A 140,701-nucleotide genomic window follows, 5' to 3' on the forward strand; every position below is an offset into this window, starting at 1 on the left:
GACATTGTTGAAGAGGAGGTGGAGAATATGAGGCAGGCAGGGGCAGCTCCAGGCACCAACACACCAAGCGTGTGCCTGGGGTGGGTGGCAAGCCGCAGGGGGGGCGGCCTGCCGGTCGCTGTGGGGGCGGCAGTCAGGGAGCCTTCAGCGGCATGCCTGCCGGTCCCGTGGCTTCAGCGGCAATTTGGCAGCGGGTACGCCAAAGGTGCGGGATTGGTGGACCTCCCGCAGGCATGCTGCCGAAAACCACCTGTCCGCCGTGCTTGGGGCGGCAAAATACATAGAGCTGCCCCTGGAGGCAGGCAAGCGGAGAATCTATTTTCCCCGACAGCTAAGAACTGTTTTTAACCCTGGAGCCCATCCCTTCACAGGACCAGTTGGCAGCGGAGCGTGATGCCGGGAAAGGCACCTCTGGTGAGTCCACGTCCCCAGTCAAACTGTAGGGGTTACATGCTATTATATTTTATGTTTAATCTGAACAAAAAAGTAGGTGTAGTGGGTATCAGTGGCCACTCCAGCTATGCTGAGGGTGCTCTCCAAAACAGATGGTTTATGTGCACGGGGATGGCCTGGGAGTCCTCCATGGAGATACTCTGCAATCCTTTACAGAAAGTTTCGGGGAAGGGCTGCCCTTTTGCATTCTCCACGGTAGGACACTTTCCCATGTCACTCCAGTATTCACTCTGCTGGGATCATTGCAACACACAGCATGGCAGCATAAGGACCAGCTCTGCTCCCTTGCCACCTCTGTTCCCCTCAGGAGAATGATATCGCACAGGGTCACCTAGGGGAAACGGGGGAAGCTTTCAATGCTAGCCCTTAAACCACAAATAATTCAGCAAGAAATCCACCACCTGTTTGGTGAAATATGAGTCACGCAACCAGGCTTTCCCAAATGTGCCATGGTTGGAAGGGATCACTGGGTATTGCAAGCAGCATGGGGGGGGGGGGGAAGAGAGGAGCTTGTTTGTCTCCCTTCCCTCCAACCCGGTGCCTCTTTTGTAAAAAAACAAACTATTGGCAGGGCTTTACCCTGGTGCCTGTCCTCAAGCACCGGCCAAGTTGCTAGGAGAAAGGGGGCTTTTCTCAAGTTCCAGCCTGTGATCCCACAAAAGCAGCAGCACAAGGCCTCTTGCGCATGCCTCGTGGCCTTACTCGCCCAAGCTGGAGCAGCAAACCGACACTTGCAATAGCCAGCGGTTGAGATTCCGTTGTGGCTTGCAGTGAAATGCATTGATGGGTGTGTTTTTTTTTGTTTTGTTTTTTTTTTAATTTAAAACCAAAAACCTTTACCTTGCACCAGAAACCAAGTAAGCATCGTCAATGCTACCCTCGTGCTCTGCAGCAGAAACCTTGTCCGTCTGCGCATCCTCCACACTGGGACAGACTTTCCCAGATTAGAAGGCAGAAAAAGAAGACGCAGGAGGATGTGTTCAATGCGTTAACGCATGCCTCAGAGAGTGACAAGACGGAGCTCTGAGCATGAAGGATTGCACTGTCTGAGGACCTGGACCTGGACAGGGAGGACAGGAGAGCATACAGGGATGCAGGAAGAGATGCTGCGGATTATGAATGAGCAGTCAGACATGTTGAGGTTCACGAAAGGCAGCTGGATGCGAGAGTCCCACTGCAGCCAATGCGGAACCTGCTGCCATCGTCGCCCAGTTCTACATCCTCCTCCCCCAGACGTCCTATTAGATGTGTGCAAGGGTGTTCAACACCAGAGGAGGGTACAAGGACCAGAAGGTGCCCATTCCCACACCTTTAATTGTTGTTGCAGTGCATCTGTAAGCAAGCTTTCCTTGTTTCTCCCCCCAGAGTGTTGTTAGCCCTTTTGCCCCAGGTTATCTTACTTTTCTTTGCTGTCTGTGTGTTTGTGTGCATAATAAAACTTAACGGATTGAGGAGAAAAGGCTCTTTATTCATTCAACAGGTGGTGGTTGATGGGGGAGGAGTTTAAAGGGGAGAAAGTGCAAGGAAGAGGACAGCTTGGTAAGGAACAACACAGATAAGTGTCCCATGACTCTGACTCATTGCTGAAACTGGTTTTCAAAGCCTTACAGAGACGCAGAGCCCCTTGATGTGCTCTTCTTGCTGCTCAAAATTGGCTGCCACGTGATCTGCCTCAACCCCACCCCCACCCCGGTGAAAACTTTTTTCTCCCTTTTGTTTCACAGATATTGTGGAGCACACAGCAGGAAGCAATAAGAATGGGGATATTGCTTTCACTGAGGTCTAACCTAGCAAGCAAACAGCGCCAGCAACCTTTTAAACGTCCAAAGGTACATTTCACCACCATTCTGCACTTGCTCAGCCAATGGTTGAACTGGTCCTTACTGCTGTCCAGGCTGCTGGCGTGCATAAGAACGGCCGTACCAGGTCAGACCAAAGGTCCATCTAGCCCAGTATCCTGTCGGCCGACAGTGGCCAATGCCAGGTGTCCCAGAGGGAGTGAACCTACAGTTAATGATCAAGTGATCTCTCTCCTGCCATCCATCTCCATCCTCTGACAAACAGAGGCTAGGGACACACCATTCCTTACCCATCCTGGCTAATAGCCATTAATGGACTTAACCTCCATGAATTTATCCAGTTCTCTCTTAAACCCTGTTATAGTCCTAGCCTTCACAATCTCCTCAGGCAAGGAGTTCCACTGTGCGCTGTGTGAAGAAGAACTTCCTTTTATTTGTTTTAAACCTGCTGCCTATTAATTTCATTTGGTGATCCCTAGTTCTTGTATTATGGGAATAAGTAAATAAATTTTCCTTATCATGAGTGATGTGGAGAAAGTGGATTTTATATACCTCTATCATATCCCCCCTTAGTCTCCTCTTTTCCAAGCTGAAGAGTCCTAGCCTCTTTAATCTCTCCTAATATGGGACCTATTCCAAACCCCTAATCATTTTAGTTGCCCTTTTCTGAACCTTTTCTAGTGCCAGTATATCTTTTTTGAGATGAGGAGACCACATCTGTACGCAGTATTTGAGATGTGGGCGTACCATCGATTTCTGTAAGGGCAATAATATAGTCCCAGTCTTATTCTTGATCCCCTTTTTAATGATTCCTAACATCCTGTTTACTTTTTTGACCGCCATTGCGCGGACATCTTCAGAGAACTATCCACGATGACTCCAAATGCAGCTTCATGAGCCATGGAAGCAAGGAGTAGGCTGGGTCTCCCAGGTTCACGATTGGCATTTCAACATCACCAATGGTTATTTTTCAGTCTGAAAGAGAGTCCCTGCTTTCAGCTTTCTGAACAGACCTGTGTTCCTAAAGATGTCTGCTTCATGCACCCTTCCTGACCATCCCATCTTGATGATGGTGAAACAGCCCCTGTGATCCACTAGCGCTTGCAACACTATTAAGAAGTACCCCTTTTTGGTTTATGTGCTATTTGGCAAGGTGGGCTGGTGCCAAGATAGGGACATGTGTTCTATCGCCCCACTGAAGTTAGGGAGCCCTATCGCGACACTATCCACTATGTCATGCACTTTGCCCAGAATCACTACCCTTCTTAGCAGAAGTCTGTTAATGGCCCTGCAACCTTGGATCACAACAGATCCCATGTTAGATTTACTCACTCCGAATTGGTTCCCCACTGACGAGTAGCAGTCTGGCATTGCAGGCTTCCACAGAGCTATCGCCACTCGCTTCTCTGCTCTCAGAGCAGCTCTCATTTTACTATTGCTGCATTTCAGGGCCGGGGAACACTCTTCACGCAGTTCCTGGAAAGTGGCCTTAGGCACTGGAAAGTTCTACAGCCCTGCTCATCATCCCATAGCCAAATAACGATGCGGTCTCACCAGGCAGTGCTTGTTTCCCAGGCCTAGAAACAGTGCTCAACCGTGTCAAGGTGATGCGTGACTGTCACCAGCAACTGTGAATTGCTTCGCTCTAGGTCTTCCAGCAAGGTTGCTTGTGTGGCATCACGTTGTTCCGTGTGGCGGCTGTGTAAATACTGCAGGATAAGGCACTCACAACAACAGAGTACAGCTGAGTGGGGTCCATGCTTATCGTGCTATGGCGTCTGCGTGGATAACCCAGGCTCCCGAAAAAAGACGCGAAAAAGGCTTGGTTTGTTTGCCATTGATTTCTGGGAGGGAGGGAGGTAAGCGCATCACGGGAGGTTAATGCGATGTTCCCCTAACCACCCGTGCCAATGTTTTGGTCCCATAAGGCATTGCAAGCCCAACCCAAAATTCCACTTGGCTACATGCACTGAGGGATAGCTACCCATGATGCAGTGCTCCATGCGTCGATGCAAGCCCTGCTAGTGAGGATGCACTCTGTGGACACGCAAGATCGACTTACTTCAATCGGAGGCTTAATGTCGACTTCCATAAAGTCAACTTAACTTTGTAGTGTAGACAATGAAAAGTTTTAGTTGGGCATTAGGGATGTACTGTTTCCTTAAACACAGAGGTGGCATTGAGTGTTGAGTTCTGTTTTAGTTCTGCAGCAAACCACATTGATGAACAGAATTCAAAACCTTAATCTACTAGATACTTTCCACCCCCCTGTCTTTCGGCCCACCAAAATAAAACCCGATATTTACCTAGAAAACTATTAATAGTTTTTTGCCCTGATTTTCACCTGTTTTTGTGATGGTGGTAATAAACACTGATCCATTCCCGAGAAAAATAAAATAAAAACGGAAAATGGAAGGCCCCACCTATGCGCTGGCCTTGTTGAGAGACGAAGGCAAATATCCTGTCCTGTACATGTATCCGGCTGGCGCCTGGCTTCCCTTGCCGCCAGACAAGGCCACGGTGCTGATGGCCTCTTGTCACCTCAGTTTAAACCCGTGCAGGAGCCTTGAAACAGCTGCTGTCCCTGGTGAGTTCAGGGCTGGCCTCACTGGACGTTGACGGTCTCTAACCATAAAAGAGGCACAGCAGAGTTTGGGAAGTTCCCTTCCCCACACCTCAACGTTGGCTGGGATAGCCCAGCTTGGGTCAGCCTCTGCCCGCACTTACCCCTTCTGCTGAGCATGCCCTTGTGAACGCTCTTTAGGCTGTGTGGACATCTGCCGGCCCGGCTGACTTCCCGCTGGTTACCAAAAGCGACGGCGGCTCTGACGGCGGCCGAGGTCGGAGTTAGAAGCGACGATGAACTCTGTGATTTATGAGCTCTCGCGGTGCTCTGTAGAACCACGTCCTGGATGTGCCAGCGGAGGGTTGGGGGGCCCAGAGGAGGGTTGGGGGGCCCAGAGGAGAGCTGCAACTATGAGCGGCTCTTTAAGGTTGTGGGCCCGGTTGCCAGGTTTGAAACGACTTGAGCCAAGGCGCCTCTAGCAGAATAGATGTTCTGGGGCCCCTGGGTTCCTCACGACCCGCACACACAGTGCGGGAGGTAAACTTCAGCTCTAGTGGAATGTGTCACTGGGAAGTAGAGAACAGATGGCTGAGGGCAGAGGTCCCCAAAGTGTGGGGGGATGGAGGAATGTTTGGGGGGGGCATGGCTGGGGACCAGGCCCCATGGGGGACGGGAAGGGAGCGCCACCCAGCTCTGCTCCTGGCCCCCGCAGTCAGCCCCACGCCCATGTCCTCCCCAATAGCTCTGCACCCAACCTCGGCCCCCTTATCCCTGTCCATGTCCCCCCTTCCTGGAGCCGTGACCCAGCTCCCGGCCCCGGCTCCCTGATCCTCGTCGGGTGGGAGGCACTGGAGTGGGGGAAAGGGAGGAGCTGATTGGTGGGGCCCACCGGTGGGTGCTAAGCACCCACTATTTTTTTCCTGTGGGTGCTCCAGCGCCTATCCCCAAAGCCTCATTGTGAGCGGCCACGTCGCCCGGTGCCTTTCCCCAGTGGACACAGCTGCAGTGGGAGGTGGGGATCAGGCTGCGTTTCCACCAGGCTGATCTCCTTGCTTTCCATCTCCTCTGCAGATCACGCTGATCTTTAAGAGTTACCAGGGCTGCACGGAGCAGAAGGTTTATCAGGCGACCACAGAGGACCTGCCGCTGGCGTTCAGTGACGGCACCAGAACCGGAGGGTGGCAGGAGGGCGCCAGCAGCCTGCGCATTCTGGAAAAGCCGGACGCCGGCCAGGTGGAGATCCAGGCCAACTACATCGGCAGCACCGTCATCATCCGCCAAGTGGGCCGCTACCTCACCTTCGCCATCCGTGTGCCGGAGGAGACCCTGAACCTCTCGGAGGAGAGCGCCGGCCTCCAGCTCTGTCTGCACGGCTGCCCGAAGAACGAGCTGATCCAGGAGCACAGGCTGAATGTGGGGAGCTCCAGCCCCCTCTGGCCCAGCTCCCGACGGGCCTACACGGTGGAGATGGCCACCGAGCAGTGTCGCCACATCCTGCAGGTGGAGGACGTGTATTTCCAGTCCTGCGTCTTCGACCTGCTCACCACGGGGGACCCTGAGTTCTCCATGGCTGCTTACGGGGCCTTGGAAGACTTGAAGGCATTGTACCCCAGCAGACTCAAGTTGCATACGGTCTCCAAGACTATTAACGTGGCCACGGGTGCTCCCGGGCCTGGGCAGCCCGCTGCCTCGTTAGTCTGGTGCGGTCTTGCCTTCCTAAAGCTGTTCTGGTGCTGCTAATGAGTGTGGACCTTTTGTCAGTATTGGGCCCCCATATAGGAAGAGAGAAGCCCCTGGCACCTCTCAATCTTGGAGCAGAGTGGAGGGTCCAAATTCTCCTCCCACCTAGCCGGCCTGCTTGGTCCAGCTGACTCCCCCTCTCTGTTGCTAACCGAAGGCAAAGTGCGGCTTGCTCAGATGTTCTGGTCTCCACTGAATCCCATACACTACAGCTGCACCCCTGCCTTGTGAGCAAGAGTCGGGGACCAGCGTTGGCTCTTGCTTGCCAGGGCTGCTGATTAGTAGGTTGGCCAGACTCTCAACTGGCCATCTCTGGGGGCACTGCTGCCCCTATCCATAATACCTGCTTACCAGCCCCTTCTCTGTCCCTGAGGTGCTTCTCCACCCTGTCCTCCAGTCAGAACCTCCTCCAGCTTTCCCCACGGGTGGCCCTTCGAGGGATTTCTCTGCCATCTCATGGCGGCCGTGTGCCTAGGTTGACCCCGTGCTGACTGGGGGTTCTTACCAAGCGCTCTGCTTCCCTGTGCCACGATGAGCAAACTGGGGGGGCCATACTACACGGCTGGGGCTGGTACTGGCCCCTGGTTTCCTCTGTGCTCCAAATCCAGAGCGATGGCTGTAGAAACAAAGCCAACTAAGAAGCCTTGTCTGCAGATAGCCCCATGCCTCAGGAAACTACGCCGTGAAACCTGGCTCCTTTCCAATGCCCCCAAGGAAAGCTGCTGGTTTGAGCAGGAAGGGGGCTCACGCTGTTCCTCCCGCAGAGCTGTGAAATGGTCACGCTAGCCAGACCCACACGCCCCGTGGCTTCAACTAGCCCGAGCCCAGACAGAGCCCTTCGTGGATGTGGGAGCGGCCGAGCCTGAAGAAACAGCTTCTCTTATTATCACTGCTAAGACGTGTAGATTTGTGCTCTCCAGCCTGTAAAAGTGTCTGTACGTTCTGTACAACTGGTGTTCCTCCACGCTGCTGTTCTCTGTGGACTTTCTAAACCTCCCCCCAACCAGCTGTTCATAGCATTTTTAACCTCTATTTTAATTAAACCGCTGTTTTTTAAAGTGTCCGTGGTCTCGTGCCTGTATGCAGGGAAGGAGTCGAATTGCCTGAGCCTGCAGCCTGATCCCCAATGTGCTCGGGTACAAGGGCTGCTGGTCCCTCACTGTAAAGGCGTCGATGTAATGCCCTCTGCAACAAATGGCACGAGAAGAAAGGCGGAGTGAGAGCTTCCCTTCTCCGCAGGAACCAGCCTCCACGCTTGGAGCCTGGTCATTCATCAGAGGCCTTTACCAGCCCCCAGCCCAGTTTTCCTCTCCGCCAGCATGTCCCTCCGGCTGCTGCAGCGTGATCTCGGCTAGGCTAAGCAGACGCCGGGGCTCAAGCTCCATTTGCGACGTACCTGCGGTAGCTCCGCACAAGCGGGTGCACCAGAAATAGCAGCGGTGGTGAGGGGCTGCCCGCCCTGTGTACGTACCTACGGTCTCAGGCAGGATCCGAGCTGGGGGGGGGGCATGGCTCATCCCTCCTGCCCCTGCACTGGGCTCTCCCCTGCTGCCCCACCTCCAGCCTAGGGTAGCAAACCGTTTTGCTAGGTGAGCTGGCCTGGGAATGAAGCGGGCCAGCCCCAAGCTGCTCTGCTGCACCAGGCAGCGTGTTGCTTCCGTTTGCTCGCCTCCTCTTGCGGCCCCTTTTCCTCTGCTTGGGCCTGGGGCTGCAGCCCTAGCGCTGTGGCTCTGTGTGAGGCCATCGTGCCCAAGCCAGTGGGTGGAGTATTGGACCGGGCTGCACGTTAGGTCTCCAATCTCCACTTTCCCTCCCTCTCTTTTTACCTTGATTCTATTCAGATGGTTACTGTCAACAGAGAAAGAAAAGAATGGAGATATCCCATCTCCTAGAACTGGAAGGGACCTTGAAAGGTCATCAAGTCCAGCCACCTGCCTTCACTAGCAGGACCAAGTACTGATTTTGCCCCAGATCCCCAAGCGGCCCCCTCAAGGATTGAACTCACAACCCTGGGTTTAGCAGGCCAATGCTCAAACCACTGAGCTATCCCTCCCCACCAAGAGAAAGTGCCCTGTTCTAGAAGATGCAAGAGCAGGGCTGGGGCTCGACCTGGACAGTACGGGACAAGCATCCAGCCCCTCTTGGCAATAATACTTTGCCTAAGGCCCTCCACAGTGCTTCAGACCCAAAGCCTCAGTCTCCCCTATGACCTCAGTGATCGTTCCAGTAAACAAAGGCATGTAGATGTGAGATAACTGACCAATGCAGCTGGTGGTCGATTAGCCACTGGGCCAACAGAGCCCATGCCCGGGGGCCCTGGAAAAATGGGCACCCCCATGCCCTGACCCCCCTCCCATCCGGCACTCCTGGCAGGGAGCAGGAGCAGGGCATGGGGGCTTGCCCCACTCCGTCCACCCACCTGGCACTCCTGTCCCCAGGCTGCAACCACGCTCCCTGGCAGGGCAAGCTCCTACGCCCTGACCCCATTTCCCTGGTAGGAGCAGGAGGGGGAGGGGGAAAGGGACTGAAGGGGTAGGGAGGGGCTCCCACTTGCTCTGGCCCAGGGCCTCACAAAACTGTAATCATCCTCTGAGTGCAACACCTGGAGATTGGAAAAACGGTCTCCAATGGTTTAAATGTAAACTAGAACAGTAAGAGCACTTAGGAAACCTCCGCCAGGAGCACCATGACTTTGAGGGGAAAACATTAAAAGCTAGCCTGCTAGAGCCTTTATTTCCCCATAAACCTTTGCTTTCCTTGAGTAGCTCAAAGCACTTTATAAACCAGGCCTGCTTGGAAAATAAATGTTCATTCCATTTTCAGAAGGGGAAACTGAACCATACACGCAACATACCGGGACTGAGCTAATATCGAACACAAGATCCTGCTGCCCTGGGCTGACCACAGTCCTGCTTACCTTATGCTACAGATCAGAGGAGGGTTGAAATTGCTTTCTCTCTCTCTCTCTCTCTCTCTCTCTCTTGCCAAGCTCAGATATTCTGGTCTAAGTTAATAGATGGGCCAGCGTCGAGTTTGAGTCCTGAAGGGCTGGTCCATTTCATTTACAGAGCTGCTGTGGGAACTAATCAGTTAAAAATAAAACAGCTGTACTTCGTAACTAACACATTAGAAGAGGGAGAGAAGACCCATTTGCCTTGTAGCTGCTGTAGCTCATCGGTGTAGGTCACTGAGCCGGGGGCGCGTGTGCTGCGGTTGGCTTTCAGAGGCTGCAGACCAAAGTGTACGTTTCTGGCCAACTCTCTTCAGCGAGTCACCTACATCCGGGGCTGAAACCGCTTGCTGGCGTGATGCTGTGGCTAAAGCACAGCGCGGGGAGTTGCGAATGGACCGTTCAGGGCCTGGCCTCCATGTCCCCAGCTCTCAGACACAAATGCTGCCACTCCCTGTCTCGCAGCGTTCACCAGGCCTGGGGGCACCAATAAATGGAGAGGTGCTGGGCGGTGTGCAGCTATTATGGGGATGGTGCCATCTAACATCCTAGAGAGCTACTGCCCTTTAGGGATGCCTGTTTATAAGGACATTTGCTGGCGTATAGCCTGAATGGGACCCTACTTTCTGTCCGTTCCCAAGGCTACAGGCCTTGCTGAATACAGAGGGAACTTAAGTACATGCTTGACTGTAGACTGGTGCTTAAGGGTCTAATGCCACTGCAGCTGGGTGACGTAATACCCAGCTTGGGGGCGACATGCATGTGCTAGCTTTGATCAAGATAGTGTGCTAAAAACAGCAGAGTGGCCCTGGTGGCTTGGGCTGGCAGCTCAAGTATGAGCCTGTTTGAGGTCTTAGTTAGGTGCTTAGAAGTCACAACACTCCTGCTGCCACGGCCACGCTGCTATCTTTAGTTCATTGGCTCCACTAAAGCTAACACGGGTACGTCTCCCTGAGCTGAGGGAATCACATCTCCATCTGATTTGCTGAATAGGGATGGACTTAAGCCTGTATTTAAATGCTTTCCTCATCTGGGGCCCTCCTGACTGTCTTCAAACCCAAGCAACCATTTGGCGACGGACACAACCAACAGCCGAAAACCAGTTACTTAACAAGTAAAACTTTTATTAAATAAATTTCGGATTCTTTAGACCAGAGCGAGGAGTTTGACATTAAGACATAGCTTGAATCTCACCTGCAACACCGGATCGGTCACATTGGTAACTGTGATGGAAGAAACTGATCTTAGACACTTAGTTCAAACCAGCTCAACCTAAAATTTCCAAAGTCCTTATTTTTTTTTTTTTCGTTTTGTTGTTTGTTGGTAATATTCTTTTTTTGTTCAAAATTTGATTAAAGTTCAAACTTCATGAAATCACTTGTAGCAGAAATAAAGAACATCGTACAAATCACGTACATAATAGATGTTAAGTATAAAAATGGTATTTACAATCAGTAAACATGGACGATAGAAACGCACAAGCTTTCAATACTTCATCCTCTCTCTCATGTGCTCTCAGAATCAGACAGCGAGGGTTGGTGAAGAGCCACAAATGTACCTTCTTAAAGAGCCTGGGCAACATCTGCACATGCGAATCTGGAGAATGACGACATTATAAAGGTCCCAAGAGAAACTTAGTCCTCAGCGCTCTCTTCTAAAACTGCTACATCAGTCTGTCCCCACCAACCCTCTGCTGATGTTGTTTAAACACGCGCAGACACACACAAACGCACGCAGACACGCACAGGAATGTTCTTCGCACATTATCAAACTCTGGAATAGTTGTTCAGAAGTTGTTTTTTTCTTTTGCTTAAACTTCTTTTGGTAGAACCTTAAAGGGACTCTTTCAAGTTGTTAAATGGATGCTGCTTGTCCATACGATCCCTACTTTAGGAGAGCTCCAATTAACCAAGCTCGGACCTGGGTTCTGTGCTTAAGTGTATCTATATCTATAGCTCTATCTATATATGCTGCATACTGTATAATTTGTCCTTGGAGGGGGAGGAATGCTGAAAAAAACAAAACAACCTCTTTTACAATGTTATCCTCCGTGCATCTGCTCTGAAAAGCCTTGCGGAGGGGATAAGAGGTCATCAACTGGAGTAAACATCGTCGCCAATGGAATGTTTGGTTTGGAAATGCTAACGCTTGATAAAGAGCTCTATGTTCTAGCCGGAACGTGGAGGCAGCGTGTAGGCCATTTCAGGCTTCCATCTCTCTGCTGGAGGATTACAGCGCTCGCCTTTGATAGGTTGGGAAAAATTCCCTGTTGCCATGGAGAACGATGAAAGTCAAGGGTTCTTTGCTGAGCACGGGGAAGGTCTGCTGTTGCCGGGGATGAAGGGTAAAGGTACCTTATTTCCCATTCCAGGAGTGCCCACGATGGGCTTCAGAGCCAAATTCCCGTAGCCTGGTCTCCAGAAGCCCTCTAAGAAGTAAGACTGAGAGCTCTCAACAGCCTTAACCAAGCTGGTGCTAAGGTTGATGGGTGAGTGAATCTTGAGGTGGCCTTACCCCATTCCTGGAGGTATATAGTTTGCTCTCTCCTCACCGCTTGCTAATACCAAGTGGAGAGAGGATCTCCCCGTGGCCACGTCCTCTGACAATGTCCAGGCCCTTGTGCAGTCCCCGTAGAGGAGGTGCTGTCCCAGCAGTAACCCTTTTGCTCCTAACCCCTCTGGAGGTGAGGAGGAGGGAGTCTCTGAATGGAAAAGTTTGGTCCTGTGATTTACGTTAAAAAAAAATAGAGACTGTGTATATATATATATATATTATATATATATTTATATTTATATATGAAAGGGTGAAAGCCAAAATCCCGTGAGTTGCTGTGGTGACCTAGAGACGCAACAATTAAGTTTTCTTAGTCCACGGCACTCCACACCTATCCCGAGCAGAAGGCAGCCTGGTCCCCATGAATGTCTACTTCTCTGGCCCCCTCCTCCCCCAGTAATGGTGGTGGTGGCAGTAGCCAGTTGTGACAAGACTCTTCCCGCTGGGTCAATGTCAAGCCTTCCAAAGCGTCTCTTCTCTTCGGAGCGTCACGTTTTCGGGGTAGGGGGCAGGGTGGGACGGAAAGGGGCGGTGTCAAAAGAGTTCTTAAATTTACTGGCCTCTCCTGAAATCAGTTTGAAGCAGAAGTTCTTCTTACTCTGGACGGTTCCTTTGCCTGCATTAAAAGAGGGTGGGAGGTTAGGAGGCCCTAGGTTAACACCAAGGCTTCTCCTTGTCCTTCCCCTCCATTGGGGGAGGGATAGCTCAGTGGTTTGAGCATTGGCCTGCTAAACCCACGGTTGTGAGTTCAATCCATGAGGGGGCCATTTAGGAATCTGGGGCAAAAATCTGTCTGGGGCTTGGCCCTGCTTTGAGCAGGGGGTTAGACTAGATGATCTCCTGAGGTCCCTTCCAACCCTGATATTCTATGAAAGTGACCCCATGTTATTAGGGTTCTCTACAGCCTTCCCTCAGCTCAGCGGTCTGAAGGCCCTGAACCCACCACCACTGGATCCCTGAGGGCTGAAGGGACAGCTTCATTAGCTCAAAGGCTGTACCAGACTCAGAAGCCTTCATACATGGTCTAGCCACTAGAACACTGGGGGCAGAGACCCCACACTGAAAGAGTATGGCTGATGCTGGGCTGAGAACTGGTTTGGCTGCCAGCGAAGATGGCTATCCCTGCCTTCAGTTCTGTGGCAGCACGAAGTGCCTGGAACATGCTCTGTGATGGGGGTTAAACAGATCGCCCCAACCCATTAGAAACATCTGACGCGAGTGTTGGAGAGGGACAGCCCCGAATGCTGCAGTAACACTAGTGCAAGTGGACGCATCTGCGCTGGCACCCAAAGCAAGTACCAAGCCCAGTCTGAGAGGATGGCCAGGCGTGAGTGGTGGCTGACGTCCATCCTCCGCTAATCATGTCCCTGCTGAAGCTGCGGCATCCCTAGAGTTCCTAATGCAGCGTCCTGGGGAGAAGAGTTTCTCACAGGGGAACGGCTGCAAAAACCAGCATTCGCTGGGTCCCTGATGCCAAGCAAACTTCACCATGCTCCAAAGCCTTCCACCAGTGCCCTAGCTAGCAAACCCCCTCCAGCCAAGGGGAGAAAAACAAGCTGTCACCCCAGAAGTTCAAACCACGTCCAAACTGAACAGCAGAAGCGGTGCATCACCCCAGCCCCCTGTGCCTAATCTAATGTATTGTCCCAGTGTCCACAGAGAGCAGAGATGGAAGCTCTTTGTCTTTCTGGCTGTATTAGGACATAAGAACCCTGGGTCCCCGTCTACTCCACACAGCTGGATTGTTCCCTCCAGTGAATGCTTCAGTCCATTTTTAAATGACCCAAGTGTTGTGGCTTCCACCACTTACCTTGGGAGACTGTTCCACAGGCTAAGCCCACGTCACGCGCCCCACCTGAAAACAATCTCTCAGGGTTAATACCTAGCTCTACAGCAGGGCAGTCAGGATGGACGGGGGCTGCTTCTCTCAGCTGCAGAGTCACAGGGCAGCGGTGGAGGTGGATCGGGGTGGAGGAGCAGGCGCTAGGAGGTCGGATGGTTTACCTGTGCTGCAGCACTGAATCATGGCTTCACACACTGTCAGTAGGGGTGGCTGGCGTCCTTGGGTCGTTTTAACTGAACCTTCAACCTCTTCATTCCGACCTGGAAGCCGTTCATGGCCTGGATGGCAGTCTGGGCACTGGATGGGTTGTCAAAGCTCACAAAACCTGCAGAATGAAGACCGGGGGGACGGAGATGGTCGCAGTGTCTCATGGATCTAAGGCCCCAGCGTCTGACCAGGACTGCTGGGGTGCACTGGCCCAAATCCATCCACCTAGGGCAGCCATGCCAGTAGAAAACATCCCCCTTCCAGCTGCGACTGGGCGAAAGGCTGCGCCCCGGGCTACTAGATTTAGGCTCTGCCACAGTGATCGGCACCTTTGCGCTCTCCAGGCCTGACTGTTGAAAGTCAGGCTACCTAGGAATGAGGCCGCATGCCTTGAAGAAACGCTCCAGCTGGGGGAAAAGGCAGCAGCGTGCCTGGTGAGCACCCCGGGGTCCACTCTGCACGGGCTCCCCATTGACTACAGAGTCCAGCCCCAGGTCTCTGCCCTGCTATTCCCTGGGATCAGCCTCTGCTGCCCGAGAGAAACCGCATGCCCGGCAGCCAGGATCTCCAAGTTCCAGGGACGCTGCTGTGCAGTAGCAGGAGGCGGCTAGTGATGGCAGCAGATAGAACGGGCGCAGGAGCTGGGCCTAGACGGTGAAATCTGCTCCCAGCAGAGAGGAGAGACCCCCCCCCCGCGATGTCACCGTCCTCCGAGCCACAGTCAGTGCGAGTCTCAGCCCCCCCGCCATAAATTCTGTGCACGCACAGCAGCAGACACCCCTCCACCGGTTCACACTCACGCACAAACACCGAGCACACACACCAATAACCATAGCGACCGAAACAAGCCCCTATAAATGAACCACGCCCTGGCTCCTCTAGGCTGATGTGCTGACATATTGCTGGGGGGAAGGGGCATGTACGTACCTACAGTGATAGCGTGGGCGCGCACACACACACACACGATCAATTACCTGGTATATACACAGACACATCCACAAGTTCATACACATACATCCCTTGGTGTGTGCACACACCCAGTCTATACACAGCCCCAGTCCACATGTGCGTACCCGCGGGCACACAAACACACACACACACACACACGTTGCTGAGCTACTCTCTCACACTTCCGCTCTAGCCTCCACTCCACCCAGAACCAGGGCTGCCCAGAGGATTCAGGGGGCCTGGGGCAAAGCAATTTCGGGGGCACCTTCCATAAAAAAAAGTTGCAATACTATAGAATACTATATTCTCGTGGGGGCCTGGGGCAAATTGCCCCACTTGCCCCCCGCTCTGGGCGGCCCTGCCCAGAATCAGGTGCAGGACTTGGAGTGCCCCAAATGCCTCTAGATCAGAGCGCTCCATGCCCCAGGGGAGTTCATCCCCTTCCCACCTCGTGCCCCAGATGACTGCGGTCTCATCCAGCCTCTCAGAGCCCCCTGCTGCTGCGGGAAAAGGGGCTTGCTTACCAAAGCACTTGCTCTGGTTGGTGGCTCGGTCCATGAACACCTTGGAGGAGATAATGTTGCCAAAGGGCAGGAACATTTGCATCAGCTCGTTGTCTCCAAACTCCTGAGGGAGGTGGTAGATGAAGAGGTTGCAGCCTTCGGGACCTGCAGTCAGGGACAGGGAGGGGGTGGGAAGGGACAGGACACACAAGTGTGCACAACCCCCGAGGGAAAGGGGAAAGAAACGGGTTCAGCTCAGAGAACAGCTTTGTAAGAGAATCTCTGATGGGCCACCTCCCGCTCCCAAACGCCCCTCCTGCTCGGCTCTCCCCGCCGGCTAAGCTCTGGAGTGGAGGAGGGAGAGGGGGCGCTCAGAGGGCTGCCCCCACAGCCACAGTTTGCGAACTACTTATCCCAGCAGTGCCCTGGGAACAACACACGACTGCAGGGTTCTGCAGAGCAGCTTTGGGTATCACAGCCCCCGGTTCCCACCGGTGACACTGGACATCTCCTTCAGTGATGTGCCAGAGCCGGGCACTGATGGGTTTGTTCCATTGGCATGAATTTAGCCCTGGTGGAAGCCGCTGGGTTGAGAGCCCTGGGGACTCATTGTCGAGGTCTGGACCTTGGATTTGAAGTCCCATCTGAAAGACGACCACACGGTAAACCTCGAGGATTGCGCTGGACACCCCCGGGGAAGGGCTGAGCCGGGACTGCCAACTCAGCCACTAGTCCCAGGCAGCCTGCAGATTACAAACTGGCTGATTAAAGCAGTGACCCAGGCCCTCGATGGAGCCTGCTGCATTGAGCAGGGATGGCTGGGGGAATCCACCAACGCTCCTCCCAGAAGAGCCGGGAGGAGCCGCTGTAGAGCGATGCCAGGGGCTCTCGCCCCATGCTGGGCCAGCTATGCATGCCAGTCTCGGGAATCTGATTCGAACCTTTGGCATGGCAGGGCAGAGCAGTAACTGCGCTGCCAGTGCAGGGTGATAACAATATCCTCATCCCTTTCGGGTCACATTATTGAAAGTGACAGGCCGGGGGCCCGGAAAGTCCAAGAAGTGCAGAGACTGCTTTGCAGCACCCGGCTCTACCATCTTCACTGGGGCTGTTTGATGCCAGATGGAGTGCATCTCTTCCCTCTCATCAAGGGCCTGATCCAGGCTTTCCGCTGACTTCCACAGGCTGTGGATCAGGCCCCGTGTGACTGGGGATGACCCCTGATGGGGGCTTGTGCAACTGGCGTGGTTTAGTGGCACCAACGCTGCCAGCTTTGAAGCCAAGCCCTGGCTCGTGGGTTGGGCTTCTCCGGGGCACTGTGTGGAGCCTGCTCACCCTCCACGGGGGAGATCAGAGCCCACGGGGCTCAGCTTCCCCAAGGGAATCCCACAAGCGTCAGAGCGTCAGCCCCCAGACCGGAGCTTCCCGTTGTCCCAAGTCCTCACCTTCTCGCTGCTGCTGCTGCAGGATGGGATGCGGCTGGGGGATGGTCTGGGCTATCGGGGTGATGGTCGTGGTCGGATACATGGCTGCGGTCAACGAGACGTAACAAACCAGTTATCCAATGGAACGCGAACACAAGGGAAGTCTAGGGGAGGGCCGTAAAAGGGGACAGGTACCTGCATACTGCTGAACCCCGGTAAAGGCTGGGTGCAAGGTCTCTGCCACCGAGGGGCTCTGAGCTGGAGCGAGGGAGAGAAAGAGAAAGGAATGGAAAGGGAATCGTGGGAGAGCTAGATATGCGCTCCCTGACTGCCGCAAGCCCAAGGGACCCAGAGCGGCTGCCAGGAGCTATGAGAAACTCCTTGTTTGGGAAGCCAGGGACGGTTACTAGTTCTGGCTCCCTGAGGTCTCTGGTTTGTGATGTGTGGCTAAGCCCAGACACAGAGAGGGTGAGAGAGAGAGACCTGGAACGAGCCGGGATGGGGAGCGAGAGGAGAGAGAACACAGAGTAACAAGAACCACAGCATTTCATTGGGGAGATGGTGGAGTTGATCGGATCATCTGGCCCCGACGAGCCAGGAAGCTGGCAGCCAAGGGTCCTCCCCTTCCTCCATACCTGTGTAGGGCATGAGGCCGTTGGCGTAGACCGTCTCCAAGGTGGGATGGCCGCTTGGGAAAGGCACCACCCCGGTGAACCCGTTTGTGATTGGCGCTACCAGCCCCGGAACTGCAGCTGTGCCCAGGAGAGGAGGCGAGTGTAGCCCTGAGGGAAAAGGCAAACAAATCCCACGTTAGCTTGGCCTCCACAACCCACAACGATTCATTAGCATCTTCCGGCTGGCACTGCTGCAAAGAAACTCACAACCACAGAACCACCGGACCAGGAGGGACCTTGAGAGGTCTCCTAGTCCTGTCCCCTGCTGGAGACAGGGCAGTGCTGTGGGGATAGGTGCACAATGCCACAGGCCGTAATAGCATTGGTAGGGCACTGCTGTAAAGAAGCTCGCAGCACTGGAGCTCTGCAGGCCAGGGATAGTCTGGTGCCTAGCACAATGGGGCCTTGTTCTTGGTTGTTACCTAAACCCTATATGGGTAAATCATAGTAACTCTACTCAGAGCTGAGGGTGGTGGGCAGGGCACCTACCTGAGGTGGGTGCAATAGGGGTGGCTGGTAGTCCGTTTAGACTGACGGCGCCGATCTGCTGGATATGGCATGGGGAAAAGGTGACGCCTGGGCTTAAGTAGCTGCCATGAGACGTGGAGAGAACCGTCGTCTGCTGCTGCATCAGCTGTGAAACGAAGCAAAGAGACGTCCCTTCAGCCCTGGTGCAAGGGTACGTCTAATAAGTTACTCAGCCCCGGGCACCAGGGCCGGCCCTCCCCCGCTCCATTCACACCGCGCCCACATGCTAACCCCACCCCAGCTGCTAACTCAGCCACAGGAACTGAGAGGCAGGGTTCATCTCCGACCGGCCACTAGGGGGCACCCAGATTCCAACAATCCACCCCAAATTCTAGCGCTCAGACAGGCTGGCTGGCGAGGCCCTCCCTGGTGATGGCGCTAGGAGCATCCTTGCTCCCGGGATACTCACCTGAGCGACGGCTCCTGCAGGGGCAGCTCCCGGCCAGCAAGGCACCGCAAACACAACCTCGCAGACAAACCCCGCTGAGCTTCAACCCCAAATTGGCCCCCGTGGATGTGATCGCGGGTCTGATTCAACAGAGGAAGGAGCCGATTCCCTGCGGCTGGGTTGGGAGGCGGCCGGACAAGCTCCTGGGAAGAGCCGCTCCCAAGAGGTTTATGTCAGTGTCTGACCCAAACCCTGGCCTCGACTGAGCTCCCAAACTCCAGCTCTTAACACCACCCCTCCTCCCTGGCCCATCTCTCTAGTACTGTAACAAATCCACTGCCTCCTGGGCCATTTCTGTGCTGCACACCAGGACCACCCCCATGGCAACAGCCAGGCTAGAATTTGGGGATCTTCCTGTTCTGAAAACACGGGTCCCCAGAGTTTGAGCTAAAGGAGAATCGCTGTTAGCAGTATGGGGTCAATGACACCCAGTTGAAAAGCTCTGATTTCTGTTCCACAAAGGGCAGCGGTAACGCATACATATTCGCCAGCTCATTACAAGAGAAGCCCACAGGCATTTGGATGCGTTGTGTGGCGATAGAACTGCCTCCACCCCATGCTCCGCCTCCCAGTCTTGTCTTCATCTACTCATGAAGGGAGACCTTATAAATGAACCAGACAAGTTAGAGATGCTAAAGGACCAGTACGGCATTTCCTCCCGGCCCTCTCCCACCAGGGGACCAGTGCAAGACTGCTCTCTGGGAAGCATTCCTTAGTGCAGGGTCCGGTATGGTTTTCACTAGCCCGAAGGATGGGAATTCCACTAGGCAGCTCTGTGAGATCGCTCCCATCACACCCTGCCCATTGCCGGCTGTTATACATTTGTATTTTGCTCAGACACATGCAGTCCCTTTTAGACTCCACACTAACAACACACAGCACTCGCTGGGGCTGAGCTCACATCACAGACTTTGCCATACAAAATCAGAGCAATTTTGCCTCCAGAAGCAGCCTTCGCGGGTGCCTCAGGGGAAGGCAAACCCCCTTGGCCCCATAATGCACCTGGCTAACTAGGTAGTGATGCACATTGGGGTAGGAGAGGGGAAGGAAGGGAAAATTCTTCCTGACCCCTGCGGCCATCCGTTGATGCTCTGAAGCATGAGATTTGATTAAGTAGATCTTAGCGCAAATAGCTGCAAATGTCATTAATGGCCACCAAATTATCCCGCCCCTTTATAGCCCTGTGATAGCATCGGACACCGTTGTTTCTCACAGGCAAGAATGACAGTGAGTAAATGGTGTGACATTTGCAGGGAGGAAGACCTTTGTGTGATGATCCACAGTGCCCAGGCTGGGAGCTAATGAGCCAGAGAAAACCCCAAGGTCTGTCTGTGTCCAGAAGCCTCAATAGAGAATCCCCTTATATTCACTCCCCTCCTGTCTCTTCTCAAGTCTAATGGATACTGCATCAACTTAACTCACCCCTTAAGAAGGCTGAGTATATACAGAGCCTTTGCAACCAACGTGGCCCGGAGATCAGCAAACACGGGACCGAAGCAGTGAATTCTACAGTCAACGAGCTGGTAGCTCCTAGACATATCAATCTAGCTTGAGCACCTCATCCGATCACTGCTGTTGAGTCAAAATAGGAGTTGGCTAAGTTGTGGCGTTAATGTCTCTTTAGAGTGGCACGAGCAAGGCCTGATGGAGCCATATTCCCTTTTCCCCATGCCATATTCAGCTCAGCAGGGCAGCAGCGGGATGGGTGGGAGAATCATAGAATCACAGACATTTCGGGCTGGAAGAGACCTTGAGAGGTCATCTAACCCAGTCCCCTGTGCTCAGACAGGACCAAGTAAACCTAGCTTTGTAGCTCCCATGAGATCTACAGGGGGTGGACGGGGAATCAATAAAGTGTTTTGGCTTCTGGGTAGAAAATTCCCTTCCCTGAAGGCGCCTGCACATCGCAACGGGAGTCACACCACCGTGCGTGTCGCTTATCCGTGCAGGGCACAATATTAGTGGGAAAGAGGGTGCAGTCTGACTGCCACATCCTCCCACCCCAAAGGAAATGCCCCAGGTGAGGCCACCACCCGAGGGCCTCTACACAGAGCCTTCTACATGCTAATGGGAAGGCCACAGAGCCGCTCCCTGGGACACCACATGGACACTCCCCGGAAGAAGCTGCTTGTCTGCCTATGAACCTGAGTTGTCACTATTCCCGCACGTGTGGTTTTTCCAGTGGCCCCCACTTCTAAGCAAAGCAGGGATAAGCGTGGTGGTTACTGGCCTGGGAGACCTCCTAGGCCAGGCAAGTCGGGATTGGGAGTGTCGTGAGTATCTCAGTAGTAGAACAAGAGATGGTATCAAACCAGTACCCCAGGTTGGTGCTACGTGGCGCTGTGCTCCTGGAGGTGCTGTCTTTGGGAGGCGATGTTAAGCCAAGTCTTAACCACTCATGGTCCTTACGCAGGGTCACAACTGTTTTCCTTCTCTGCCCTGTGTAGGGAATTACCATCGCCATCGTTCTAACCCGTCTGATCGCTTTGGCCCAGAGACCCAGCGAGTCACATGCTGGCGAAAACCTGCCGGCGTATTACGGAGCAAACAGATCAAAAGAGGTTCCCTTGGGATCACGCAGTGCCACCCTCACTTGCTGCACTGATACATTCTAATAACGGCGTCCACTTGGCCAGGGAGCAGCACAAGTGTCAAATCTTCCGCGTCAGTGCTGCCCTGGAAAACCTTGTCGCCGTTCCAGAGATCAGCTGAGCTCTAACTCAGCACGAGCCCCGTCACTTGAGGCTGCTCCCTGGATTGACGTTCGGAATACTTCTACAAGGACTCTGCTAGCAAATCCCTCCCCGGTACCGCCCCTTCCGCATCCGATGGGGGGCACTTCGAAGGGCGAACACCGCAGAGACTCACGACACCCTGATGCAGTCAGGGCGAGAACAGGCCAGGATCTCACCTTCAACGAGAGGAGAAGCCAAAGATCAGGACAAGCCTAAGGTCCAAGGGAAGCAACAATCCAAGATTAAAGGCCCAGGGCTGGGCCACAGCCAATGAGAAGAGAATGGGGAAGGCCAAAGGGAAGGAAAGCAGGCCAAGCCAAGAGTCAAGGAGGAAAAGGCCAGGAATGAAGTCAAGGAGAAGGAGTGGGAGGCAGGGCCAGTCAAGAGTGAAAGAGAAGATGAAGGCAAAGCCTAAAGTCAAAGACCTCTCACGCCATGACCTCCCTGCACCCCTGCCCCTGCCTACCCCACAACCTAACACACACACCAGAAACGAGTGTGGACAAAAGCCCCCACTGCACCAATGCTGGCCCCTTTGGCTAGGATCTCGTTACAGCTAAACTAGATCAAGGGTGGCCCGTAGTTGGACGGGGGAGCTGGAAGCAAGCCCTGGGGTGCTGGAGAAGGCGATGCTGGTAGCTCAGGACAAGGCACCGTCCCATCCAGGCCCTTACTCAACCAGTGTCCCAGGCACAGGGTGCTGGTGAGAGGAGGAGGCGTCATCATTTGAATGACACGTAACACCAAGGTCCTGACCGGTGCTGGTCGTTATAGACCCTGCAATCATTTTCCAGAGAACAGTCCACTAGCCAGTCCTGGCCACGGCCCAGCTCCCTGAACTCCCCACTGCAGGTCCAGTCTGACACGGACGGTGTTCTTCCTCACATCCTGCCCCGCCCCCGTTCAACAGGCAGAGGTGGCTGCATTGGGGGGAGGGTGCGGAGCAAGTCCCCGGCGGGTACAATTTGAACTGAGAGCCATGTAAACGACTGACATCAATTGGGGTTAGGTCCAAGCAGCTTTTCAGACAGTGTTCTTCCCTCGTGTGTGTGTGCATGGCGGGGAGGGGTCCATGGGACAAAGGGGACTGAATGAAGGTTGCACCTAAGTCCAAATTTTTTGCTCCAGTGTAGCCTTGAGCAGGTCACTGAGGGTACGTCTACACTGCAGTAGAAGACCCATGGCACGGCCCCAGCTGACCTGGGTCAGCTGACTCACACTCACGGGACTCGGGCTGCAGGGCAGTGTGGACATTCGGGCTTGGGCTCTGAAACCCCACGAGGGGGCTGGGTCCCAGAGCGCAGGCTCCAACCTAAGACCAAACATCTGCACTGCAATTTGTAGTCCCGCAGCCTGAGCTCTGCAAGCCCCAGTCAATTGTGCCAGGCTGAGACTTGGTTCTGCGGGTTTTTTAGGACAGTGGAGACACGTGTAGAGTCTCTCTGGGCCTTTCTACCTTATATGAGGTAGTCAGCTGACCTGAAGATGAAAAGAACCAACCAGCGCTGGATGCTCCACAGGAAGGTAGAATTCGCACTACCAGATGGGACCATTGGTCCATCAGACTTGGATTCCTGCCTCTGACAATGGCCCAGATCCCACTGAAAATAACACTATTGCCATCACACAGCTCTTTAACAACAGCGTTCCGCTCTGGTAGCCCTGGTCTGCAGCCAAAGGACCTGAGACCCCGTAGTAGGTCTTGAGTCTCAAAACATCCACTCAATGTGCAGCGGCAGTCAAAAAAAGCAAACAGAATGCTGCGAATAATTAAGAAAGGGATAGATAATAGGACAGAAAATATCATCTTGCCTCTATATAAGTCCATGGTACGCCCACATCTTGAATCCTGCGTGCAGATGTGGTCGCCCCATCTCAAAAAAGATATATTGGAATTGGAAAAGGTTCAGAAAAGGGCAACAAAAATTATTAGGGGTATGGAACGGCTTCCGTCTGAGGAGAGATTAATAAGACTGGGACTTTTCAGCTTGGAAAAGAGATGGCTAAGGGGAGGTATGATTGAGGTCTATAAAATCATGACTAGTGTAGAGAAAGTAGATAAGGAAGTGTTGTTTACTACTTCTCATAACACAAGAACTAGGGGTCACCAAATGAAATTAATAGGCAGCAGGTTTAAAACAAATAAAAGGAAGTATTTCTTCACACAACGCAGAGTCAATCTGTGGGACTCCTTGCCAGAGGATGATGTGAAGGCCAAGACCATAACAGGGTTCAAAAAAGAACTAGATACATTTATGCAGGATAGGTCCATCAATGGCTATTAGCCAGCATGGGCAGGGATGGTGTCCCTAGCCTCTGTTTGCCAGAAGCTGGGAATGGGCGACAGGGGATGGATCACTTGATGATTACCTGTTCTGTTCATTCCCTCTGGGGCACCTGGCACTGGCCACTGTCAGAAGACAGGACACTGAGCTAGATGGACCCTTGGTCTGACCCAGTACGGCCATTCTTATGTTCTTATGAATCTATCCCAGGCGCAACCAGCCAGGAGAGAAATATCACAGAGCCAGGTACGTTCTCCTCGATTCGAAGACTCTCCTAGCCACGGCAGGCCCTGTGATCACGCCAGCGAAGAGAGAAACACTTCAGAACCCACTGGAGATGCTAGGATTTTCCTGAGCACTGCAGCAAAAGCTAAGAGAGAAACCCGCGAGGACCCAGACTGCTAGGACTCACGACCCACCGTGGCACAATCATTCCCAAGGGCTAAGACAGCAATACACCCAGCCCAGGGACTCTATACCGGATGCTAGAGAAATACATCACAACTCGAAGACTGCATATCCAGGAGACAAGTCCCAGGCATCATGGCTCCAAACAGCCCACAAACCTCGGGAAGGTCTACACTGCAGCTTGAGCTGACGTCTCTAGGATAAGCTTTAATCTAACTAGGCTGGGTCCCGGAGCAGTGAAGCAACAGCACACCCGTCAGCACAGGGTAGTCTGGGCCTGCAGCATAGACAGGCCCTACCAGAGAAATACACCAGGGCACACTTGCACTGTCTCTCAGGACTCCCAGACACTTCAACCGGTCCACTAGCTCCAGCAGGCACTGTTCTGAAGCAATACGTCACAACTCAGAAACGAGACCAGATCTCTCCTGAGGGACCGTCGGCCAAGCAGTCACACCCACTAGGAGAATCGCACCGGGGCCTGCAGCACACCCGGCACAACAGGCTGAGAAGGGAACCCAGGAGACCACAGCAGACCGCTCCGGGAGCCGGTTGGTCTCCGCCAGCCCTGGTCTCCGTGGTGTCACGCCACGGCGATAGGGCCCCGCGATACTCACAGCCTGCGCGTACGCGCTGTACGGGCTGAACGGCAAGGTGAGAGACGGAGTGAAAATCCCCAGCTGCCCCACCATTTGCTGCATCCGACGTAGGGTCCTCTCCTTATCGGTGTCAGCAAACTTCACGACTAGACTGGAGGAGGCCCCCTATGCATAGAGAGAGGAGACAGAGAGACAGAGACAGAGACAGAGAGAGAGAAGAGCACAGCAGTGAGGGCATCGGGCGGCGTTGGCGGGAGCGGCAGCACAGAGAGGAAGAGAGGAGGAGGGTCAGCAGAGCAGCAAATGTCAGAGTGAAAGGCTCAGGCTGAGATCCGAACCCGAGAGCTAGGGGGAGCCCTGCCCAGACACACAAGCTGGTGGACACAGATACAGACACGCACACAAGAAAACACGGTTGCTGCTGCCGGGATGCACACGGACGCGCAGCCACAGGTGCAGGTGCAGCGCCGAGCATCCGGCTGTCCTCACACCCACACGACACACAGCCGCAGATACTGGCAGTGAGGTGACAGGAAGGCACCGGTACAGCACTGGCGTACAGGGCACATACACACAACTGTGTATGCAGGCAAACAAGCGACACATGCATCCTAGAGTAACAACCGCCTGAGCAATGCAAAGTCCCACAGCACCCCGGGTGACACGGAGAGAGAACGCACCACTATACGGCAGCCATCGCTCCGGCACACAGGACAGATGTTGTTTCCCGCCCCCAAGCATGTACGAAGCATGTACACCCATGCACACCACACCCCAGAATACTCACAGTCACACCCACTCTGGACACAAGCGCATGCTCCTTTCTACACACACCCCAGCCCCGGGTGACGGAAAGGCAGACAACAGGGCACGCACACCGCCATATGTACAGGCAGAGTAGATAAAGATGTACTCTGTCCCAGGACCCCCTAATCACACCGACCCCAAAGCAATCACAGATACACAATCGCAAACTCTAACATCCAGGTAACAAGGCGGCACATCAGGTCACACACAGCCACATGCCTATAGGAGCCCAAATACACACACACGCCCTGCCCTGTCCGCTCACAGTCAGACCTACCGCGGCAAACACAACACCACGACCGCCACCCCTGCCTAAGATAGTCAGGATGATGGGATACACTGGGCACATACAACCAAACGCGCAGGCAGAGCAGTAACACATACTCCCACACAATCCTGGCCACACAGGTCACAACACATGCATGTGCCTGTTGCTCTGCTGAGCGGTGATGGGGGTTCCCAGCCACAGATGGATGGGGAGCGGTCACTTGAACAGAGATGGGGAGCAGGGGGCGTGACGGGTACCTTGGACTCATACTCACAGGCATCGTCTGGCTGCCGTGCAGTGCGTGGATTGCTGCTTGAGCCTCTGTGTGAGACGAGAACTTTACAAAAGCACAGCCTGGAGAGGGACAGAGAGCAAGGGAGACTGCAGGTGAGAGCAAACCCGAGAGGGAGGCCGGGAGCCAGGCGCCACCTGCGTACCGGGGAGCGGGCCCGAGGCCGGATCCCAACCGGCCCAGAGCCTGAGATCCGGATCCCGCTGCTCAGGCCGATCCCTACAAAGCATTCCAGGGCCAGCGCCAGAAGGACAGATGGAGGCAGGAGGATGGCTTGGCAGGTGCTCCAGCTGATTCAGACAGACAGCTGGGCACATCAACGTCTGCTGACCCAGGGACTCGCCCCAAGCCACGTTCCCCCACTCCGAAGCAGGCCTCTCCTCTTGCCTGCCACCCTCCATCTTTGGCCCTGACGTACAGACCCGCCCAGCGGCAGGGGTTGAGTTGGGTGCACCCCAGGACGCAGAGACAGCAAGACAGGCATGACAGACAGAGGAGGCTCGCACCTTTACTGTTGCCATCAGGTCCCCGGAGCACGGTACATTCGTCAATGACCCCAAACGGTTCAAAGAGCCGGAGCACGTCATCCTCAGACTGCTGCTTATTTAGCATCCCCACAAACAGCTTCCTGTCCCCTAGGGGCAAACACAGAAACATCAACCTTCTGTGAGTCTCGCGGCTCAGAGGACAAGGACACGGGGCATCCGGCCTTGGGTATGTAACACACGGGCAGGTGAGTTACTTTCCTTGGGCCACAATTCATCCCGGACAGCAATCCAATGAGGTTCCGGTTACACCAAGCAGGGATCCAGCCCCCTAAGGGTTAATAATAGCTCCTTCCATTGGAGGATCTCAAAGCACGCTGCAGACGTTAAAGAGCGAAACCTCCCAGGCCCACCCCCTGCAAGGTGGGCATTATCCTCCCCACATGACAGGTGAGGAAACAAGATTTGCCCAGCATTGCACAGCAGAGGTAGGGAATGGAACCCAGGCGCCCTGACTTCGAGTTTCCTGGCTCTCACGACTAGAGAGGGACTAGAACCCAGCCCAGCCGGCACAAGCTTTAACCACTAGACCACTCTCCTGCGTCTTGAGACAGAAAAAGAACCCAGGTGTCCTGGCTCCCAGGATCCCACACTCTAGAAATGTTGCCAAAGGGTTGGCACTAATGCCAGGGAGATGCTTGGGTGCGGGGCCGAGGGGAGTACGAAGATCCTCTCCCCTCCCTCCCACTGTCCACAGGACATGTCTTGAGGGCTCAGCACACTCTGGCCCTGGGGGGAGAGGGGACGAAAAGCTCATGGCTACATTCACGTTAAGCAGCGAGTCGCTTTGGATTATTTAATTGTAAGGGAGAAACTCAATTCAAGGTTACCCTGGGAGAGTTTATGGGGACGGGGAAGGGGAAGCGGAAGTGATGACAACAACGGGGTGCCTTCTTCCTGTTCCCACCCCGCCCTACTCCCTTCTCCATCACCCCACACAAAGCGCCCCCCCCCCCCCCGGCCCGAAGCCCAGGCTCCGATGCTAACATCTTACAGCCGGGTGTCATTAGGCCGGAGAGAAACATGGCGTCTGGTTGCGTTGGAAGCGTGGAGCTCTAGCCTCTGGATCACACCAGCCGGTTACTCACACTGCCTGACCCCAGGGACGATCCTGCCCCCCATCCCGCAGAGGGGTTGTGTCACCGAAACGGTTAAATACGCCCCCTGGAACGTGCATAGGAGAAACGCCCCGCAGGGAATGGCTGTGTCAAGATGAGGTTTAGGAGGAGCAGCGAGGGAGGATTCCTTATTGTTAGTGACAGGATCAGAGGGGCCGGCTTCAAACAAAACCAATTGAATGTGACGTGTGTCAGGGAAAATAGCGAAGAGGCTGCTATCTGCTTGAGAGTGCAGTGACCTGAAAAACAACAGGTCTGCAAGCTACAACAGCACAGGGGAAGTGGGGGGGGGGGGGACTTTCATGCTGCGGGCAGCACCCACCAGCTTAGAAAGTGGCTCCCCACCTAGGTAACCCAGTGCTCCGTTCCCTCCCCACACACGCACACATGCGCACGCATGGGGACACGTGAGGGGAAGGCCCACACGTGCCGGCACACACTTACACAAGAGCGCATTGGGAGACACATGCGCACACCCATAAATAATAGACGTGACCACACACGGGCTCATGCATGCCCGGCAACATGCATCTCACAGTGACTCCGCGGAGGCTGTCCGAGCCACGTTTCCAGAGAGAGAGCGAGAGAGACGTGCAGACAGACAGATCCACACTCCTGCCGCACGGGCAGCGTGCGGAGACAGACGTACAGCTGCGTGCACACAGGTGCATTCGCTCACACAAACACACGGGTCTCATTCAATGTCAAGGTATTTTTGTGGGACAAGCTGCCCTCTGATCAACTTGATTGAAAGGGTTAAAAGTCACGGGTCTGGCTCTTGATTTACAACAGGGTGGGTGACCAGAAAATACAGCCCCATTTTTTTTTAAGACAAAGTTTCCTGACCAATTCTGTTTGCAACTCTCCAGCGTATTAGACCTGCATAGAGTTTAAAACATTTCCATTTGCTTGTCACTGTTTTACCCTCCTCTCTGCCCTTGGACAATGAAAATAAATGGGACAGTTTCACTTTGGAGTGCCTAGTCACGTTCCTCTTATTGTGAGTATTTACTATTTGTATCCCGGCAACGCCTAGCAACCCTAGTCCAGAATCAGGACCCCATGATGCTAGGGGCTGTACAGCCAGCTAAGAAGGAAGACAGCCCCTGCCCCAGGCTCAGTGCTAGTCAGGAAGCAACAGGTGGACAAGACAAACGAGTGGGGTGGAGAGGATGGGGTAACAAAATGAGCGGAGTTTAACAAACAATTGAAATGTTCAGGGTCTCACGCACACGTACTAATGCTGCAGTGTCAGGGTTGCGAACACTGCAGGGCGTATCTTTAAAAACACATCAGTGCTGGATCGACCGGGGAAAATATCAGGGAAATATTTCGATTGACTTGAGACACTGTAAAAAGTTGGGTTATTTTAACAAACACCTAAACTTTGGGACAAAACTGACCTGCTGAAATCCCCTTAAATACATTCTTCAGACACCCAGTCCCAATTTCTGCTCACCAGGCTATCCTTCCTGCCCAGAGATGGTCAGAATGGGACGGAGAGGAGATTTATATTTTTTAAAAAAATGTGTTAGGTTCATAGATTCCAAGGCGGGAAGGGACCATTGTGATAATCTAGTCTGACCCCCTGTGTAACACGTCCCCCAATAATTCCTGTTTGAACGAGAGCAGATCTTTCAGAAAAATATCCAATCTTGATTTTAAAATTGCCAGCGATGGAGAATTGGGTTGGGATTTGCTGTTGCAAGATGATTGGCAGTTTGGATCTGGATCTAATTTTATCCAAAGCGGGATTATTTTTGGCCAGGGAGGGGGGAATGAATGGGGAAGGGGAGTGAGGATTTCAGATAAACTGTTCCATTTTGGGCCTGTCCCATATTTTAATACAAATGCAATTGTCCCAGTGAGAATGATCCTGGGCAAAGCAATATTCCTTTGGAACCATGAGGCACTAACTTGCATTGGACATGTGTCAAAAGGGGACACCATCAACTTGAAAGCGGTCAGTTTAAAAAATCAATTGCAAGTTGTTTCAGGTTCTCCACCAGCCCTCTGAGCCCCCTGGATATTTTGTTATGGTTTCACTATCACATTTTTCCTGGTTTTGCCCCCATAAATGTTCCTCTCTGTCTTGTCGCTGCATGAAAGACCCACACAAACAACACCTAATGTTTCCCACTCTCCCAGTTTTATCACAAGTCTTGCAATATTTGCTGGGGGCATTTCTGAAATCTCCAGCTCTGGGAGTCCTGTGATTATGTGTGAATCTCACTTTCATTTTTTTTTTAATGTAAGCCTATCTCTCCTAGTTGTGGCGTTAAGCTTGAAAACACAAACCCTTAAAGACCCAAACATCAGAAAGCAAATAAAACAATCTCAACTTTTTTTGTTTTGTTTTAGAGCCTAACTTATGAATGCTGGGAATTGGCAATACCGCAACAGGGGAAACTGACAAAGGACGATATAGGGGAAATTTTATAGTCATTTTCACTTACTGCTGTCCAATACACAAACTGGGGGGAGGAGAGAGAAATAAATATTTTCCCCCTTTAATCCTTTTCTGTTAACAATGGTAGGTTAACAATGCGGAAGGCTTTTATTTTGATGCCGTTGCTTTAATTAAAAATATTTTAATGATTAAAGCAAACCTCTCATCCCGCCCCCACCCAGCCCCAATGTCGCAGCTAATATTCCTGATTGCATTTCCCTGGTAAAAGCTGAAGCTCTTCTCCCAAACTCCTCACCTGGTTCCTAGTCCCTTCCTATTATGGGGGCAGGGGAGGGGGAGGGGCATCCGCAACCACTTTGAAGCTGAGCATCACTGGCTGAGCCCGCACCGCCCCCAGTTCTGCAGCTGGCCAAGCCACCAGGAGCCCTTGGCATCTTGCAATGGTTAGAACAGCCCCCTGGATCTGAAGCATCGAGGCTGCTGCATTATTGCCCTGGCCTGTGGCGCTATTGCAAGCCAAGCTGCAGGTCCCTCTCTGTCTCAGCCACGTAGCCCCCCCTTTTCTCCACCTTCTTTCCAGCTCTTCTTTTTCACCCTCTGATTGGCAATTTCCCAGGCTGTCCAGCAACCACGAAAATTGTCTCTTATCCCCGACTGTTGGAGTTTGAGTTCCCATGGAAACCCATTCTCGGGCAGGCCGTCATTCAGGCAGGTTGGGGAAGGGAGGGCACAAGGAGGGGCCTAGCGCCGAGCGGATTTCTGATGGAGCGATGACGAGGAACACTGGAGGGTTTTAAGGCTGAACGGTTCAGCCATTAGAGAGAGAAACAGCAGGGGATGCTGCTCCTGTTTAAAACCCAGTGGAATTAGGTCATCTGGCCAAACAGCTGTTGGCGGGGGCGGGGGGAGGAAGAAGAGCAGGGATGGCTACGGGAGAGGGAGGCGACCCCCTTGCGCAGCCCGTTACGGATGGGATGGTTCCCACGATAAATTTCACTGGGAACGCGGGGAGCTTCCTCGTCACTAATACAGTGCTAATGGGCTCGGGTGAGCAACCGCTATCAGCTCAGAGCAGCAGAGCGTTCAGTGGCTCATGGGAAATCACGCCAGCCCACGATCCCTGCCTTGCAAAGGACCAGGTGATGGCAGTCGCCAGAGAGGGACCAGGATGCCAATTCTCCCTCTCATTCAGGGCCCTCTAATCAGCTCCTGGCCCCCAGCAGGGGAGGGATTCAGGGGACAGGCCTAACCCCCGGTATCCACAACAGGCCACGGGGGGAGGCAGTCTCTGAGCCACATGAGGCGGAGAACAGCTCCATCCGGGTGGATAATTCACGGCAATGATGGTTTTAAAGCTGCCCCAGGCCTGGCTTTTGTCCTTTTCTTCATCAGCATCATTATTATTATTTTCTAAAATCCCTCAAACGCATGTAAATGGCTGAGTATTTCTCCCCTGCTCCGGCCTCCCTGTCCTGGGCTCTTTAGCGCTTCCCTTCCCTTCTGACCCTCTTTCCCGTTACCGTTTCTTTCCCCATCCTCTTTGCTCTATTCTTCCCCCTCTTCTCATTTTATTCCTTCCCTTTTTCATTTTTTTTCCCCTGGTCCCGCAATTTATTCTCTCTTCTCCCTTTCTAGCCCTGCTCTATCTCTTCCTTCGCTCCCAATCTTTCCCGTCTCTCCCTCGCCAGCATTCCTTTCCAACTCCCCCAGACAGATTAAAGCAGCTTGATTTTATCCACCCAGCCCCCTTTGGCCCCTCCCCAGCCACGCCATTCTGAACAGGTTTTTATGCTGCCTTCATCACCACCGCAGCATCTAAGCACCTTCCAGCAGTGCATTAAGCGCCATGACTCACATCTGTCACATGTGGTTTGTTCTCTCTCTCTCATCCTCTCCCCAGGGGGACAATTGGGTGTGCAGGGGATGGCTTGCTTTGGTGGTGGTGCGGGGGTTGTTTTGAAATGCACGGGATGCAGCTGCATGTTTGTCAGAGAGGCATGCTGTGCTGGCCACGTGGAGTGGAAGGTGGGGAGGTTTATGATGCCCCCTAATTGCTGGGGAATTCATGCCACAGCTTTGGACTGCTCCTGCCCAGACGAGCTTTCCCCCTACACTAGCCCTGCCAGGCTATCTTGAAAGCGCCTTTCCTTTCTCAAGCTCCAGGTGACTGCCTGGAAGATGTGTTCTGTAGAGGTTTAATAACATCACCTTTGCAGAAACTCCCATCCGAATACACTGATCTAACCCATAAAAACCACTCAGCGTGGGACCCATGAATGGCCAGGAGTGAATTCAGTTCCACCAGTGGACAAAAGGTGTCCTCAGTTAACCTGTAGGGCTTGGGTATGCTATGCAGCACAGCAAGATCTTAGAGCATTGGATGTGCCATATCCAATCACAGCACTAGAGTAGGGGAAAGATTCCTCTCCCAGTCATGATGCACCTAACCAGTTATGTAACGCTCTGTGTGCATGGATGTATGTTTAACAGTGCACATATGCTCAGTATGTCACTCATGTCTGCGGCACGTTGGAGTCAGGAATAGAACGCTAATACTTAGCACTTCTTAAAGCACTTTTTATCTACAACACCTCCGCCAGAGAGGTAAGTATTGTGATCTCCCATTTTTTTAACAGACAGGGAAACTGAGGTACAGAGTGATTTATTAAAGGGGCGGCGTCAGGGCTAAAAAAGCTGAACACCCACATAAACATTTTGAACGGTTTTTTTTAAACTTCCAGGGGGAAACTTTTTATTTTTAAAGAATAACATCCCTCTGTTGTGTCAGAGGCTCAGACCCTATCAATATTGGGAAAGCACCAAAGAAACTGACTAAGACAAAAGTCAAACAGACAAGCCCAGAGGTGCCAGACCCTTTGTGCAGGAAGGGCTGAATTCCAGAGCTATTGGTTCAGGCTCTCTGCAGACTCAGGCAGAAAGCACTGCATCGGTTTATACGCGGCTCACATTTGGAAGGTTAGCTGTGCAATCATGAAGCCTAGAAACTTGTATTTTTTCCATCAAAACTGGGATTCTGCAGAATCCGAATACGCCATGAGAGTCACCCGTACCCACCAGACGGGCCAAGTGGCTGACACCACTGGACTAGTCCGTTTGTAGAAAGTGAGTGAAAGGCTAAAAGTCTTAAATAATGGAAACCTAATTCGATTTTAATTAGTTCCCCCGCCCCCTTTTTAATAATCGAGGGTGTTCAAAGAAACAGGAAAGGAACATAAAATACAAGCTGAGATTTGCACTTTAAGTGACTGGTCTAAAGCGACTGAATCAATATGAGAGCTGAGATTAATTAGAGTGTAAGTGCTGTTAGGGATCGGTTGTGTGTTGTGTTTGTAGCAGTGCACCACAGGGTGCTGGTCCGGGACTGGGGTTCCTAGGTGCTGTCATAATATATCTCCCAGTAACTCAGAAGGTCCTGGCTCCCAGTCTACACCACGCCTCTGAGCAGAGGATTCATGCACACATCTGTATGCAGGGAGCTCTCAGTGTCCAAGGATGGCTGGAAACCTGGGACAACGGCCCGAACTGATAGTCACAAGGAAAATAAACAGCTGGGGAAGATTCAGAGCAGAGAGCTCCCTGTTTTGCAGGCCCCCGGTTCTGCACTGGTGATGTCACTAGTTTTCAAGAGACAATGTGAGAGAACCCCAGGCTTGCACGGGATGTGGGATGTTACGGCTGAGTCGAAAATATGCAGTCCGAGGGCACCAGGCCAGTGGGAGGCAGAATATACTGAAACATGGTGTCTGCCACAATTCAGCCATGAAAAGGCCACTCCCTGGAATCCCATGGGGCAAGTTGGCTGTGGTGTGACCCCAGGAAAGTTTTTCTGGGGTTTCTTTCCAACCGATAGTAATAAACGGAACAAGACTGCCTGGCCCACACTCAGTGTTGCTCTCCAAGGGGCAGCGTTTCTCCATCACTGTGTAAGACCGCTCTATCCCGATCTGCAGATCTTGTTGCGTCTTCTCCAAGAATGGGGTTCCTGCAGAAGCCTTTGGAAATGGTACTCTGATCGCCAGTTCCTAGCTGGGATGAAGCCAAGAGTGTGGCCCCGGTGGGAAAGGGTCTGAGGTGCAGCTTTAATACTGCCAACTGGCTGGATCCGTGTGCTCCAGATTTGCACAAAGAGCAAGCCGGGAGGATGTCAAGGGGCACCCACCCCTGGAGTGTTAACTAGAAACCACAGAGGTGAGATGCAGCCTTGGGACGAGAAAAAACAAATTGGGGTCCAACAATGACCCCAGGAGCTGCCCCGGCATGGTGCGTGGGGATGCCTTGTTGCTGGGAGACACCCTGTTTGGAATGAGAATCAAAGCTAACATCCAGACCGCTTGTGGTCATTAATGATCCCCTGGCATTCGTCACAAGCACAGGGCACTGAGTCCCAATATCAGGGCCAAATCCGTGTAGCAGAATCTACATCCTGCCTCTAGATTTCCCACGCCATTTCAGTTAGATACAATATTCATCTGCCTGCCCTAAACTGCAGTGTGGCTGTTAAATATCTGCTACGTTCCAGAGGTGGCTGCATTTCAGTGGTGAGTGAAGCGATCCCAGTACATCATCATTAGGCTTTGAGCGCCTCGCTATGGAAAGGCAAGATATTATCCCTTCCCTGCAGCTGAGAGAGAAGCAGCCCAGGTCCCTGTTTCAGTTCTGGCTCCCCAGCCTTCATCCTCCTCTCCATCAAGGTCTCTTGCAGGAGGCCAGGCATATCTGGGGGTTGCTGTTTCAGTCCTTTCGCTGGGGGATGGAATTTCTCTGGTCCCTGTGTCCATGAGGACAATAGACAGTATCCTTTGAACACAGTTCCTGCCGTATCCATAGGATGCATGATCACTGGAGAAGCAACCTCGTTGGGACTGTGCCCAGGTGGGCGTCTGGAGTCACACACCCAGCGTGAGGTGGCTGGGATTTCATTCTAAGAGCATTAGCTTTGTTTAAAAGGCCAGGTAGGTTATGGGAAGCTGCAGTAACTTTTTGCAGAGGGTTTGCATTTGTAACGTGCGCTGCTCAGGATTCCTGCTCCTCCCCCTCCCGCCCCATTCCCTGCAGACTTGGTAGTAAACTCCTTTGCTTGAAACCTGACAGGGAAACAATAAAGTCCATCTCCTCCTGCCGTCTGCACGAAAGGAGCTGGGGGCATCTCAGACAGATGGGAGCTCTGCTGCGCCTGGGCTGATGGGAACTTGCTCCCGACTCCTCATTTATTCCTGCACTGTCATTCCCAGACAGGAAGGAAGATTTGCAACGTAAATACAGGGAGGAAGAGGAAAGGAGGGGACATTTCTCTGCCTCCCTTGCAAGCCCATTGGCATTAATGGCTGCAACTCAGGGCAGAGTGGACTGTTGGACTCAGGGGACACAAGTGTGAGAATCAGAAGGGATGAGATCTTCCCGGGAGGGGAGGCAGTGGTAATAAAGGAAACAACAAGAAAGGAAGTAGTGCTGTGCCGGAAAAGGGGAAGGAAAAGGTGGCTTTATGCCAATGTTGTGCCCTCTGGGTTCTGGGCTGCCCCAGGCACTGGTGTGGAATACAGGGGTCAGTAAGAAACTCCTAAATGCAGGCAGGATTTTGGATTAAATGACCATTGTCTTGTAGGCTAGATCTAAGCGGAACCTAAATGAGAATCACTATTCTTCTCCCATGCCACATGCACACACTTCACTGCAAACACCCCATTACCTCTTAGACCTCGATAGCAAATTCTCCTTGTCACAGTGAAAAGCTGCAGGCTAGTTCTGGGCCTCCATCAGCTCCCCCCCAGAAGTGGCTGCGTTTCTGTGTTGTCATGTGTATATAATTTGTAGATTTATTGGAGAAAATTTGAAACAAAATTCAGAGACCTAGAAACTCAAGACTTCTGCTTTCCGTCTTTGAATTTCCAAAAATGGTCCAAATTTTCAACAATAATAATTAATAATAATAATAAAAGCACAGGAAAAAATGCTAGTGAATTCCTTTTTCACATCTTGGAAAAACTGGAGCCTTTTGGACTGGAAATAGGTCCCGCACCCAAAAAAACGGATCTTGTTTCCAATGCAAAACAACTTCCAGCAGTTTTGAAATGCAAAATCCTTTGGGGGTGAAAATCGATTTGCATTTAAAAAAGTGAAATCTTTTTATGTTGCATTTTTCTTAAAATGCGAAAAATGGCCATTTTGGCACCAATATCATGAAGGGGGGGGGAATCCTCCTCTGTTTCAGAGCTGTGAAATGGAAATAAACTTTTTTTTAAAATACACAAATTAAATAAACATTTTTGACTCCTTTCTCCCTTCTCTAACAGCGACTGAGATGCTTTGGGATGGAAGTTGCAATAGAAATGTAAGATCATATTAATATTTAATAAAACAGGCACTAGGATATTTTTTAAAATAATAAAGATCTTGCTGTAGGGAAGGCAAGAATAATTAAGCACCAGTTTGTGATACTCTGACTCCATTTGAACAGTGCTTTCCCCATGAGCATTGGCCCACCAAAGTCAGTGGCACCACTTGTGGAGTAATAAACTATGGGTTGTAACAGGATCATAATCTGGTCCTACACAGGGAAAGAAATGTTTTCTGCAAACACCATTGACAGCTTTGAACTCAATTAAATGGTCTAAGAAGCAGCACGTCTCCTTTTGCTCCCCAAGGAGCAAAGTGGGGACATTAATTATTATTATTATTTTGACCAGCCACTACAGGGTACTTAGCGCTTTTTCAAACATAGACAGATATATGGTCCCTGCCCAGAGGAAATTATGGCCCAGTACAGAGGCACAGATAGGCCCTGATCCTGAACTCAGATCCAGCCAGGTGGATTCCTGCACTGATGGGGCCCTGCATAGGGGGCAGAAGTAAGTCTCAGATTGCAGCATCGGGGCCTTCATTAGGCACGGCAGGATTCAATTTTCGATCGGTAAATGTCGGCGATCATCGTTGGCGTCTCTCCCCACTCATGTGTTGTGGTCCTTGGCAAAGTTCCCTGGGCAGCTTGAGAGGACGAGCTGGCTGAATATTAACTCCACCCTTCCCAACACATCAGCAAGCTCTGATTCAGGCATTCAGCTCTCCGGCTGCCTAAACCCATGTGCGCTCAGTAGCGCAGGTACATGGTTCTAGGCAGTGCAGCCTAGAAAAAACAATCTTTTTCCTTCTGTAAGGAAGAATTTCCGTCACTGATAAGGGACATTTACAGAGAGGGGAAGTTATTTTTTTTAATATGTCTTGAGGGCTTAATAAATGGGTATGAGTTTATCTTTCTATTTATTTGTGCATGTGTATGGATGGACTTGTGAACGTAGCTGTGTGAATGCACTCATGCCTACCAGCGTTGGATGTGGATGTTTTTATGTATCTCTGTGGTGTCTGTTCGGGTGTCCATAAGCATGTGTATTGCTATATATTAACTGTGTACCAGAATTTGTGTGTGGTGTCTGTGAGCATCTGCGCATGGTTACTTGTGCGTACGAGATTTTGTAGCTCTAGGAAAGACTTCCATAGCCAAAACCAATGAGAGTTAGGCACCTAAAGCCCTTTGAAGATCTGGGCCTAAGTGACTTAGGTCACTTATTCCACACCTTGCTTCCTACAGGCTCTATGGCTTGGATTTTTAGAGCAGCCTAAGGGAGTTAGATGCCTGAGTCCCATTGAAATTTGGAAATCTAACTCCCTTAGGCTCATCTGAAAATCCCAGCCTCCGTTTGGAATAAAGGATTATTAATAGCTGACTTTTTTATTTTGATTTCCTGCTGATGCGAACGTTGAAATCAATACAAACAAAATACTTGAAAATAATCCTTGAAAACAAAAATCAAATTCTTCCAATCCTAGACACAGTACATGCGATGTTCCATTCTAAAGGGGAAAACAGCCCCACCCAAATGCCACCAGCCCTACCAAATCGCTTGATAAGGCAGCACAAGCAAATGAAGAGAAGGACGGATAGATGCAGGAGTGTAGGAGGAAGAAGAAATGCACGGTTAAGGCAGGGAAAAGCAACAAAAAGGATCTGTTCATTTGCGACACCAGGGGGTTACACTTGCTCCATCTGAAGAATGGCATCTGACAGGGGCGTGATCTCCAGTGTAAATTAACGCAGCTCGCCGCATATTCCAGCTCATAACCGCTTAGCATATGTTACTGCTGTCATGTTAATGCTCGCTAGGCCAAGGGGCTAACCTGCACCGCTGAGGAGAGCTGTGCGAATAGCTCTCGGCCGTACCGAAACCCCCTCCTCCCCCCCGTTTCATTTCATTTCTGAGGGGTTTTTTACTTTTTTTAAAAAATAAAAGGAAAACAAATTTCTAAACAAAAATTCATTTCGAATGGAAAAATGGAAATGTTTTGATCTGTTTCTGCTTTTTTTTTTTTCCCTTTCTTTTTTTTTTTGGACTGAACAATTTGGCGAATTTGACCCAATTCGCGAAGTAGTTTGGTCAACTCAAATCTGCCTTTTTCATTGAAAAAACGGGTCCAATGAAAAAACGGGCCCAGTGCTATGCCTGAGTCTCCTCCAAATGCCCCCATCCTTCTTCCTGTTCCTCCTGTACCCTCCTGCCAGGCCCCAGGGCTGATGCTCTGCGCAGTTCCCAAGTGTAGTGGGGCCCAACAGAGAAGCTGTGAGCTTGGCAGAGCCTTGCAGTGGCGTACTCGGGCATGGAGTGTTTCACCAAACCAGGAGCTCCCAACAGGAGCCTCTTTGTTCTATCCATAACCCAAACCCAGGCCCACAATCACCCGCAGGTGCACAGCAAGGGCAGGCCATAAACACTGGGTCTCTCCGCCTAGCAAGAGTGGGCCAGGAGGGCACCTCACAACAGATCAGCTGCCAGCAAAACGACAAGGAGGAATAACAAGGAGAGATGACAACTACCTCCACGGCTCTCGCTGTCCGCCGGCTTCACCTGGATTGGACGGGCCATCTGCAACGAGAGAGAAAGACGGGGAATGAGACATCACTGCCCGCCTGCCAGTCACATGGCGGCGCCAGCAGCACCAGGGAATTCAGCAGCACTGCCCGAGGTTGGAGAGATGCAGCTAGGAATATTACCTCCTCCCCATAGTGATGCTCTCAGGCCTGTGCAGCGGTATAAGCCCTTGGGCACCCAGTGCCCAAGTACTCTCCCAATAGGAGCCCCTCTTCCCGCTCTGCCAGTAAATGCCTGTCATGCCAGTGTGGAGGAGTGTCCTGGGGATGTGGAGTTTGCACAACTGCATGCCAAGACCCATGACATGATTGCAAAGCCAGGACCTGCAGAAAGGAGCCAAGCAGCTTCTTTCAGATCTTCTGGGAGGAATGCAACCCCCACCCCTTCCTATCCTGGCAGTGCAGAGAACACCCCTCCTGTACCAAGGAACCCTGCATCTTCCAGGCAGCAGATTGCTGGCTGAGAAAGACTCAGGGCCTTGAAGCAAACACTTCATCATTTCAGAATCTAATACCCAGGGAGCAGTGTGGTCCAGTGGTTAAAGAACAAGCTTGGGGACCTGTGATCTATTCCCAACTCTGCCACTGACTCAGCGTGGCCTTGGGCAAGTCAGTTAATTGTGTTTCCATTTCTCTCTCTTTCTGTAAAATGTGGGGAAATAAGACGTCCGTACCAGACAGGGGTGGTGTTTCATTAATGCTCCTATGGGGAACTGAGATCCTTGAGGGAAAGTTCTAGAGAAGGATGATTATGAACTTCTTTTAAAGACGGGTAGTGACACCTCAAAGCATCATCCGCGCAGGAGAGGAGGAGGTTACCTAGTTTCACAAACCCCTCCAGCTCTCAATGGTGTTTGGGCTCTGCACTCATCTCGCTAACACGGATCTAACTTGGAGTGACTCCCCCAAAGTCAACAGGATGAGAGGACAATTAGGTTATTATGGGCACCAGGGGGAAAATTTTCAAAGCACCTAAGTGACTAAGGAGTCTGAGACCCTTTTCCAAAAGCACATCTTGTGCTTGGGAGCCTGCGTCTCACTGAAAGTGAATTCACAAGCAATATACCTTCTCCGCCCTCGAGGAGCCCAAAAGCGGAGGCCAATATCCTCCGCTGTTGGGATCTCTTGTGCAAGAGGCTCATTTCCATAACTACGTGAGAAAAATCTAGCAGCCTCAGTCCTCACTCGGGCAAAGCTCCCATTGACTTGAGTCGGAAACGTTTTTTTGCCTGAGCAAGATCTGCTCACACCCTAGAGGATCAGGTCCTTGACTAAGTTCGGTGGTTTAAGGCACAACCATGATGCAAAACGTATAATGAAGTCGAGTGATAAAAAGTTATGAACTGAAGTCTATAAAATAGATGCCCGAGCCTCCCCCCACTCACACACACCCATTGCTGAGAGATTCCAGCTCCAAGTGACTGAGTGATCGCGTGCTTTGTGGCTCCCAAGAATTCAGTGTTCTGGTGCTTCTGCTCCTGGGTCACATTTCCAGCTGTGTCCATGTCCAGGATGTAATTGCAGAAGACCGTCCTTACCTGGGCAGAGAAATCGAGCGCCTGGCTGCAGGATTGTGCCCAGTCATCCAATGTGCATGCACAAACCTGATCTGTATGTACAAAGGCTGCGTGTATTTATGCAGGTGAACCTGCTGGGGCCAGTAGTGGAAAACGCTGTTCCCTGAGGTTAGTGGTTTCAGCTAGACATGTGCAGCTCCCTTTCCGGCACTTGGTCAACTCAGGGAATGAAGAGTCTGCCTCTGGCCAAAGGGGTGATGAGTTGGAGATGGAGACCACCCAGAGGGGAGCTTTCTCCAGGAATGGGATTCTACCTGCTGGCTGACTGACTGAGAGACAGATGCACCGACTTGCAATGCCTCCTCCATACCATGCGCCAGCTCCCAATGCTTCAGCTCGCCAACTCGGAACGGTGCTTTTCCCTCTGCAGGCAGCACGATCATCAAACCCCAAATGCCCCCCGTGCCAGCTGACTGTTGCAATCCCCTGCGGCGTCCCAGGACTTTGCTGGCTAAGTGCTGGTCTTTGCACAAAGCCGGTGACTGGGCACCAAACCCAACCCAGCCTTCAGAGGCTGGTTCTTTCCCAAGACCCCGTTCGCCATCCACCACATGCTGCTTTGTCATTTCAAGGAGACTTTAGAGCAAAGCACCTTCGCTTAGCTTGGCCTCTGATTCACTCATCCTCTTATTGCTATGGATTGATTGGATTGATTTATGGAGTGCCTCTGGACATAGCCACCCTGCTAGGTGCAAGCCCTAGCGTGAGGCAGCAGTATTCAGTCTCCAGCCCAGCGCTGCCTCCCGGGTGTCTCTTGGGTGTCTGTTCGGGTAGGCGTGGATGCAAGCTGGACTCCCAGAGTAGGACTCTCATCCAGACAGTCCCCCCGACACCCGACAGAGATCTGAGCAAGGCCGGGGCTGCTGCTTGCCGTCTGCATCAATAACCTGTGCCGGCCCTGTGCATGGTCGGGCAGCATCGTCCAGATGTGCACTTGGGAACAGGCTCAGGGGGAGGGGCAACAGCTGTACGAGTCACACACGTGCCCCTCCCGCCCCCGCTGCAGCCTCAAGAACCAGCTTTATTTCTAGCCAGGAAGAAAACCTGGGATTAAGATAAACAGACGGGGAGGGAGATGCAGGGACTGGACTCTGAGCTCAGCCTCACCAGTGCAAATCCAGGGGGGGCCGGGAGGGGGAGGCTTCATTGAAGCTCAGGGCTTTACGCCTGCATATGGGAGAATCCAGAATCTTTAACGGCCGCAGTGGGAGGGGGAGGAGAGGAGCGTGAGAGGTTCAGGAACAACCCCAAGGGGAATTCAGCACCTGAGAACATCCTGCCCCCCCACCCCCACCCCACCCTACCCCGGCCGCCCATCCCCCCACAGGCCTGTCACTCCAGCTCGTGGCACCTTGGGTAAAGGAGTTGTCGTCATGGAAACGGTTATTCACCACATGGAACCTGACATTTGTGGTTGCCATGGTAACCAGCTCTTAGGGGCATTCCCTCCGCTTTGCACAAAAGAGACATTTTGATATGATCTTCGGAGAGGGGGCTGGCGGGGGGGGGAAGCGGGGGGACAAGGGGGAAGAGCATCCCTCCCCCCATTGCTCCCAGTAACTCTCTGGGCTCTGCCAGCGGGACGCGACCTCGCGGGATCGGCAGGATAAACTGGCATTATGTAAACAGGTCCCTTGGCCACCGAGGCCCCAGCTGCTCCGTACGGGAGCCCCAGTGGGGCAGACCTTGGCCAGAACCAGCCCCTGGTGGGAACTGCAGGGCTATGGCATACGAAGCCCTCTGAGCCCATCGCTGGCTATAGGGGAGCGGGGTGAGATGCACTGAGGCCTGCGAGTCAGCTGTCTAGTCTCAGATGCCCTGGGGTGCACGAGGATAACTAAGAGCAGCATCTGGCTCTGGGATTGTGACCAAGATGACCTGGGGGGCTCCCTGAGCTGCTCTGCAGACCCCAGCTCGCTCTCACCCCGCCCTCTAAGCCACACCGAGGTCTCTCCTCTACTCTCGCTCAGCCCCGGGAAGCTGACCCGAGCACTCCTCAGACCCACTCACAGTGGCACGGGGCTGCCACCAGAACCAGCCTGACCACGACTGAGCGCCCCCATGTAGCTCACAATCCCTAGCGAGTTCTAACAAGCCCCACTTCCCACTTCCACTCCCTCCAGTTGATCTGTTGCCAGCCAAGCCCGGCTCCTTGGCAGAGCCGCGAAGGGGCGGCTTGGCTCGTTCTCACCTGCTCAGGGAGACGTGGGTAGAGACGAGATACAGAAGCCTCTCAAAGCAGCGAAAGGCAGTTATGTTTGGAGAAGGCATTCAGACTCCCCTGCTTAACGTTTGCAGCGAGAGGTCTCCACCGCCGGCCCAACCATGGAGGAGGCATCATGCTTATCACAGGAGTTTCCTGGCAATGGCAGCACAGAGCTAAGGAGGCGACAGGACCTTAATTCAAGCTCCACCACTGCTAGAACGGCAAACAACCCACAAAAGGCCCCACAAACAGAGACCTAAATGCACAAATGCCAGGTAATTCTACACCGCTTTAACTTGGCCCAGGTGTGTGCCCAGGCCGCACAGCCCAGAGACACTCCACTAGGAGGGGTGACCAGACCAAGAGCGATAATGAGCTCAAGTCACAGCACCTTACGCTGCCAGGTGAGTATTTGCTCCTCCCATTTTACAGAGGGACAGAGCGAGGCATGGGGAGGGGAAGTGACTTGTCCAGGGTCACCCGTGAGTCAGTGGCAGAGCTGGAGATACAACCAAAACCTTGTGCTCCCCGTGCCGGGCTCTAGCTGTCATGTCCCACTGCATTAGACAGGATGTGGCATGTACATCCACACGTGTACAGACCAATGGGCACAGCTCTGTACATAAACGCAGCTATGTTCACGGTGCCCAAATGAACACAGAGACCCACCATGAACACATGCAGTCTGGACACATGTGCGCGCACACACACAAACATACAGAGGCAGGCACCCCTGCACAGACATGTATATTACACACACACAGGCATGCAACTCCCACACACATACGTGAAAATCCTCTGAAGCATCTGACCGCTGGTCTGGCCCAGGATGGCCGTCCTTATCTCCCACGTGCACGGACATATGCATGCGTGTTCCGGACCCACCCACCCAGACACATGCATGTACTACACACACCCACACCCATGTGGCTCAGAGGATTTTTGCTAGTGATTTATGAGGCTGAGGCTGCCTCGCAGACGGAGCTTGATTTTCCTCATTAAATTATTTAGATGAGCATTAAAAATTAACCTATTTATTCATTTCTGAAGACTATCACATTAACATTTAGCACACGCTGCTGGGCCGGCAAGGGCCACGCTCCCCCGCCCCTCACCGCAAGTGCCTCGCAGCGCTTCCTACCTGCCGCTAATGATAGGCAGCGTTGTCAGCTCTGTGACCCACCGGGCAGGGGACCAATGGCCTTGCAAAGCGCTCCCAGCGACATGGTGGTGGTGTGGCCAGACACACCAGCAAGGGAACATCACCTGGTTAATCAATCCCTCCCTCTCTCTCTGTCACACCACTCCCCCCCCGACACACCCACAGAGTGTGTCTCTCCCCCTTACCCTCCTCTCTCTCTCTCTCTCTCACACACACACGCTCTGTGTGTGTCTGTCCCCTCACCCTACCTCACACATACACACACCAATCTGTGCATGCATCTCTTGCTTTCTTTCCCCCACCTTCTTTCTCACACTCACACACTGTCTCTCTCTCCGGCACTACCCCCTTCTCTGTCACATGCACACATACCAATCCATCTGTGTGTGTGTGTGTGTGTGTCTCTCTCTCTCTCTCACACACACACACACACACGCACACACACAGAGTGCCTATGCATTTCTCTCCCCTGGGCTCCCACTGGGCAGCGCCCAGCCGGCCTGGCTGGGATCGAGGGGTGCACTGACCGCAGGTGTGTTAGCAGGCTATCTGCATTCGAACGTTAGAAAGCTCGTCCTTCAGAATTCATGCCGATCCCCAAATGGTCAGGAGCTGCCTTGTGGGAGGAGCAGAAGGACAGCCCAGAGCAGCCAATTCCTTTCCCGGTGAGGGAGACAGTCAGAGGCCTTTACGATGTGATTCTGTATAAATTACAATATAAATTGCACCCTGCTCCGTGCTCCTGTAGGGTTTGGAATATGAAGCCCAGTTGGGCGAGGGATTTGGTGGCTACTCCAGCTCCTTTACTGTGACATTCCTGCTCCTGTTTTCTGATGCAATTGCTGGGAGTGAGGATGCCTGGGATGAAATTCTGCCGCATGAAGGCAGTGGGAGTTTCCCCATAGTCACCCCTGGAGTCCCCCTGCCTGCTGAGCAGATCCAGGCAAAACTCCTGTTGAAGTCAAGGGGACTAAGGAGCACAAGTCCATGGGAGGTTTCCTAGTGAGCAAGGAGTGAGTAAAGCCTCTGGGCTTTGATTACAATTTGCTCCACAAAATGCACCATTTCCCCTAGAGCATTCCTGGGGATGAGCAGCCCCCAAACGGCCACACCGATGCACCGAGTGAGCGGCCACCCCAGTGACCCAACAGCCCAGCCCCCATCCCGCAGCCATCTCCTCCAGGAGAGGGAGAGACCGTCCCCTCCTGCTTCCTGGGACGTCAGGCCGCGATGCTCAGCAAACCATGTGCTGCAGAGAGGGCGAGAGCCCCAAGGGAAGAGGAGGCCTCGCTCTCTATTAATTACGTGTAAGTGATGTAGAATAGGCCCTCAGGTGCAACACAGGGTAACCCAGCGGCGTTAAGTAGGTCAGAGGCAGAGACCATGAAACAAACACAGCGTGTGCTGCCTCCGTAGGGCCCTCACTAGAAACAAGAGCTCTCAGGGACTTGCCAGGATCAGGGCATGGGTCTTCAGCATTGACTCATTGGTTCTCTGGTGGCCAGTTTAGAACTCCCTGTCTATTGGATCACAGCCACTAAACATCCATTCAAAGCACCAGGGTTCGGAACCTCACTTGCCTGTATCTGGGCAGGCGATGATGGAACATGAAGGGTGAACAGCGGCAGAGTGTATCTTTCTGCACGCCCCCACACGCTACTCTATCAACGGGGCTCAATCCTCACCTGGCAGATGAAAGGGGAGTTTAGTCTTCATTGAGCTTTCAGTCCTTGGTGGTCTCCGTTGAGAGCAGCAGTAAGGTTGGCCACTAATATGGTACTAACCGAACGCTGCTCTGGCACCATCCAGCTAAGCATCTCAAAGTGCTTTAAGAACGTTAAAGACTTGGCCCGCCCAACTCCCCTCCCCCGTGAGGTAGGTAAGTATCGTTGTCCCCATTTTGAAACGGAGGCGGAGGAAGCGACTTGCCCAAAATCACACAGGAAGTCTGGAGCAGAACCAGGAAAAGAACCCAGGGGTCCTGACTCTATGTCTCCTGCTCTAACTGCTAGACCCAACCTTTGTGGAATTAGTGCCAAGAGTGATGGTAGATTGTCCTTTGAGAACCGGACTGAGAATCCCCAATTCATTTCACACGAGCCCCTGCTGAAGGCCATCGTTTCAGGCAGAGTGTCTTCCTTTTCCTGGCCCAGCTGGTTGTGAGTGACAGGCAGGTGGAGAGGGAAGCTGTCCCTGTGCCTCTGGAAGACGAGCACTGAGTGATGACAGACAGCAGTGTGCAGACATCCAGGCTGAGTGAAGGACAATGACACACCAGATCAGTCGCTTCACCTCCTCAGGTGCTCGGCAATGCAATCAGTCACCCCCGTCTTCGCTCCTGCTCCTGCCACTCCGCCAGCAAGGCGAGCTCCTTATCACTGTGACTCGGAAAGTCTTTGGATCTCCCTGATATCCCTATGGAAGTGACAGCGCCATTACTGTGCATTATCATCAGATAACCAACAGGGGAGTCCATCCCATCGCAGCAATTATGAGCCTCTTCGCACAGCAGGCTCTTGGGCAGACATCCTGAAGTGGGCTGTTTGATGGGATGAGTCACTGGCCATTCTGCCCTCACTTGACCCTCTCCTTTAGCAGGCCTGAGGGCAGCACGCCCAAGGCCACGGACATCAAAGGAGCTTCCCCATCATTCGGGGTCCTTCCTTGCCCCTTACAATTGGTCTTGTTGGAGGTGAGGGTCTGAAAGGTGATAAGAGGAGTGCGCCAACTCTCCTGGAGTCCTTTCCACATGCTGCAAAAGATATCTAACTCACGGAAAGAAAAATCCAGAACCAAATCCAGTTGACATGGGTGTTGAAGTACTTCAGCAAGAGTCAGTCTGGATTTACGCTGGGCTAAATAAGAGTGGAAGCTGGCCCATAACCTCTCGCCCAAGCCTGCACTGATGTAACTAAACACACTGAAAGCTTTCCTAGAGCAGATTCATTGATTTGAAGGCCAAAAGGGTCCATTGTGATGATCTAACCTGACCTCCGGCATAGCACAAGCCAGAGAACGTCATCCACTAATCTCAGCATCAAGCCTAGAACTTCTGATTGAGCGATAGCCTCTCTTTTACAAAGACATCCCGTCTTGATTCAAAAGACTTTAATTAATTGAGAAGCCACCCCATCCCTAGGTGAGGTGTGCCAATGGACAATCATCCTTTCTGTTACAAACGTGCACCTTATTTCTAGTCTCAATTGATTTAGCTTCAGCAGAGGTCCCAAGACCCTGCCCTTCAGGGTCTTTGTTTTGTTTTTGTGGTTGGGATTTTATTATTATGCTATATGCATATCTACAACACCCAATGCCATGGCATCCCTTAGACCACCCCGACCCAATCTTACTTGAGTGGCCCCTCTGTCTCTCCTGCTGTCTTGCCTGTGGAAAGGTCTTCTGAGGAAATGCTCTGGTTTAAGTCCCTGGGTTTAATATAGGGGTATCTGGGTGAAATGTCATGGCCTGTGATCCACCGGAGGCCAGACTAGATGATCTAATGGTCCCTCCTTAATAGTGAGCCTCTGTGCTGGGCTCCTGGCCACTTGTTGCCCCTCTCCTATTTGACTGGTGATGCTCTAACCCACAGGGCTAGGTCGCTGCTCAGAGCAAAGTGAAACACGTCAGGCAGGACCGGAGGAAGAGCAAGGGAGCTGCATTCATAAAACACTGCGGTGCAGTCACCCCGTTACTCCCACCACAGAACAGGAACGAAGCGGAAGGGAGGGGGGGCGGGCGCATAGCTAAGCGTCTTGGTTACGCAACGAGAATGGTGCGTTCTCCATCTCTGCCCTACCCTATGCCCTGTCAGGGAGCAGGCATGCCAAGGACCTCAGACTCGCTACTGCTCTGTGTAGCACATACACTTAGTGCTCAGCTTCACCGGAGCCCCATCGTCTAGTGAGGCCAGCTTCACACCACTCCAGGATCTGCGAGATCATTATCACCAGGCTTCTAAAAGCTCCCATCTCGTGACTGGGAGCGGCTCACAATGCCAAGTAGACTAAGGCAGCTACAGCTAGATGGGCGGCGGCAGGCATCTCCAGCTCAAGCCTTCGCCTGCCGCTGGTACGGATGCACCAAGAAAGTTTGTCCATTCCCCCTGACCAGGATCCCAGGCTCCCCGAGGCCTGGGGAGACACACCCCACTAGGGTAACTCACCCCAAGTATTTTCAGGTGGTCTTTTACTCCAGGCCCTTCTGGTCTTGACAGCTTAGTAAGGGGAACCCAACTACCCCCTCGCCCCAGCTGAGGTCCTGGGGGGCAGCAGCCTGTCCATTCCCCCATCTTCTATTTTTTGCTAGTCACCCCCACTCAAATCCAGGGGAAAAGCTCTTCTGGGGATACTGCCCTCATTCAGCAGAAACAGAACAAGAAAGAGTCCTCGTGCCAACTTAGTCTGAAACCCAAGGTGTCCCATGTTGTTGCACGAGGATGGATTGGGTGTGGCGATCAGAGACCACAGTACCTGTGCTGTTCAAATGTATTAAACTCACCCAAACCTACACGGCTACCACTCTGAAACCAATCCTACTGGTGATGAATAAAGTTGTCTGAGCCTGTTGGGGGACATCAGGCAAGGGATCTTCCCTCGTGGGGAAAATTAACATCACAGCAGCCTCCTGTATGAAGTTCTCCTCTATACTTTTACCAACAGCATCCTTTCCTCCTCTGACCCACTCCTAGTTCTCCCCTCTTGGATGCTCTCCATTTGCATAAGAAGGGTCATCACCCCCTCTGGTCTTACTGGTACCCAAGGGGAGGGCGTTCCTTCTAGCAGTGTTTGGGGCAGTCCTGCCAAAGATGCATAATGGGAGAACCCTGATACTTCCCTCTTGGCGGACTCCACCATCCACCACCTGCCCCATTTTCTCTCTGACCCTTGCAAAAGAATTAGCCGATCAGATACATTGGTTCCCTCCTGCCTGGAAGGAGCCTGGATGACAATAGGACTAGGAACTGACTGGACAGGACCCATATCTCCACTGCTCCTCTAGCCAATTATGCATCACTGCCAAGTGTTGAGATGCCCTCAGACATTCTACCTGCAGCCCCTGGAGTGATGCTGAAGGTCCTGAGACCTCAGAGATGGGCCCAAGGGCCTGAGAAATTCCCCAGAAGCTTTAGTCTCAGGCCAAGAGGCTGAGATCAGGCGGGAATGGTTAGAGGGTGTTTACTAAGGCTGGGAGAGGAGTGGGACCCATAGCATCCCCCTCCAGAACAACATCATTCCGACCTGCGAAGCAAAACTTGGCTCCTGTTTGTAGGTATCGTCTGTTCTCCAAAGAGTTCAAACCCGAATGGCTGCGGGACACGGCAGCACCTGTTACGCAGTCACCCCCTCCCCCACTGCAGCTTAATTACAGTGATTTGGGAGAGATGGGTCCCTGCTAATTTAATGTTCTTTTGTTGTCGAGAAACAGGAGGCCGGTGGTTCTGTGCTTCAGAACTAGGCTGTGATGGGGACCTCTCCACCCAGGCCTCTGCGTACAGGCCTTAATTAACTCCCAGTTCCCATGGCAACCACTAACGGTGCCGCTCACTTCCTGACAGCCAGGCGGCTGCAGCTCCTCTTTCCGAACGATGCAAATAGAGAGAGAGAGAAAACCGTCCTACAACAACAACGCACACATGGAAAAACCAGGCCTGGCTGGAAATCCTCAGCAGACCAAAGATGAGGGGCCAGGGTTTGAGTGGGGAAATTTGCAGTGGGCTGAGCACATGTGAAGGCTGGCGTGTTCCCGCACATACGTGTGTCTACGTGAGGCTGGGGAGGGCCCACATTTGGGCATGCATGGAAAACGTGTACGTGTATGTGCTATTGCATTGGGGAGCGTGGGCGTGTTTGGGAAGAAGTGTGTGTACGTGTGGGGGTGGGTGTCTTCGTTCACACGCGTGGGTGGGAGCCTGCTCAGAGAAAGACACCTCCAGCTGAGCAACGTGCCCACGCTCTGCCATGGGCACTGTGCATTTCCACTTGGGGAGGGCACCCACTGGCACGCAGGAAGAGAGCACAGGCGTGCCCTTTGAGGCAGCATGTGGGAGCTGGTGTCGAGCTTCAGTCTTATTAGCTCTCCAGTTCCCAATGTTTATCTTGGCAGCCCATTTTCCCAATATCCGTTGTATGCATGCTTCTGCTGCATCTTTCGGTTAAGCCCCTCTATTCCCCTGCACTCCCCTTGGGCCGGATTCACCAGTGGAATAAGCCGATGGGATTCCCACTGAAGTGAATGTGAATTGCAGTCACTTCTTAGCCGGGGCTGAATCTGGCCCAGTGTCTTCATGCTGTGGTGCTGTTTCACTGTAGAATCATAGAATATCAGGGTTGGAAGGGACCTCAGGAGGTCATCTAGTCCCACCCCCTGCTCAAAGCGGGGCCAATCCCCAACTAAATCCCCAAATGGCCCCCTCAAGGATTGAGCTCACAACCCTGGGTTTAGCAGGCCAATGCTCAAACCACTGAGCTATCCCTGTGCCAGCCTTGGTGCGTTCCCTGCATTGCTATGTTCTAGTGCCGGTGTATCCGTGAACAGCCCCCTCTCTGGTGGACTCAGGGCTGGGGAAATGTGCGGGAGGCTGAGGATTTCTGTTGAAAAAACCCACAAAAAGGGGAGAGCACAGGCAATGGCCGTGCAAGCTTTCCTCACCCTGCACTGATGCCGGGCCCAAACGATGACCTGCTGTGACCATCGCAGGAATGGAAGATTGGAGTCCAGCCTTCATCTCCATTCAAGCTTCAGGCCCTAAACCGAGCTCCCAAAAGCTTCCCCAGGCACTGTCAGTTGCAGCATCCTGGATGAGCACAGCTGGCTCAGTAGATCCTGCATGGAGAGGCAGCTTTGGAGACATTGACTTCGGCCGGATTCACCCCAGCATTAGAGGTGAAAGTCTGGTGACCCCATGATTAGCTCCCTTCAAGCCAGCCAGTCCCACTCTGTTAACTGTTATCTCTGTTAACCCCAGTGCGTCGCCTTGCTCTGATTCGCATCAGCGCCAGATCAGGAGCGAGAGGCAAATCAGATGCTGTGTCCTTACAGTCTAGTGCTGCTCCTTGTGCACCATCCACAGGAACCAACTGTGCTGCATCTCAACCCCTGGTGCATTCCCAGCGTCTCTCTGCTCTCGTGTTGCTGCCGCCCTGTAATTTTCCGTTCTCGTGTCCTTGCCTTCCCAGGCTCTCACCACGTCCATGCATCTCCATACCCCCACTGCTGCTCTTCAACCTGCCCCTATTCCCTGCTTGGATCAATACCAATTTCTGCCACTTATTTGCCTACCTTTCAGCAAGCCCTTCTTTGTTCTGCATAGATATAAAACTGATACTGTACCTTGCCAGAAGAATCACACTTCCCCCCTCCCCCCCTTTCCCCCCTTCTTCTTCAGGAGCAATTTTATGCAATTTGCAACTGTCTGGCTGCAAATGAAAAGAGACACAAAGCGTTTCTCCGAAATATTGAAAAGCCGGCTGCTTTTCCCTCAAATTTCACTTAGCGAGAAGCTTTAACTTTGGCGCGTGTGATCACTGCATGTCATTAATAACCTCTTCGGTTCCTTTCAGAAGTCTGTAAGTGAAGGCACAATCATGAATCAAAGGCATGGGTTATTGAGATATAATATCACTTCAACCAGCCAAGGGTAAGTGCACTGGGGAGCAAAGAGAGGGTGATGGCCACTGCACCTACATACTGATTGGCACCCTGTGAGTACAATCGATTAAGTAGAAGGCCAAGGGCCTGGTGCTCTGCTGCTCAGAACCAAAGATCCTGCCTCCATCCAGACCTCCTAGAGATACGTTTCTGAGCCACTTGTAACCCTCAACAGCATGATCTTGGGAAAGGAGTTTAGCTACTATCCATTTCTTTCTCAGGATGATCCACTTCCACCGGGTTGGGGCAGAGTCCGCAGGGCTCGTGGGACTTGCCTTATGGAAAAGATTCCATCTTGGCTCTGAGGAGCCAAGTCAGTCTACAGGGCTGGGGAATGCTAAGTGGGAGGTTTGCAGAGCAGCTGTGGAATCCAGAGGCCAACTCCACATCTGGAGTAAAGGGCAGAGTTTTGGCGTGCCCTACATCCAATGCTGCGCAGGACCGAGCTCTGTGCCCGGCGTAGATGGTTGCCTAATGGGGCATCCATCTTGGCTACTAAGCCAAGGATGCATGGAAAATTATAGGTCAGAAGCTGCAGTGCCTGTGGGGCGTTGGGGCCAGGATGAGCTGTTTAGATCTCTTCAGTATTTGTGATGCTCCACTCGCTCTAGATCCCAAACACAATCAAAGAGGTCCACTTGGCCCAGCCTGGTATTATTCGAACTTACTCTGACTATCCAAGCTAGCCTGCCCAAAGCTGTTCCCGGAGTACCACGTGTTGCCTTGAATTCCGCACAGTCGAGCCCTAGGATGCCTTAAAAATAAACCCAGATCCTCCAAAACCTTCCACTAGCTGGAAGATGGACCTCTGTCTATATTCAGTTCCGTGCCACCAGGATCTTGACTGACTGAATCATGTTCCACTTGTTTTGGAAGAACTAGGCAAGTATTTGTTTAAGGTGATCTAGTCTCACCTGGCTAAAGGAGTTTGAAATCATCTCGGGTTGATTTGAGATTTCAAGAGCCTAGGAGGAAAATTGAGAACCTTGTGCCAAGGGTGACTAGATGTGACTCTATGGCACAGAACTGCAAAAACTGTACAGCAGCGAGAGATGAGACTGGCTTCTAGATAACTACAGAAGGCTCTGGAAACCCATCTTGGTTGGGGTTCCCAAAGCATAAGGGTCTTTGAGATATTGTCAGTTTGGATCTTGGCCATGCCCGGGGACAGTTTTGAACTTTTTCCATGTAGAATGAGCTAAAATCATTCCTGGTGCAATAAAATTGACCTCCAAGGTGTTATACTAGGGTGGAATTTAGGGTGTCACGGTGCATCGTATTTCCAGGGAGCACCTGATACAGCATCACTCTGAAACAGTACCTGTGAAAGGTTCAACTATGGGGATGAAGAACAACATTTTTATGTTGGAAATAACAGAATACTTTGCCCTTGTATAACACTTTTCCTCTAAGGATCTCCAAGCACTTTTCCTTGCAAACCAGGCAAGTATTACTACCCCTCCGCACTACAGTGGCTCCAATCCTTCCTCTCCAACAGTGTTCAGAAAAAGGCAACAGGTACTCAAAAGCCCCTAATCTGCTAGGATCCATACTATCCCCTCTTCTCTTCAAAATCTACACGAGACCACTGAAAGAGCTAGTGAGATGCATGCACTCAGCTACCGACAATATGCCCATGACATTCTACTGTAGATCTAATTCTCAGCTGATGCAAACACCACGACGAACATGGTAGAATGTCGACTGGAAATTAGGGTTAGGGTTAGGTTGGATGGAGACCAGCTGGCTCAAGCAAAGCACAGCCAAAACCAAAGTGATGCCATTCAGAAAAGCAAAAGAACTGGCCGAGATGTTGAACTGGTCTACACCGAAAACTTAGGTTGACCTAGCTACATTGCTCAGGAGTGTGAAAAATTCACCCCCCGGAGAGAATTAAGCTGACCTAAGCCTGGGCGTAGACACTGCTAGATTGACAGGAGAACTCTCCCCGCCTCTTGGAGAGGTGGACTAACGACAGCAATGGAAAAACCCCTTCCATGGCTTTAGCAAGTGTCTGCAGCACGGTAGCTGTGCCGCTGTAGCATCTGTACTGGAGACATGGCCCGTTGTCTCCATTTTCCAATGAATACACATCGCCTCCATTCATCAAAGTGGGGTGAAAATCTCGAGGTCCCATTTGACTCCTCACTAAGCTTGGATGACCAGGCAGCACCAGTAGCTAAAAGCTTGCTAGGGATCTCCACCCCTTCTTTCCAGACCAGGATCTGGCCCCAGGGATCCACACACTGGTCACCTCCAGGCTGGATTACTGTGAATCACTGGATCTGAAACGGAATGTGCAGACGATGCACAGGCTCTGGCGGGTACAGAATGTGGCGGCCGGCCTTCTCCACGGCTCAGGCTGCCATGAGGACGTCAGACCCACGCTCCAGGCCCTCCTTGCGCTCCCAGTCAGCTCCCGAATCCAGTTTAAGGCTTTGGTTTTAATTTTCAAAGCAATTCATTGATCAAGCCTCGGCTACATTAAAGACTGCATTTTGATCATGAACCACTGCGACAGCTGCACCCCTCTGGGACAACGCAGCCCACAGAGCTCAGATCAAAGCACGCGAGAGCATTCTCGGTCGAGGGGGATCCGGCTCCGGAATAAACCCCCAGTGGAGACCAGGTGAACCCACAGGCTGACCATCTTTAAGAAATGCTGCAAAACCTTCCTCTTCAACTTGCCACCATACGAATGACACTCACAACACGGGCTTCCCCCCTTCTGTCCAGTAAACCCCAACCAATCACCAAAAATAAAAAGAAAATCAAAAACCTTACCGCAAGCAGAGTTGTGACCCAAAAGGGAAGGACTCCAGGAAGTCCTCTGTGGACTTTACTATTGGTTTTACATGGAGGCTGCTCGGATATTACAGTGATGGCCAGCAGAATAAACCCCCAGTAGATAGATTTTACATATGGATAAGATCAGATACCACAGGCTGGATTCCCATTTATACCAGGGCTGCCTTACACTACAGCCCCTTTGCACAGCTCTGGCAGTGTAAGTCAGAATAAGGCCCAGAGGGGGTTAAGTGGCTTGACCAAGGGCACAGAGCCAACCAGCAACAGAGCTCGGAATAGAACTCAGGAGTCCTGGTTCCCAGTTCACCACTCTAGCCACACCGCGCTCCAGAGAGCTAGAAGAAAACAAATCAAGGCCATTCCTCTTTGATTCCAACCTTATCACCCTCGCTCAGGCTGAGAAATCCACAGATTAATACTCGTGATCCTTAACGGTCAAGAACAGTCATTGGTCTCTGTGTTGAGAGAGCCAATCGGGGGGCCAATTTGTGCCAGCTGTGGTGATGGTTTTTGAGACGTGGACAGCTGTCCGCAAGGAAGTGGACTGAAACCAACTAAATGCATTTTAGGCAGGCTACCAAACAGCCACCAGGCAACAACAAAATTCAACCACAACATGGGCTATATTAGAACCCTGGACCAGGAGGTGAAAGGTTCCATATTCTGTCCTCGGCCACCTCTCCCTTTTCATTCTGAACCTGAAGCCCTCTGATTCTGGATTTTGGCTAAGGTTAGAGGAACCCTGCACTGAGGCCAGTTCATCCCAACGTTAACCCTGAAGCCCAGTGATGACATAGTAATCGTTAACCATTTTGATACTGATCAGTTTAGGGACAGCCAGCAAGTGTGCATTTCCCACAATCCCCAGCAGCTACCTATGCCCCCCGAGTACCAAAAGCCCGACACAGCCTCACATCGAGATGCCAACAACCTTCAGCTTCTCTGACAAAGCAGTTTTGCATTGTCAATTCAAAAATAAAATCTGCAGTTCTGTCAAAACCTGGGGATAGTATAAAATAACTTGCACTTACTCTCACACTAAGCAACGCAGGGGCTATCGCTCGTCCTGTTCTTTTTAGATTTAATTCACTAGGAATCTCCATTTTGAATGTAAAGGAAGCTGAAGCAGAATCCAGAGGTCTTGCTGCCAAATCTAGGCCCAGACTACCACAGAAGACACCGAGCCTTACTTATACTGTCTGTGGTGTTTGCTCTGCAACTACTCTACTGATGAAGTTCTTGTCCACCGTGTGTTGAGTTACAGCACTAAACCATGACCTGTATAATTTCTATACTGGTATAATACTTCCTCCCGCTCTAGATCCCACGCTGGTCTAACGCTTGTGGAAAGTTATTATGCCTTATCCTGAATGCTAACTTATCCCCCGAAGAAAATGAAATCAAATAATATTTAAGAATGTATTTCTCTTCGGCTCTCATCTGTGCCCTAAAATAACCTGGAACACCCACAGCCAATAACAGCAATGACAGCTTCCAAAAAAGACTCCATTAAGCTGTAATTAAGCCATGTGAGCTTTCCTGCCTATTGCAAACACAGATCCATGCAGAAAGCGAACAGTAAAAACTACGGGTGGCTCTAGGGGCTGGGAGAGGTGAGGGAAGCTTTCTCGTCCTGCAGGAGTTAAAGGGGAAATGTTCTGGTTAAGAATTCCTAACCCCTCTCCAGAGATCCCTGGTTTACATTAATTATCCTGCTGCCTTAAGCGCTCAGGGTCTCCGATGAGCTTCTGTCTATAAGTACCCGAGTCCTCCGCCTACTCACCTACAAAGGAATCTTTTCAGCACCCTTGTTCAAACCCCAGAGCAGGGAGAAAACAAGCCCAGCTTAGCCAGGGTTCTTCTACCATCAGAAAATGGGGATGGCAAAAATAAAAAAAAAAAAGACAATAGCATCGCCTTGCAACAGAGAGGGGGAATCTGTGCATGAATATGGGTGAGCTGAGGGCTGATCCCCCCACACCTTAGAGTGTATCCATGTTAAACAATCCCTCTGGTCTCTCCATAGAGGTTTCATACTGACTATAAACAGCAGAAAGGGCACAGGGTATGGAGGGCTACCTACAGGCGTCCAGAATTCCCAGTCTCACCCGTTCAGTGGATTTCTCTTCTGAACGACGGGATGGGTCTGTGTATAAGCAGGGACATTTTTCCTCCACTGTCTAGTCAGCCTCAGTAATTGAGCTCAACGTCACGTCAGGCTCTACACCGCGGCCCTGAACAACCGGGCCAGTCGCTCCGGCAGAGGAAACGTGCAAGGAGCTGTAGCTGATGTGCAAAGGAGCCTTGGGGAATCTGGGAAAAGGTTCCAACATCACATGCCGTATCTCATTTCCTGCCCCACCTGACTCCTCCTCACAGGCTGCCCATCTAAAGAAAGTACCAGCTTCCTGTGCCACATCTTCCACCCTGTAACATGACCGTTTCCTGGTGATGTGGGTAAGCAGCATTAGACCCCGTTTTACAGGTGGGGAAACCGAGGCACGGAGGAGCGAAGCAACTTGCTTGAGGTCATACAATAAGCCTCTAGTAGGGTCAGGAATCCAACCCAGGGGGTTTGCCTCCCAGCTCCCTGTTGTAACCACCAGACCAAGCTCCTCTTTGAGAGAGAGAGAGAGAGAAAAAGGAATCAAAGCCAATGCTCCCTCCAGTTCGCGGCCCAGCTCAAGCCAAGAAACCCACAGACCATAATTCATCAACCACCGGGACTTACCCCTGGCAAAGTCTTCTGTTCGTGTAGCGCAGTCTGGGCTTTGATGGCTGAATCTCTGGCACAGTATGTGAGAAATGCACAACCTGCGGTGGAGACAGCAAATGCCAAATTAGACACACAATTGCCTCCATGTAACAACATAAAATCCCCCCAACCCCCACCGCCCAAATATCCACGATAACAACACGTTCCATGGGTTCATGGGCTATGTTCCTTGTCGTCCCCACACCCAGCACACAGACCCCTGCTCTAACCTTCCTGTGCTGAGTTCAGAGAGGAGGAGTCAAGCCTGCAGGCAGCCCTGGTAGGCCCAAGTTTTTATCTAACAACTTTATTAAGTACCTGCAAGAAGGGGTGAAGACTTGTTAATTAAAGGTGCAGATGTTACTAAATCGGGAGGTGTCGTAAAACACCAGGAACGAAACTAGATAAAGAATATAAAGGGGTATAGTGGCCCGGGCCAGATTTGTCAAGGTATTTAGGCACGCACGGCTGCACTCAGTTTTGCAACGCCTAACCGACTTAGGAACTCAAGTCTCATTTTTCAAAGGGATTTGGCTAAATCCCCTTTTGAAAATGAGACGTAGGCTCCTAAATCTGTTCAGCGTGCCTAAAGACCTTGAAAAATCGGGGCCTTCATCCAAAGCCCATTGGAGTCAAGGAAAAGGCTCTGTGGGCTTTGAATCAGATGGGTTAGCATCGCGGGCAGGAGAAATGCAAGCTTCCACAGCCAGTGGAAGAAATAACCCGAAACACAGATATTCAATGGGAGGGTGAGGCTTGGATCAGCAATTCCAAAAAATACCTAAGGGGTCAGAGCAGGCAGCAATTTAGATACCAGCATGCCATGGTGTATGGGAGTGGAATGCGATTTTAGGCTGTCTATGCAGAAGTATCTTGTCCTGGAGCAGGAAGAGAATATACGGCAGCAGTGAGACGATGTAGCAAGAGCAGTCCTGGCTTGCCGTCCCATACACACATACACATGCACGGACGGAAATTCAGAGAGAAGCCAGCACGACAAGTATTGCAGGGACTGATTTATGAAGAAAGATTAAAAGGGCCAAAACAGGATCAGAGTCGGAAGGCCTTACTCCAGATTCGACCCAGCATCTTTGGCTAAAATCATGACAAAGGGGGAGAGAGGCGAGCCACCTACACTTATGAAAAAGGTGTCACGCCCATGGAGAGAGAGAGGGATTGTTTTAGGGTGCTCTGAGGTGGCCATGCTAAGAAAAACGGGATGAAGCTGAGCAATGAAAGAATTTGGCTGGTTATCAAGAAACGTTTCCTATCAGAGAGATTTATTAGACTGTGGAATAATCTCCTCAGGGAAGAGCTGGAAGCCCCATCACTTGAGTCATTTCAGACAAAGCTGGGCAAAGCACTGAAGAATAGACTCCAATACAGGAATGCATATGCCCCCTCCCCCCCCCAGTCCCATTGGTATTTAATTACAGGGCAAATTTTGTCCTGTACGAAGGCAGAATTCATCCCTGTGTTAGTTAGGGCTCTCAGATTGCTACAAAATGTCTTCAGGGTTAACCCGCAGTGCCAATCCGTGTCACAGATCTCCACTCACATGGCTTTGGCCCAGATAAGAGGCCTGATCTTGCAATCCAATCTCAACAAGCTTCTATACACCCCAACATTGAATCGATTTTCCCACGCTTTGCCCAGCCTAGTCTGAAATGATTCAAACTCAGGTGAGTAAGGGCTGCAGGACTGTCTATATTCTGGCAGCCACCCCAGAGTCCCACATTGACTCATATGATTTTTCTACCATGCTGAAGCAAACTTTGCAGAACAATCACCACTCTTGAGTGTCCTTATCCCACATATGGCAACAAGATTAAGCTGCCCTCCTTACATTCTGCATCCAATAAATTGCCTCTGCTAAACAAATTATACCTGGCTCTGTAGCTCTTGCTAGAAAAACACCACATGAATATTAAACATATCCGACAGGTAATTAAGTCTCCTTGCCTAGCCTTCGAATTGAGGATGCATCGTGCCAGGCTCGGTCTCAAGATTAGCAACTAATTTAACTAAGGAACATGGGACTGGGAAACACACACACACACACACTCGCTTCCTATGCCAAATGCAGTATCTGGCGGGATCCTTCGTGAAAACACAGGCTGACAAGTATCCCAAGGTTTTTGAATCCACCCATTCCTCTGACAGCTGTAATGTGGACCAAAGGTGAAATACTCAAAAGTGCCTAAGTGACTTAGGCATTAAGTCCCATTTTTAAAAGTAACTTAGACACTTGGGAGCCTAAGTCCTACGTATGTAGGCTCCTAAGCACCTAAGTCACATGGACTGAGGTTGCTAAAGTGATTTTAGAATCTTTTGAAAATCCCCCCCAAGTTTACGGGGCAGGGCCTGTTCAACCTGCATGTTCGAAGAGAGCCTGTCTGCGTATTGTGTATTATAATTATCTGTATTGCTGTACCAACCAGTGGCCCCAACTGAGTTTAGGTTCCCATTGAGCAGGTGCTCTACACACCTCTAGTGAGGAGATTATCCCTTCCTCTAAGTGTTTACAATCTAGCAAGACAAGACAAACGGGGGAGGGGAACCAGAGGGAAAGTGACTTGCCCAAGGTCACCCAGCAGATCGGTGGCAGGGTTGGGAACTGACCCTAGCTCTCCTGACTCCCAGTTCAGTGCCCCTACCCCCATCGGCCGACTGGGAGGCTCTGGAGACGGAGGCAGAGTGAGAATTATGGAAAGTGCCAGCAGCTGTAGACCTAGATTTTCCAAGTGCATTTTAAAGGCCTAACTCCTGATCCCAGTGAAGTCAATGGGGAACTAGCTGCCAGGAGATGAGGATTGGGGCCGAGGTGCCCATTTTAGCAGGGCTAATGCACAGAATTCCACGCGCAAAGCCACAAAGTTATCTCTAGGGGCAGCTAAAATATGGGATTTGCAAAGCCCAGTTGCACAAGACCTAATCCTGAGAAGTGGCGAGCACCCACAACTCCCATTGACTTCAGACTTGGGTTCTTCCATCTTCCACATTGCACATGCAACCTGCAGCCGGATATTTATTCTAGCTTATATATTTCAGGTATCTGTGTGTGGATTTAGCACTAGTGATAGGTACCTGGAGACTGAAGCCCGCTTTCTCCACAGACTGGGTCCAGTATGGGCAGGGACCACGTGAGTCTTCCACAAACTAGCCAATCACGATGTCCCAACCCCAAGCTAGAGGTGCCTTGGGGAAAAGGCAGTACAATCGCTGTGGCCCAACTTCTGTGCTGGTTTTTGCAACGTGGGTATTTGTTCAGTGAGAACTGGACTGAGATCAAACTCATTTCACAGAAACCACCAAACAGCAATCGTACGGTGCGTAGCAATTTCCAGTAGCCGCCAGCCTGGGTTGGATTTGAACTCCCAACCAAGCGGCGAAAGACTCAACAGTCTGCTGCCAATAACCTGAGCAATCCTCGTCCAACAATTTCACGGACACACTTGTGCATCTGCAACTGCGTGCTGGCCAACACCCAATCTGGTTATGAACATATATGCCCCCTTCTACTCACGTTGTGGGGCGAATAGCATTGACCTTCTTCCTCCTCTTCCTTCACACTATAGCCCTATTAGCTAGATCCATAGATCTGAAACTGCTTTACCAAAGGAAAGCCAGTATCATTATTTACAGAGGGGGAAACCGAGGCACCAAGCAGGGAAGTGATTTGGCCAAGCTCATCAATGGATGTGGTATAGAACCCAGGTTTTCTGCATCCATGTCTAGTGCTCTCTCTCCTGGACAGCACTGCCTTCAAAGCTAACTGGGAACTTTCTAAGCAAAACACTTTGTTTTAATTAGCGCTGAAATTAACCTCTTGTTATACTTAAAATGTCTGTTGCTCTGAAACATTTTCATAGAGTCATAGATTCCTAAGATCATCTAGTCTGACCTCCCTAAGAACTTCCCCAAAAGGATTCCTACAGCAGATCTTTTACAAAAACATCCCATCTTAACTGAAAAATTGCCCGTGTTGGAGAGTCCACCATGACTCTGGGTAAACTGTTCCAATGGTTAATGACCTTCACTGTTAACATTTTAACGTACCTGTCACAGCAGTATGGAGGTGTTGGCTAGACTATCGCCATGCATTCTTGCCCCGCCTCCTCTAATTCCGAATAGACATTAGATTTTGTTGCTTGCCTCTTAAAGTCCCCATTTCGCCGAACCAGTATTAAAAAGCCTTTCCCCCTCTACCTCTATTTGTAGGGTAAAATGCCAGCTGTTCATCTCTTCCTCCACCACCCATAAAACACAGGAGTTCACTGGAATGTATATAGGTAGATTTGGCCGTCTTTTTGTATTTATTTGAACTGCAACATATAGATCAGTCTCTCTCCAAAAAAAATAAGCTCTCTGTTATCTGAATAAGTATATGTGAGCGGATCAGACACAGATAAGGGGTTTCTGTTATAACTGTGTGTTGGATGGTGCAAATCACATTGTTGGACGACGTTTCTCTGCAGTGATGACTTAATTTGCTTCCTTCCCGGTCCCTCCCGGCCACACACACCCTGACCCCCCCCCCCATGCACTTTGTCCCAATTGATTGCAAGTTATTACAGTTGGCTTTTTAACTAGAGGTGGGACTGCACCAACCCTTTCCCCCCTCTCATCTCTAGACAGAACCAGCCCCCAGACTCTGGCTAAGTTCAGAACCTACATCAGGATCTGCAGCCCAAACTTTGCCGGCTCAGGCCCGGTGCCTAGTTTTAACTTAGGATAAAGGAGATTTTAAAAAGCAGCAATGAAAACATTTTCTAAACATGTTTGCAATCCAATCAGCCCCTTGGTAATTTGATTTGTAGGAAATGGCAAGTGAGGTACTGCAAGCAGAGGATTGAAGGTACTGAGGTCACCAGGAGTTTTGCCAAGGGCTTCAGTGGGAGCAGGATTAAGCCCAGATACCAAGGTGAGAGGCCCTTTGTACATGTGCATTATAATACTAAATGGTGAATGTTCCTACACAGATGGTCACCTCCCTCCAGGGCTGCCCACTTATTGCTGCTTCCTACTTACAGCGGGAACAGATTTGGGGCCGCCTGTTGAAACCATTGAAGTGCTCTTGTGCTCCAAACTGGGGGGGGGCACCATTGCTTTTTGGGGGGCACTAACTCAGCAGCATCCTTTTGAAAAGGCTCTTCCTAGCATACCATCCACTCCCGGGGCCCCTAGGAGTCCCTGATCATTTCGCCCCAACACGTGGAGGCAGGATTCACTGCTGAGGTTCAGGGTCTTACTCTACTTCAGTTGCACCTACGTCCTGGTCAGGAACGCTGAGGGGGATCTTGCCAGGATGTTATATTCCTTGCTGCCCTTGTTAGGGAAACGAGAATCGCCCCTTGTCCCTAGAGAGACATTGCCGATTGCAAACTGATTCCTGAGCTACAGCCCCCAATGCCATCCCCAGTAAAACTCCAGCTGCATTGTATCCTTCGGTCTGGACGCAGAGTTCGGGAGAGCCTGGGGAACGTAACAAAGCCGTAGGAAAACAGACATCTGGAGCAGGGAAGTTCCTCTCCCCGAGTCAGGGATCCCATTTTCCTTGTGGAAGGCAGGTGTCTCTGGTTCCTAAAACTTCAGTCTGAGATGACCACCTTGGATTTGAGGAGGGACCCACTCAAAACCAGAGTCGGAGGCGATGTGTGAAGAGGTATCAGCGGGGGTGAGTCTAAGACTAAGCCAATTGACATTAGGTTTTCTCAGGTAACATTTCCCACTATTGCTAAAGCCAGTACACCCCACCACCACCACCACCACCACCAGGGGTAGGGCTCACGCGGCTGAAGGCGGTTTTAACAGCGTGTCAGCTAACCGTGCTCAGACGGGGGCTGCAGGATGTGGTGCTAAAAATGCTGCTGGCCATGGAAGCCTTTGCTATACGTGGTTTCTACGCTTTTCTCCCATTCTGCTACCACTAGCTGAAACACTGGAGAATCTGCCAGTACGTGGCCTCACGTAGACTAGTGGGAAAAGAGACATTACACTGCCTTAGACTCACCTGTGAATTTGATCTGGAGATGGTATAGGTAAGCTTCTGATTTTCCTAAATTAACCTTCGAACCAGACAGCTTGACCAAACCCCTTCCACTATTTGGATCAGGGCTAGCTTGTGGGTGTAATAAATAGAACAGCACTTCATGTGTGGAGTATGGCACTCTCTGTATTTGCCCTTAGCACCACCCACCAGTGGCTCAAATACCCAGAGCAAGAGAGGAGTGGAGAGACCAAGAAACCCTGCCCCTAGGATGCAGGAACTACTCTGTGGTCCTGCCGCTAATTATTATGGAAGTCCTGGGAAGAGAATCCAGCAACGCTTCCCGTTCCCGCCCCCGCTAGCCAAATGATCTCAGAGCATCCAACAGGAAATCCCAGGCCAGGCTATCAGCCCCCACTGAGATGATCAGAGATGGCTCATCACTGTGTGGCACTAACGCTGAAATGTGAAGGAGTCCACCAGATGCTACTATAGGAGTGCTTATTAATAAGGATATTGGACTCGGTTGCCCTGCAGCACCCACTGTCTAAGATCCTCGAAGCACGTTACAAACGTTAGTTAGTTAAACCTCACAACAAGATACTGGGAGAAAACGTCATCAGGCCCTGAAACTCAACAGCTGTTGAACAACCTGCGGCAATACACAGAAGTTTGGGGCAGCAAGTGAAGAATGTGGAATAGGACTGAAACAGCAGGGTGGGGGCTACGCAGGCAGACCATTCGAATGTGGCCAGCACCGAGAGGTTAACTGCCTTACGTTTATAAAGCATGGCATGGGATCTTTAATGATGACAAGCAGTCAGAATCCCAACTGTAGACAGAGGCTTAGTACGGATAGCGGGGAGAGCAGCCCAGACTGTGTGACACCATCAACACTTCCTGTAGAGCCGAGGTCTTCCAGGGACATCGGCATCCCAACACGATCTAACCTTGTCTAGCTTGCGAGATCTGTCTGGATCACAGCAAAGGGTGGCTGGCTCCTCCCGCACTGGCTACTGGAATGACGATCCCCGGCTACATCCTAACGGCTACCGCTGTCACCGATAGCCTAATGCCTGTATTAATAAAGGCTAATGGCTTGTGTGAGACTCATGTCTCCAGATCTTTGGTTTGCTCAAGGAAAGGGAGTATTCAGGCCTCCATTGCTGCATAATCAATCCCACTGATTTCTTTAACGGTCTTAAGCATGTCAACCTGGTATAAGGGGTCAGGTTTATAGAGCAGCCCACTCCTACCAGCACACGGAACATGAGCTGAAAACACAGCGGTGGAAGGGTGTTGCTGCATCCTCTGCCCATGGCCAAACCATGGCACTCTCTGCCTATTCACACACCCAGGTTTAGACTGTTCCTCTGCCATTTCCTCCCTGGGGTCCGGTTCGGTATCTCATGCTTCACAGCCTCTCTCCTTCCCCTCTCATAGACTCCGTCATGAAATCCACCCAGGAAAGCACGCAGCAGATGCTCTCACGGAAACCTCCGGGAGCCCAGTTCTGGAATTTAAGGCCAAAGATTTTCATCGGACTCCCCCTCCTCGTCCACCTCCCCCAGCGTAGGTGAAAACACTTCCCTGCTCTTCCCATGGAAATAGCAGCTCGATGACAAATATTGCCATTAATGTGCAAATATATCTGCCATCATTAACATAAATAGAAAAACTGCATCATGAATAATATCAGGGGGAACTGGAGCAATATCAACTACCGAATAGGTTGCTGAGGCATTAATATTCAGCCACTAATATGAATATATAACCATTTCATAATAGCATTGACTTTAAGGCACTAATTCTTATACAGGAATGAAGGATCCTCTGAGAGCAGTGAATTTGTCAGTTCTCAACAGTAAAGGAAGGTGAGGAGAGTGCTGAATGTGAAAGGTAAGGTGCCCTGCTGCTCTAAGGATGGGTGATGGCCCAGGCCTTCCACTGATTGTGAGCTAGGAAACTTTGGGCAGCTAGCCTCCAGCCCCTACCTTTCTTTGCAGCTGCAGGTGCCTGCTGGACCCAAGTCTATGAGATCCTGACTGTCCTCAATTCCCACTGAAGTTGATGCCGGTGGAGGTTCAGCAATTTGAGGGATGAGCCCTGTTATTATTTGGGGAGGTGAATGACCCAACTTAAGCCACGGGAAGTCCACTCACCTTCCACGCCTATGGCAACCTTATAAGCGAGTGTATCAATAATAACAGAAAAACGAGTAACGGTGAAAGCTGATACAAGGAAATCAACCCAAACTTTCTATTTGTATAAAACAGGGAAGGAGGAAGAACCCAGAAGCCCTGGAAACAACCACAGTGATAACCTGAACTTTCAAATGTCTTTCCCTGGAAAGAAGCATCGAGAGCTAAACAACATCCCAGCAACGCCTGCATCCTCTCAAAAATGTCAAAGCCAGAGGGATTTTGGGGGGGGGGGCCTTACTCGAATCCTGCGTTTAGCAGCAAGTTAATGTCACAAGGATTTGGCTAATACCAACGCTGCCCCCTCTAATTTCCATATCTGAGCGGCAGATCCCTGGAATCTGCCTTTAGCCTGACCTCAGCCTACAAACGCAGCCTATATTTAACATGTCGATTGTAATGAAATGTGCGTTTGCGTTGTGCCCCCACCCCATCCACCTCCTCGCTGTGTTTTAAAGGCGGGTTGCTGTCAGATGGTAACAGGTTTGTTCAGAGACACCCGCGTGCGCGCACACACAGACAGATGACAGTTTTATTCTGAAATCCTGATTGAAGACAGCAACACTCCCTCGGCTAAAGTCAGCCATCGCAGCTCCTATTGGCTTCAATGGGAGATGATTCCCCCTTTACACTGGAGCTGAATTTGGCCCTTTGTTTGGACAGATACTTGTCTTCTGTTAATAACACTTCCTTTTGTCACCCTTTCCTCTGTTGGGCTTGCAACAATCAGATGTCCCTGGAGGAATGTTGGCACTTGCAGCTATAGGGTGTTTTGCTTTTCAGAGCTACACCCTAAACTCAAAACCAGCTGCATCAGAACCGATCTGGGCTCCCCTTCCCTCCAATGAAAACCCCCATATCATGACACCACAAATCATTTTAGGGCATACATGGCCAGGCCGATTGCTGACAGCTTTAAAGGTATTTACTGCATGTTTTCTGCCGTTTAGCTTTAAATCTATCAAGCAATGGGGCTTCCACAGCCTGTGTCAGGTCTTTCAACAAACAGGTTCTTTGATTTCTCTACCATCCCTTTAGTGGTGGTGATGATCAGAGTATTCTAAACTTGGAAACATCTACCCAGGGCCAGGCTTAGGGTGGACATGGATTCAAGCCACAGACCTGATACTCTGAAAACAACAAGCTTTTAAAACATCCGATTTAAAAAATAATAATAATTACAGCCTAAACATGCTTTCCAAAACTTGTTGGCATCCTAAAGCTTCTAGGATAATCAGAAGCTCAGGATGGCCTTTCTTCCACCCTAGATGCTGCTGTGAAGAATAGATTTGCAGTTTATAATCTTTGTTGTGCAGATTTTAAAAACCGCAGCATTATAGCCTGGTAGGAGGTTCAGTACCATAGTCCAGGGACTGCTGGTCTTCCACTTCGGAGACCGGCTTCCACATCTGCTCCAGGCCTTAATTGCAATGAGTTTTTGTGATCTCAGCCTAGTCTGTCCTGTACATCTGTCCACATAAAAAACCCCAGCCACGCAATTTGTCATGACTGCTTGTCACCAGGCCCAACAGCAAAATACAGAGGTGCTGCAAATCAGGACTGAAGGGACTGGCATAGCTATAAAGAGGGTGGGGGGTTATGAGAGCAGAGGATGCTGCAGGTTAGAACCAAGGGGCGTTGGATTATTTATGTGACACAGCTTTCCTTGCTACCCTCAGTCAGGGGGTTTGGCAGGCTGGGCTGAGGTGGATTGGCAGAACAGGGGGACAAGGGGAACCCTGGGTACCTTCCCACACAACCATCGCTTGGCTGTCCCCAGCACTATCATTCCTTCACTCCAATTCCATTCCCACAAATCTGGAAAGGGGAAGTGGGGTGGCAATCCAACTTCTCCATTTACCCTATTGTAAAAAGATGACTGTGTATATCATTCATGTGCACTGAAATATCATTGTCTAGGAGAGCCCCACACATGAGCAACCAGAAGGCTATAATCGCAGACATAAGTTTCACAATAAACAGTTTTACTGGTATATATTGAATGTACTCAAACAAAATTCCCATTATACGCATGGTGCTGTACAGTAAATGTCTATAACCGTCTATGTATAAAGAGAGTCATTTTTAGCACTATATAAATATCGCCTAGCTAGATAACGCGATTTCAAAGCTATAACGTGGCAGCTGTTTTCTATAAGCCTTAAGATTTCAAGGGGTCTTCCACACACCCTCCTCCTTCTTGTTATACTACTATATTCTACAGTAATGGACCAAAAACACTACAGCTCACAGAAATGTTACTGCAGCATCTTGGATCAATAATCTTGGGGGGGGGGAGGTTGGAATGAGGTTCATCTATGAAATCATCCAATGGTTCACCCTAAATTAACTTGAGTATACAGGGGGGAGGGGATATTCCCCTTCTTTTGGAGGAGATCTTTGGCCAGAATAGGACCTGGGGAAAGGAGCGAGATCAACAAGGAAAGGCATCGGGCCCAGAAGGCATTGGCAGAAGTATTAACGATATGTCACCGATTTCCCCAGACCCAGGCACAACCCCATTTCTTTGTGGCTCCAAGCCTGGCTCGAGCAGAGAGAGAGTCTGATAGTCTTAGCCTGGCAGCAAGAGGAGGGTCGAAGCCACCAGGGCCCCTTTGTGAACATTACAAATGTAATTCTGTTAGGGAGGATTAAAAGTTCCCAGGCAGCTCCTGTCAAAAGCCCAAATGAATGAAAGGAAGGGGCTGAAATCTGCCAGCGCCCCAGAACGGAGAGGAGGTGGGGAGGAGAAAGGGGCTGGGGACGCAGGGGGGGAAGAGGGGGCTCTAGGAGTTGGGGGGGCAGAGGCTGGCAGGGAGGAGAAGCTGGAAGGAGGGAGGGTAGGAAGGAGAAGGGAGACATGAGGCAGGGAGATGGCTGGCCGGGGGGATGGCTGGAGGAAAGGGGGGAGGCTCACCCTTGTGCATGCCGGTGTAGCGGTCCTTGAGCACGGTGAGCTCGTAGATCTTGCCGAACTGCTCGAAGAGGGGCTTGAGGTCCTTCTCCTCCAGGTGGCGGGGGATCTGCCCCACGAACAGCTTGATGGCATCCAGGTCCTTCATGCTGTCCGGCTGCGCGGGGGGGTCCGAGCTGCTGCTGCTGCTGCTCATGGGGGAGGCTCTGGGCTGCAGGAGCTGCTGCTGCCGCCTCGCCTCGCCCTCGGTGAGTCTGGCCATTCCCCGAGCCCGGCGCAGGTTGCAGACGGAAGGAGCGGACGGGGGAGGAAAGCGCTCTCAGCTGGAAAGGGCTCCGCCGCCAGCGGCGGCAGCATCAGGACCACAAAGAGCCGCTCCACAGGGACACCTGCCGGCCGCGGAGCGGAGCTGCAGCCTCGAGGAGGCAGGCACCCGTCCCTGGGGAGGCCATGCCTGCCTGGGGCTGCAAACCAGGCAGGGACCGTGCCCCGGGGGCTGCCGGTGCTGCTAGCCTGCAAACCCTGCAGAGGGAGGGAGGCAGGGACCATGCCCCAGCCAAAGTGGGGGAGAGGGGCAAGGCTGCCCGGGAGCACCGGGCTGCCAACGATGCAATCCGTGCAACCTATGGGATGGGGATGACTGAAGAGGACTGCATCTTCACCCCCCCCGCCCCAGACTGAGAAGCACTGCACCCCCAGGAGAATAAAACCTACACCCCCTTCCTAGAAGAGAAGAGAACAATGCCTCTTAGAACCCAAACACTCCATCCAGTCTCCAGGGTAGAGAACAACACTGAATATTGGTGTGTGTGTGTGGGGGGGGAAGTCCTGCCCCTCACAAACTGGGGAGAGGAACTCATGGTACAGCAGCAAGGAACGGAGATCTGTAAAGCACAGTCCATTTCGTGCCATTCTAGAGAAAGACGGATGGCTAGCGCTGGGAAAGAGGGCTAGGAAAGCCCATGCACGTTGGGCAGAACCAAGGTGCCTGAACCCTGCACTGACTGGAGGAAAGGCACAATCCAGAACAGGCTGGAGAGTTGCATAGGCAGTCTAGAATTTTTCAGACTGGAAGAGGAAGATGCAGTCCAGGAAGAGGATGGAGTCTGGAAGCACACAGGAAAATCAGATAGGCTGGGGACAGCGAAAGGTGTGTGTGTGTGGGGGGGGAGGATAATCTAGTACTATGCTGAGGACGAGCACAGTCCAGAACCATGCTGACTGGATGGGAGAGAGTCCAGAACTTTTCAGCCTGGAAAGGAAATGCTGTTGGAATCATCTCAGCCTGGCCAGAGAGACCAAATCTAGAACAGCTCCGTGACAACTGTATCCAAACCATCCAGGCCTATTCAGACTGGAAAGAGGAATCATGTACTTCGGGGATGGGCCCAGCCCACAACTCTGCAAAATACTGGAGAACAATTTACAACACAACACAATTCAGCCTGGATTGAAGCCCCACAAGCCAGACCCATGCAAATGGGAAAAGAGGACCACCTTACATAATCTAGACACCTGCAGCTTGGGTAAGAGGGACACAAAAAGAGCAGGCAACCTGGCACAAAACAGATTCAGTTGCCTCCTCCTGGACAAGTAGGAAACCTAAAGATTTTTATTTGGGGGGGGGGTCAGTGGAAAGCAAGTGTATGTTGAAAATGGAGAGCTTAATTTTCAGAGGTCCCAAGCCCCAGACAGCCAGCTGGGAGTCGGGAGTGCTCAGCATCAATGAAAAATCAAGCCCACGGTTCTTAGATTGTGAGAGGGGCTGCTGTGCGTGGCATTTCTAAGGTTCCTAGAACTGCAATCTCTATGCTCCAGCTATTGGTGACACCGCAGGCACCAGCATCTTCTACAAAATAAAGGTCCAATCACAATTTGTATAGGAGGTGTGAGGTAAGGACAGATGAGAGAAATATCTTCCTACTGAATCCCTATCTGAAATCGCATTGTTCATACCCTCACCCCTCCCCACTGCTACCGTAGCACCATTGTCTGTAGGTGGAGAGGCAATTCAGGCTAGAAGGTTTATTTACCAAGTCCCTGTCCAAAGAAGAAAGCAAGCAGTAATACATTGGAATCACGCCCTATGACACAGAGTAGCTTCAATGTGTTATGTTGAAGCGGAAGGGGGCTGGAAGCCAATGTGCTCTGTGCAATATGGGATATAGTTTCCCTGGGGATATTTTATTCTCTTTATAAAATTGGTCTGCCCCGGTCAGGCCCTGTCCAGACTGCACCTGATCGGTTGAAGCTGGTAGTGCGAACCATGTTTAAATGCAGTTTCACTAGCAAGATGGGTTCCCCTGACCAACATGAACAGGGATTTTTTTTTTTTATAGAACTGTGTTATCAGACTCACACTGCAGACTACCTAAGGGATGCAGATCTACCTTCAGCCGGGCAAATGTATCTGCTAGTCCTAGTGTGCAGCCCAGCACACATCCTCAGTCCCCCAGGGACATGGCCCTGTGTGCCTCCCCATTACCTGTGGATACAGCCCCATCACCACAGGACAGCACCCATGTGCATCGCTTCTGCGGCACAGCGTGGCTCATATCTCCATGCCCATGCGTTCCAGCCTGGCATTCTTCCATAGCATTGCTGAAGATAAATGGCTTATCTACCCTAGGGTTGGGAAGGAGGGAGGGAGCCTGATTGTTTTACACACAAATGGAATGATTTGCAGAGGTGCTGAGCTCCCATTGACTTCAGCAGGGGCTGGAGGTGCTGAAAATATCAGTCCAAAAGGCTTTGCAGGAGGAGTGTGAGGCTGGCACCAAAAAACCCTGCTTTGTGGCTCTGTTTTAGAAGCTTTTTGTCACCTTCCAGGACTCTCACCTGAATCCTGCAGATAAACCGAAGCAGCGATTTGAAGAGGGGAGGAGGGGAGCACATTACCCAACATGTAGCAAATGCGACATCTTCACACTAGGAAACGCAGCCCCCCATCCCTTCTATGTACACACAAACACACACACCTGCCCACCCTCCCCAAGTGCAGGCAGGATGAAACACTGCCAACACTTTCAAGTCTGATTTAACCCAGAAAGCAACAGGCACGGGCCCCAGCCCCTGTCGTGGCCTAGCCTCAGGGCTGATTCAGTTCTGCCAAACCTGCAGCTGCAGGAGGTGCCACCCCACCAGGTAGAGGGTGAAATGCTAATGGGATGTTCAGTACCCAGTAAGACACAGCATGGGCTGAGAGTCACCCTGGGGAACCAGGGTCGCCCCTTGTTAGCTCAATGTTGGCCGGAGCACACTACACATTGCCCTCTCCGCATGCTTAACAGGAAACCTCCATCTACTATTCCCCTAACTCCCAGCCCGGACATATGCTGCAGGTCTGAACGTTTTCCTTTCAGCCCTGGCTGCCCCCCGCCACCTCAATCTCCTATCCCCTGGGCTGGCAGGTGTGAGAACCTCGCATAGCAACTGTGGCGTTTGCAGCTTATATATTATCAAATGGAGCCAGGCAGTACTACCATACTTAACCTGACCAGTGTCCATGGGCCATCTCTCAATGACTCCTAGTTACAGAGCAGCAATCAAGGTAGTCTCCATAGAGGTGCTTTCACTTCAGAAGCCAACATCATCCCTAAAAATCAAAGTAAAAACAAAAAGCAACACCCCCCCACACACACATCAGCCACTTCTCTTCACTCCTCTGTTGCATAGGCCACCAGAGATCTACCATCACAAGCCTTGCCACTAATCCAAGCAGTGGTATCCATAGGAAGACTGTATCTTTTGGGGTCGCTCTGCCCAAAAATGGAAATATTACAATCATCCCTGACCGCAGAGTAAGACAGGAATGAGAACATTGCTGGTAAATAATAAAAGATAGTGCCCTAAAACAGTTTGCAGAATAAGATACAGAATTATATACCAAAGCAACAGGATTAAGGAATAAATAATAAAAGATAATAGTTGAGGAATTACTAGGAGTATCAGAGGGAGACAGGAAATGAGTAGTTTCAGAGTAACAGCCGTGTTAGTCTGTATCTTCGGATGCATATAGCTATATGCTATATGCATCCGAAGAAGTGGGCTGTAGTCCACGAAAGCTTATGCTCTAATAAATTTGTTAGTCTCTAAGGTGCCACAAGTACTCCTGTTCTTCTTTTTGAGGAAATGAGTAGGCATATACAAAAGAGACAAGATATGGTTGGTTTTCAAATGAGATTGGAAAATCAACAAGACCAGGAGATTCAGAAGACTTGTATAGGTGCCGGGAGTTGCAGAGGGCAAGTCTCTCATACCAGACAGTGGCAAGGTTGCAGAGAGGCACAGAAAAGGAGGCTAACACCACATGTGGATGATTGTGCACTAAGGAGGAAAGAGCAGATCCCAAAAGGAAAAGCAGCCCTTTAAAAAGTTGTTAAAGGAAAGGAAACCCCGCACAGTGCAGGTGAAAGAAGTTTCACTGCTAATAGAGGGACATTTGCAGATGATCGAAACCCAAATTTGATCCCAATTTCTTTTCAGCATGTGCCAGCAATGTGAGGGTAGGAAAGCATCCAGTTACTTTGATTTACAGGTGAGCTTAAGCCAATAGGTCTAGGGGCCCTATCCTGTGCCATTAGTCACTGAGGCTTTGGAGATCAGGTTCTAGATTTGTAAGATGCACTTTACATTAAAAAATCCTACAAACATTCCCACCCCTCCCCCCATCTTTCAAGATAGCCAAACAGGCCATCTTCCCTTATCCACCGGTTCCCACGGAAAGAGGAGGGAGGAAGAAAGTATGTACTCCTGGCAGAAGACATCCAAGCAGGGTTGTTGTATCTCAGTAAAATACCAGCTCATTCACGCAAAACAACTGTATCTATTCCAGAGCAAAGGTACTGCAGGGAAATTGATCAAGAACTACCAAGCTGATAGCTTAGAAAACATCTTTGTGGAGGAGAGAATAGGCAATACCAATATGCTTACATCTCGGCTTATTTACCAAAGGTCTACTGCTTTCAGAGGGGTAGCCGTGTTAGACTGTATCAGCAAAAAGAACGAGGCGTACTTGTGGCACCTTAGAGTCTAACAAATTTATTTGGGCATAAGCTTTCATGGCCCATGAAAGCTTATGCCCAAATAAATTTGTTAGTCTCCAAGGTGCCACAAGTACGCCTCCTCCTTTTTTCAAAGGTCTACAGTTTACCTATTTCTGGTCTCTATTATTTATCCTGACCAATTTTAAATGGGCTTTTAAATATTTTTATCTATGCAACAAACCAAAAACAAGCCAGTTTTAAATCCTGTGAGTTTATAAGTATAAGTTGTATTTTTACAGTGGGTGGATTGGAAAACAAACATCCATCAATAACTCTCAGGCATCTTTCTGATCAGAAGCAGCTGTTCCTTGAGGATTTAAAAAAAAACAAAAAACAAAAAAACAAACCTTGTTACATTATAAACTAAGAGAACTGGGCTGTACCTTGACTTCAGTAATTCACCACTTTTTTAGTGCTCCTTTCAGTTTTGGATTGAGGAAAAAGCCAGCCAACAAACACCAAAACAACCTCAAATCCATCACACCCCCTCTAAAAAAGATAAAACTTGAATGCTTTCAGAACTGCGAATTTAAATGCCCTTCAGCATTTCTTTTGCTAACAAAGTTTAGTTTGGGGCCATTTTACTGAGTTAATATTTTCAGCCCTACTTATCTGATTTTGTTTATTTCCACTCTCTGACCACAATAAAAATTCCTGCAAGAATTACAGGGAGGAAGGACAGTCTTTTGGTCAAGACACATTTCGAAGCAGCAAGAGAACTGGGTTCTGTTCCTAACTGTTATTACTTTGCTGTGGGACACTTGTGCCTTGGTTCGCCTGCTCCAACCCATAGACAACACTGATGCCTGTATTCATATATTCAAAGTGAATCCCAAATTCTTGCCTCCCTCATGTCCTTGTCTGTAAAGACAGTCACCTACCACCTCCAATTAGCGTCTTTCTGCACTGCCCCAAACACAGGACCACTCTGGGGCAGGATGCCCCAGGGTCACTCTAACTTTTGCTGAGAGATACATCAGCTGTCTGAACAGGCCAGTGTTAGAAAAATGGCTTAAAGTCATCTTTACCCTACCCCAACCTGGACTCTGACTCTTGTGCTTTTAAGGGACACAGCAAAGCATCAGCACGCTGTCCATTTAGACGGGAAGATCCTTGAGGCAAAGAGCACACCATTTTCTCAAGTACCTAGCACGCGGTGGGTGCCATATAATGAAACTTCTGCGAGTGCTGCACTACCTTCCCCCGCACTTTCCTATTCATCTCCATCTCCAAATCAACTGCCCTGACTTCTCTCCAAATTACCCAGACTCACTCCCGCTGCTAGTCATTTTTTCCCCCTAGACACTCACTTTCCTGCTCTACTCTGAGCATTCTCTGTTCCATTCCCATCATTCTCCAGGCAATTTTCCTTTCCCGCTCCTCCTCCTCCTCCATCTTTTCTTTTACCTTTGGCTTCCGACTGAAGAGTGGTTTATGGCACCATGTACAGTATTAGCAATAGCTGCAGAAATCAGATTGCAGCATAAGACATGCTGGCTGTTGAATATGCTATAAATTGAGTCTGGTACCCCTAGGTGCATGCTCTTGATTGCTAGAACAGAAAAGTGTTGAGTGGAGCTAATATCTGGCAGGAGGAAGGATGGTCCAGTAGGCAGGAGTCTAGTTCAGGATTTTGGAGAGCCAGGTTCAATTCCGTGCTCTACCAGAGACTTCCTGTGGGTCCTGGGGCAGTCCCTTCGATCCAGGTCAGAACCTAGAACCACGTCTCCCATTGAACTCAATGGAAGTTAGGTGCTTCAGTACATTTGAGGATCTGACCCTTGTTCCCCATCTGTAAAATACAGATAATATTTCACAGGGGGGTTGTCAGGATAAATATATTCAAGAGTGGGAGGTGCTCGGATACTATGGCAACAAGGGCTAGATAAGTACCTGAAATAGAATGTGAGCACTAGATGCTGAAAGGCTTTGCTTGTGCCCCTGTTGATTAACAGTATCCAAGTTTGTTTAGCCTTAAATAACAGAAATACTCACGCTACCCGTTCAGTGTTGGGCCCAGGTAGTTTTACTGCGATTTTCCTCCACCAGAGGAAGGAAGGTTCTCCCTTCTTCAGCTTTTAATTTCCCTCTTTAGTAATTTGTACACTTATGAAGTAATTACTGCCCCTCTGACAGAATATATGATCTAGTTGAGGGCCTTCTGTGGCCTGCACTATTTATTATAGTGTGCCAAGATAGGTATCTCATCAATTCTATATAGCAAAAAAAATTAGGGTTGGGTTGTTGTTTTTTAAAAGAGAGATTAAACTCTAAGGCAGGGCCACTACTCAACCACTTACTTTCCCTGTGGAAGGAAATCTGACACCAATACACAACTAAGAGGACAAAATAGGGAGTTAAGTTACCAGCAACAGGGAAGACTACACTTTTTTTTTTGGTAATGCAAACAAGTTTATTGGGCATATTCATCCTCTACATGCTACTTTCCCTGCTGAAGTGCTACAATCCCCTTCTTCAAGGGGGGGTGGGGGGAAGAGACAGGAAGAGTTCCAAACACAAAAGCTAATGGAAATAGCCAGAATGCTGTATGCAGCGTTTCCAGAGCCTAGATGAGGTGGAAGGGTGGCAAGTAGGTAGCTGGACTAAACTGCTTACTAAATATTCGGCCAAGTGGAAGATTGCAACAGATGTGGAGCAGCTAGACAGCTCTGCATGATAGTCAATAGCCATTTAGTTCAGGAAATGCCAGTTAGAAGTCAGACTCTTACATGCAACAGATCACTGATGGGATCACTCACTATGCAAAGCATTAGGGACAGGCAGGGGCTGAAGATGCTAAAGGCTCTTTTCGCAAAACTGAATCTAGGCTCATGCATTTGTTCCACATTATATTTTAAAACCTTAAAGCAATCTCTAGCCCCTTGAGCATTATCACAATCCAAAGAAATGAACCTTTCCCTTGGATGGAATCCAATGCAGAATAACAATTAAGAAAAAAAAATACAAAAAAAAAAAAAAAAAAAAACAGGAAAAATACAGGATTTTAAATAAACAACATCTTAGAATTTCTTGACTGCAGCATCAATATCTGGAATGATCTCCTTCAAGTGGTTCCACTGCTCGGCAGATAGGGCAATCCCTAGAAACAGCAAAGGAGAAGGATTACAGAGACATGCCTGCGGAGCAGAATCAGCAAGTTCCACAGCCAAGGTGGCTCCATAAGGGCAGTTATAGAAGGGAAATTTATGATCTGAATCTGATCCCAGAACAGAAACTGAGGCAGCCTTTTAAGTAAAGCGTCTCCATGTTAACACTGTAGCAAATATGAAATGTGCGCTTCTGTGGTCCTCCTCTAGTACTATAGAAATAGGGAAAGCTTTAATGCTCCTGTGAGATGGTAGCCCACATTTTACAGATGGGGGAAAGAAGTAAAGAGGAGGAAACTGCTAAATGGCCCAAGGTCATAGCAAAGCTGTAAATAAACCCTAGGAGCCTTTAATCCCAGTCCCTGTCCGGCAATTAGAGTACCATCCTTTGTGTTGGCCAAATGGGTAATGCAAACTCCCATCCCAGCAACTGTAATTTCAACTACAAAATCTACCACGAACAACGTTCACTGTGATGGCTTAAGCTCAGAGGAATTGGCTTCTTTTTAGCTCCTTAGGCAGGAACTAAAAAAAAAAAAAATCACCCACAGAGATAAAGCCAACTTGATATAATTGGCCTTTTCCATGGAAAAGAAACATGGTAGTGGGCATACCACCTTGGTTCCACCCGGATGCTGTCCACTTGTTTCCTGAGCAAAACCAAAAGTAACATGTCCTGACACTTAGTCACACATTTTATTAAGTTTTAGACAAACATCAGTGGCTAGAGACACTACATCAAAACAGAAGAGACAGCATTCATGTGAACATTCCTCTACAGACCCAAGTTCTAAGTAGCAGATGAACAGATCTTCTGTCTTGTATTCTGGGCAAGTTTCCTACATGTGCCAGAAGAGTTTAATCCCCCTTCTGTCTCCCATTCCCCCTAGGCTGGCACAGAAAGGTTTCAGGGATCTGTTCCTGCCTTTCATTATAGGAGAAGCTGTTTGCTTTAAGTGAGTAATGTACAGTGGTAACTTCTTTGAAGGAAATTAATTTCTGGAGGGTAAACCATGCTTAGTGTTCAAGGGGCAAATCAAGCTGAAAGAAATTCATCTGCACAGACACAAAATCAATAACGAGAACTGAACGGTTCCTGGGAAATTTCATGTAACTGAATCTCTGCTGAATACCCCAACACACAGGGCAGAAGAGGGGAATGACTTACAGACGTGGCCTGGGAACTTAGAGTCAAGTGAGTCAACTAAGCAAATCACTGTCAGCCGGAAAGCTGTAATGTAAAGGGCCATGAATGAACATTAACTCAGTAGTGGGAGAGAAGTTCTGGAGTGAATGATGCCCCTGTTCCACAGCAGCCTTTACATTACTTTCTGTGCTGTTTTCCCAGTCAGACCATGTTATTCCAAGGACCGCATGGCTCTTTAATAAAGGGTCACCCAAACTCTGTTCCACTGAGGGCCGCACTGGGCAAATTGCCAGGAGCCTCAGGTATGCACCTTACGTGGCACACTGCAGTCATCCTTGCTTTAATATGGACGTATAGCTGGAGGGATTATGAAATTCCAATTTCCGTTCAGATTGAGATGGAATATCATATTTTGGGATCGTGAAGTCCCTGCTCACTGCACTTCCATGGTTAAAAGATTAGGGTGAATGCACAGTACACTGTACAACCCCGGAGTTCTAACAGGCCCACGTGCCAATATATGCTCCTTCAATATATATTTAGTTTTGTCTGTCAACAGCCGGACGCTGGATAGCGGTGTGAGAGTTATAATTTTCTACTTTCCTTTGGCCTGTCTAATTTTACATACTCAATTGCCCCCCGCAGAGATGCTGTTTATAAGAGAAATAGTTGGAGGGGAGAAAAAGAGAGCAGGAAGGGTGAAGTTTGGTCAAATTAAGGTACTACATTCCTGCACTATCAGAATAACCCCATCTTCGATCATGTTCCATCTCCTGCCTTTTATCCGATATTCAGCTTACCTACTGTTCATGTCCTTCCTCAGTTGAAGTCCCCCTTCAGAAACAGGCAGGGAGCCAAGCTTCATAGATTAAGGTCACTCTGCTGGTTGCTCTTTCATTAATAGCCCATCATGGGGCCGTGCTGCTCACTTCCCAGCATCAGATGGCAGTGGGAATATTGGAGACTTTCAGAAGATGCTGAAGTCAGTCATTTAAGAATAATGTAAAGTTTCCAACTCCTGGATACAAGACTGCCCTAGACTCATTCATGATTTTAATTGTATTGGAAATGAGATGAATATGATGCATTACTGCCACCTAGTGGAGATGTCTGGTTACCTTTTCTCCCAGGTTTAGTGTCCCCTTCCTTATCTATGTAGAATTCTCGGATATCCACAAGGACTTTCCCCTTAAAGCAGGACACTCGGACATAGCGCATCTTCCCAATCTGCAAAGATATTAAACCACAGTTAAAGAAAGGTCTGGATTTGAGTTGGGGAACGCTGCAACCAGCTTCATATACATATATTTAGCTACCATCCATATTACTTCATCTCATTACTTAAAACTCCATTGTATTTAACTGGAGCGAGAAAGGACACAGCAATGCAAGAAACCAGGAAAGAATTCTGATTTGGCTAGGAAATTAACGAATAGAAATGTGTGTGTATGTATGTGGCAGGGGGATTTGAAGGATGTGACAGAGGTAAATTTGTTTGTAATACCTGATCCTCTCCCCTCCCACCAATACCTGGAACATGCCCTCCTCTTCACTGTCTTGCCCTTGACTTTTCGTTGCCACCTTGGAAGTTTTGGCCTCAGTTTTTGGTCTTTTCTCTGGCTTGGACGGCATCTCTTTTTTTCTTTTCTGTAAAGAAGAGGTCACAATTAGACAGCTCCCCACCCTCTTGTGATTAGTCTAGTTCTCAAGCCTATGCGGCTTCTAGATAGTTCAAATGATGGGACTTACACACATTTCATGAGATGGGATCTCATGATAAGTCACTCAAAGCCCCTTCAGCAAGACATACTAACTGCAATAATACTAACACGGCACTCTACTGTTAACTACACTAGCAACCAGCAGTACTTGAGCTAAACCTGTCTGCAACCTCTGAAAACTAGACTGCAGCTAGTAGAGCGGGACCAAACTATTAATAATTACATTAAAACTACACTAAAGGAACATCCAGGCTGTAAAGTCAAGCCCTGAAAAGTTAAGAAGTGCTAGAAATAAAGTTGTTTGTGTGACCTTCACTTGCTGCATTACGATACAGGCTTTACAAGGCTGAAAGCCATTCAGATCTAGAAAGCAAGGTGGGAAATTACTCTTCCGTTCACCTGCTAAAAGAACAGGAGTACTTGTGGCACTTTAGAGACTAACAAATTTATTAGAGCATAAGCTTTTGTGGGCTACAGCCCACTTCTTCGGATGCATATAGAATGGAACATTTATATCACCTGCTGTGACTTTTCAAGTAACATTAAAAAAAACCCAAAGCCTCTTCTGCTCTGCATGGATGCAAAAGATTGATCCCATGGCATTTGTAAGCATAGGGTTTGCCACAGTGCCAAGGAGCACCCTAACTTGCACAGTGGCATGACATGGGAAGGACACTTAGTTGCCGACTTTCACCCCAGAGCTTGCTTATGACAATGATGCCCACTAAGTGAGCACGCTGGAATTCAGGTTATTGTTTGCATGACCTCAGAGGATTAACTGAAGCACCTAGAACATTGCTACTTTTTCCCCACTGGAGGGACGTATGTATAGGAGGGGAATACCTGATGTGTGGGAGCAAAGTCAGTCTCATTCCCCAGCTACTGTATACCAATACCTTTTCATTCTCAGCATCAGATCCACTGTCTGAAGTGGTTGTTTCCACAAGCTCCTTGGACTTGGGCATTCTGGAAGACAAACACCGAAGAAGCAGGCTGAACCTTTCACCTTCAACCCCACGCTCAACATTTATAGCAAAATAACCCCCTCCTCATGCTACAGATTTTTAGCTGCTGGCACAGATAGCTTGCTCCTCCCTCTGACAGCAGAGTCACTAGGCTTAACTTCATGTGGAGTAAATGACACAGAATCATAACAATGGGATCCCTGCTCCAGTTCCAGTCATCTAAATGGGCAATTCAGTCTTCAGCAGTTGTCTCGGAACAACGATTAAATCAGATGTCCTGTTCTAAAGCCACATAACATGGAAGTTGGGCAAGAAAAAGAGAGATAAGAAAATACAACACTCCTTAGATCTCCCCAAGATTTCAGCATCTCTCCAATATTTCTAAGGTGCCCATCACTGCAACAGTCACCTACTCTGAGATGCAGAGTAAGAACTCCGCAGTCATTGCTGTGGGCAAGGAATAGTTCAAGGGATTTTTGCCCAGGCTCCATACCACAAGGAGGCTTGAACTGAGGCTAGCTGGGGTGAAAGAAACTTCGGTGGCTCTGTGCTAATGGACACCCGTTACAGAACCAGACAGAAGGAAGTGGGGAAAGGAAAGAAAACGAGGGAGGAGGGTTGGAAAACTCCACGTGCTGTGGACAAGCCATGGGGAACTGGCAGTCTGAGATCCCCAAGCCCAAATCGGATCCAATAAGTAGGAGGATGAGCAGCGGGGTTTCACGGGGAGGGGGGTATTAAAGCAGGTCCCCAAAGCTGCTCTTTGAGGGGGGTGAACACTGTCTCCGAAGCTGTGAGCAGCAGACACAAGATGGTCACTTCAGCGTAGAAGGTGGATGGGACGAGTGTGGGAGCGCCCCCAGAAAGGAGAGGGGCAGCAGGAGGAGAAGGTGGGGATTGAAAACTCTGCTGCCCTTCAGCAAGCCTTGCCCGTCCTTCCAAAGGGAGCGAGAGCAGGATCCGAAGAGGCCAGGGGTCCCCAGAAGGGACCATGCTAGCACTGGGAGGGGATCCCTGTATGAGGGGTAGGGCACACAGCCCCTTCTTACAGCAATGCCTAGAGATCCCCAGGAACCTGGGGCATGACAGGCAGCAACTCCAGGGATTGGGAGCCAGGGGAAGAATATTGGGGAGGAGGCTGAGGTAGAAGAGACAGGGGACACAGTGGGGGCACTGAGGGAGGGGGGCAGACATGGAGGGATCCAGGGCAGGGGAGCCAGGGGGACTTTTGATGGAGACCAGGGGGAGTTGGGGTGCTGTGGACAGGGGCCAGAGGCAGGAGGGCTAGGGGAGGGGGACTGTTGGGGGGGCTGGGGGAAATAGGGAGAGGGGGGCCTAGGGCTGTTAGGGGGGGGTCAGTGGCAGGAGGGGGGATGTTGAGGGGGTCTGGGGGATATAGGGGCCAGGGGCTGTTGAGGAGTGTCAGAGGCAGGAGGGCAGGGACAGGGGCTGTTGGGGAGTTCTGGGGGAGATGGGCTGTTGAAGGGGGTCAGAGGCAGGAGGGCCAAGGCCATTGGGGGGTCAGGCAGGAGGGCTGTGGGAGGGGGGCTGTTGGGGGAGATGGGGGATATTGGGGGGGGTCAGAGCCAGGGGGGCCGTGGCTGTTGGGGAGGCAAGGCAGGAGGGCTGTGGGGGGGGGGTCAGAGGCAGGAGGGCAGGGAGGGGGGCTGTGGGAGATGGGGGCTGGAGCCATTGGAGGGACAAGGCAGGAGGGCTGTGGGGGGGCTGTTGGGGGGCAAGACAGGAGGGCTGTTGGGGGAGATGAGGGCTATTGGGGGGGTCAGAGGCAGGAGTCTGTGGGAGGGGGCTGTTGGGGGAGATGGGGGCTGTTGGGGGGATGAGGCAGGAGGGCTGTTGGGGAAGAGGGGGGCCGTTGGGGGGGCAGAAGCGGGGGGCCGAGGCCGTTGGGGAGGTCAGGCAGGAGGGCTGGGGGAGTGGGTCTGTTGGGGGAGATGGGGGCTATTGGGGGGGTCAGAGGCAGGAGGGCAGGGAGGGGGGCTGGGGGAGGGGGGCTGTTGGGGGAGATGGGGGCTATTGGGGGGGTCAGAGGCAGGAGGGCAGGGAGGGGGGCTGTGGGAGGGGGTCTGTTGGGGGAGATGGGGGCTATTGGGGGGGTCAGAGGCAGGAGGGCAGGGAGGGGGGCTGTGGGAGGGGGGCTGTTGGGGGAGATGGGGGCTATTGGGGGGGTCAGAGGCAGGAGGGCAGGGAGGGGGGCTGTGGGAGGGGGGCTGTTGGGGGAGATGGGGGCTATTGGGGGGGTCAGAGGCAGGAGGGCAGGGAGGGGGGCTGTGGGAGGGGGTCTGTTGGGGGAGATGGGGGCTATTGGGGGGGTCAGAGGCAGGAGGGCAGGGAGGGGGGCTGTGGGAGGGGGTCTGTTGGGGGAGATGGGGGCTATTGGGGGGGTCAGAGGCAGGAGGGCAGGGAGGGGGGCTGTGGGAGGGGGGCTGTTGGGGGAGATGGGGGCTATTGGGGGGGTCAGAGGCAGGAGGCCCATGGCTGTTGGGGAGGCAAGGCAGGAGGGCTGGGCGAGTGGCTGTTGGGGGGGGGGGGCAGAGCCGGGGGGGCGAGGGGCGAGGCAGGAGGGCTGGGGGAGGGGCTGTTGGGGGGGGCAGAGACGGGGGGGCGAGGGGCGAGGCAGGAGGGGCTGTTGGGGGAGAAGGGGGCGTTGGGGGGGGCAGAGGCGGGGGGGCGAGGGGCGAGGCAGGAGGGGCTGTTGGGGGAGAAGGGGGCGTTGGGGGGGGCAGAGGCGGGGGGGCGAGGGGCGAGGCAGGAGGGGCTGTTGGGGGAGAAGGGGGCGTTGGGGGGGGCAGAGGCGGGGGGGCGAGGGGCGAGGCAGGAGGGCTGGGGGAGGGGCTGTTGGGGGAGAAGGGGGCCGTTGGGGGGGCAGAGGCGGGGGGGCGAGGCAGGAGGGCTGGGGGTATGGCCGTTGGGGGGGGGGGCAGAGGCGGGGGGGACGTGGCGGGGCAGGAGCCCCCCCCGCCCGTACCTGGCGGGGAACGGCGCGAGCGGAATCCTCCGACTCCGAGCCCCGCCCACTGCGCCCGCGGCTCCCTCCTAGCGCCGGCTCCTGCCAATCACCGCGCCCGCCAGCCAATCGCTGGTCCCGATTCCCCCCAAACAGTCCCGCCCACAACCGACCCCTCCCCCCACTCTCCTCCTTGGCTGGGCGGGGCGTGGGCCTGAGCTGGTAGAAGCAGGGGACGCTCGGACTCCTGGGTTCCTCCCCTTCCCTGGGTGGGGGGAGGGGAGCACCTGCCCAGAGGATCATTTCCAGCTTGGGAGGAGCACCCTGGTGGGCTAGAGCATCCCTGGGATCCATGTCTCCTTCCAGGAGAGGAGCAGAATCAGGGGGATTAGAAACCAGGGCTCCTGGCCGGTGTAACTGGAGGGGACGGCTGACTCTGGTGTGAAACTCCTGGATAGCCTGCAGTCACTGGGTCAACACAGTCCTTCATCCACGACTGGTAGGGCCCTACCAAATTCAGGGTCCGTTCCGGCCAATTTCATGGCCCTAAGATTTTTAAAACTGTAAATTTCATGATTTCAGCTATTGAAAGCTGAAATTTCCCCTGTTGTAATTACAGGGGTCTGGACCCGAAAAGGAGTTGCGGGAGGGTCACAAGGTTGTTGCTGGGGACGTTGCGTTACTGCTACCCTTACTTCTGCGCCTCTGCTGACGGCCGCGCTGCCTTCAGAGCTGGGCAGATGGAGAGCGGCGGCTGCTGGCCAGGCGCTCAGAGCCACCGCCAGCAGCAGCGCAGAAGTAAGGATGGCATGGGATGGTATTGCCACCCTTACTTCTCCGCTGCTGCTGGCAGGGCGCTGCTTTCAGAGCTGGGTGCCCAGCTAACAGCCACTGCTCTCCAGCCGCCCAGCTCTGAAGGCAGAAGCAAGGGTCCTAGAATAACTTTTGTGACCCTCCTGCAACTCCCTTTTGGGTCAGGACCCCCAGTTAGAGAAATGCTGGTGCCCCCTGTGAAATCTGTATAATACAGGGTAAAAGCGCACAAAAGACCAGTTTTCACGGTCTGTGATGCGTTTTTCATGGCCACGAATTTGGTAGGGCCCTAATGATAAATAAATCTGGTAGGTAAAGCTGTAGGGTGAGGCCTTCAAAACCAAGGACCTCCACTCCACATGGACATCAAACCCTCCCCTGGTATTTTTCATGAGGAAGAGCTTGTCTACACGGATTATTCCAGAATAGCTGTTCCTGATTAACTCCCTGTGTGGATACCTTTATTCTTTATTTAAGAATGTTTTATGACAAATTAGCTTGGTGGATTTGGAATAAGGTGCTCCTTCCTTTTCACGCCCTATTTGAACCCAAATTAATTTCCTTGTATAGACAAGCATCTGTAATCCCCACCCTGATTTGTACAATGTTTGTCCATGTGACAACTGGTTGCCACCCCAGAAGGGGTTGCATTTCAGGAACCCTGTATGTAAACATCATACAGCTATTTGGTATTGCAGGGTTGCTGTGGTGGTCCCAGGATATTAGAGACAAGATCCTCCGAAGATGCATCCGAAGAAGTGGGCTGTAGTCCACGAAAGCTTATGCTCTAATAAATCTGTTAGTCTCTAAGGTGCCACAAGTACTCCTGTTCTTTTTGCAGAGACAAGATAGGTGAGGTAGTATCTTTTATTGGACCAACCTCTGTTGGCGAAAGAGATGAGCTTTCAACTTTGTAAACTCAAAAACTTGTCTCTTTCACCAACAGAACTTGGTCCAATAAAAGGTATTTCACCCACCTTCTTTCTCAAATATTTGATGTGTAAGACACTATAGCAATGGAAGATGTTACAACAACCCAGGTGACCAAAGTCTATAACCACCAGGGAGGTTATATATTTAAGACTTATAACAAAAACATTTAGCTTGACAAAGTTTGCTCCGAAAGTTCCACACTAAAGATTTTTGGCTCATGTGTTCAGTGCCAATGTTAAAATCAGGAAGGTAGAAACCTGCAAATATCCACTGGCACCAGTGGTAAAAGTTTGTGGGTTGAAAAATTGTCTCAATCACAGGTGATAAGCATTCCTCTTTGTGGCATTTTCTCTACAGCTAGAAGTGTCGATTGTGGCCCAAATCCAAAAGGAACTAGGCTTGGCAGACTATACAGAAACCCTTTGGGTCCCACCATTGTAATATCTGCCAGTTATACAGCACTTTGGAGACATCCAATTATAAGCTTCTCAGGGCAAGGACAGTCTGATTTTCTTGGACTGTGCCTGTGATATTATGGGTGCTAGGGGAATATAAATAATAATCTCATGTAGTGAATTTCCCAAGGAGGTTTTAACATCATTCACCCACACACACAAGTTCTGCAAGGTTGCTATTATAATTACCAGCCTGGAAGTTGCTCGTGCCAAGTCACTGGCCAGGTGGCCTGGACACGAGGATGGAGCCAGACCTTGTCAGATGCCTTGTCAACTATCCGAAAGGGGATTCCAAAGAGGACAGATCTAGACTGTTCTCGGTGGTAGCAGATGACAGAAGAAGGAGCAATGGTCTCAAGTCACAGTGGGTTGGATATTAGGAAAAACTTTTCCACTAGGAGGGTGGTGAAGCACTGGAATGGGTTACCTAGGGAGGTGGTGGAATCTCCTTCCTTAGAGGTTTTTAAGGCCTGGCTTGACAAAGCCCTGGCTGGGATGATTTAGTTGGGGACTGCTCCTGCTTTGAGCAGGAAGTTGGACTAGGTGACCTCCTGAGGTCCCTTCAAACCCTGATATTCTATGATTCCTGTTTTTACAAAGGGGGAAACTGAGGCATTCACACACTTACATGACTTGCCCAAAACTAAAGAATGAGAAAGTGGCAGAACTGGAAACACAACTCGGGAGTTCCTAACCCAGCAGACCAAGCATCATCAGGACAATTAAGACACTTTTGCTCAGTCTTTCTATGCAAAACCAGTACCCACTAACCCCCAGTAAACCAATTTATACTGATCTCCAGCACATGGTGCACAGCTCATCTTACTGGAGCGGCATATTGCTGGCGGGGGGTGTTTATGTGTGTGTCTCCTTACAGTGGAAGCCCAGGGAGGGCCATGCTGTAAAATGTTTTTTGTATTGGGTACCCAGATGCATGACCAATGGGCCTTAGGGGAGAAGAAGAATTAACCACAAGGACTTCACTGCTTCCACTCCAGCTGCATGGTCTCAATTTCTCCATATTAAAAAGTAAAATGATGGCTAAAGACATCTAGCACTCCTGTAGTGCCCAAAACACACCAGCTCACAAAAGTCAATAGAAAGACTCACGTTGACTTCAATAGACTTTGGATCCAGCCTTCGATGACCATCAGAAGCCTTGTTATTGTCATATAAACTCAGGGGCTTGCTACTATAGTGGTGTTAAAGTCCTCGGCATCAGTGCCCTCAGTCATGAAACTGAAAGTTGCAGCTGCTCCTCTTTGTAGCCTTTTGCCAAAAAGTTTAATACGCTGAGTGCGCTGGTCTGCTATGAATTTTGGTTACAGCCACCTCATCTTTGGTTGTTTCACCATCCCAGACATTGCCATAGGCAACAGGCTCACCTCTTCAGCACACAAAGAGTAAACAGACATGTCTATTGATAATGATTTTATTTTTCTTTTCCAGAACATTTTCTCTCCATAATGCAGATGTCCCCTGACTAATTAAATGCATTGAGTGATTCCGGAAAGAGACACGAAAAACCCAACAAGTCTCTGTAGTAAATTAAAAAAAAATCTTTGGCAGTGAAAATAAAAATAAAAATTCACCATTGTGCCTATGTGTATCATACTCCTTCCTCCAAAGGCGACTGGCCAGAACTGAGTGGTACCTGCCAACCACCAACAGAAGTGGCCCGAGTCTAGAAGAATCGTTATGAAAATGAGCACACACAAAAAATGCAGGATTAGTGTTACTGAGGAACAGCTCTGTTGCCTAGTAGTTGTAGCGCAGGAAAAGTCTGATGAACTAGAGATAGTTCTCTGCACTTGCAGAGAAGCAAGCCAGTGGCCTAGTGCAGGGGTTCTCAAACTGGGGGTCAGGACCCCTCAGGGGGTTGCAAGCTTATTACACGGGGGGGGTCACGAGCTGTCAACCTCCACCTCAAACCCCGCTTTGCCTCCAGCATTTGTAATGGTGTTAAATATATAAAAAGTGTTTTTAATTTATAAGGGGGAGGTCACACTCAGAGGTTTGCTATGTGAAAGGGGTCACCAGTAAAAAAAGTTTGAGAGCCACTGGCCTAGTGCCTTTTTCATTTATGTGCAAAGAAATCCAGATTTGGTTTTGCAGGTTATCGGCGGCTCAGAACGTTAGTGAGTGTCTAATCCTGCCTCAGCAGGAAAAGCGCAGGGCCTCCCGTGACTCACTCACAGCTGCTCCGGGACAGTCAAGGTGAGGAGCTAGAAGGTTATGCTGGTTACTCCTGAACTGGCAAAATGGTCGATACAGATCAAGCGTTAATAGATTTAGGATGTTAGAAAAAAAATCAGGGTGTTGCTCAGGGTTTCACAAGCAGGGATAGGGACATGATCTTTAATTAGTGAATTATATGGGGCAGACAACATGCAGCTTCGGTTGGACGCTGGAAGACCTGCGTCCAATGGGTAGCTGAGGGTCTTACTTTTAAAAGCAACCGGCAAAGCCACCACAGAAAGTTAAGCACTGGAAATATATTGTGACTAGCCCCAGGACTCAGACAGAACAGCATTAAGATTTAACTAGACCCTTTTAGCATTCTTTTTGGTCTTTCAGATAATGTGCTGGATCCGCTAGCTGGAAGAAGTCTTCATGCAATTGCTGGCTTGCCCAGTAGTTGGGTTATCCCAGATGAATGAGTTCTGGAGGCTTTGTTTAAAAAGCCAGAAAAGCCAGTGAATTGCACAAAGCCTAAAAAGAATTATAGTAATGAGTCCAGTAAGTTGAGGCAACCATCCAGACTTTAATTTAGAACCTCATTTTTACATGCTCAAAATATAAATTCAGCTGAAATTATCCATTCTTCAGCACAGCACAGATGAGACAGTTTGGGAATTTATAAGCAAAATTTATTCAGATGCTTTTGTGTTATGGGTAGCTGAAAAAAAGCATGCACTGCTCATTTTAAGCCACTTTGTTTTGGTGCATATTATGGGTTTTCTGTTTGTGGTTTGTATGGGTTGTTTTGCTCACCCCCCCCCCTCCCAAAAGTAGCAGAAATCTACAATTTAAAATGTTCATCTTGGCTCATCCTCAATGAGTAGAACCCCCTTTCCATCTCATAGAACTGGAAGGGACTCTGACAGGTCATCGAGTCCAGCCCCCTGCCTTCACTAGCAGGGACCGAGTACTGATTTTGCCCCAGATCCCTCTAAGTGGCCTCCTCAAGGACTGAATTCACAACTTTGAGTTGAGCAGGCCAATGCTCAAACCACTGAGCTACGCCTCCCTCCAATATGCACCTAAATGTAACCAAGCTTGCTGTTTGAAAAGTCAGTTTTGCACGTGCAGAATATTAAGTTTAGTAACACCAGAAGGTACAAGCACAGGACTACGTACGGGAGGTAGTGTGTATGTGGCAGGTTTTCAAGGTAGCCAGCTTTTCAACATAGTAAACGCTCTTGCCTGGCCAAATTCTGCAGTCCTTAAATCAAGCAAAACTCAAGGGGAGTTTGCTTAAGGGATTAGTTAAATCTTAATGCATTGCTGTCCGAGTTTCAATTCAAGACTGCAAAATTTGGCCCATTATATATAAATTTTCTCTACTGCAATTATTATGCAGCAGGCTCCCCCCGACAGAGCAATAGCTGCCGTGATTACTAGAGTTTCTTCCCTTCTTGCAGAGATTATAAGCTCAAAACAGTGTGGTGATTAATTCTACTGGCAGAAAACAATCACTATTGTTCAAGGAATCTCTCCTCCTCACACCTAATGCCTCTGGATTGATTTTCTTGTGTGCAAAATAGGGAAGTTAAAATAAAAAAATACTTAAAATGTAGGACAAAGGCTGCCCTGGAGCAAGTGACATGTGTACTGCCTCCCCAGCAGTCTGGGCGTGGAGAGACTGAAAAATGGTTGCAATAGACAGAGCCGGTTTGGAAAGCAGAAGTATTTCTACAGTGTGCTGAGTTTCACAGCTCTAGGCAGGGTGACCAGACAGCAAGTGTGAAAAATCAGGACAGGGGATGGGGGGGGGGGGGGGGAGAACAGGAGCCTACATATGAAAAAGACCCCAAAATTGGGACATCTGGTCACCCTAGCTCTAGGACAGCAAGGAAAGTTGAGACGGATGCTAGCAGCATTGCCCCTTAGTTGCATTTTAGCTAAGGCATAATCTTGTCCCACCTGCATGAACTTGATGACCATTTGAATTATTTCTTCTGCCAGTCATAGCCAAATCCTTGCAAACCAAAACCAGAGACAGGGCACATGGCTAGGCTAAGGATGAGCAGTAGCCTATGCCCTAAAGAAATACCTGAGAGATCGCAGTGGTTCCTTCTGGCCTTGGAGTCTATTACGTTAAAACAAACTGTCTGGATTTCTCCCTGTACGGTATTTTATGGTTGGGAAGATTAAGCAGATACTGTGAAATCTGAACCTGCCTGGTGCATCATCACTTTTTGTTGTTACAAAACAACCCAAAGGACAGCACAAGGATTGGTTGCAAGTTTCCAAATTGACTTCGCAAGGGGAACCCAGCACAACTGGGTGTTCTAATTTCAGGGACCTGCAATAGTGGGATTAGAGTACAAGACAGATCGATTCCAAGGCCAGGAAGGACCACCGCGATCATCTAATCTGACCACATGTATACAGGCCAAAGAACATCCCCAAAATGATTCCTAGAGCAGATCTCTAGACAAACATCCCATCTTGATTTGAAAATGGTCAGTCATGGGAAATCCACCAAGACCCTTGGTAAGTTGTTCCAGGGGTTCATTACCCTCTCTGTTAAACATTTACACCTGATTTAAATAGATCAAAAAGTGGCAGCCTCTTTCTCCTTCAGGTGTGAGGAGGCTGTAATTCTGCTCTCTCACATTTATGAATATATGAATGCTTTGGTAGCAGTAGGAACACTTTGATCAGCAATGCAATACCCCTAGCTGCAGTAATTACCATGAGCTGAACTTACCTTCTATAGTGACAGGATAGGGCTTAGGCATGCCTAAATGAGATAACAGGGTAAATTGCTTTCACTCTGGAGAGAACAGGTCATTGTTCCACCACTGCCCTTGAATATGCATTGTAACCATGCGGTCCTACCCTCCTTGGTTTAAGATAACTGCCGCTATATTCTTTCACATTATCAGGAACTTCTGGTATTGATTTCCCACCATGCAAGGAGCTGTAAACGGTTGGTTTACTACTACAACCTTGAAGGGATCAGAGCTGCAATCAATTGTTCACGCTGGCGGAGATGTTTGTTACTCTCAGGCTTTAGCAGAGGTGGGGGTGCTGAGTGCCATTGAACCAAACTGTAAACCCTGTATAAGATGGAAACCACTCAAGCTGCTGCACCCCCAGCACCCCTAATTCCAGCACCTATGAGCTTCAGTCTCTTCTTGTCTTGAAGATGCCAGAATGGGCTTTTCATTGCATATCGGAGCACGCTGGCTCTGTTCGCTTCTACCCACTATTCGTAAATATTACTTACATTAACGTGAATTGAAGCAGGACTGCTAATGACTTACTTCCTATTAGCTGTTCTAAATGGAGTAAAGGTGTCCCAACAAGCCTGGTTCAGTAATGAGCTGGGATAGGGAAAGGAGACGTTCCTTGGGGTGTAAAACACCGTTATAAGCCTCTGAAACATCTTAGTTTGCACATGCTCAGTAAGGGCTTACAATCTTAGGAGCATTTACCTGTCAGACTACCTGTACTGGGCATGCTCCATCCTACGGCTGGGCACGACTCTCCATGCAATTGCTCCTCCCAGCTGCTGCATGCAGGGCATAAAATGGTGCAGGGCATAAAAGCTAACGACAGGCCAGTTTTTCCTCCAACTATTCCAAAGCAAGAAGGAAACAGGCTTCACATCCATTTGGAATGGCTTGTCCAGAGGTGAAGCTAAAAAACACCAAACGCACAGTGCAACCTATTTTAAGGACGCACCCAAGAGCTAGCAAAAGGCACGTCTCTTGAGGGCATCTATGATACCAATCCAACGTCACTGGGAGCTACAGTAACTCAGCAAGCGTTTCTGCTAATCAGGCCCTTTAAAGAGTGAGCCACTGTGTATTGGAAAGCTTGGGTGAAGAGCCCTGGACAAGGTGCATTTTCTCTTGCTTTTTTAAAAAAAAGATGGTTGAAAAATGAGAGTTTTAATCCCCATCCAAAGGACAATAATACTAGGGCATCTGGCCACACACACCACCACTTTTTCCTAGCTAATCCATGTACAGTGAATAATGAAAATGGGGACACACAGCTAATGTTTTTCTTGCTTCAGGAAGGTGGATAGTTCTACTCCAAGCCACAAAAGATCGAAATTCAGCCTCAAATGGAAAGTGGTATTTTAAATAAAGAGAGTCATCTTGGCTTAGAGACGTACTATATATGCATAGAAGTACAGTAACTACAGAAAGTATTTTAAAAGTTAAGATTGCTGTTGCCTGCAGGAGTTTTGTCTTTTTTAGTGTCATCTACACATACCATTAACCTAAAACTTGTGGGAAAGGTCTGAGAGGTTTACATGTTGGAACACTGTGGTAACCACACTGCTGCACCTCCTCTGCTAGCAGCCTGGGGACTCATCAGAAAATGGTTGCAAGACAAAGTGTTCCACTTACCTTAGGCTGTGAAATTCAGAGGGGTTTAAAATTGAGAGAGATCACACTTTGGCATTTGTCTGTCTAGACTGGAAAATTCCCAGGCCTCTGCACACGCATTAACAGTAGTTTTGGGCAACAGGGTAATTTCCCCAACCTAATGTATTAGCAAACAGAAGCAGTAAGATCTTGCTTGAGAACAAAAGTATTGGAGAACAAGTGACCTCCAGCTGTAACACGTGCTCTTAGCTACAATCTGGAAACAGTAACGTTTAATGACATTTTCATAAAACCTTCTTAAAAAAAAATCACTAACATCCCACCTCCCTCCAAACATACCACAGGGTGCATGTAAAGGAAGCAACAACAGAGTCTTGGCACGTTACCAATAATATTAGGCTAGGACCAGTGTTTTATAAACAATAGTGAGGAGAAATGCTAAACAAGACCCTGAGATGAAGGTGAACAGGACTAAAATCTGCCCAACTGCAAGTGGAAAGAGAAAGGAATGGAAGCGAATGGATTACGGACCAGAGATCATGGCAGGAACTAGGTCACTCCTGCTTATATTATTACTATAACCATCAAACTGTTTAAATATACAGAACGGCTTTAGACCTGATCCTGCAGCAACTATAAACTTAGAAACCCCTTAAAAAAAAAAAAAAAAAAAAAAGGGAAACACACCCGCCCACATGAGTGAGAGTTAAGCACAGAGTGGAGACCGCATCAAACTGATGGATATAAACCTCAAAGGAACCTGGGCATAGCGGAATGCAGCCTCCAGCTGAGGGAGAAAAACATGCTATGGAAGGAATCCTACTGTGGCAGCCAGTTAATGATCCTTTCCCATTTCCCAATCAGATTAACAGTCAAGATCGTTTACAGTGCACTTCCAAAGAGAGAACCGGTTATTGCACTGTCCAGAGAAAATGCAATAAGCGGTTTGCTGAAGACACTGCTTGCTGAGCGCTCCCTTCCTGGTGCCAGGGAGGGAGCTGAAGGAAGAGGTGCAGTATGAAACGTGCTAATAATTATCTTTTAATTTACATGTGCACATTTAAAAAAAAAAAAAAAAAAAAACCGAGTGCTCTGAGTCCAGTTGGGTGGGCAGAGCTGTCCGTCCCTTCGCCCCATGGATTCAGCCTCCAAGCTGGTTGTATGGCACATGTCTGTGAAACCAGGTTCAGCACCTTCACACTTACAGAAACCTCTTGTTCGGCGGAAACTTTACATCAGCCATTCAGTGTTTAAACAATCGGCAGGGACTGACCAAGTCTCTGCACATCTCCCTCGCCACAAAATGAAGGAAAATGGGCAAGTTGGGGGGAGACCTAAAGAAGGTGCACAAGAGTTGGAAGTTCTGTTAATCTCTGCTTTCCTCCAGGAGGGTTAGAGGAGAGAGGGAGAAATGGCAGGAGCCAGTGGAAGGCAGAAGCTCCTTCTGGGCTCACCGGTGGCTCAGTGCTGCTCGATGGGTTGGTGATTTGTCACTTCACTGCTGCTTGGATTTAAGGGATAACCTCTGTACCGTCTTGTAAAGGAGACCAAAGTGCTAGAAAGGGGAGGGGGGAAAGAGTAGTGAGTCCATGTCAGTGCTAGCAAACAGGCAATGTGTGTTCTTCTCTGCTCACAGGGAAGGAGGAGCTCATTAGGAGGCTGGAGGCAGTGCTAGCATATAAATGCAATATCTGCCTCAGGGCTGAGTTCACACCCATATCCCTGCCCTAAGGAGAACGCTGCCTCCTTCTGGATAGATCTGCTCAGGGCTTGGCAAACAATGCTCAGTTGTTACAGTACAGCCAATGAAACCAGGGTTCTAAGGAAAGAACAATGAATTACTTACAGAAACGCCCACTGGGCCTGCCTGCATTACCATTATGAACTCCTATTTTCATGGAGAATTTGCTGTTGATCTGCAATCAGTACTTGTGGAACCTGCTCCGGCTCCAATTGAAATAGATGGCAAAACTCCCACTGACTTCAGTGCACATGATCTGGCCCACTGATAGTAACATTTGGCTTGTAATGATTTTGGGATTGCAAAACCAACAGGTAAAACCACAGATTAAGGCCAACCATTAATCCTTTAACATGGGCTTATCTTTTGCCGTTTTAGAAATCATTGAAAAACCCATGTGATTCCCATTTTCTTTTAAACGGCCACTGCAGATATTCAACAAATACTTGATTACAAACCCAAATCTTCGCAGCAGCCTCCAAATGACCCATCATCAATCTAGCTAACCAATAAGAAATAAATGGGTGGACAGGACCATTTGAATTATACAACAGTATTTGTGCTTTTCTTTCTATTTAATATGATTGTTAATATACAAAAGACATTCATCAAAAGGTGGGCGTTTCCTGAAGCAGCTAACTTAAAAAAAGAAATGACAAAAGAAAAAAGGCTTGTTATGAAGCAAGAGGATTAGGTACAGACTGACCCAACATAGTTTCCCCCTTTCATTGAGCATAGATCAGGAGCCAGACTCACAATGGTCTCGGTGACACTTCACCCCATATTCTTCATGGTGATATTATATGATTATGGCATAGTTAGGATGTATTTTATGCAAGATAGGCCATGTGAGATATCATTGGAAAGGTTATGATTTGCTGAATAGGACTATCTTATTTGTATCTGAAGCTAGGAATATTGACTACGTATCCCTATTACAAATGTGTTTACACCGGGGGAATGCCCAACTAGACAAGATGCTTTCATTCTGAAAACCTGGCTGGGGAAGGGCCATTAGCGAAAACAATAGGCCTTAGAAGAAGCTTATCTCCCACCTGGGAGCCTTCCTGAGGCCCCTGCTGCTGTGACACTACAGGGACATGTGATCAGGTCACCTGGTGCTGGACTCCATCTTGGGATATCAGTGTTTTTCCACTGACTGGCGTGGGAACCAAGCTTTGAAACCAAGGGTTCCCGCCATATGCAAAAAAGTATTTAAGGCAGGGGAGTGACATCATCGTGGTTCTTCACTGACTCCTCACCCAAAGAGACTTTTGGAAACACCCGAAGAACCAAGACTGAACTGGGGGGGGGGGGGGGGGGGAAGAGGGGAGAGGAGGGAGAAGGGGGAGTGCTGAACCCACTAAAGGGATTTTCAACCCGTGAATGGAACACCTGGGGATTCCAAGCTGGGAACAAGTGCAGCCTGCCCCTTAAGAATCTGCAGCCTGCTTGTATCCTCACTTAGGGTGAGCATTTGCTATTCATATCAGCTCTATGTAGTATAGTAAGCTTAGTTTGCATGTTTTGTTTATTTGCTAGGTAATCTGCTTCGATGTGTTTGCTATGCCTTATAACGGGTCGGCAACCTTTCCGAGTCTTCATTTATTCACTCTAATTTAAGGTTTTGCATGCCAGTAATACATTTTAAGAAGTTTTTAGAAGGTCTCTAAGTCTATAATATATAACTAAACTATTGTTGTATGTAAAGTAAATAAGGTTTTTAAAATGTTTAAGAAGCTTCATTTAAAATTAAATTAAAATGCAAAGCCCCCCCGGACCGGTGGCCAGGCAGTGTGAGTGCCACTGAAAATCAGCTTGCGTGCCGCCTTCGGCACGCGTGCCATAGGTTACCTACCCCTGCCTTATAATCACTTAAAATCTCTCTTTTGTAGTTAATAAACTTGTTTTTGCTTTGTCTAAAACCAGTGTGTGGGAGTCATAACTCGGGGCAGAAAGTGGTTGTATATTCCGCTCCACATTGCGGGAGGGGATGAATTTCATGAGCTTACGCTGTACAGTTCCCTGTGCAGCACAACACAGTATCATTCTGGGTTTACACTCCAGAGGGGGGTGCATGCCTGAGTAGCTGGGAAGCTCCTTAGTTGGAGCCTTCCCATGCAGAGCTGAGCACAGCATCTGCATCTGGGTGTGTCCCTACCTGTATGTGTGCTGGTGACAGTGCAGGCTGTTCACAGCAGTACAGTGTAAAGGGAGCCCAGGCTGGTGGGTCCCCAGTGGCACCCCAGTTCCAGGTGGCACCCCGGGGGAACCCGTCACAGTCTCATTATCGTGTCAAAAGTAATAGCACCCTGAACCTACGGACAGGCCAACAAGCTTAGAATGTAACATGCTTGTGATATAAACTATCACCTGAACGTGTGCTTATTTATTTCATATGTACTGAATTGCTTGGGATGTCTCCTGATTTTATTCAGGCAATAATTAAGGTTTCAAAAAAAATAGAGATTTTGATTTTTATTAATTGCACAAAATCGTAGAACCTTTTGTGCCGTCTGAATTCAGGCCTCTGGAGCGCCGACGTTATGCACCTTAGTGTGTGACTTGACCTATCATGGGCTGTAAACTCTTACTACGACATGGCAGATTTAACTCAGATGTCTCAGGGCTGGTCTACATTAGAAGTGCTGCAGCTGCACCACTGTAGCACAGCTGACGAAGACGCTCTATGCCAAGGGGAGAGAACTCTCCCATCGGCATAATAAAACCACCTCCATGAGAGGCAGCAGTTATGTCAGCAGAAGCACTGGTCACACTGGGACTTAGATAGGTGTAACTTACATCGCTCGGGGGGGTGGCTTATTCACACCCCGTAGCAATGTAAGTTATACTAACTTAAGTGGTAGTGTGTACAAGCCCTTTGCCTGAAGCCTATGCATGCTATTAGAGCTCAGAATTCAAGCTAGTCTCGTAACACATGCAGCATGCGTTTCCCTCACCAATGAAACCCATTGCTCCCCAAGAGAAGGATGCTGCTCTAGATTAATCCCACATCAGGAATATGCTCCAGAACTAGAAGGGAGCTGAATTATGAGGTTGATAACACCGTGAAGACACCCATGGAAGTGAAAACACCAGCACCAGAAGAGTTAATGGGTCGCAAAAATCAGGGGTCCTCTCTCATCCAGAGAAGACTGTCTCTCACACTCTGAGTTTGATCTGAAGGCCACTAAAGCATACCTGGCTCATGCACTCTTATAGTTTAAAGAGGAAGTGAATGAATAGAAGGATCACTCCTTTTTTCTCACCTGGACTGCAACATAGGCAACTCCGAGGTAGGCTACTATACAGAGAGCCAGGAGCAGGTCAAAGATTGCTGGCTTGACCCTGAAATGGACCGACAAAAGGGTGAGGTCACCAAAGGAGCTGAGCAAGATGAAATACCCAACCCTGCCTTAGACGAAATACCCCACCCTGCCTTAGAACATACCTGTATGCGTTCATCACCTGCTTCAACTGGTCGTAGAAAACAAACTCAGGGTCCCTGTGGAAAGAACGAACTCTTCAGATGGTGCGACATTTCTGGGCATTGGTTCCAGAGGAAATAAAAACAGCCCCAGAACTCACTCATCTCCTGTCCTCCTCGCCACAGAACCAACCAACCAGTGACAGGCAAAGCTTGACAGCTTCACATACCCCTTTAAGCCAGTTTACCGCTCTCAGCAGCTTCCCAGATAAACTAGTACTCATCTCCCATCCCAACCAGAGAGAGAACCTTGGAAAGCCGAACCCCATTCTCAGGGGGCTGCAGAATGCTGTTTACTTACACACAAGAACAAGACTCTTCGCCCTCCATTTCCACACAAATTTTCAGCTGTCTCAAAGAGCAGATGCCCTGGAGACACCTCACTGGCTCACAAGCATCTTCATCCCAAGCAGCTAAATCAGGACGAGAGACTGCCTTTGTTTAAAAGCAGGCAATGCTCTCCTGGTGCCAGGAGACTGGCAGCTCCTCTCTCACTGCCTTCAGACCGGGTACAGCATATCTAACAAGGTGGACTTCTGGAGAAGGAGGGGGCTGAACAGTGAAAAAACAAACCCTCCCTCTTCACACTGATGAAGACAAGACTTCTAATTATGCCCACTGGAATTCCTGGGAGTTCCTTAGAGAAGGCAGAACTTCCTGTTAGAGAGTAAAGAACATGTGGCCAGACTGTACAGGTGCAGCAGGAAATGGGGGGGTACAGTCACCCCACACGCTGAGGAGAACACCTGAGAAGCGACTACTCTTGGAGGAGACAGGAATGCAATGAAGGGGGAAGTCAGTTTAAGCACGTCAGGAGCAGACCAAATTTTCTCCCTCTCCCCATTCACCTGCCTCCCTTACCGTTTATCTGCCTTCACATGATGCTGCTTGACATCCTTCAGATAGCGGCTCATGTAATATTCTAAGGTGTTGAGGAAGGTGCTGTCTTTATCTACAAGCTGGGCCGCTCTGGGCTGACTGGTCAGCCAGTCCATCACGGACTCCAGCTGCTCCTGCTGGATCTGCTGCAGAAAGAGGATACCAGAGAGAGATAGACAAACTTATGCTGCTGATCAAAGGTCTGCAGAGCACTTCACTCCCTCTCCCCACCAGGCTACGTCTATGCCCCCCTGCTCCCTTACCATCTGCTCTGTGAAGATCTGCAGGTCAGCAGGTGCCCCCTGTGAAGAGAGAAAAGGGATGCAGTTACGAAAGCAGGCATGGTGGTTTAGAACTGAAAAGTCCTGGCCAATGGGCAGCGGGTGCATGCTGAGGGACAGTCTTACCTTCTCAGTGAGGTTGTAGATGACCCGAGTCAATGCCTCAGCAACGATCCTGGTGTTACGGGTTAGAGTCTTAGAGTCAACTCGTGACCTACAAGAGAAGGGAGGTGTAAATCTGGCTACAGTAAGAGCTTCCTCTCGGGAAAGCTCTTTTCACTGCATACAACTATGGTGAAACATCATCCATAAAGGAGGAAGCAGAGGGTGCCCAATCAAGACACAGTTATAGACCCAACACTCCCAGCTCTTGGTCTTGATTTCTCAGTGTTCCTGATGTGCTAACACCACTTGAGAAAGTTAAGACACTGGAACAATCATGCTTACAAAGTGCCTCTAGCCCACATGTCCATTCAACAACTGATCTTCTGCTTGCGCCCTCTCCTCAAAGCCACTGACCTCAAGTCCATGATGCTGTTGCGCAGGCCCTCCCGGTGGCTCTCCAGGTGGGAGATGGTGAATGCAGGCAGGCGGCGGATCGCAAAGCGCTCATGCTCCCATGCCAGCATGTCCTCAGCCAGGTTAATCTTCTTGTGCACCATGGAGAATTTCACTTCTGGAAACTGGCTCGCGACCACCTGTGGAAGAAGCCAAGCAGCCCAGGAAAAGGATGACCCGGAGGTCACGGAACAGATCCCATTACTTCAGAACACATTCCCCATCCCTCTCAAAACCCAGGCTGGAGTTCTAGTGTTATAGATGGTTACACCTTCCCTCCCTCCGGCCTATTCCAACAGGGGTATGTTTCTGCCAACGTCCTTCAGGACGGGCTGGGTAAGGCAGATGCACCTGGAAAATACGTAGCAACCCTCGAAATCTGGCTTACAATATTCAAGCAACGTTCTACAGTCACCAAGCTGCCGAGGCAGCCATCTGCTGCAGGAGCTGGCTAGTCACTTTGTACAAGCAAGAAGCTCTAAAAGGAACCATTGTATTAAGGAAAGGGAACGGACGCAGTCTGCTCCACATTGGATTCCTGAATGATAGGTAACTCCTTGCACCAAATCAAGGCCACCAGAAATGGGGCTTGGATGATATCAGGACTTCCTCCCTTCATCTCTTTTAGCCACATTAATTTCACACCCTCTATCCTTTATAGAAGCAGAAGAGCTCCCCATAGCAATTCACCCCCAAATGCCCATCCACGCAGCACATGCCCAGCCCACCCTCCCCAACAGGCCCAATGAAGTTGATGCTTTTCATTACCATCTCCAACTCCCTTAGAAAAGCATGCTGCAGGGTCCCCTCCTTTGGAGGTTTTGAGACGTGGAGGTGAAGACTGTTCCCTCTGCCCAGGGTGTCAAGGCACAGAACAAATGCCACGTTATCCTGCAGCAAACTGGAATCTGAAACAGATGCAGCCAAACCCATGAAACGCCACTCCACGCTTTCGGGGCTAGACACATGTGCAGGACATATGGAGAAGAGGTCTCCCAGCATGGTCAGGTATTACAGCTGCAGAGTAAGGAGGCCGGTATGCACCCTATACTCCTCTTACAACAGCTGCAATACAAATAGCATGGACAACACTTTACAATATATACCTTATTAGAGTGGTTCAGTATGGATTCGGCTGATATTAAAAGCCCATTCAACAAAACAGAACGTGCACATAGGCAATAATGGATCTCTTCCATCTGAGGATCTCAAAGTGCCTTACCCAAATATTAATCCTCATAATCCTGTAGGAATAGATCAGTAATATTATCTTGATTATAGAGGGGGGGGAAAACTGAACCATCCAATGTCACACAGCAAGTCAGTGACAGTCAGGAAGAGAACCATCTCCCAATCCCAAGTCATGCTAGTCTGAGATTCCTTTGTGCATACTCACAGAAGATAATGGTTTCTCTCTGCAATGTACATTTGCTGGAGGAGTTCACTGCAGGCCCATTTTCCTAGTCCATACTTCTCATGTCCCTGGCATTTCCCTCAACCATACAGCCCCAAGAGAATCACATTCTCTCCAGAGAGCACAGAACACATACAGCGATCTAATCTTTGGCCTGCAAATGGCATCACAGCCTCTGAAGTTAGTTTGCCCACCCCACTCCCTAACCTAACTTATCACAGCACAAATAGTGGATACTTTCACTGCTGAAGTTGCTCCACCCAGCTAAGCTTGCAGGACACTCTGCTCCCATCCTAGGTGTCTGTCTCACCTGTGTGATCCAAGTTGTCTTCCAACCACCTCTTGGTTCCTTGATAGTTAAATTTACCGCCTCCAGATGCAAAGAACAACAGATTATACCTGCCCACCAAGAAACAGGGAAAATAGAGTTAGCAGAATTGACTTGGCTGTGGTGGCAGCACGCCCAGCATCAGGAGAAGTAAAGAAGGACAGGGCATGGAATCCACGTTGAACGTTGCCCAAAGACTAACTTTTGCTCATTACTATGAGCTGTATCCTGTTAAGCACCCCTGAGTAAAATCATGAGTGTTTTTACTTTATATACCATATGCACTTGACTGCAACATCTATACAGGAATATGATCGAATCCACATCCTAACAGAACAGAAGGCAAGGAAATGCCTGCTGGAACACACAGTTCTTACTGAATATTTGGCACTTCTGTACTTTACATTTCCAAGGCACTCTACAGACATTAACTAATCCCCTCTCCCCATCGCTCTGTCTCTCTAGCCTCACTTTGCTGATGGGGAAACCCAGACACATAAGTTAAGGAGCTTGCCACGGGCCACACAGTAAGACAGTGGCAGAGCAGGTATCAGAGCACAAGAATTCCTGGCTCTTATCCTACCCTCAAGTCCACTAGATGATGCAGCCTCTGCCTTGCAAAAAGCATAAACTGATAAGCCACTGCAAGGAGAAGAAAGGAAAGGGCATGATAATTCATGAACAGCAGATGTGTTGGAAAAAAGATGAAATGTTAGTTTTATTTCCTAACAGAGCTTGAGATAAAAGCACACAGGCAGCCTGGCTTCACCCTGCCAGCCCTGTCACTGTGCTAAGGGACTTTGCACGTAGAACACTTCACAGCTGCAGGATTGTTCACAAGTTCCTCTTACAGACAAAACCCCTTCCACATGCCCACTCCCGCCCACGCTCTCCGATGGAGAGAGCAGCTTCTTACCCAGCATGGGTACGTTTGTAGGTGTAGAGTCGAGAAAAGAGCCTGGCTAGCTCCAGTAGCCCAGAGATGCCACTGCCGTTGGAGTCTGCACCATGAGACAGCCACTGCAGGAAGAGAACGGGAGACGTAAAGACCAGGCTTCATGACCGTGCTCACCCACCCCACAGAGAACAGCTTCCGCTGCAACACACTGACCTCACAGGCTCCTGCGGAAAGCACACTCCCTCCCTCCCGCCCCAACAGCCAGAGGGTGGAGAAGAGACAGGGATATGGGTCCCAGGAAGTAACCCATTAACAGAAACAGAGCTGCAAGAAAAATAATACTTACTGGGGCCACTCCGAAAGAATCATAATGGGCAACTATTACAATGGTGGGCAAGTCCTCTCCTCCCAGACCAGTCAGCCTCCCCTAGGGATGGAACATATAGGAGCATTACCCAGCACCCCCTCATAGAATCATAGAATCTCAGGGTTTGAAGGGACCTCAGGAGGTATCTAGTCCCACCCCCTGCTCAAAGCAGGACCAACATCAACTAAATCATCCCAGCCAGAGCTTTGTCAAATCTGACCTTAAAAACCTCTAAGGAAGGAGATTCCACCACCTCCCTAGGGAACCCATTCCAGTGCTTCACCACCCTCCTAGTGAAATAGTGTTTCCTAATATCCAACCTAGACCTCCCCCACTGCAACTTGAGACCATTGCTCCTTGTTCTGTCATCTGTCACCACTGAGAACAGTCTAGACCCATCCTCTTTGGAACCCCCTTTCAGGTAGCTGAAAGCAGCTACCAAATCCCCCCTCATTCTTGTCTTCTGCAGACTAAACAATCCCAGTTCCCTCAGCCTCTCCTCATAAGTCATGTGCTCCAGACTCCTAATCATTTTTGTTGCCCTCCGCTTGACTCTTTCCAATTTTTCCACATCCTTCTTGTAGTGTGGGGCCCAAAACTGGACACAGTACTCCAGATGAGGCCTAATAGAGGGGAACGATGACATCCCTTGATCTGCTGGCAATGCCCCTACTTATACAACCCAAAATGCCGTTAGCCTTCTTGGCAACAAAGGCACACTGTTGACTCATCCCCTCCTGCATCACTGTATTGCTTGGAGTACAGGGGCACAATAGACCACTCCTAACCATCACCTAGTCCATTTCTAACAGCCTCAGTGCTGAATCATACTCCCATTGACTTCCAGTACTGAGCCATTAACCAGCTTTCTGGCTTCTGAATCCAGAAAGGTAGAAAAGCTGCCTCTATGATGTGGCTGAAAAATCTCCGATTTCCTCTGAGGCGGCTTTAACTTTCAGTCTTTAGAAACACACAACTCAGTGAAGTCCCCATACAGAAAGGGCTTTCCTATAAACATTACCAGCCTAGATCCCAGTTCTGATCCATCTAGAACTCACCTCCAGGCTGGTTATGAGCCAGTCACTGACAGCTTTGCTCTGAGCCCCACTCGTAACCATCTGGAAGCCGTTGGCAGTCGCCGTGTGCAGCAGAACTAGAAAAAAAGAATTCAATATACTGACACTGGAGGTGTGGGAGGGAAATCTTATCGCTTTAATTCCCTTGATGGCTGATGAACAAAGAACCTAGCTTTGTCAAATAAGCCCATAACTTCTCCGGCTCACTGTTTACATTTCCACATCTGGTGACAAAGCAATTTAATTCTGTACAAAAATCTCAATACTTAACTTCTACAGCAACTTTCACCCCAGGATCCAAAAGCTATTACAAACAATTAAGCCTAACGCTCTTGACAGATAGGTAAATATTAAAGCAATTTACAGTGGAGTAAAACGAGGTACTAAGTGTTTAAGTTACTTGCCCAGAGACAGAGTGATCAGTGGCCCAGCCAGGAATAGGGCCAAAGAGTTGGGACTCACAGTAACCTGCTATAGCCACTTAGAAAAAACAACTTTCCACCAAATTGTACTGAATTTGGCCCCTAGGCTGTTGCAAATGAGATGAAACCGAAATAAGGATTTCTATGGAACTACGTTCCTAAATCATGTCACTCCAAGTAAAATAATAACTTGGCCCTTATACAGCCTTTTCGTCCACAGATCATTATCTCCAATTTGCAGATAGGGAAAGTGAGGCAAAGAAAGATTAAGTGATCTGTCCAAGTGACACATTAGGTGAGCTGGGAACAAAACGCAGGACTCCTGGGGTCGCCACTAGATCACGTTGCATCTCCAGAATTTTGTGGAAACCTTTGCCTACCATTCTTAGGGACACCTGACTGAGGAACATTATTATGGCTAATTTTCTTCCTTTCAAACCCGCCTTTTGCAGCAACTCACCTTCAGCAGCTGAAGCTGAACCTTGTGATGTAGAAGCAACTTGTGTTTGTTCATAGATGGAGAGCAGCTCTTCATCCTCTACTGCAAAATAGACCGGCACAATGGTTTCCATGGCCAGCATTTCTGGCTCTATCTCCATGAATTGCTGAGGAGTTAGAAGGAGAGGGGCACACTTAGGCTCCATTGAACTTGCAAGAAGGCAGGCATACTAATGGCCAAAGCAGAGGGGCATAAGTCAAAGTTTTAAACTTAACCTTGACAGAGTAAAAACCCCGTCAAACCACAACTGGGAGTTTCAGTCACTATATTGTACCTGAATCTTTGCTCCCTTTCTCCAATAACAGCATCTCTCTGTCTGGAGCGATATTTACCCTGACAACATCCTGCGGCAGCGCTGACATGGCCTTGGGCAAGATGATCACCACGGCCCCAGCTGACTGGCGGAGAGCCTTCTGGTACTGCTCATACGAGAAATCCACTAGCCGCATCATCACGCAGCGGCGGCTCAACACGTCCGCCTCTACAGTGCGGGCCTCTGTGTTTAACACTGCATTCCTGGTGCCTGCAGGGAAGGAGAAGAGGATGAGATCTAGCCAATGGTCTTGTCAATACTAGCATCCTGTTCCCAGAACACTCTCCATGCTAAACAGCCTTGACTATCTCCACAGTCATCAGCAGAGACAGGTATTTGTAATCACTTAAGTTATTCCTTTCTCCCTCCCCCATTCCTTTTGAACACCTTCAGTTTTCTCCCTTTCCCCTGTGGGACACACTAATCATCTGCCCCTGTGTTCCTAAGCCCACAATGGGCACGTTAAGAGACAGTCACTGTGCACTCATCTATACCGGTTACAACCACATTTGTGGAACCATATTCTGACATGCTCATCTGACTATTACTGATACAGTACACTCAAACCCACACAGCACAACGATATACGAGATCTGTTTGCTTCTCTGCACCTACCACCTATGTCAGTACCAGTGCTTTCTGGGAAAACCTGGGCAGCGGGTTGTTCAGGCAACTGCATCCTCTGGCTTCGCGAATAGCTTCCCTGAGAGCACAGGGATCAAGCTGAATGGAAATGCTAACAGACAGCGCAGTCTGAGATAATAGATGAAAAGGTGTTGGCTATACATGCATAACTTATTCAGAATATAAAATCAGAAATTTGGAATTGTGGCAAATTGATAAGGGAAGCAAAGGGACACAAGGAGAAATCTATGTTCAGCAGAGCTAAGGACAAAAAGGAGTTCTTCCACTAGTAACATTTTTAAATCAGCAGATCCAGATAAATTGCATGAGCTCCTCAGCCAGCTTTTTAAAAACTTTTGGATGCAATTTGCATTAATGTTGATTTTCAATAAGTCTTGATGCACTGGGGAAGTTCAAGAAAACTGGAAGAAAGCTCATGTTGTGCCGATTTTTTAAAAGGGTAAACAAGATGACCCAGGAAATTATAGGCCTGTCAGCCTGACATTGATCCCTGACAAAGATAACAGAGTGGCTAATACAGGACTGGATTAATGAAGAATTAAAGGAGGATAATATAATTAATGCAAATCAACATAGGTTTATGGAAAACAGATCCTGTCAAACTGACCTGATATCTTTTCTTGATGAGATTACAAGTTTGATTGATAAAGGTAACAGTGTTGATATAATATATCTAGACTTCTCTAAGGCGTTTGACTTGGTACCACATGACATTTTGATTAAAAAACTAGAACGATATAAAATTAACATGACACACATTAACTGGATTAAAAACTGGCTAACAGATAGGTTTCAAAATTAATTGTAAACAGGATATCGCCATCAAGTGGGTGTGTTTCCAGTGGGGTCCAACAGGGATCATTTCTTGTCCCTATGCTATTTAACATTTTTATCAGTGGCCTGGAAGAAAAAGAAATCATCACTGATCAAATTTACAAATGACACAAAAATTGGAGAAGTGGTAAATAATGAAGAGGACACGTCATTGATTCAAAGCTATCTAGATCACTTGGTACACTGGATGGAAGCAAACAATGGGTTTTAGTATGGGTAAATGTAAATATATACATCTACAAACAAAGAATTACGCCATACTTATAGGATGGGGGACTGTATTTTTAAATCAGTCATGCCAAAAAGGTGCATGATGTCAGTATTTTTAAGTCAGTCAACATGCTTGAACATGGCAGTACCCCAATTCACATTAGTCTTGCCTGCATGGATCGTGAAGGTCAGGCCTAGCCCTGCTTACATGGTTACTTGTCTACAGAGGAAAGGCCAAACCTCTACAATGTAAGCACAGGGGTTTTTTTAATTGTTCATGTCCCAGTGATGGCAGCGCATCCGGGAACTGCATTACACCTTTACACAACACCGTTTAAACATGGTCTTTGTTAGCAGAGTTCCGCCACAGTTTCCCTGAGCAGTGGGAACGGTTTTATTCTTCCTGAGAGCTGCATTTCATGCCCCACTGCATGAAGATGCATAGTGTAGCGTGTAATGCAACCTCGATCCCGCAATCAGATTCATAGAGTTTATGGTCAGAAGGATCATCTAGTTTGGCCTTCCGTATAACACAAGCTATAGAATTTTCTCTAGTTACCCCTGCTTGAGTCCAACTAGTACAGACCTCTGCCCCTGCACAGACACGGGGATCTACACCAGTGGATCAGATTGCATGATCAGAGGGGCCTATATCTATAATACACCTCCCAGACAAACCAATCTGCCCACACTCATCAGGAAAACCATGCAACAATCCCAAGAGCAATGGCTGTTTACATGGTTGTAACTAGTATATTCTATTCCCAGCATGGATCTCAGTTAGATGTTGCTGCAGCATGAGCTCAACATTGTTTTCTTTGATACTACAAGAAAGAGCTACTTTTTGTAATTTCTCAGAGACACATGAAATATGTATATAATTATTTATAATCTGAAGGACTCTATTTTAATAGAATTAGAAGCAAATCAAACTCTGTTCTTAACCTGCTTCAGGCTCAATCTTTTTAAAAAAACCTAGTTGATCTCATTGGAAAGAAATTTGAGAGTTTGGAACAACAAAAAGCTTTTGCCCCAAAGGACATCTGGCCTCAGAACACACACAGAATGGGAACATTAGCTACCCAAAGCATTTTGCAAGGGATAAAGAGAATACACAATTCACTTAGCTAACCAGAAAAAGAAACAGCATTAAAAGTTAATCGCAAGCATCTTAAAAATCAATATACTGCTTTTCTAAGAGTCCGAGAACTTGGAATCAGAGAGAGCTGTTGTGAACACTTGCTTGGATTTAATATTCTTACAGCTGAAGTCAAAGCCAACTGAAATTTGTGCACAGTGCCTCCTATTAAACCTGCCAGCGAAGACTTATTGCAGTCTGAAGAGATCTAGCTCAGTATCTCCATGAGAGAGCACAGCTATGACCTAATGAAGTTCTCAAGAATGGAGGTTTGAACATTGGCAATGATTAAACTCTAGTTCAAAAATAATCACAAGGATCCGGTCCATTCATATATCCCATAGGCCAAAATCCAACTAGGGGTAGAATTTACAAGGCACACAGATCTAGCAAACACTGTTTCACCTTTAGTGCTGTTTAATCTTATGGAATTTCAGAAATATCTAGAGATTCAATCCCCAAAGTTCTATGACATGAATCTGGGGCTGGATCAGGGATACCTAAGTATTTCTGGATGTCAACAAATGGCTGAAGCTTTAGACCACAATGACAAAAAATTGTAAGAGCCACACAGGAGCAGAATAGAAACCCTAATTTGGAAGAAGATCACTAGGAACAGAGCCCTTAGAAACCATACTTGGTTCCACGTTAATCAGCATTTGAGAAGGGAAAAGGTTATAACATTTAAGAAATTCATGATGGATATTATATTTCTGACGCAAGACAAGATGTTGAGCAACCAATAAGAACGTAAAGTTCAAGAACATCAGGACTAAGAGAAAGATGAGGGAAATGTAATGTGAAGAAAGGACTGGGGAATAGATTGGAGAAGGGACTAGAACTTTCAGACCAGGGAGCAGTGAGACATATGTCAGGAGGAAGGAAAAAAGTGAAAACGGAATAGCTCAGGAAGGAGGAAAGTTGACCTCTGAACAGAAAGGAGAGGACAAGTCAAAGGCATATGAACAGAATAATTTAGGTGCCAAATTCTCCAACATAAGAGACTGCAACTCTACTGAAGCCAGACCAGGGCTGGATTTAGCCCTAGGAGTGGGAGAAGAACTTTGTAATAATAGAACTGAGCTATCTGCAACATTGAAGTGTTGTGCAAGAGGCACGCTGGTGCAGCATTACAGGAAACTTCAGTTGCGGCCAAGCAGCCTGCGCTCACTTGCTCGGTGACCTCTGGAGATGCCCTTAACCCTTCTCCTGGCTTCTGTTAAAGCAGCTGTAAATCTGGGTGAAAAGTAAAAAACTGCATTGGAAGCCAGATGCTAAATCTAAGCTGGGTTCCTCAGCTAAATGAAGTTAGCAGCACAGACAGGACATCAGCTGATTTATGACAGCTATTAAAGCCTGTGGGGGGTGGAAGCAGGGAAGAGAGAAGCCCCCACACAGTTCTCACTGGAGAGGATATTGCCAAACAAGGGGCTTCCTGTACGGGCCACAGCCAGTGGGGCGCAAAGCCGTGTCCAGAAGCTGGTGCTTGAAGTACTGCCCCGTTCGCTGACAGAGCCCTCTATGCCCAGTGGCACTTGTTCGTTTCATTAGGCTGAAGCAGTCAAGGGACAAAGTGGCTGAGCCCCAGGTGAGGGTGAAGCAAGGCTGCCATGGGAGGAGACCTGGCAGGATGTGCCAAGGCCGATACCGCGGTGACAGGTCAGGTGGGCAGCAGGGCAGGCCTAGGATAGACAGATCGGGGCAGAGCCAGGCCAGGCCAGGCGGGGGGGGGGGGAGAGGAAGGAAGCTGGGCCCTGGGGGGGTAAAGGAGGGGGCGGGGAAGCCAGGCCGGGCGCTCACTCACTGTAGGGCTGCCCCGGGGCGGTGTGCGGGGACGGGGAGGCCAGGCCGGGCCGGGCCCAGGGGGGCGGGGAAGCGGGGGTAGCCAAGCCGGGCCGGGCCCGGGGAAGGGGCGGGGAAGCCAGGCCGGGCCGGGCGCTCACTCACCGTAGGGCTGCCCCGGGGGGAAGGGGAAGCCAGGCTGGGGCCGGGGCGGAGGGAGCCGGGCCCTGGGGGAACGGGGAGGGGGCGGGGAAGCCAGGCCGGGCCGGGGGGGAGCGGGAGGGGGCGGGGGGAAGCCAGGTCGGGCCGGGCCCGGCGCTCACTCAACGTAGGGCTGCCCCGGGGGGAGCCGGGCCGGGGAGGGGGGAGCGGGAGGGGGCGGGGAGGCCGGGCCGGGCCCGGGGGGAGCGGGAGGGGGCGGGGAGGCCGGGCCGGGCCCGGGGGGAGCGGGGCGGGGATGGGGAAGCCGGGCCGGGCCCGGGGGGAGCGGGAGGGGGCGGGGACGCCGGGCCGGGCACTCACCGTAGGGCTGCCCAGGGGGGGAGGAGGGAGCCGGGCCCGAGGGGAGCGGGGCGGGGATGGGGGGGCGGGGAAGCCGGGCCGGGCCCGGGGGGAGCCGGGAGGGGGGAAGCCGGGCGCTCACTCACCGTAGGGCTGCCCCGGGGGGAAGGGGAAGCCGGGCTGGGGCCGGGGCGGAGGGAGCCGGGCCCGGGGGGAACGGGGAGGGGGCGGGGAAGCCGGGCCGGGCACTCACCGTAGGGCTGCCCCGGGCCCGGGGGGGAGGAGGGAGCCGGGCCCGGGGGGAGCGGGAGGGGGCGGAGGGGGGAGCCGGGAGGGGGCGGGGACGCCAGGCCGGGCCGGGCCGGGCACTCACCGTAGGGCTGCCCGCCCAGCTCGTACTGCTGCATGCGATAGACCGTGAACTCGTGGGCGGCCTCGGCGGCGGGCGGCGGCCCCAGCAGCAGCAGCACGGCCGGCACGAAGAGCAGGAAGCTGAGCGGCAGGCACGAGGCCTTCAGCACCGACTCCAGCACCTCGCCCGCCTCTTCCAGCATCGCCCCGGCTCCCTCACACCCGGCCGGCCCCCCGCCGCAGCCTGCAGGCACCGCGCGGACAGCCCGGCTGAGGGGGCCTCGCCCGCAAGCGCTCACGGGAGATGGAGTCCTGCCAGGGGGAGGGGCCCGGATGGGGGCGGAGGCCTAGCCCCGGGGGCTGCTGGGAGTTGTAGTTGAAACACTTTCCTCATGGAACAAGCAACAGAGAGGCCTGTGGCACCTTTAAGACTAACAGATGTATTGGAGCCTAAGCATTCATGGGTGAATACCCACTTCGTCAGACCCATGCCAGATCCAGACTAACACGGCTACCCCTCTGATACTTTCCTCGTGGATTGTATTTTAAATGGATACCCTACCATCAATTCTCAGTATGGGAGGAGAAGGGAAGGAGGTGTTGCCAAACGAGTGACTTTCTTGTACAAAAGGTTTATTGCAGAAGAAGTGGACTTACAAAATCCCTGCTCCTCTTTCGCTAGACTCCCAGCTGGAGTCTCTTGAGAACAGCCCTCAGAGCCGTGTCTCAAGTCACACAGGCCTACCCCAGACGCAGCGTCCAGCCCATAACTCCACGCACCCCCCAGACACACTGAAACAATAGCCCAGCTGGTACTTGCTGGCACACACATTGGACGAGGAATGACTTTGTCTCAGTCCCATACAGCTGCCCTGAGCTCACTGCCCTGCTCAGCCTTAGGCTGTGCTGAACCCAAGTCTTAGGGGTGTCATACGACTTCCGGCACCGGATCCACCGACATCTAGTTCTCTGCAGTCCTCTCTTTTATGCCTCCCCCACCCGCTTCTCAAAGCAAGTGCCCAGTGTCAGGGACCAGGATATACATGATCAGCCTTGCCTAGTGGTTAGAGCAACTGGGGCCAGAGGCCAGAACCAAGGGCCACAGCTGGAGTCAGAGCCCAGGATCGAAACTAAAGTCAGAAGTCGGGAATTGGAGAGGAGGGTGTGACAGTGCTGCCCGTGGGAGCCAGCTGAGGTCGCTCAATCAGGGTGAACTGCAAACAAAACGGGGCAGCCAAACCCCAAATGCTGGTGGTTATTCCAATACTTAGATTTACCAAGCCAGCACAAAACAGCTTCTATAGTACCTCACTGGTTACTTAGAAGTCCAAACAACGCAGTTCCCTTAAAGTACCCCGCCTCAGGCCTCCATCCAGACACACACGTCAGATATGATGATAATTACTGAAAATCTTATCTCATCATATAAAAGAAAAGGTTCTTCCAATCCCAAAAAATCAGCCACATACCCAGGTCCAATTATAACCTAGATCTTACCCAGAATACATACTATAGCCAATTCTTATTAACTAAACTAACATTTATTAAAAAAGAAAAGAGAGAGGGTTGGTTAAAAGATTAATATACAGACAGACTTGAATTCAATTCTTGAGGTTCAGATACATAGCAGAGGTGAGCTTGTAGTTGCCAAAAGGCCTTTTAGATATACTCCATAGGTTATAGTCCAATGTCCATATTCAGGGTGGCTCCAGTCAGTGACTGGGGATCTCAATCCTTGTGGCTTAAGGTTTCCCCCTCTTGAAACCCAAAGCAGATCTGAGATGAAGAAGGATCATGTCCCAGGGTTCTTATACATTTCCAGCAGCCTTTCGGCCTGAGAAAACAATAGGCCTAATTCTCCTTCTTCCAAACATCCTGGCAATTAGCACAGGGTAATTTATCCATTAAACAGTTCTGATACAGGTTACCACAACCTTCAAAGAGACATAGAGATAATTATACTATTTCACTCAAGTATCATCACAAATGTTAATATTCCTGTCTTGATCTTTGAATTGACTTTATAGCAATAGACAAGACTTGTTTGCTTACATCACAAGACCTGAGCAAACATCTACCCTTGAGATCTCTAAAAAAAAGAACAACAGGAGTACTTGTGGCACCTTAGAGACTAACAAATTTATTAGAGCATAAGCTTTCGTGGACTACAGCCCACTTCTTCGGATGCATATAGAATGGAACATATATTGAGGAGATATATATATACACACATACAGAGAGCATAAACAGGTGGGAGTTGTCTTACCAACTCTGAGAGGCCAATTAATTAAGAGAAAAAAAACTTTTGAAGTGATAATCAAGCTAGCCCAGTACAGACAGTTTGATAAGAAGTGTGAGAATACTTACAAGGGGAGATAGATTCAATGTTTGTAATGGCTCAGCCATTCCCAGTCCTTATTCAAACCGGAGTTGATTGTGTCTAGTTTGCATATCAATTCTAGCTCAGCAGTCTCTCGTTGGAGTCTGTTTTTGAAGTTTTTCTGTTGTAATATAGCCACCCGCAGGTCTGTCACTGAATGACCAGACAGGTTAAAGTGTTCTCCCACTGGTTTTTGAGTATTTTGATTCCTGATGTCAGATTTGTGTCCATTAATTCTTTTGCATCTCTAAGGTGCCACAAGTACTCCTGTTCTTCTTTTTGCGGATACAGACTAACACGGCTGCTACTCTGAAACCTTGAGATCTCTAACAATGCAGACTTGCATTTCAAAGCTCTATTCATTTACATATCTTCCTAACCAGTCCTTAAGATTCACCCATGGGGCAGGTCAGTCTGTGAGTTAATTAACTCTTTCTGGCCCTGTCACCTTCCAATGAAATATTATATTACACTCATAACGTCTCAGAGGGTCAGAACCAGGCTATCTGGAGGGAGGGAGGGCAGGGCTGAAGCCGTCGCAAATAATTTCTGCTGCTGCTTCTGGGCTTAAGAGCAAGCCTGCTGGCTTCTTCAGCCAATCAGGTGGGGCGGTCCATCAGGCGGGCTAGCTGACCCAGCCCACCTGTTCCCATGAGGCTATCAGGAGCCCGAGCGGGAGCAGTTGCCAGACCTTACTCCTGACACCCAGTCCCGGGCACGAGGGCAAGTCCCCATGGGCAGGCCCCCTCCTGGAGCCGGCCGCCATCCCCTCAGTTACTGGCAAGGTCACTCATCATGCTGGAGTTGCTGGAGAGAGGCTCCCTAGGCCGGGCCCGGGCGTTGAGCACCACGGAGCGGCGGAAGCTGTCGCGAGTCCGGCGGAGGCTCTCGCGAGTCCGCAGGGAGCTCTCGGTCGAGGATCCCGAGTTGATGTCGGCCATGAGCAAGCAGTCCCCGGGCCCATGGAGCCCGAGGCGGATGCAGCAGCAGCAGACGAAGCACAGCACGGCCCGGCGCACCTCCAGGCTGCGGAAGGAGTAGATGAGGGGGTTGATGGCTGAGTTGAGCAATGCCAGGGCCAGGGCCCAGTCCATGCCCTGCAGGGGCTTGCAGGTCTGGGACTCGCAGAAGACGTCGAGGAGCAGCAAGCTGAACAGCGGGCTCCAGTAGAGAATGAAGGCCCCCAGTATCATCAGGACGGTCTTGAGCAGCCGCAGGGACCTATTGCGGCTGTGGCGGGTGACGGCCTGCTGGGAGCTGGCCCGGACCAGGCGGTAGATAGAGGCGTAGAGGCCGATGATGCCCACCAGGATCATACTGAACATGGCCACGCAGAAGAGGACGTAGTTCTTGGAGTAGAGGGGCAGGAGGGTGGAGCAGCTGGGGAAGTCACACAGGCAGTTCCAGCCCAGCAGAGGCAGCATCCCAATGAGGATGGCCAAGGCCCAGCAGGAGACGATGAGACTGCGCAGGCGTAAGGTCTTGCTGGCCTCGTTCTCGGCAATGGACCTCACCATGGTGCTGTAGCGCTCGATGGCCGTCACCAGCAGGCTGAAGGTGGAGGCGGCCAGGGCGATGAAGAGGACGCCCTCCCGGAGGAACCACAGCTCAGGTGTCAGCTGGAAGGTCCGGCTGCCCGACAGGCAGATGTTGCAGATATAGGCCACCCCGGCCAGCAGGTCGCTCACCGTGATGCTGGCGATGCAGGAGTAGACCCACCGGCGGGCATGCAGGCTCCTCACGATGGCTATCAGCACCAGCAGGTTCTCCACCACAATGAGGCAGCTAATGGCGATGAAGGCCACCTTGAGGAGGCCCATCTTGTCCTCCTGGGGCCGCCGTCTGCCCAGCTTCCCCATGTAATCGTAGTGCTGCAGGATGAGGTTGATGTTCTGCCTGGCTGCCAGCTGCAGACACAAGTCCACGCTGTACAGCAGGCTAACCCTGGCCTCGGGGATGTCAGTTAGGAGAGGAGGGAGAGAGGGATCTACTGAACGGCTTAGCCCTGGAGCAGGCATCTTCTGAGGAATCGGCAAGCCCTGAGGAAGAGCATAGCCCAGAGCTAGAGAAAGCACAAAGACAGGATAGGGGCCGTCCCCGTGTCCAGCCAATGGAACAGAAGTCAGAGCTGGCACCTCCGTCCAGCAGCCCAGGATTCTGCAAGAGAGTAAACATGAGATGTTTTGAAATGCGCACAGTTGTGTGGGCATGATAGTGAAGGCTTCCTGTTGTGCAGGAGGGTTTCCTGTTGTGAGTGAAGGCATCACCGCTGCCCAGTTCAGCTGAAATCATTTCTCAGCAGTGAGGGCTGGGCTAATCTCCGCTGGTTCATTGGTAAATGGGACCACGGGCAGATGGAACATGAATGTAGCAATAGCCCGGCTTTTCTGTTTCTACAGCTGGCTTGATGGTGACTCTAGAAGATCAACAGATGACCAGTTACTAATTCTTAGCCTACGTGGAAGTCAATTGTAGTTTGCCTGAGTCAAAAACTCAAGACTTGACCCTTTTAATGAATTTAGTCTCCCAACATTCCTGTGAGAGGTCCCCATTTTAAAGAGGGGGAATCTAAACCATGACATGATCATCTGGGTTTGTAAGGGGTGCAGTGTGTATAAAGCAGCAGGAGATCACGTCTCATGCACCAGCCATACAATGGGTATTATAAAGCCGTCAGGGTCAACTCAGCCAGCCACAGTACCGATTACCCCAACAATCCGGCTGCTGTCCTTGTGCCTGCTGTGGGTATCGCGTGTTGTGGAGATTGATCCATCCAAGCGGCAGAGGTGACCTCTCTGCACTGAGAGGGGGAGGAAGGAAACCGCTTTATTTATTTATTGGTCACTTTCTCATGTGCATCTGCTGGAGGAATAAGTCACGCTTTATAGGACGAGTACCTTGATAAATAGTTAATGGAGGGTTAATAGCAGCTTTCATAAACGGTTAATCAACTGTTATAGATTGTTATAGAGTCCAGTAGGTTACTGACAAGCACAGTTTAGAACCATCTTTAACACCTTCTGCAGATGGGCTTATCACTATCTAGAATACGCATGACTGGCACATGCTTGTAACAGCCATTGATCGTTTCATAGTCCTTTATACATGGAACCCTAATAGACAGTGTGACTGAGAAAGGGTGCCAAACCCAGGGCAAACTTCCCCCCACAAAACACAGCCTGCCTGCTTCAGTCCTGACCTGGAGGGACCCTCCCGACTCTCGTGTAAGGGGGGAGCTCAGTTTCACTGACCCATTGGTAGCGTGGCCTAGTGGGTAGAGCAGCAGATTGGGACTCAGGAGATCTGGCTTCTATTCCTGACTCTGCTGCTAGCTGAGCTTGGACAAGCTGCTTTCCCTCTCGGTGGCTTACTTCCCCCATCTGTGAAATGGGGATAATGGGACTGGCCTTTGTAAAGTGCTTTGGGGTCTACGGCAAAAGGAGGTAACTGTTATGATCACACACTGGCTACTCTGCCGATAATACCCCCAAAGAGGCCAACGGCGATGGGGGTCTTTGTGCCTGGCCGCTAGGAAATGGGTGAGAGCCACCCAGGGCATCGAAACAGACCCACACTCGGGCTTAGCAGAGTGGTTGCTGTTTTGTTATTTTTCCGGTTAAGAAAACAGATGAGCGTTGAACGGTTTCATCGCTGTATGATGTGGTAGAAGTTCATTGCCATGCCTTGAGTGCACGGCTGTGACTACACTGTGTGCCCCAACCACTGAGAACATACCAGTGACCCCACCGATCACACTCCAAAGCCCCCTCCTGCAAAAGACAGCCCTCCACCTGAGCAACCAGAAAATCTCCCTCAGCTGTAGCAGTGTAGAGCCTATGAAACACAGGTAGGCAGTTCTGATTCTACGCTGTAGTGGGCAGGGGCGCACCAGCCAGCCAGAGCGCGTCTGTATGATTATTGCAGGCCCCTCCATTTGCATTACAGGGCTCCCTCCTCACAGCTCCTTTTGAAGTGAAGCTGAGAGTCCCGTTCTCACAGCCCTGATCCAGGTCCAGAGCAGTTCCCGAGACACTCTGGCACACAAACATGGGCAGCCTTGACGCCCACACGCTTTTCACCCGCTGGATTTGCCAACGATTCACAATGACACCACTTACCGTGGCACAGAAAAGAACTCGGAGCATCAAACCACCAACCGTAACCAGACCCTCCCCTCTCGCTTCTGGGGCCCAGATCCCGCAGCACCAGCTGCCTACTGGGTGGGATTGGAACTGTCCAACTGCAAGTCATGTGCCCTAGACTGCTAAGGGCTAAGTGGAGATTCTCTCCTTTACTGCAAGCGGGGAGGGAGGAGGAATGTCTGTTGGAAAAAGAGAATCTGAGCTCTACTCCTGCCCTGCTGTGTGTGTGAAGAAGATTTCCAACCATCAGAGGAGGGAGGCTCTGGCCTAGCCTCCCAATAGGGTGGTGGGGGCAAACAACCTGACTAGTTTAAAAGTGGAGCTTGATATGTTTTTGAACGGATTATAGGAAGGGGTCGCCTGCAATGATTGGGACTGGGCTCAGTGGCCTTTGTCCTCTGAAAGAGCAGACTGAGTGTGGCGATGCAGCTGGGGGACCACCAGCCTTCCAGGTGCCCGGGCCCCAGAACCGCCACGCGACAGAGCTTTTGAACCAGAAGAGGGTTTAGGGAGCTTCCAGAGGGGCTATATTAGGCCTGGTCTACATTAGAAAACTACGTCACTCAGAGGTGTGAAAAACGCACAGCCCCGAGAGAAGTAGCTATGTCAGCCTAACCCGCAGTGTAGACAGCCCTAGGTTGATGGAAGAATCCTTCCACCCACCTAGCTACCGTCTCTTGGGGAGATGGATTACCTACACTGATGGGAGAACCTCTCTCATCCGCATAAGTAGTGTCTACACTGAAGCACTACAGCAGCACAGCTAGAGCATGTCAAGTGTAGACGCGCTCTTAGAGAACTGGTCTGAAATCAACCTGCTGAAACCCAATAAAGCCAAGTAAAAAGTGCTTCATTTGAGAAGGGGGGGAAAAAATCGAATGCACCATTACCAAATGGGAAATAACTGTCTAGCTGGTCCTACTGCTGAACAGACTCTGGGGGTTACAGTGGGTCACAAAGAGCAGATGAGTCAACAACGTGATGTGGTTATGAAAAGGGCTGCATATAAGACACAAGAGGAAGTTGTCCCGTTCTGGACACCGCAGTTTAAGAAAGATGTGGACAAATTGGAGACTGTCCAGAGGAGAGCAACAAAAGTGATCAAAGGTTTAGAAAACCCCGACCTATAAGGAAAGGTTAAAAAAACCTGGGCACGTTTAGTCTTGAGAAAAGACGACTGAGGGGGCAGCTGCTAACAGTCTTCCGATGTTAAAGGTTGTAGGAAGGCCGGTGATCAATTATTCTCCATGTCTGAAGGTAGGACAAGAAGTAATGGGCTTAATCTGATTCTGCAGCAAGGGCGATTTAGGTTAGATCGTAGGCAAAGCTTTCTAACGGTAAGGGTAGTTAAGATCTGGAACAGGGAGGTTGTGGAATCCCCATCATGGGAGGTGATTAAGAACAGGTTGGACAAACCCCTGTCAGGGATGGTCTAGGTCAGGGGTCTCAAACACGCAACCCAGGGGCCACATGCGGCCCGCGGGGTTATTTTCTGCGGCCTGCAAGCCCCTCGCAGCCCCCCAGTGTTCACCTAGAGCGGCTCCGGCCGGACGTGCACCGGCGGCAGGGCAGGCTCCCTGCCTGCCTGCCCTGCCTGGCGCCACTCCGGGAAGAGAAGGGAGGGCAGAGGGGCTGTGTGTTGCTGTTGCCCGGACGTGCACCGGGGACAGGGCAGGCTCCCTGCCTGCCTGCCCTGTCCGGTGCCACTCCGGGAAGAGAAGGGAGGGCAGAGGGGCTGTGTGTTGCTGTTGCTTCAGTCAGCGCCCCCAGTAGCTCCAATTGGCCGGGAACGGGGAACCGCAGCCAATGGGAGCTGCTGGGGGCGCTGCCTGAAGCACACAGCCCCTCTGCCCCCCCTTCCCCACGTTCAGGCCTCTTCCCGGAGCAGCGTGGGAGCAGGGCAGACAGGCAGGCAAGCAGGGATCCTGCCCTGCCCCCGGTACGCACCGGGCCAGCAGATCCTGCACCCCGAACCTCTCCTGCAGCTGAACCCCCTGCCACATCCTGCACCTCGAACCCCTCCTGCAGCCGAACCCCCTGCCGCATCCTGCGCCCCGAACTCCTGCCCTGAACCCCCTGCCTCACCCCGCACCCCTCCTGCATCCCAACCCACTTCCCTGAGCCCCATGCCACACCCCTCCTGCACCCCGACCCCCTGCCGTACCCTGCACCCCCCCTGCACCAACCCCTTGCCCTGAACCCCCTGCCTCACCCTCCACCCCTCCTGCATCCCAACCCCCTGCCCTGAGCCCCCTGCCGCACCCTGCACCCCTGCTGTACCCCTCACCCCTCCTGCACCCCACAACCCAACTCCCTGCCCTGAGCCCCCGCCACACCCCACACTCCTCCTGCCCCCCCGGAGGGGGCAGAGTTGGGGTGGGGATTTCAGGGAAGGGGTTGGAATGGGGGCAGGGAAGGGGTGGGAAGAGGCGGGGCAGGGGCGGGGCCGGAAGGAGTGGAGTGGGGGCCGGGCCGAGGGCAGCAGGGGGGAGCTGTCAGTTAATGCGGCCCTCGGGCCAATGTACTAGTCCTCATGTGGCCCTCGTGGTCATTTGAGTTTGAGACCCCTGGTCTAGGTTTACTGGGTCCTGCCTCAGCGCAGGGGGCTGGGGGGGATGACGTCTCACGGTCCCTTCCAGCCTGACGGGTCAATGATTCTGTACCAAACCCACAAGGGGGCACCAAAGGCCACTGAGCCTCAACGTTGACAATTTCGGCTCTCGGCCGTGCTGAGGAATAGGATGTACGGAGGTTCCCCTCCTGCCCTTACAGTCCACAGGGTGGGTTTGACTCCTCAGCCAAAGGCCAGATCTGAGCAGGGAGGTGGGGTGGGGACAGCAGTGCTGTCAGGTTGGTGTCCCGCCCCTCGAAGTTTCAGGTGCTGGTTCTTCAAAGTGCAGCTCGCGAAGCCATCACGTGGGTTGCACGGGAAGCCGTAAAACCACCCCAGATTTCCCCGTATGATCCCTGGGCTTTGGCGACCCTTTCCAGAGCTCCAAGTTTGCAACAGAAGCCAGAACCAGGGGAGTTTTAGGTGGTTTGGCTGGGAACATTGTGTTAACTCAGGACCAGACCCAAGGGCTTTCCCAGCCCCATTAGCAACAGGACAATCCCTTGTCCTTCTATAGCCCTGGGCACTGAAGGATTTGTCCCGTGAGAGGCCATCTCTTTTAATGGTTAGTGAGAGGCTGTCAGGAGCTTGGGTTCCAGTCCCTGCTCTGCCACCTATACTCTGTGTGACCTTAAATTTAGCACCTCTCTCTCTGCCTCAGTTTCTCTGTAGAATGGGGTTTAATGCTTCCCTGCGGTGCAGGGGGCTTAACTAATGCCACAGATGAAAGCCATTAGGGAAAGGTAGGGTAGGGTAGCTCCTTCGTGTTCTGCATCGGGGGTGCGTCATAGATACATGAATGTGTTATTGCAGGAGCGATTATTCTTTGTACAACAGGAGCACCTCTAGAATCCAGTGGAGATCAGGGTCCCATTGCACTGAGCACTGTGCAGACACATAAGAAGGGATGGTCTCAGCCAAAAACAGCGTGCAGCCTAAATAGAGAAGACAAACAAAGAGTGGGAGAAAGGAAGGCGTATTATCCCCATTTTACAGATGGGAAACCGAGGCCCAGAGAGAGTCAGGAGTGTCTTTTCCACTGGCCTAAGCTGAGTTAGCTGGATGCTAAGTGTTTCTGAAGATAGCCCCTAGAGGCCGCAATTTTCAGATGGGCTCAGCTCTCATTGTGACACCAAAATAAGTGACCACATTTTCAAAAGCAAGTTGAGCACCAAACTCTTTTAAAATCCTGCCCATAGACATCACAGGGGGAGCCTGGAGGTGGGAGTGGAGGGGGTTGAAAACCCTGCCCCTCCTGAGGGTGCTGGAAAATCTGCCCAGGAAAAATTCCCCCCGCCCTCCGCCCCCCGGGTGACTTGCCCAAGGTGACACGGGAAGTCAGTGGCACCTTTCGCCAGCGCCGAAGTCACTTCCCCCTGCTACGTCAGAACCTCTCCTGTGGGATGAGCTGTTCAATGGATGGGAGGAGAACGGAAGGAGGTGTTGCCAAACGAGTGACTTTCTTGTACAAAAGGTTTATTGCAGAAGAAGTGGACTTACAAAACCCCTGCTCCTCTTTCGCTAGAGGAGGCTCAGACCAGCTGGAGTCTCTTGAGAGCAGCCCTCAGAGCCGTGCCTCGAGTCACATGCAAGGAGGAGCCCCTGCTTTTCATGCTACAGGGATGTTCACTAAGAACTTGGCCTTCTTTGGCAGTGGAGATGCTCTCAGCCTCTGGGGTCGAGCAAGGTTAGCTGGTTCCTCTTTCATTTGCAACAGGGAATGGAAAATAAGAAAGACAGTTCTCCCCCCAAGAAATGCATCCCCTCCCCCACCCCCTGCATATTGCTTCTCATAGTAGCTACAAGAAGGCGCCGTTCCACCTTGCTTTGCTGGAGCAATGCAGAACAGAGCTCTCTGCCCACTAGTGCCACACCAGAGCCTTGCTTTCCTACCCCAGAACCCTCTCCCATCAGCACCAAAGGGGGGACGACACCCCTCATGGCGTCCTTCAGCATGTCCGTTTGGCATGGTGGAGCCCTGTTACGTGCAGCCAGCCAGCGCCCCCAGCATGTCTCCTGTAGCCCGCTACAGCCCTCCACGCACCTCTGCCACAGCCCTCCTGAGCTAGGGCGCCCAAGCAAGCCCTGCTACAGCCGTCAAACACTGCCCAAGCCCCCTGAGACCCAGCCACCCCGACCACCCCCTTTCAGCATCACCACCTGCTTTGGATTGCCATGCAGCCCTGCCCACCCATTCAGCATGGCCGTACGGCCACTACGCCCACCCGGCACTGCCAGGGCCACCCCACCTGTCCAGCCTTGTTGCATTCCTGCCACAGCCAGCCACAAGGGCCACCGGCTCTGCCGTTCCCATGCAGAGTGACGACACATGCCCACCCTTTGCTGCTACACTGCCTAGCACTGCAGTGCCCCTGCCAGCAGCATCCCGTGATGCTGGAGCCACGTGGCAACACCCTTCCCCTGCCACAGGTACCCAGCAAGGCCCCAGCTGAACCATCAGGGCCAGAGTCCCAGGTGATGGCCGAATGGGCAGAGAGACACCCACAGGCTTAGAGAAGAGAGCCCCAGTACGCCACTCTCAATGGGCCAGTCAAGACACCAGGGCAGGCGGGAGGCTAATGCAATCTCAGGCTTCCTCACTGTTGTAAGGCTTAAGCCTGGGAGTAGGAGTCAGGACTCCTGGGTTCAATCCCTAGCTGTGACCCTGGAGCCTCAGTTTCCCCTCTGTAGGTTGGGGACTGGCCTATTGGGAGATTAAATTCAATACTTGAGCAAATCTTGTACTGCTTCTTTCAGGCAAATTCCCATTGACTTTGGGGGTGGGGGTTTGAGGAAAGTCCTCAGGATCGGGCCCATAAATGCCTCTCTCTTTCTTGGGAATCCTCGCCCTACACAATGGATCGCAGGGTTTGGGGCACAGATTCACACACACACACACACACACACAAAAGGTTCCTGGAAAGACGCAGCGTTGCGCTCGCTGCCATTTCCATGCCAGGTTGGAGAGGAAGGGGAAATGGAGCCGCGTCCCTAAGGGCCCGACCCAAAGCCCATGGACGTCCCGGGGAGTAAGTGCCCTGCCCGGCCGTTGCCGTTCCGCACCCGGAGCCAGCTCCTTGGCCGTGACCAGGGCTAGCCCTTCGCCACGGGGATAGCAGAGCGGGTGCCACGCCGGCTGGTGTGCTGGAAACATGCCCAACCTCCCGAAAGGAGCCCACCCGGAGCTGCACCCACCCCCTGGATGGCTGCCAGGGCTGTCACTGGTCTCCCATTCAGTGTGGCAGGCAGCCTGTCCAGCCTGGAACACCGTCAGGCCCCTAATTGCAGACGTGCCTATGCCACGGGCCAGAGGCACAACGGGCCTGTAAGCCACTACTGTCAGGGCTGTGACACATGCACCGTATGTCCCGGCACAGCACCAGGCCCACAGGAATGGAGTCAGGCCAGTGGTTGCAGCTATGCCCCGGCCGGGGGGTTAACCCCGTCCCACTCGCAGATTCACTGGCTGCACCTAAGCGGCTGATTCATTTCATTCAAACGCCCAGCCACGTCGGCCGGGCTCTCGCTGCGGGGCTGCATCAGCCTGGCGAGACGGGGATGGGAATCGCTGGATGGCTTCGCTCCCCAGCGGTCGAACGCCCACGGTTCATCAGCGGCATCACAGGGAGGGGGAGTCACCGCTCGCCACAATCTGCGAGCGAGCAAGCTGCCCTCAGCCCTGGGGCTGCCCATTGTGCACCAGAGCCTGGAGCAGTGCCCAGCCCATAACCGTGGGCACAGCCTACACCGGGGGTCGGCAGCCTTTCCAAAGCGGTGTGCCGAGTCTTCATGTATTCACTCTGATGTAAGGTTTCGTGTGTCAGTCATACATTTTAATGCTTTTAGAAGGACTCTTTCTGTAAGTCTATAATATAGAACTAAACTATTGTGGTATGTCAAGTAAATAAGGTTTTTAAAATGTTTAAGAAGCTTCCTTTAAAATTAAATTCAAATGCAGAGCCCCCCGGACCGGTGGCCAGGACCCAGGCAGTGTGAGTGCCACTGAAAATCAGCTCGCGTGCCGCCTTCGGTGCGCGTGCCATAGGTTGCCTACCCCTGGCCTACACCCAGACGCAGCGTCCAGCCCATAACTCCACGCACCCCCCAGACACACTGAAACAATAGCCCAGCTGGTACTTGCTGGCACACACATTGGACGAGGAATGACTTTGTCTCAGTCCCATACAGCTGCCCTGAGCTCACTGCCCTGCTCAGCCTTAGGCTGTGCTGAACCCAAGTCTTAGGGGTGTCATACGACTTCCGGCACCGGATCCACCGACATCTAGTTCTCTGCAGTCCTCTCTTTTATGCCTCCCCCACCCGCTTCTCAAAGCAAGTGCCCAGTGTCAGGGACCAGGATATATGGGCGGCCTTGCCTAGTGGTTAGAGCAGCTGGCATTAGAGGCCAGAACCCAGGGTCACAGCTGGAGTCAGAGCCCAGGATCGGAATCAGAGTCAGACGTCGGGAATCAGAACCAGGTTATCTGGAGGGAGGGAGGGAGGCAGGGCAGAAGCCGTGGGAAATGTTTTGAGCAGCCAGCATAATTCATGCTGCTGCTTCTGGGCGTAAGAGCAAGCCTGCTGGCTTCTTCCGTCAATCGGGTGGGGCGGTCCGTGAGGCGGGCTAGCTGACCCAGCCCACCTGTTCCCATGAGGCTATCAGGAGCCCGAGTGGGAGCAGTTGCCAGACCTTACTCCTGACACCCAATCCCGGGCACGAGGGCAAGTCCCCATGGGCAGGCCCCCTCCTGGAGCCGGCCGCCATCCCCTCAGTTACTGGCAAGGTTACTCATCATGCTGGAGTTGCTGGAGAGAGGCTCCCTAGGCCGGGCCCGGGCGTTGAGCACCACGGAGCGGCGGAAGCTGTCGCGAGTCCGGCGGAGGCTCTCGCGAGTCCGCAGGGAGCTCTCGGTCGAGGATCCCGAGTTGATGTCGGCCATGAGCAAGCAGTCCCCGGGCCCATGGAGCCCGAGGCGGATGCAGCAGCAGCAGACGAAGCACAGCACGGCCCGGCGCACCTCCAGGCTGCGGAAGGAGTAGATGAGGGGGTTGATGGCTGAGTTGAGCAATGCCAGGGCCAGGGCCCAGTCCATGCCCTGCAGGGGCTTGCAGGTCTGGGACTCGCAGAAGACGTCGAGGAGCAGCAAGCCGAAGAGCGGGCTCCAGCAGAGAATGAAGGCCCCCAGTATCATCAGGACGGTCTTGAGCAGCCGCAGGGACCTATTGCGGCTGTGGCGGGTGACGGCCTGCTGGGAGCTGGCCCAGACCAGGCGGTAGATAGAGGCGTAGAGGCCGATGATGCCCAGCAGGATCATACTGAACATGGCCACGCAGAAGAGGACGTAGTTCTTGGAGTAGAGGGGCAGGAGGGTGGAGCAGCTGGGGAAGTCACACAGGCAGTTCCAGCCCAGCAGAGGCAGCATCCCAATGAGGATGGCCAAGGCCCAGCAGGAGACGATGAGACTGCGCAGGCGTAAGGTCTTGCTGGCCTCGTTCTCGGCAATGGGCCTCACCATGGTGCTGTAGCGCTCGATGGCCGTCACCAGCAGGCTGAAGGTGGAGGCGGCCAGGGCGATGAAGAGGACGCCCTCCCGGAGGAACCACAGCTCAGGTGTCAGCTGGAAGGTCCGGCTGCCCGACAGGCAGATGTTGCAGATATAGGCCACCCCGGCCAGCAGGTCGCTCACCGTGATGCTGGCGATGCAGGAGTAGACCCACCGGCGGGCATGCAGGCTCCTCACGATGGCTATCAGCACCAGCAGGTTCTCCACCACAATGAGGCAGCTAATGGCGATGAAGGCCACCTTGAGGAGGCCCATCTTGTCCTCCTGGGGCCGCCGTCTGCCCAGCTTCCCCGTGTAATTGTAGTGCTGCAAGATGAGGTTGATGTTCTGCCTGGCTGCCAGCTGCAGACACGAGTCCACGCTGTACAGCAGGCTAACCCTGGCCTCGGGGATGTCAGTTAGGAGAGGAGGGAGAGAGGGATCTACTGAACGGCTTAGCCCTGGAGCAGGCATCTTCTGAGGAACCGGCAAGCCCTGAGGAAGAGCAAAGCCCAGAGCTAGGGAAAGCACAAACATAGGACAGGAGACGGCCCCGCGTCCAGCCAATGGAGCAGAGGTCAGAGCTGGCACCTCCGTCCAGCAGCCCGGGATTCTGCAAGAGAGTAAACATGAGATGTTTTGAAATGCGCACAGTTGTGTGGGCATGATAGTGATGGTTTCCTGTTGTTCAGGACGGTTTCCTGTTGTGAGTGAAAGCATCACCGCTGCCCAGTTCAGCTGAAATCATTTCTCAGCAGTAAGGGCTGGGTTAATCTCCGCTGGTTCATTGGTAAATGGGACCACGGGCGGATGGAACATGAATGTAGCAATAGCCCGGCTTTTCTGTTTCTACAGCTGGCTTGATGGTGACTCTAGCTAACTGATTGGATGGGGTCACTCCGGGCTGAGTGAAAGCTCCTTAGCCAAGGGGGCAAGGGAGCACTGCCATTCCTGTGCCTACACAAACGCCTCTACTTTGGGATCTCAGCGTTTCTGTGAAAGTATTCCCAACGCTTGGCCTTGCATCGAGAGCTTGTTCCCTAATCTCCAGCCTCCCTCGGCCACCAGTGCCCGGACACCCTCCTTGCATCCATCAAGGAGAGGCCCTCCAGTCTCCGGCCCAGCCCTCCGGTCTCAGATACATTAGCTCGCTTCCAGGGGTGCTTGGCGCAACATGCTTCTTTGCACACAGACACATGGAGGTGCAGAGCCCTTTGAAGGCGCACTAGCTGTGGGCATCTGCAGGTCTCAGGCTAGGACTGAGCCCAGAGTCTGCTGGAAAACCCTGTATTAATACTTAGCACTAGGGTGACCAGATGTCCCAATTTTATAGGGACAGTCCCAATATTTGGGGCTTTTTCTTATATAGTCACCTATTACCCCCCACCTCCGTCCCGATTTTTCACACTTGTTATCTGATCACCCTACTTAGCACTGACGTTGCCCCTTTCATCTGAGGATCTGAAAGCACCTTACAAAGATAAGTCACATCACCCCCATTGGACAGGCAGGGAAACTGAGGAACAGAAAGGGTCTGTGGATTGCCCGAGGTCCCACAGGGAGCCAGGGGCAGAGCCAAGAGTAGAACCCAGGAGTCCTGGCCACATTGCAATGCTGGTATTAATGACTGACCTGCTTTCAAAACCAAGGAAGGTCTGGATCAGGAACAACCCCCCACCTCTCACCACCCCCTGTCCCCATTAAGCTCTGGCTGGACTCACCTGTCAGGAAAGGGCTGGAGGCTCTGTTGTCTAGCCTGGATCCTGCGCTGGGCAGAGGTAGCAGTGAGGGCTGCTCGTGCAGGGTAACTGGCACTTGTACCTAGCAGAAGAAAAAAAAAGGGGAAGTTGCAACACGCCTTAAACTAACCACAGTTTTTGCAGGATGGACCCACCCAACACAGCTGAGAGGTGGTGGAGGAGGCGTAAAACAATCGAGGGCACCTTCAAGTTCAGCTACAAGGCAGAAGCAGCCTCCCTGATCTCCACTGATGCTCATGTTCCTGGAGCTCTTCACGCCATGCCGGGGGGTGGTGGAGATTAGCTGGTCTCCAGACTCTAGGTGAAGAACAGCAGCATCTCCCCACGGACAGCAAGGGCCGCTCTTGCCAGCAAGCAACGGACCAAGGTGCAAAGGCCGTTGGCGGAGATGCACCCACGGCGGGAGACATCCGGGGCGCAAGAGGAGAATACATAGCTCCCCATGCTGCAGGGATGGCGGCGGCATCTGCAGGGTCCGGTGCAAAGTTACAGGGGCAGGGCCCTGTCCAGTTCTCTGCCCTCCCTTCTCCTGAGCACCCGCATTGCCCTCCTTCCACCCTACAGATGTCCCATTCCCACCGCACCCTCACGATGCACCTACCCCCACCCACACCACACCCTCTCACCAGTCCCTGTTTGGACAAGACTGCCAGGAGGTGGAGCTGAAGCCCATGAGTTCCCCCCATGCCGTACTAGTGCTGGATTCGGACGGGGCCGTGGGACAGGGTCTGCATGGTCCAGGGAAGATCGAGGTTCTCGGCATGGGCTGAAAGGCAGCAGGGGGGGTCTCTCCCCACGTCAGAGGAGTTCTGCCAGAGTAATGCCTGCGGGATCAGGCCTGTCACAAGTAGTAAGCGGCATGGGGGGGTCTGCTATGGGGTCCCTGAGCTAGAAGAGGACCCAGGTGTTCTGATCGGAAAGGGGATTCTTTGCAGAGGTCACTGTCACAAATAAGACTATTGGTCATGTGCTGAGAGTCAGGCACTGCCCAAGCACCCTGCTGAATCACGCTCAGCTAAGGGCGCTCGCAGTCAACACGCCCAGTGGCCGAGCGGTCCCGGTGCTGAGAGCCGCAGAATCCCACTGGCACCGGCAGGTGGGCAGGAGACTGGAGATAGCCATCGCTGTGCTGTGCCCCCATCCTGCTGGCGTGGAGGTGCAGGCCACACGCTGAAAGGATGGGGGCCATCTTCTGCCCCTGGCAGGTACTGCTGGCCGCAGCAAAATCACAGCCCTCCCTTAAGGCAGAGAGGCATATCTCACCCGGCTTTGTGCCCAGACTGACTCTGCAGGCACCTTTCCTGCCAAGGCCCTGAGCCTGCAAGCAGGCCCAGGAAACCCTCCCACTCCGCGCCGTTCCAACACAACACGCCCGACGGGAGAGGAATCCCGAGCATTACAAGGGGGCATGCAAGGGGCTGTCCCATCAGGGACCCATTCACTCCTGCTGGGGCTTTCTGCAGGCAAATGGGCTGAACTAAACTGGGTCCTTCTCACGCTGCTTGCTCAGTACGGGCTCATTTGCATCACATTCTTCTCAGTCACTGACTCACAGCTGTGCCACCTGGCCCCCTGCACCTCTGAGAAGGGAAACCCCCTCCCATCGAGGCCACCCAGGGGCTCCTGTGTTCCCACTTAGCTGCTTCTGCCTCATGCAAGCTACGCTGGTGCTGTGCGGCGTGGAAACTTGCAAGTAAATTCTGCTCTTGGCACTAGGAGGTGCCATTCCTGCCTACCTCCCCGAGCAAGGAGAAGCTGATGAGACAACTGAGAATAAAACCTCACCAAGGAAACGGTGTTGTAAAAATGTATAGATTTAAAAATTGGAGGTGGGAAGGGTGGTAGTAAAGATGCTCGTGAAAAGTGCTGGATTGCATCTGTCTACAATCGACAGACCCGTTATCTGTCACTCAATCATCAACGTTACATGGATTACAGTCAGGGCCGGCTCCAGGCACCAGCATTCCAAGCAGGTGCTTGGGGCGGCCACCGGCAAGGGGCGGCAGTCTGTGTGTTTTTGCCGCCCCAAGCAGCGCGCTGAATTGCCAACGCGGACGGCGGGGGCAGTCCGTGTGCCATTAGGGCGGCACGCGCATTTCCGCGGGGGCGGCAATTCCTCGGCAGCTTCTATGTTCAGCTGCCCGTGGCGGTAATTCGGTGGCTTCTGTCTTCTGGCTGAAGATAGAAGCTGCTGCCGAATTTCCGCCGCCGCAGAAACGCGCGTCCCGGCCTATCGGCACACGGACTGCCCCCACCGTCGGTGCCCACCCTGCTTGGGGCAGCAAAAACAGTAGAGCCGGCCCTGATTACAGTCTGGTTCCTGACAGATCCCAAAACGGGGAATCGTCGTGGAACGGGTCGATTTCTAGTGGGTTCCCACAGGGAACAGTTCTTGGCCCTCTGCTATTTAATATTTTTGTCAATGACCTGGCAGAAAACATACAGTCGTTACTGATCAAGTTCATCGGTGTTGCAGAGATTGGGGGAGTGGGAAATCATGAAGAAGAAATCACCGACACAGACAATCTGAATCGCTCTGTAAGTAGGAGCGCAGGCAAACAACGCATGTTTTGATATGGCCAAAGATAAGATCATACACTTAGGAACAAAGACCATCACCCACGCTTACAGGATGGGGGACTCTGTCCTGGGAAGCAGCAACTTGAAAAGATGTGGGAGTCACGGTAGCTGCTCAGCTGAACATGAACACCCAGTGCGATCCAGTGGCCAAAAGGGAATATCACGTATTTGTAGAGAGGTTATTACCTTAGTATTTGGCACTGGTGTGATCGCTGCTGGAACACTATGTCCAGTTCCAGTGTCCAGAATTCAAGACGGATGTTGATCAACTGAAGGTGGTTCTGCAAAGATCCAGGAGAATGATTCAAGAACTGGAAGCCAGGCCTTGTCGCAGGGAGATCAATCTATTTAGTTATCAAAGAGACGTTGAAGGGATGACTTGAGCCGTCTATAAATACCTACATGTGGACCAGAAATTTCATAATAGGGGGCTCTTCCGTCTAGCCTGCAAAGGTTTAATAAGATCCAGCGGCTAGAAACGGAAGCTAGAAAAATTCAGGCTAGAAATAAGGTGCCAGTTTTTACTGGCGTGGGTAATTAACCTTTGGAGGAACTTACCAAGGGCTGTGATGGATTCTCCATCACTGGACATTTTAAAATCATGGTTGGATGTTTTTCTGAACGATCTGCCCTAGGTCATCCCCACACCCAGCTGTTGCACTTGAAACACTAGTTAATTCAGGGAAGTCCTACGGCCTGCGTTGTGCTGGAGATCAGACTGGATGCTCCCTTCTGAGCTGGAAAAAAAATAAAAATCTATGGATCTGTGAACATACAAATCTATCTGTCCATCATCAGCATACATATTCCACGGTCTGGCTGGGTCTTTAGAAAGTCGCTCTTCACTGAGGCATCTGCCTATCCTGGAGAACAGAGCCCTCCGTCTACCCACCGTGGCAGGGCAAGCTTTCCCATGTCAGCGGGCGCCAGGCCTGACCTCTGAACATACAGTCTTTGTCCCCGTGTGAGGTGGCTGACAAATTTGTTCCAATTATGATGGTTTGTCTGAATGGGGCCCCTGGGCAGGCCCGCTGACGGGGAGGGCAAAGGGGGAATTGCCCAGGTGATTTAAAAGGGCCCGGAGGCCCCTAGCCGCCACCAGCACAGCGGGGCTAAAGCCGGTTTCCTGCTCACCCTCGCTCTGCGCCACTCCTGGAAGCAGCTGATTCGTCCCTGCAGCCCCTGGGGCGGACGGGGGTCTCTGTGCGCTGCCCCTGCCCCAAGTGCCGACTCTGCAGTTCCCATTGGCCGGGAACTGCAGCCAATGGGAGCTGCGGGGGCGGTGCCTGTGGGCAGCGGCGCCTGGAGACCCCCCAGGACCCCACCTAGGAGCTGCTGCCAGAGGGGTTTGCTGGTCGCTTTCGGGAGCTGTCCGAGGTAAGCGCCGACACCCAGATCCCCTCCTTCACCCCAACTCCCTGCCCCAGCCTAGAGCCCACACCCCCTCCTGCACCCAAACGCCCTCCCAGAGCCTGCACCCCTCTCCCTCCCCCACCCAAACTCCCTCCCAGAGCCCGATCCCTTACCCCCTCCCACACCCAAACACCCTCCCAGAGCCTGCACCCCTCCTCCCCTCCCCCACCCAAACTTCCTCCCAGAGCCCGACCCCTCACCTCCTCCTGCACCCAAACTCCCTCCCAGAGCCTGACCCCCACCCCCTCCCCCACCCAAACTCCCTCCCAGAGCCTGACCCCCACCCCACCCACACCCAAACTTCCTCCCAGAGCCTGCACCCTGCCCCCCAACCCCCTGCCCCAGCCTGGTGAAAGTGAGTGGGGGTGAGGGACAGCGAGCGATGGGGGTGGGGGAATGGAGTGAGCAGGGGCCGGGGCCTCGGAGAAGTGGGGGAGCACCAGCAGCGCAGCCGGCAGCTCACTGGGCACCAGCCAGTGCAGGTGCATCACCACCTCTGTCAGGTGGCCCGCGTCCGCGCAGGCGTGCGCGGGGGCCCATTGACTATTCTGGCCTGGGGCCCGGAATTGCTGTCGTTGGGCCTGCGCCTGGGAAGCCGTGTGGCCTAGTAGTGAGGACAATGGGCTACGAGTCAGGAGACCAGCATTCTATTCCCATCTCTGACCTGCTGGGTGACCTTGGGCATGTCATCGCCCCCGCTCTGTGCCTCAGTTTCCCCTCCCACCCTTTGTCTGCTTTGACTGTAAGCTCTCTGGGGCAGGGACAGCCTCTTGCTATGTGTATGTACAGCACCAAGCACAATAGGGCCAGGGCCTTAAGGCATTATTGTAATACCAATACAAATGATAACCATAGTCCCTTGGCGATGGGACAACCGAAAGGCCTTTGGGGTGTGCTTTTGAAAAAACAGCCTTAGCCTGGCTTCTCTTTTTCCTGGTGCTGTTTTGTGTCTGCTAAGAATTGTGTCTGATCCACGCTCAGGGCCAGATTCTGCTGTCAGTCACCCCATGTAAACCAGACTTACCCGTGCGTCACCAGCAGCACAATCTGCTTCCCAGTGAGCCAGGTCATTTATGGAATGTGGCTGGGATTTTCAAGGGGGCAAAAGGGAATAAGGGGTCCAGGCCCCACTGAAATTCAACAGGAATTGGGGCCTCTAGTCAGTCTCCTTTGAGAATCCCAGCCTGAGCGCCCACCTGGATTCACACAGCGACCCACACCACTTCGATTGGCAGCACAGCTCACGTTTGGCTTCATGTGATGGAGAAACGCTGCTCTTCTGAGAAGCAATAAATCCACCGGCCCAACGGCGAGTCATATGGACTTGACACATGCAGTGACGGGTAACGGTCACAAGCAGCTGTCAGCATCTCCTGTTGCATCGGCCTGGGTGGGAGCAGCATTTTCGTCCTCATCACTTGGTGATGCTGAGTCCCTATCTCTGCAAATACATCCTGAGTGTTATCTCAGGGCTCCTCCTTATCACTCTGTTTTAGTTCTTGTCCTTTCCCCTCAAGCCAATCTCACAATCTGCTTCCGATGTCGCGATAACTGGGCATCTGCTCACAAGAGCCGGGGGGGTGAGTATCAGACTCATTCAGGCTCTCACGCAAAAATGGGTGTGTGGAGACGTAAGTCACATGAACCCTGGGTCAAGATTCACCTGCAATCTGAGTCTTTGACTGCATTCTCCCTTGAGACCTGTCCATCCTCCTTCCAGTCAGGGCATGTTCTCCGTGGTACCAGATGACAGAACAAGGAGCAATGGTCTCAAGTTGCAATGGGGGAGGTTTAGGTTGGATATTAGGAAAAACTATTTCACTAGGAGGGTGGTGAAGCACTGGAATGGGTTACCCAGGGAGATGGTGGAATCTCCTTCCTTAGAGGTTTTTAAGGCCCGGCTTGACAAAGCCCTGGCTGGGATGATTTAGTTGGGGATTGGTCCTGCTTTGAGCAGGGGGTGGGACTAGATACCTCCTGAGGTCCCTTCCAACGCTGAGATTCTATGATTCATAGAAAAATCCCACTGGTACCAAGCTTTGGAAAGGCTTTTGTATTGCCCTGTGTGTGTAGCCCTTTCTCTCACAGGATGGGTCTTCAGCCAGACTCCGTATATGAGTCTGATGCGGCTGACAACAAAGGCAACTTACCCTTTAGTTCAAGTGGTTGTGGCGCCTGCTTTACATGCAGAAAGTCCCCGGTTCTAATCCCCCTAACAGCCCAAGCAGCATTGGTTGGATGTGCATTAGTCATTTATCTCTTGAGATATCAGTAGGGGTCAAGAAATGACTGTGTAGGTCTCAACGCAGCAAGGCATGCACCTGCGGGAGGGAAGGATGAGAACGGGAAACGGGGAGTTTGCACAAGATGGCAGCACGTGCTGGTCAGCGGTTAGGCAGGAGGTGAGGGGAGATGCAGATCTGGGCGGATTGTTTAGACCAGCCCAGCTCAGCTGGTTTTCTGGCTTCTGAGTTTCATTGGGCTGAGGGTATAAAATCAGCCACGGGGCAGCAGGAGGCTCAGGTTGGCGCCGAGCCTGGACGAGGACCGAGGAACTCAGAGACGGAGTGGCTCCAGTGCCTCCTGTTGTCCCTGCTGTCCTAGCCCTCAGCCCATGCTGGTGAGTAGAGGAAGTCGTGGGCTAGGGTTACCATCCAGGGTCCGTGCACCACGTGAGGAAGGAGCAGTCCCATCTCTTCCTGCTCAGGAGTGTGCGTGTCTTTCGGGTGCTTTGCGGAGTCAGATTGTGGGGGGGCATGAAGCCAAGCCCCACTCCAGACCCTACATGGCAGCCCTGAAAGTTTCCGGTCGTTTCCACTGCGGGGGGTTTCTGGTGGCCCCAGACTGGGTGATGACCACCGCTCACTGCATGGGGTTAGCCCTGTCCCTTCCCCACAAACGCACGGACGGATTCTGGTTGGAAGACAAATGTCAGAGTGTTGGGAAATTCATTAAAGAGCCTAACTCACTCTGAAAGGGTCCAGCAGACTCAGGGCTGGGCTGGCCAGAGAGTTCCATCTCTTTAACTTAAGGGGTGATTTTTAAGTCGATTTCATTATAATAATCCCTAGCTCTTACATAGCACTTTGTACAGGTGAATCTCAACAAGGGAAGTTAATGTCATTATCCTCAGTTTACAGATGGGGAAACTGAGGCACCGGGCGGTGACGTGACTCGCCCAATAGGCCAGTGGTAGAGCTGGAACTAGAACCGAGGTGCCCTGAGCCCCAGTCCAGTGTTCTAGCCACTAGGCTACACTGGTTGGAAAGGCTGTGGGGAGACGCCGTTTTCACTGAAGTCAGGCTGGTTAAGTGAATCGGGAGCAGGTTTATGTTTGACTGAAATCAGAGACTGGAGTGTCCACCCAGAGGTCTGCGCTGGTTTCACTAAATCAATTGAATTAAACTGTTGCTAGGTCCTGATTCTCTGTGGCCCTGCAGCCAGGGGCAAAGCGGGCGCAGAATGCACGTCACTGCCATTCTGCCCTGGGAGCGCTTTACGCCGGCTTTGCACAGGAGTAAGTGACCGCACCAGGGGCAGGTGATGGGGAGGCACATTACGGTCTCATCCTGCAGGTGCTGCGTTCCTCCCGTGGGAGGGAGCTCAGCACCTCACAGGGTCAGGCGTCGCAAGAGACCACAAAGACGTTCTTAGAGCAAACTCCTGGAACATCCCTCCCCCCGCTGAGCCCCCAGCTCTGCACCTCCCCCGCGAGAGCCAAGGCTGGGACCAATAACCGACACCCCGGCAGGGAGCCGCCCGGCACTCCCTGCTCCCATGACACCATCCCCTCCTGTTCAGATTCTCAGCCAGTCCCACAGCGAGTACTCCGGACCCTCTCTCAAAACGTCCCCATTCCCAGTCAGGGCATCCCTCCAGCTGCCAAACCCACTCCCTCCTGGGCCATGCCTCCTGACAACTGACCCCATTTCCTCCTGGACGCTAGAGGCCCAAATGGAGACCGGGGCCCAGCTGTGCCAACGGCTGTACAAACACATGAGAGGCGGCCTCTGCCCCCTGGAGAGCTTGAAGTCTAACCAGAGGAAGGACGGGAGGGGAAGTGATTGGCCCAAGATTATACAGCAGATCAGTGGCCAGGAATTAACGCACCCTCTCCTGCGTCACAGCACGCTGCCCTGCCCACTAGCCCACGCTGCCTACACGAAAGGAGCTTTGAATGCAAGCTGCTGTTTGAATGTGAAATATGGCCCCTCCCCTCCTCTCCAAGGCAGAGACGCTGACTTGAGTGGACCTGATGTGTGATATTTACTGTCATTTGAAGGGACATCAGCGTCATCCTGGGAGCTCACAATTACCGCATCCCGGAGGCCTCCCAGCAGATGTTTGCAGTTGAAAGCTACCATCCGCACCCAGAATACGACAGCAGATATGTGCCATACAACGACATCCTTCTCCTAAAGGTAACAGGACTCCCCGCTGGAGAGTGAATCCATGCACCGACCGCTGTCTAAGGCTACATCTACACTGCAGTAAGAGATCCGTGGCATGGCCGCAGCTGGGCCGAGTCAGCTGACGCGGGCTGCAGGGCTAAAAGTCGCAGTGTCAATGTTCAGGCTCGGACGTCGAAACCCCACGAGGGGGGAAGGTCTCCGAGTCTGGGAGCCAGCCCAGGCAGGAACCTCTACGCTACAATTTTTAGCCCTGCACCTGAGCCGGCCCACCCAGGCCATGAGTGTTTTATTGCAGTGTAGACATACTCTTAGGGTTTGTAGGTTATATATGCTGTAGAATGCCTCTGGTATTTAGATCCACCTCTCTGGGCTTTGTCCTCATGTGACAGCCATCTTCTCAACTACCACAGCAGGGACTGAACCAGGATTCTCCAGCGCAAACCTCATGGGCTGCTGCATCCGGAGCGACAGTTCTGTAGTGAGGGCAGCATTACTTACACCCTCTGTGGATTGGCACAGAGGTGACCACCGGACACACTCACCGCGGGTTACGGGTTTGGGCTCTGCAGACTCAAACGCCGATTGACCTGTTGTGGCCGCACAGGAGTGACATCATCACGCCATGAGGCAATCCCAGGAGAGCCCGTTTCCAGTGGAGGAGCACGGGCCATCTAGGGAAGTAACCAGCCAAAGAAAGCGCCACGGCCCAGTCTCCATCCCTGGGCTGGCATCACACAACCCAAGGATGTGGGTGTTCCAACGTCAGAAGGTGATGGTCAGGACGTGTCTAGCGTTGAAGCTTAACCTCAAACCTGGTATCACCCCCATTTCTACACCCTGCCCCAAAACAGATTCCTGATGAGCAAGCACCTGGCAAAACAAAACCCCAAAACCTTCCTCTTCATCTCCTGCAGGGCCTAACGTTTGCTCCCCTCCCATAACAGCTGAGCCACAAAGCCAAACTGAATAAATACGTCCAGGTGATCCCCCTGCCCAAGACCAACAGCGACATCCCCACGGACACCAAGTGCATCGTGTCGGGATGGGGCTACATTGACCAAGATGTAGCAACTTACAAGCTCTTCGAGACCAACGCCACTGCCCTGAGCCGGAGGAAATGCCTCCTGTTCTACCCAGAGCTCAGCGACAGCTACCACAAGCTCAGGGACGTCAACTACGTACGTCTCTCCGTCCCTTTCCATCTTCCCCATTCATGCTGCCCTGAGGTCGGCGGGTGGGAAGGGACATCCCCAGCCGCCTGAATGACCCACTGTACACATGAGCCACAGAGACACCAAAGGGGCACTCGGAAACATTGCCCTCGTTTTTCAGCAACGAGGCAAGCTGTAGAATAGACCACGTGCTGCGGGAAGTGAGGGGGGTATTTATCACCTTGGCTCCTACAGCTCCCAGGGCTAGTTGCTGTCGCCACACCATTGCCGGAAAGCCTGCAGCAGCAGGCACAGGAATAAAAATGTGGCCGTTTCGGAGGGGCACTTTCTGTGCCCCCCGCAGCCAGAGGAGTGGCTCTTCCCCCCACTCCCCAGCAGCCAGAAGAGCTGCCCCCACCCTTGCGCACACCCCTGAAATCCTGTAAAATATTCCCTAGTACACACAAGACCAGAGCCACTGAGCCAGTCACTCGGGGTTACACGGTGGTGGAGCCAGGATTGGAACTCAGCCACCAGTGGCTCTAGAAGCGGCGTTCGCTCCCGCTAGCCCACGAGGCGCTTCTCCAGTGTCGACGTTCTACTTAACCCTGTTTTCCCTGTGTCTTCCTCAGGGGGACTCCGGTGGCCCTTTGGTCTGCAACGGGGTGGCCCAGGGGGTCGTCTCCTACGGTTTCCAGTTCCCTCCCTCGGTGTACACTCGTGTCGCCCACTACCTGCCCTGGATTCGAAAGACCATGGGGCAGTGACCGGAGAAGAAGATGCTACAACTTCTCCAGCATCTGCATGGCTTTTCTCTCCCCCGGGGCGTTCCCTGGAACTGTAGGGATAACAACGCAGGGTCCACCAACTTCTCCTTTTGGGCTGCCCCTTTCTCTACATTTAAATATCATCATTAGTGGATCCGAACTTTTCCCCCTCCCGCCCCCGGAAGAACATACAAGGCTTAATCTTGAGCCCCTCGCCAAGTTTTTACACGGGCAAACCTCGCAGGTTAGCCTGGGTGAGGAGGGAGCAAAAACATGGCAAGGAACTCAGATTTGGCCCAAACGGGTTGGAACAAAGCTTTCCTCAGCTCCCTCCTGGGTCAGAACACACACGAATCCCACGATGCTCGGGAGTGTTTCACAGCACATGGATTTTGACGGGGTTCAGACACCCAATTCAAAGGCTTTTTGTTGGGAAATGCTGACTCATCAAAACCCAAACTGTCTGTGGCTGAGGGACCTCCCGATAGAAAATATTAGGATTTTTGTTTCTAGATTGCAGAAACTGGCGATTTTGACATTTTCTAGGTGGATCGTTTCGGGTTTGGGGTTGACGCCACTTTTCATTTTGAAATTTTAATTAACTGAAATGAAAGGAAAGATACTATTTTTTTTTAAATCAAAAATGAAATGTTTTGAAATTAACCAACTTGTTTCAGTTGACCAGATCTGATTTTTTTTTATTGCAGATGATCAGTTTGCACAAATTCGCAAGATTCCCACTTCCCACCCCAATTTGAGATGGGCCTTCCCCCTCCCCTCCACCCCCTTGAAAATTGGGGTGGGACGAGAACACCATTTCCTCCCCACTTCTGTAGTTCCTTCCCCCTCACTGCCCCATTTCTTCTTTGCCCCTGCAGCGCTAGAGTGTAACAAGCAAGACAATAAACAAGCTCCCGCATTTCATAAAGTCTCCTGCCTTATTTTGAAGTTTGTTTCTGCTCATTGTTGTAAAAGGGATACCTGCTTACTGTATTTTCCACTCCATGCATCTGATGAAGTGGGTTCTAGCCCATGAAAGCTTATGCCCAAATAAATGTGTTAGTCTCTAAGGTGCCACAAGGACTCCTTGTTGTTTTTGCTGATACAGACTAACGCGCCTACCATTCTGAAACCAGTAAGAGAAGAGAGTACACTAGGGGTACGTCCAGACTACCCGCCGTATCGGCGGGTAGCGATCGATTTATCAGGGATCAATATATTGCGTCTCATTAAGACGCGATACATCAATCCCCGAACGCGCTCCCCGTCGACTCCGGAACTGCACCGGAGCGTGCGGCGGTAGCGGAGTCAACAGGGGAGCTGCGGCCGTCGATCCCGCGCCGTGAGGATCCAAGTTAATCGATCTAAGACACTTGGACTTCAGCTACGCTATTCACATAGCTGAAGTTGCGTATCTTAGATCGATCCCTCCCCCCACACCCAGTGTAGACCAGCCCCTGGTCTCATTTTTAGCCAGAGGACTTGGATCAGCCAAACCCTGATCCCCTCCTATTCCCACCCCATGCACCTACTGCCACGTACATATTGATTAGCCTTCCCTACGCTACATTCCCTGACCCTCCCGGGACCCGCAGCAGCGCTGAAAGGGGATTCTACAGACACGCAAGGACACCCAGAGCTCAACGCAACAGTGCTGAGTTTCAACCCTGCACCTGTGGAGACTTCAGCCTGAGACGCACACAACCTGCTCTCTCTCCCCTTCCCTTTTGTGTTCCTTCCCACCCCCAACCCCCATTTGCCTCCTGTCATCTCTCCCTCTCTCAGCTTGTCCCCGGACTCTGAGACCAGCTGTGCCACACCTGCCCAGTGGCAAGATGAGCTCTGCCCAGCTGGAGAAAGACCAGAAGGGGAGAGACTCACAGCCCCGTCTGTGACTGAACAGCCAGCCAGGATCTTGAGAATGGCAGCAAAAGCTGCGTTTTCCCCACTTTTACGCCGCTGCCTCTTCTCCCCCTTGCATCTGTTTGTCCAAAGCAGGGAGAGTGACCATCCATCACATCACAACAACCCTTTCCTCCCCCCACGCCCCCGAGAAAGGTTGTCTGGCAAAAATAAGAGACACTAACCAACATCCTCTCTCTGAAAAGGGGACTCTGGTAGGTTTTGGCTAAGTTAGGTCTGTACGATCGCTCTGTTTCCCTTCCAAAAAGGGCTTTAGGTCTCGCGCTGCTGCTTTTTCTTTTATGTAGCCTGCTCGAGACGTCTGCAAACTTTGGCATGAATTGTGCTGCCGTGGAGCTAAGCAGACCGAGGTCTCTGACCTCCAGACCGCGAGCCCTGTTTAACGCTTTTCTATTGTACAGTGACAGTTAACACTCTGGCCTCTCTGGGTCCCCTTATTCCATCAAACTTAATACAACAGGCCTCAACTCTTAATACGCCGAGCTAGAGTCTCTGCTGGTGGAAGCCAGTAACCCCACGGAGATAGCTGATTCGCATGAGCAGAGGATCTGTCTTGTTCTCACCGCACTGGCAGGACACAGTTTGTAACAGTCGGTAACAAACTCTAAACGGTTCACCACTGAAGAATTAGCTCTAACAGCAGGAAGTGGGCCAGGAGGGCTTGATGTAAACAAAGTCCTGAGATGAATGCAAGGTGAAGGGAGCAGTTCCTGCCCCCCGGAAGGGCTGTGTCTGCAGCCGAAAAACCCCACAGAGTTGTTTGTGACTTTAGATGAGGCACACCTCTCTGTGGTTAGAGTTTCTCCTCCCAACTGAAGCAGAAGATGCCAGCCAGAGGCATGGTGTTCTAGTAGGTAAGACACTGGTCTAGGGTCCAGGCGCTCTGGGTTTTATCCCTGGCTCAGGCATGCACCTGCTGTGTGGCCTTGGTCAAGTCACTTGACCTTGCTCCGTGCCTCAGTTTCCCCCACCCCCCACCCTTTGTCTACTCAGATTGTAAATTGGTTGGGGCAGGGCATCTCTCTCACTGCACGTTCAGACACAATATGGTCCTCTACGAACGGTGATTTTTTCACTCTCCGCTTCACCAGAGAGATTTGGCAACCCCCTTAGCACATTATACCATTGTCTGCTCAGAGCACAGATCTTAAGGTTAATGATTCTGCCTTGTCCCTGGCCCAGTAGGTATCTGCTGCAGATGCTGGTGGGTTCCACATCCGCGCGGAGGCATTCCCCACCACAACAATTCCATAACAACAAGTTCATGGCATCCACCAGAATCCAGACATTGTGAACGGAGCGATTCCCCCTCCCTGCCCCAATTGTCACAGGAGCAAGAAGGGGGTTGTGGGTCAGGATTGAGGTGCATTAGCACAGTTATGCGTGTGGGGAGCCCAGGAGCGGAGTCGGAGGACGGGTGTGGGGTGGGATCGGGGGGGCGCCGACCCAGGACGGGACTAGCAGGCATTGCTGTAGCGAAGGATTGAATCTTAACTGCGCTGTCCGTTTGGATTTCCATGGTCACCCATAGGGCTGGGTAGTACCCTGACCGTTCACTGCCTCGCGAGCGCCTTCTCCTGGCCAGAGGCCACCCTACAGCACTCTGCCTCACTGGCCATCCCACCTCTTCAGGGCCCCTCTAAGAACCCTTCAGGCCCCAGCCCCAGTCTCTCTCCTCCACGAATCCAACACAAACCCACGCAGCCTGGACCCCAGGTTCAGCTGAGCCCAGGCCCCAGCTGTCTGTCTGCTTCCCAGTACCTCCTGGCTGGAGTTTGGCCTTTGCCAGAGGCCTTTCCCATCTTCCCCCTGCTTCTTGGCCAGAGTCGCTCCCCGGCCTGGAGAGCTTTCTCCCAGCACTGTGGCCATTCCCGCCTGCCTCAACAACCACCCCCCGGCTTCCCGCTGCCTTTTTATATAGGAGCCCCCGATTCCTCTCAGCGAGGGTGACCAGCAGGGCCGGTGCTACCATTAAGGCAAACTAGGCGGTTGCCTAGGGCGCCAAGATTTGGGGGCGCCAAAAAGCAGTGCCCCCCATTTTTTTTTTACGGTGTTCCTGGGCTGGGCTGGGCTGTCGGCGGCGCGCTGACACATGTGGCTCAGACTCCCTCTCCCAGCGCAGCGGCCGCTCCACTTCTCCCGCCTCCCAGGCTTGCGGCGCCAATCAGCTGTTTGGCGCCGCAAGCCTGGGAGGGGAGGAGAATTAGAAAGGGGGCGGTGTGCTCGGGGAGGAGGCAGAGCAGAGGTGAGCTGGGGTGGGGAGCTACCGCAC

The 140,701-nt window shown here is 51.3% G+C and overlaps 7 protein-coding genes across 8 annotated transcripts in view; 2 read left to right on the forward strand and 5 right to left on the reverse strand.

Annotated features, from left to right (window-relative positions):
- Positions 1-7,619, forward strand: part of LOC128828908 (repulsive guidance molecule A-like) — an 18,530-nt gene extending 10,911 nt beyond the window's left edge. The window contains exon 3 of the mRNA XM_054013940.1: positions 5,890-7,619. Coding sequence (XP_053869915.1) covers positions 5,890-6,558 — 669 coding nt within the window. The 3' untranslated portion in view covers positions 6,559-7,619. The remainder of the gene's footprint in view (positions 1-5,889) is intronic.
- A 2,992-nt stretch (positions 7,620-10,611) lies between these two features.
- CELF5 (CUGBP Elav-like family member 5) lies at positions 10,612-68,562 on the reverse strand. Its single transcript, XM_054013845.1, has 13 exons — positions 68,304-68,562; positions 57,173-57,255; positions 38,988-39,036; positions 26,537-26,665; positions 26,013-26,092; positions 24,682-24,828; positions 18,150-18,294; positions 17,622-17,768; positions 17,182-17,244; positions 17,008-17,091; positions 15,584-15,727; positions 14,066-14,229; positions 10,612-12,677 (listed from the first exon to the last, which is right to left on the reverse strand). The coding sequence occupies exons 1-12, from the start codon at positions 68,560-68,562 to the stop codon at positions 14,102-14,104; spliced, it is 1,458 nt and encodes a 485-aa protein (XP_053869820.1). The 3' UTR covers positions 10,612-12,677; positions 14,066-14,101.
- Positions 68,563-75,721: 7,159 nt separating this feature from the next.
- LOC128828695 (activated RNA polymerase II transcriptional coactivator p15-like) lies at positions 75,722-83,339 on the reverse strand. Its single transcript, XM_054013577.1, has 5 exons — positions 83,272-83,339; positions 80,217-80,286; positions 79,130-79,246; positions 78,718-78,826; positions 75,722-76,445 (listed from the first exon to the last, which is right to left on the reverse strand). Exons 2-5 carry the CDS (start codon positions 80,283-80,285, stop codon positions 76,366-76,368), a joined length of 375 nt encoding a protein of 124 aa, XP_053869552.1. The 5' UTR covers position 80,286; positions 83,272-83,339; the 3' UTR covers positions 75,722-76,365.
- Positions 83,340-92,248: 8,909 nt separating this feature from the next.
- On the reverse strand, positions 92,249-110,028 carry NCLN (nicalin). 2 transcript variants are annotated; one of them, XM_054013668.1, is made up of 15 exons: positions 109,770-110,028; positions 104,306-104,496; positions 103,935-104,079; positions 103,035-103,129; positions 101,956-102,036; positions 101,628-101,731; positions 100,694-100,782; positions 99,738-99,877; positions 98,931-99,109; positions 98,538-98,625; positions 98,394-98,432; positions 98,113-98,273; positions 97,216-97,269; positions 97,034-97,112; positions 92,249-93,578 (listed from the first exon to the last, which is right to left on the reverse strand). In XM_054013668.1, the coding sequence occupies exons 1-15, from the start codon at positions 109,948-109,950 to the stop codon at positions 93,519-93,521; spliced, it is 1,686 nt and encodes a 561-aa protein (XP_053869643.1). In that variant the 5' UTR covers positions 109,951-110,028; the 3' UTR covers positions 92,249-93,518. The 2 variants fall into 2 exon arrangements, with proteins under 2 accessions (XP_053869643.1, XP_053869642.1); XM_054013667.1 differs by having other exon boundaries at positions 98,113-98,276.
- Positions 110,029-112,897: 2,869 nt separating this feature from the next.
- LOC128828818 (sphingosine 1-phosphate receptor 4-like) lies at positions 112,898-114,896 on the reverse strand. Its single transcript, XM_054013782.1, has one exon. The coding sequence runs from the start codon at positions 114,389-114,391 to the stop codon at positions 112,898-112,900; it is 1,494 nt and encodes a 497-aa protein (XP_053869757.1). The 5' UTR covers positions 114,392-114,896.
- Positions 114,897-122,809: 7,913 nt separating this feature from the next.
- On the reverse strand, positions 122,810-126,228 carry LOC128828794 (sphingosine 1-phosphate receptor 4-like). Its single transcript, XM_054013743.1, has 2 exons — positions 126,145-126,228; positions 122,810-125,036 (listed from the first exon to the last, which is right to left on the reverse strand). The coding sequence occupies exon 2, from the start codon at positions 124,958-124,960 to the stop codon at positions 123,650-123,652; it is 1,311 nt and encodes a 436-aa protein (XP_053869718.1). The 5' UTR covers positions 124,961-125,036; positions 126,145-126,228; the 3' UTR covers positions 122,810-123,649.
- A 6,263-nt stretch (positions 126,229-132,491) lies between these two features.
- On the forward strand, positions 132,492-137,423 carry LOC128828900 (mast cell protease 1A-like). The gene is made up of 5 exons (XM_054013932.1): positions 132,492-132,578; positions 132,920-133,050; positions 134,459-134,597; positions 135,533-135,766; positions 136,372-137,423. The coding sequence occupies exons 1-5, from the start codon at positions 132,492-132,494 to the stop codon at positions 136,504-136,506; spliced, it is 726 nt and encodes a 241-aa protein (XP_053869907.1). The 3' UTR covers positions 136,507-137,423.
- The last annotated feature ends 3,278 nt before the right edge of the window (positions 137,424-140,701 follow it).

This window comes from Malaclemys terrapin, chromosome 24 (assembly GCF_027887155.1).
Source record: "Malaclemys terrapin pileata isolate rMalTer1 chromosome 24, rMalTer1.hap1, whole genome shotgun sequence".
Classification (NCBI taxonomy): domain Eukaryota; kingdom Metazoa; phylum Chordata; order Testudines; family Emydidae; genus Malaclemys; species Malaclemys terrapin.

What these genes read in the sequence shown, in the direction of transcription:
- CELF5 (XM_054013845.1), bottom strand. Translation starts at nt 68,562, where the DNA reads ATGGCCAGACTCACCGAGGGCGAGGCGAGGCGGCAGCAGCAGCTCCTG. An exon ending in GGACAGCGAGAGCCGTGGAG is followed by an intron (nt 26,666 to 38,987) that starts GTAGTTGTCATC and finishes GTTTGCCCCTAG; the next exon opens with GGGACAGGAAGCTGTTTGTG. An exon ending in ACGGCAGCCAGACGATGCCT is followed by an intron (nt 24,829 to 26,012) that starts GTGAGTATGAGT and finishes CTCTATGCATAG; the next exon opens with GGGGCCTCCTCCAGTCTAGT.
- LOC128828695 (XM_054013577.1), bottom strand. Translation starts at nt 80,285, where the DNA reads ATGCCCAAGTCCAAGGAGCTTGTGGAAACAACCACTTCAGACAGTGGA. An exon ending in AAGAGGAGGGCATGTTCCAG is followed by an intron (nt 78,827 to 79,129) that starts GTATTGGTGGGA and finishes ATATCTTTGCAG; the next exon opens with ATTGGGAAGATGCGCTATGT. An exon ending in CACTAAACCTGGGAGAAAAG is followed by an intron (nt 76,446 to 78,717) that starts GTAACCAGACAT and finishes TGCTGTTTCTAG; the next exon opens with GGATTGCCCTATCTGCCGAG.
- NCLN (XM_054013667.1), bottom strand. Translation starts at nt 109,950, where the DNA reads ATGCTGGAAGAGGCGGGCGAGGTGCTGGAGTCGGTGCTGAAGGCCTCG. An exon ending in TTCAGCTTCAGCTGCTGAAG is followed by an intron (nt 103,130 to 103,934) that starts GTGAGTTGCTGC and finishes CTTTTTTTCTAG; the next exon opens with TTCTGCTGCACACGGCGACT. An exon ending in TTGCCTATGTTGCAGTCCAG is followed by an intron (nt 93,579 to 97,033) that starts GTGAGAAAAAAG and finishes TCCCCTTTCTAG; the next exon opens with CACTTTGGTCTCCTTTACAA.
- LOC128828818 (XM_054013782.1), bottom strand. Translation starts at nt 114,391, where the DNA reads ATGCCTTCACTCACAACAGGAAACCCTCCTGCACAACAGGAAGCCTTC.
- LOC128828794 (XM_054013743.1), bottom strand. Translation starts at nt 124,960, where the DNA reads ATGTTTGTGCTTTCCCTAGCTCTGGGCTTTGCTCTTCCTCAGGGCTTG.
- LOC128828900 (XM_054013932.1), top strand. Translation starts at nt 132,492, where the DNA reads ATGCACCTGCGGGAGGGAAGGATGAGAACGGGAAACGGGGAGTTTGCA. An exon ending in ACCACCGCTCACTGCATGGG is followed by an intron (nt 133,051 to 134,458) that starts GTTAGCCCTGTC and finishes TGTCATTTGAAG; the next exon opens with GGACATCAGCGTCATCCTGG. An exon ending in ACGACATCCTTCTCCTAAAG is followed by an intron (nt 134,598 to 135,532) that starts GTAACAGGACTC and finishes CTCCCATAACAG; the next exon opens with CTGAGCCACAAAGCCAAACT.